Raw genomic sequence first — 138981 nt, 5'->3', positions numbered from 1 at the left:
CCCTTTTTCTTTGTGTTTTTTTTTTTTTTTTTTTTTTTTTTTTTTTTTTTATCATTGGAACTACATTAATGTTATGTGGAGGTAATTATAGCTGATATTATATTGAATTAGAATGTTTGGATAAATTTTAGAGGAAGCCACATCAACAATAATTACATTGCATTAATAATGGCTTTGAATATTTCTGTTTGTATTTATTTTTTCCTTTCAAATCAAAGATGAGAGTTGAGATATTGTTTAAGGAAAATGAATCTAGTGTTACTGTTAGTTGAAATAAAGACACTGAGTTCAAATTAAACATATTTTAGCTAACTATTTAACTTGTGATATTTGAATTGGGGGATAAATTTCTTCGAAAATGTCTTTACTCTTAACAAATGGAACCTATTAAAATTCTAAACTTCCTAAACAATACAAAAGCAATATGATGAAACAAAGAGGGAGATGATATCTAAATAGAAAATAATATTATGATTGCTGCATCCCTCTGAGATTTGATTGCATATTACTGCTCTCCACAACTCAAGATGTCAGTGAAAGGACCTTCTTTCAAAATCAAGTTCCAATTGTTGAATGTTTTTCGGAGGTAACTTGATCAAGACAGACAAACCTGAATGGATAAATTCATTTTTAATCAGTCAATCCATATAGATTAACTTTAATTCCTCAAATCAGAGATATTTAATTATATAAATCAAAAGGATTAACTAATAATATTAACTTAGGCATGCACATAAGAAAATCCATTCATCAGGATGAATTTTTCTTCATGAAATTAAGATCATTATGTTTACCTTCAACTAATTGATAGAGAGTAGACCACCATCTTTCTGTAGGAACATTGTATTTAACAAGTGTCTGTTGTATAACATCATCATGCTTCCCTTCCAGAACTTCCTGAAGTGTTGTCAACGCGTCCTTCGTTTTTTCGATGAAATCTTTGTTATCTTTAGTTTCATTTGGGATTTGAAGGTTAAGATGCAATGAAGAAAGGGTTGCAGCTATAGCACATTGTGTAGCAGCAGCCCAGTTGGAAGAAGCTAACTGTCTCATTTGATTTTCAAGTCCCTTGTTTTCTTCATTAGAATTGTTCACAATCCTTCCAAAAACTAAACTACATAAATACTCAGCATTTGCAGCTCCTGTACTCTGAACCATCTTGTAGAATGCACTTGCTTCATTCGATAAGAGTTTGTCCGGCGAGTCATACTCAAGGACCTGGAAACAACAGAGGAAAAAGATTAATCTTGATATTGAATTTTCATAGTTGACTTGAGGCAAATGTGTTATTTAAAATGCTGCAGATAGAAATCAGATGTTTGAAACACATGGAACTTGGAACTACCCGTCCAGAATCGAGCAATAGAATCCGATTGCAGTCAATAACTGTATTTAGTCTGTGTGCAATGATGAGCATTGTGCAGGACTGAAACTCTTGTCGGATGGTTTTCTGTATAAGAGCATCTGTTCTAACATCAACAGCAGCAGTCGCTTCGTCCAGGACAAGAACCTTTGATCTTCGAAGCAATGCTCTGGCTAGACTTAATAGTTGCCTCTGTCCAACACTAAAATTATCTCCACCCTCCAAGACCTTAGAGAAGCATAAAAGAAAATAACCAATCACATTTCATTTTTTCCCCTAACAGAAAAACTTATAAAAAACTAACCTCAGAAGAAAAAAAAAAAAAGCAATTCTGTAATCTTGGTCACTCAGACAACTGACCACAAAAAACTCACATATCTTTCCAACCTTTTTTTTTTCCGTCTGTCTGTTTCCAATTTATCTCCAGTCAAAATTAGATACATTCATACATGTTCCATATCATGATTGATGCTTCATTTATATAAGATTAATAAAGCATGATACAATCATCTTCATCTTCATACTAGTATTAGGCAAGCACAAATTTACAATACTCTTTTTCAAAGATTTCTAAACGTGATGTATATTATTAATCATTCCATCAACAGAGGAAAGCAAAAAAGCAGTTATAAATCGTGTATGTGCTATTAACAGTACAATATTGGACTCTCGGCTTTAAAACGTGCTTACAATCATGGTAAAACAAGTAACAAGAATAATAATAATAAAATGCTTCCTGGAGACAATATTCAAAAGGCTTAGCAAGTGGAATTAAATAAGATTATGACATGATGTCCAAGCAACCTGAGCAGACTCAATGACAAATTATAACATAACCTTTGTACCTGTGCATCTAGACCAAGTGGATTTCTTCTTATTACATCCTTCAAATGTGCCCTTTCTAAAGCTTGCCACATGTCGGCATCATTGTGTTCAGTAAATGGATCAAGATTGAAGCGAACAGTTCCTAAGAGAAAGAGTGGTGACTTAGAATGAAATATTTTTAATGGAGTTCAAAGAGAATGTTTATTCAGATAGATGAACACTAAAATATTACAACATTCCTGTATTCTCAGAATTGACTTGTTTGCAGTGTTTATGCAATGTGATCACAAATGCAATTTAAAACCATTGTAATAGTGATCAAGATTTCGAGTTATAGTGCATACCAGAGAAAAGAACTGGTGATTGAGGTATGATAGTTAGAACTCTTCGCAAATCTGCTAGTCCAAACATAGAAATGTCAAAACCATCAATAATGATTCTTCCACTTTGTAGCTCAACGATACGGAATAAAGCATTAAGCATGCTAGATTTTCCTGCACCAGTTCTTCCAACTACCCCAACCTTCTCGGTTGGCAATACCGTAAAGGACAGTCCATGCAAGACTGGAGGAAGTTCAGGCCTGTAACTCAGGACAACATTCTCAAACTCAACTAAACCAGATGTTGGCCATCCTGGTGGTGGACGGTTTGTCTCAATTATTCTTGGAGCCTCAGTTTCCAAATCAATGTATGTGCCAACACGCTCAACAGCATTTAAACTATTTTCAGCTCTACTTGCTTGTCTCAGGACACCACTCAAGAGACTTGTTATGTTTAAAGTATAACTGAGAAGAAGGCCCATTGTAGATGCAAATGCTGCCTGGTTTTCAGATCTTCCATTTTGCAATACAGCAAATGTAGCTATGAACCAAATCATGAGCCCTCCTAATGATTCTAACCTTATGGTGAGCCAACGGTTTGAACTAATATTCACAAGGGTAAATCTGATATTTTTATCCATGAATTTTCCATTAATGTGAGCCATTCTATCATATGCTTTGTAAGCGCGTATGCTTGCCAAACCATTCAACGCTTCTCCAAAGTGTGCATAAACAGGAGATCTTGTAATTGAATCCAAACGCTTCACTTCTCGAGCTGTGCTCTGTCATGAACAAAATATTAGGACAAAAAATCCATGCATAAAAAAAATGATCATTTAGTGTAAAAAAAAAGAAGAAAAGAAACAAGTAATGTAGGTCTGTCTTTACAGAAAGATGTTTTCTAATTGAATGCCATTTTGACACTTTCGTGGGTGCTTAGATTTACATATACTTTGCTTTGCAACTAGTTAGTCCATGTCAATAACTTTTAGCATATCTCTTAAATTTAGCAAAATATATTATTACTAAGGCAAAGAGAAGTGAAAGTGATGTGCATGATCTGGCCTGCAGATAGGGGTGTTCATGGTTTGGTTAATCCAAAAATCAAACCAGTTTTTTGGTTAACCAAAAATATAGTATTGGTTAATTAACCAAATTGGTTTTACATGATGAAACCGGTTATTAACCGGTTAGTAAAATTCAAAACCGGTTTTTAACCGGTTATTAAAACAAAAACCAATTTTTAAAAAATAACCGGTTTTTATATAAAAAAATTGGTTTTTATATAAAAAAAACCGGTTTTTACATTAAAAAACCGGTTTTTACACCAAAAACCGGTTTTTATATTAAAAAATTAGTTTTTATACCATAAAATTGGTTTTTACATGTAAAAATAAATTTTTACACAATCTCTCTCTCCCATTTTTCTCTCTCATCTTCTTTTTCTTTTCTCTCTCTCCCCTTTCTCTTTATCTATCTCTCTCTCCCTTTCCCATCTTTCTCCCCCTCCCCTTTCTTTCTCTCTATCCTTCTCTCCCTCTCTCTCCCCATGCTCTCTCTCTCTCTCCCATCCTCTCCCTCTCTCATTCTCTCTCTCCTCCTCTCTTTTCTTTTTCTCCTTCTCTTTTTCTATCTCTCTCTCTCCTTCTCTCTCCCCTCCCTCTTTTTCTCTCTTTGTCCTCTTTCTCTCTCTTCGTCTCTTTCTCCTATCCTTCTTCTCTCTTCTTATCTCTCTCATTTTTTCTTTCTCCTCCTTTATCTTCTCCTCCTCTCTCTCTTTCTCTCGCTTTAGAGAGAAGAGGAGAAAAGAGAAAGAAGAGGGATAGAGATTGAGAGAAGGTTGAGAGAGAAAGAGAAAAGAGAGAGTAAGAAAAAAAAGGAGAAGAAGAGAAAAGTAAGAGAGGAAGAGGAGGAGAGAGAGAAAATGGGATAGAGATAAAGAAGAAAAAGAAAGAGAGAGGAGTGAGAGAGAGAAAGAGAGAAAAGAAAAGAAAAGAGGGAGAGAAAGAGAGGGGAGGGAAATGAGAGAGAGAGAAATGAAGGAGCGGAGAGAGAGAGAGAGAGAGAGAGAAGGGAAAAAAATAGGAGAAAGGAGAGATAGATAAGAGGGAAGAGAGAGAGAGAGAGAGAGAGAGAGAGAGAAGGAGAGGAGAGGAGAGAAGAGAGATAGGAGGGGAGAGAGAGAGAGGATGAGAGATAGGAAAAGAGGAGAGATGATTAAAGAGAGGAAAGAGAGGAGAGAGAGGAAGAGAGAGAAGGGATGGGGAGAAAGAGGGCAAGGAGAAAGAGAGAGGCAGTGAAAGAGCGGAGAGAAGGAGTGAGAGACAGAGAGAGAGGTAGAGAGAGGTAGAGAGAGGGAGAGAAGGAGAGAGAGAGAAAGAGGAAAGGGGAGAAAGAGAGAGGGAGAGAAAGATAGAGAGACAAGGGAGAGAGAAAGAAAGCCGAGGTGGAGAGAGATAGAGAGAGAGAGAGAAAGAGAGGAAGAAAGGGAAGTAGAGAGATAAGGGAGAGAGGGGAGGAGAGAAAGAGGGAAAAAGAAGAGAGAGAGAGAGAGAGAGAGAGAGAGAGAGAGAGAGAGGAAGAGGAGATAAAAAGAAAAATGAGTGAGAGAGAGAGAGAAGGGAGGGAGAGAGAGAGAGAGGGGGGAAGGAAGGGGGAGAGAGAGGGAGAGGGGAGAGAAATAGGGGAAAAAGAAGAGAGATAAGGAAAGAGAGAATAGAGAGAGAGAGAGGAGGGGGAGAGAGAAAAGGAGAGGACAAAGAGGAGGAGGAGAAAGAGGAAAATGAGAGAGAGATGAAGGTGAGAAGGGAAAAAGAGAGAGAGAGAGAGAGAGAGAGAAGAAGGGGGAGAGGGAGGGAGAGAGAGAGAGAAAGAAAGAGTATGTAATTTGGTTTTGAAATTAGGTTTTGATTTTAATTTGGTTTTGGTTTTGGTTAACCTGTTAAAAACCGGTTTTTTTAAATTTGGTTTTGATTAACCAATTTTAAAAAATATGGATATGATTTTTAAAATGGTTTTATTAAACTGGTTAACCAAAATGTGGTTATGATTTTTTAACCGGTTAACCACATTTTGGTTTTTTTATGCACACCCCTACCTGCAGATAATTCTTCCTGCCAAACAAAGGATTGGATTTAATAGTTTTGGCTGCTTGGGTTATATGTGTCAGGTTTTCTTTTGGACAAGGAGACCATTTGGGACAATGGTACTGTGATTCACTCGTGCTTTTTGGAGTAAGTTTATGCATCCTGGAAAAGTTTCCAGAGGTTATAAAAGTATTTCAATTTCTGGAGATGTGGATATATGATGTTTTCCCTTGTAACCACTAGTGTAGACTGCAAAACAATACTAAATATTTCTAGCCAAATGAACTTCCAGAGCAAAATCCTAGGTGTTTGAATAAATTTTTCCGGAAAAATTTTTAATATCCACATCAAGTTTGTAGAAGCCCCATATACAGTTACTGTTCATTTATCTCTGTCAAAGTTCTGCACAACTTGTACTCCAAAAAACATCAAACGAATATGCAATGCAAAAGAAGAAAAATAGAACATACATGGCATGGAAATCACGTGCGCAAGATTTCTCTATAACTAAGCTGAAGATGTCGAACCCACCTGGTAATATATATAAGCTCCATAAAAGAAGATCAGCAATGGCATTATAGCCCACAGAGATATTGTGCTCACAGTGCCAATAAGAACAAAGGTAGAAAGTAGCTGCCAGAGTTGCCCCATAAACTGATTCACCAAAGTAGAAACCATGGTGTCTATGTCTCCCATGTCTTTTGCAAACCTATTAATTATGCGGCCAACAGGATTAGTTTGGAAGAATACCATTGGGGCCCGAAGTATTTTATCTAGCATTGCATCATGCAATCTTTTTGCAGCACGGAGGTTAGAAATGATCAACCAATAAGAGTTTGCAAGTGTTACAGCTACCTGTTTCCAGAAATCAAAGAACATAAAGAAAAGAACTTTGCTATGTTAGGTAACAGTGGAAAGTTTCTCGAGTAATACATTGTTCTAACTATAACAAAGCTGAAAAGATGCTAAGTAGATTGTAGAAAGTCGAAGCTTGGAAGTTGTTGAATTGAACTGAGAATGTACAAATGCTAAGTAGAAAATCGTTGTAGAATGACCTGTCCAAAGGAGAAAAGTGCATAGACGACAAGAAAATATACTGGATTATAATCTGAAGTGGAATCTTGATCTGTCCAAACACTTAACCATGTGCTACTTGAAATTCGAAGAACTTCTGTTAATGTGTAGCAGGCAAAGAGTATGAAAACTACCCATAGGCCTCCTAATGCAGATTTATACCTGTGAATTGCAATAAACAATTAAAATCATAACAAGAGAAACTAAATTCTGTCCAAGCAGAAAAATAGTACAATCAGAGCTAGTGGTCTCAAAAAGTTAGAAGACTAGTTATATACAAACACCACGAAAAATCATGAATAAGCGAATTAGTATACTAGCATCACATGGCTGTGATGTATTGATTTCAGTAAATGAAATAGTGCATTAAGATAGGAATTAGTACAGGGACAGAATAAAAAAGCCTCCATAAGCTACAAAGAAAAGAGACAAAAAGAGAGAGAGAATAAAGAGCCAGGATTTTGTCATTTTAATAGAAGGGATGCCATGTAGTCCTGACAATTTTTGACAATCAATCATGCTTTCCATACTCTCTTAATAAAACAACTTAAGTAAAAAACTTGCTTTAACATATATATGTTTGGTTCCATGGCCATCTTACCTCGCCAAAACTTTCAAGCTAACCACACCAGTCTCCCGCTCTTCTTGCTTAACAAGCACTGATTTGCGTAACTTTCCCTTCTTCTCATAGCTTGTGTCGTTTGGAATCTGAACAAGTGCCTCATTGCTCGAGGTTGAAACATTAGCCTCAACATGGTCCTCTCTACCTTCATTACTCTCTGATTGTTGTTCCATTTTCCCAGCATTTTCCATTAGTCTCTGAAATAGATACCCACACTTTGATAACTCCTCAAAAGTTCCCTGCTCTTTAATCATGCCGTCACTAAGGAGAATAATTTTATCCACTTGAGGGAGAAGATGTAGCTGGTTGGTGACAAGAACCCTTGTTTTTCCTCCTAGAGCTTCCTTTATACAGTTTTTGAAAACCTGAGTCATTGCAAATGAAATTATATGAACTATGAGCACATGTATTCTTACATTCTCATAGTCAAATTCAATAGTATATCTGAAATCAAACTATATACTACAACAGTCTACAAGACAAACACAATCTTATGAGCATACTGAAAATTCAACTTTAAGTCATTAAGTGCTACATTGGTGGAGAAAGGTTAAATTCCCTGCTTCTTGCTGTCAGGTTATTGCTGGAGATCCCCTGAATTTTTCAGCATACCTCAATTTATCGATGATAAAGATTGGTTGGATTTAATTCTTACAATCTTACTCATTATATTACAATTTAATGAAAAAAATTATTAAGCATGGAGGCACTTTTAAAATTTGAACCACTATAAATCATTATTCAATCATAAAAGAACACTTGTCTTTTGTAGCTTGGTAAAAATAATACCTCATGAGCAACATGAGCATCGAGAGCACTTAAAGGATCATCGAATATATATACATCTGAATCTGAATAGACTGCCCTAGCTAAGGAAACTCTTTGCTTTTGTCCACCACTAATATTGACTCCTCTTTCTCCAATCTCTGTAAAATCGCGTGCCTGAAAAGATAATTTAAAATGAAATAAATAAATAAAACTTCATAATAGCTCAGAGAATAAAATCTTTAATGAACATGGAATTTATGAACACTAACTGGTAATAAGTTGAGATCATGTTGTAAAGCAGTGACATCAATGGCCTTCCAATATCGTTCATATTCGAATTCTGACCCAAACAATATGTTTTCGCGTACCTGTAAAAAGATGTGATTTAGAAGTAAATTGCAGTATTTGTTTCGTTTGAATTTATTACAAAAGAAATAAGTAAAAATGTTTAGAAGCATAAACAAGCTGCAACTGACTGTAGCATTGTAAATCCATGAAATCTGAGGAACATAAGCAACAGTGCCTCTAATTATAGCATTTCCATCATTTAAAAGAGGTAGCTCTCCAATCATTGCTGAAATAAGTGATGTTTTTCCTTCTCCAGTACCACCAACTATTGCAACTAAGCTTCCAATTGGTATTTCCACATTGATATTTGATAGTGTGGACTTCTCTGCCTATAAATCAAACAGGTTTTTCATAAAGGTCATGTGTGAACTTCTAATATCAAAATTGCAAATAAAATGGGTTGTTAGAACTAAACAAAGTATTTAGTAATGTAATATTAAAATATTTTGATATCATTCAAAGTCTTTGTTCACTCTTTTCTTCCATTCCTTATCTTAAGACTTGAACACACAATCAAAACAGATGCCAAAACAAACCAAAAGTGAACTTGCGTGCCCCAAATTAAGGATTTTACCTATCATTATTATTCATCGGGAAAAAAAGAACAAGATGTTATTTCGGTACCTAGAAGTATTAGCTATGCAGATGATAAATCTGCTTAGCAAGAACCTACTCTATCAAAAGCTTAAGTTATTTGGTGAAAGCAGATGGATAAGATTTTTAGCTTAATGTTCCTCATCATACAAGAGCCTTGAGAAGTTACTGGCCCTTGGCATGAAAGCATTAAGAAGCTAGGGACCATTTGCATTAATCTTTCAATACAAGAGACATTGTTTTCACAAAAGACAAATCTGTTCAGTTATCATTCAAGTGATATTAAAGTTGTCATCTAAACATTTTCCTAACATCCTTTCCTTCTTCATTTTGAAAATCAAAATGCAATAAAATGTGACTACCTATATATACCAATACAATTAAACAACTTTATCAAAACAATGTCAAAGCACATTACTGTCATTGAAAAATTGACCTTTGCATCCCATGAAAAGTTTCCATTTTTTATTGAGATGGCTGGAAGTCCTGGTACAAGAGGTGGATTTTGTTTTAGATTTCGCTCCTCAGCCAAGAATAATTCTTCCAGCCTTTGCAACGATACATTTGCATTTGCTACCTGTCAAACTACAGGGTCAATAATGCATGACTTGATCTCTCCAAACAATCTCATATTTTACATAAAAAAGTAAAAAACTAAACTGCTAATGGAATGAAACAAGATCCAGCAACAACCTGACTTAGTAAATTTGGTAGCATGTTTAATGGAAAGCGCAAAACTGTGAATAGAGATAGTGAGGTAAATGCCCTTGCAGGAGTCAATTCTCCACCAAGTAAAGTAAACATTCCAAATGAAGTTACAGTCACAAGAACTGGGATGCTATTTAGAATAAAGGTATTGAGCTGCAACAAAAGACAAGATATGAGAAAGCTAAAAATTTCATAATTTAGAAGAATTACACAAGTCAGACAATTTTTATCAGCATTTCGAAAACTGGCTTTGTTATGGAGGGCAAGCATATTTGGAAACAAGAAATTCAGGAATAAATCTCCATCTAACACAGTAGCACAAACTGAAATTGAGTTCCTTACAAAAATTGTCATTCAAGTTCAAACCAATTATGCATCGACATCAAGAGTTCAGCTAACAAAAGCATTATAAATGTTACCATCACTGATTTTAATTTGTGAGAAAGAGATAATATTAAAAGGGGTTTTGCTAACTTGCATCCTAAGGGAATAGGTTAAGCATACCATAAAAAGAAATATTTTCTAAAAGTTATTACAAAAATTAACTTTTTTACGTTTTCAATACATTGAATACATTAAAAGTGTTAAAAAGTTTCTATTATTATATTTTTAAAATGTGCCCTTAGGGCACAAGTTAGTTAAATCATATTAAAAGAATGGGATCACATGAAAACTTTTTACTCTGTTGTTACCTTGGAATTAGCCCTATAAGTTAGCATCAATAGGCATGCATTGTCACATGTATAAAGAAGGATCAATGTGGTATATACACCTAGAAAATACATCCTACATACAAAAATAAAGACTCACGCAAATTTAAAGGTAAAACTACCATTGTTTCCCCACAGAGGATATCAATATAGCATTCAAGAGTTATTTCACAAAAAGCCATATTAACATCCCATACTGTTGGTAATATAGTAAAGTTCCTTTATGTATCAGTTAGGATCAAATAGGCATAATTAGTTTCTTCTTTATTGACATTGTAGTTATGAAGAATGATTACTTCCGTGTATATAAAGAACACAAGCTGATGAGGTTTGCCTGAAGTATTTACAGAAAATCACAATCTACACATATCAGTGGTCCTTGTAAACAATTTTATTAGCATGGCCCTTTTAGGCCATCTTTCAATGTACGGTATATTGTTGTTTCAATTCATAAATCATCACCATAATAATAAACTGGATCACTGAAAAATAAGGGGCGTTCATAAATCTAAAATCACATCAAGGTCCATACAGCATTTAACAGATGTGCTTTGCGAAACCATGATAGCTCATAATCCCGTATGCTTTGTACTCTACATTGAAAGCTTGTTTCCCATGCATAACATCTGAATCATTTCCGAATATAAAAGACATTTGTTAAGATTCTATTTGAACTAGAAGGTCAAACGAACTTTGTTTTAACGTGTTCATACTTTACAGTATCCATGGCAGCCAGAATTTCATGCATGATACCAACCCTCTTGTCTGTTTGCTGCAGTCCTTCCTTTGTCAGTTTTCTCATTTTGGCAATCACGTATGTCTGTTTCCAAAAACAATAACAAAAAAAATGATTTGTCTATATATTTGAGAAGAATTGCCTAAATATACAAAGAAATAAGCCATTATTGTAGAATGGAAAACATAACAAACACACAACTTTTACTAATCCTAAATTATAAACTATGAATCATGCACCTTGTAATGAAATTCATCAACTTTGACCTTAATCTACTATATCTACCATATATCTACTATATATAAAGGGGATAGAGGAGAGTTGGTGTCCAATTTTTTTCCTAAAATACTCTTCTCCATATATTAAAATATCATAAAATATCTTTTTTAAAAATATTTTTTTCCATGCCACATAGTTGTGCACTGATCATGGATCCTAACACGGATTGTGACACAACTTCTTGGTATCATTCTACAAAAATCCCTTTAAAGCTGTTTCTTTGATAGCTATGCCAAGAAACTTTTGTCTTATATTCGGCCAAAAATGAGAGCGCAATAGTTTAAAAAACTGAAAAAGCGCACACATGCACACGTGTGAAAGAAATCATATATAAACTTGCCTGTAGTGGGACAATGAGAACTAGAAGTAGCGATCCAATAAGTGAAGCAACGCCTAGTTGCTGGTATAAGAGAACCATTGCTATGATGATACGGAATGGTGCTGACCAAAGTCCATGAAGTTGTTGACATATTTGCTGAACATTGAAAATGAATAAACAATGAAATTTAAGCCATCAGCACATTGACTATGCCTCAAAGGGTAAGAAAAAGATTGCAATTTATATTAAATATTTATAATACAGATACAGGTATATTGAGAAATTAAACATTATTATTGGCTTGCTTTCTCTATCAACCTTATTAAGAATAAGATATTATTCTTAGTTTGAACTATTAAAGTGTTGGGCACTTTTCAATGACTGTTCATTATGCCTTTGATACGAGGAATAAAACCTTCACACCCGAGGATTTGGATTGGTTTGAGAACCGGAAAAGATAAGGCCCTTTCTACCATCCTGCGACTAAATGGGGATCCCTGCCACCCCCCCCCCCCCCCCCTCTTTTTGGAACATGATGGCAAACCCCACCAATCAGCCTTAGACTAAACTCCATTGTTCAACAACTTGATGAATACTTGATGTCAAGACATAGGTAAAAGACATTTTTGGCTAGAAGCACCAATGGAACAACATGCATTGGGGAACTTTGCATAAGCAGTTAAGGTAATAAGTAAACCTGTCCCTATGCCAACATGTTTTCACAGAAACTCATGTCTCTTAGCTTAAGCAATGAACTAACCTGTAGTGCATTGGCGTCTGTAGTTATCATATTCATAAGTTTCCCAGATGAGAACTTCTTTCGACCTTCATTAGTTAGCCTCAAAGATTTTCTAAATATAGCAGCCACCTACATGGTCACATCATACAAAATGTGCAGCTAAAATAATAAATAATAATAATAAAAGAGATTATACTTTATTTAGGCATCCTAACACTAGATGAAAATAAAGCTGTCATACCAAAGTTGATCTAAGCTGAAAACCAACACGCATCACATTCTGGAAATATTGAGCTTCACATAGAACACCAAGTGACTGTAAAGAGACATTAAATGTGTAAGAGAAGATCTTTGAATAACTGACCTCTATTATCTAGTTTCACTTATAAAAGTTAATATACGAGATCAATTAATTGCAGCTATTATTTACAAGAAAAGTGATTGAAGGCTTTACAAGATAATTAATATTCAATATGCTCTCCCTTATTAGAGATATAACTATTTATATTGCCTCCTTCTATCAGCTTAAACTTTTGCGATGAGTAGTTTTATGACATGGTATCAGAGCTTTATGTTTGAAAGGTCTAGAGTTTGATCCTTGATGAACCTAAAAGTGAAAAAATAGCATAAGGCAAATAAAAAAAGAAAAGAGGGCCTATGCAAGAATTAAGCAAATCTAAAAGAGGCTTAAGTTTTTGGGATGAGTGATTTCATGATATTACTCTAATTAGAAAATATAGATCATATGTGTCAAACATCTTCAGTGTGCTTCTCCTATGAGATATAAATAAGGCATAACCACTTGCTTTTGTTTATGGGCCTTTCAGTTAGAGAAGAAACAGTTGCCAGAAAAAAAAATGAAGTTTTGCATAATGGCATTTTAACGGTGGGTATGTAAACTACAGCTAGAAAAAGGAAGAAAGAAACAAACGCAAAAGCAATATCAATATCTAAATGAACAAGGTATGAAAACTATATGAGATAGTAGCCATACCACTCCAACAAATATGGAGAAAGCATAGATGTAACCAACCCAAGATGGATCTTGATTTTGCATTGACTGCGTCATCAATAAGAAAAAAAGTTTAGAAGTTTTAACAAATTAATATACATAAAATAAATTATACATAAATTCATACTTGCAAAAGTTAAATAAATAAAAAAATGTCATTTAACAATGGGGAAAAACTTTTCAAACAATTACTTGAGACTTGGTGTTCCAATGATGATCAGTGCATGTCTATTCAGATACGTCCTGATTGGCTGTAGAGTTAATGCTAAACATTCATGAAAAAGTTTTAAAAATCGGTATGCATGCAGCATTCCTGATAGCTTTTGTAATAAAATGATCTTTCATTCATGTTGGGATTTTGTTGACACCTTTTGCCTATATATGCATGCATCGGGCTAGAGTGATTCAACAACTAAATTTGATTCTCCTACAAATGTTCATTCAAATCTGATAGTGGTGAATAAAGAATATAATCAGTTGAGATATTTTGGGATAGAACAAATACACTTACATTTAACAGATGGTTCAGCAGAATTGGCCCAACAAACTGGGAAAGATCATTACCAATCTGCAAAGATCATCACATAATTTCGATGTATCCTAGGAGTAAGAAACTAGAGAACTAAACATATCACATAGTTAACTTGCATAATAGAATATTTTGCATATTCCATGCATAATATAATTTCATATATGAAGCAATTTGCACACAGTAAGGTAAGCCTAATGAGATTACTGATTGCAAAGAACCAATAAAATTGACTTTTGAATTATCCTCAAGCCCAGGTGTGATGGGTGTGCGAGACATATAATACCGCATTGAGGCCTTCACATATAAGTTTATTGCTTAATCGTTTTGAAAGTTGGTATTTTAGTACTTGTCTTTGTTTATTTGGAAAGATTATCGCCTCATGCTTAATTAACTTTGACACATCAATTTCAATAATCTTATTCCAGTTTAAATTAGTGAGAAGGTTGAATTGCTCCACCTGCATTCAGATATAACTTGTAATGTGGAAATGTTTACGTATTTATTTGAAGCTGTTTAAGTTACAGGTCAAAACCGGGGATCAAAATGTTCACCTTATAGATGCCTCCCCACCAAAACCTAACCAAACATTCAAGTCAAATTGAATAAAAGAAGAGACATCAATGTTACTAACATCATCTTGGCACGTCAAAGCAAAGGTAAATCATTTAATTTGGAAGATAATGCATTGAGAAAAAACATAAATAGTACCTCTTCCCTAAGCTGTTGTTCAAAGATCTTAAAAGCCATGGGTTAGAGCTTTGAAATTCTATCATCCAACACTTTTGAAACCTACAGAAACCAAGAATTTGTTTAATTGTTGTGTGCTGGATGTATTGATCTCATGCAGAAACAGAGTATGCTGAATATAAACTTTTCTGTTAATGTCTCTGTCTGATCACACTTGTCTAGCTTCCAAACATCCTTTTCTCTGATGGGTTTTCTGTAACCTTGCCGCATGAGTGGAGTTACCCATCCAAAACATAATCCTACAGTAAACGAAAGTTGACTATTAATTTACAAGGATAGACAATATAATTATGTGAAAATATAGTTATATCGAATGCAGACATTGGCAAACTCTTAATTTATAACAAGCCCAGTTAAGAAATTACATACTAGAGAATATATTAGCATGCATCTCAGGGAAAACTTGTTCCTCTCCACAAAGTAGTTCATACTCAGCATTGTCAGGAAGCTCGTCTTGCGTTGTTATATGGCCATTATACGGAACCAAATTAGGTACGTAAACAAAAAGCAATGTACCAAACAAGACCTGCATCAGAAAAGCAGCCAATAATTAGTCCATTGTTGTGTCTGACTGACTCAATATCATAGCATCATTCAATTCCCAGTTGTTTCATCACATTAAGAATTGGTTTACAACCATAGCTAACAATGAAACTATTAAACATTTCAACCATTTGAGCATATGTCAATATGTTACCCTTAATCATGAATATCGGCAGATATGCAGTGTTGGAATGTTGTACAAGGTATTGTAGAATGCAACTGATTTTGTATATACCTTCCTAATTGTTTCTTTTCTAATAAAACTTCAAAAAACGATGTGGGGAAAATCAAATATATACCTGGCAGATAAAAGTACTAAGGTACAGAAACAGGGCAGATCTGCACAAAAAAAAAAAACAAGAGACTAAATTTTAAGCAGAATATTCCAATACATTTACCATTCTATAAGTTACTGCAGTTAACACAATATTGAAGAAAAATTCATTGCTTTAATGGACTTGTATTCTTCAACATTGATCATTCAGAACGGAGTATTTCCAAAGTCAAATACCTCTATGAATAACTTGTGGTTTTGATAACCATGGAACCTATCTTGCAATCATAAATTCATAATTACTAGATGAAGGCTTCATGGTCCTTAAAATGCTGATCAGGCTTGTTCTTTGCATACATTTTAATGCAAAAGGCAAAGAGTAGTCTTGAAATTAAAAAACTAACCTACTGCAGTAATCTTTCACTGACAGAAGAAGGTTAAGCAATACAACATCTCCAACCAAAACATAGATAACTCCAAACCGCACCACCCATCTAAATTGCCGGATATAAACCTTGGTTTCCAATAGAATGAGAACTATCATCGAACACCATGTAAGCGCTTCAACCATCAAGGCCATTACCTGCAACAACACAAGAGTGCACATGTTTATAAACTGTATCCTCCATTAGACAAACTAAAGCCTTAATCAAATATCAACATTGAACGCAACTAAGGAATATAGTATTCATGCATTGCCAAGGTTGTGTAATGCAACACGAAAAAAAACTCTTTTAGTTGTGGAAATAGGAAAATGTTAGATAAATATCCATTCATATACTTCTATGTAACAATTTAAACTTTTAGGATGAATGGTTTCCTGATATAGTATTAGAGTTTCCATAACCGAAAAGTCTAGAACTCTATCAATATCCTTGTTGTCTCATTCTTCTAAATAAATAGATAAAGAATTTCGGCGTATAGAATCATGCATAATTCACGTTTCAAATTTAAAATAAACTCTTATGTATGAAGACATCTTAGATATATAACCATTCATGTGCACGTACAAACAACTTAAACTTTTGAGACAAATAATTTCATGACACATACACAAGATCTTCCTGTCCCAAATAAAAAAAGAAAAAGTCTTAAGCCAGCATTTTCATTAAAATTTATCCAGCATTTAACCATCAAAAAAATAGTGTATAATTTCATACTATAAAATGTAATCTCACCGCATTAAAAATATTAATGATGGCTAATTAATGGCTACAAATCACAAAATGTGCTGCCTCCTAGCACTACTGAATAAAAAATTTTCTTGTACTTCCTATACTTCTTGGAAGTGATTCTAGATTTCTGTTTTTAAGAGATAAAATCCGAAAGCAAGCTAGAGCATATATGAACAACAAACCCACCTCAAAAGGAGCAAATCCAGTTTCACCATTCAAGTTAAATGCTGAAATTCCAGTCAACAATCTCAACAGAGGCTGAATAGCACAATAAGAAGCCAACAATGCGAGAACATAATTATACCAATTAGAACGCAAGGAAAACCTCTGAGCCTTTGTGTTTGTAGCAATAAGCCAAATTCTATAGAAGCAAAGTCCCATAAGAACGAAATTGGAGGTTGAAATTACAAGAGTATTGATTGCACATGGCGTATAGGAACCAAAGGCGCTATCAACTGCTTTGGCCCAAACACTGTTTGATTCAGGCTTGCAGTACCAAACGAATGGATCCATGAGTGATGCTCTCTGTAACTGAAATGTGAAAGGGAGAGAAGTTCATGCGAGACTTTAATAATTGGGACATTTTGGCGCTAAGTTCAGTAGAATGATAGTGACGTCAGCAAGTGAGGGAAGAGGGAAATCTAAACACTCAAATATGAGTAACGACATCGATGCTGACGTCACTGCTGACGGATTGACCAATAACTTTATATAAAATAATTCAGAATAAGGTGGAAACTCCAATGGAGTCGATTTGAGTGAACTTGATAATTGAGAGCCGTTAGATGATTTGACTAAATTTTTATCTAATAGTTCTTAACTATCAATTTCATGTGAAATCAACTGGACCTGAATTTTCAGCTCAGAATAATTAAAATTTATTATTTTTTATTATTATTTTAAATATTAATAATTAAAAATAATAAATTTTAATAATTTTTTAATATTTTTTAAATTTATTATATTTTTTAATTATTTATAATAGTTTTTTAAAATCTGTTAAACTGACGAATAATTACTGCATATATAGATTACTACATATAAACTAAAGGAACAAGTGAGCTAACTCAAGTTGTTTCTCTAAATTTATTATTACATCCAAGTAAAGTGAGTATTAGACTTTCGGGCACATCACATTAATCATTCTAATCATTTAATATTTATTATTCTTAAAGGTTCCTTAGATATGTTGACTTTTGTTAATGGAACAAATTTTTTAATAATTTATTTATTATATTTTATATTAATAATTTAAATTTAGAATTTAAAATTTTTTTATCTTTCATAATAGTTTTATTTTCAAAGAGTGTTAGACTCTTAAGTTTGTCGGAGCACATTAAGATTTTCTGTAAAAAAAAATAAATTTATAATTTTAATATTTAATAAATATAAAGTTAATTTACATCTTTATAATTTAGAATTATTATTGTTCATATTTCTGTATAGTCATAAAGAATAATTTAAGAGTTTATAGTATTTTCATAGAATTTCTCAATTTACTTATCTATTTTTTGTTATATAATAAAAAAATTCTTATGAATTTAATTTTAATGACTTAAAATTTTTTATACAAACATTGATTTGCAGATAATTTATGCAATGAACATAAAATAGTATAGTTATTAACCTAACAATACGTTATTAACAATAGTTTAGTAGTAGACTACTGTCTACCGAGATCGACAAAGTGTCACGTGATGAGATTTATTTAGTTATATTATCCCTTTGGTTTTGTTTTAATTTTATTTTTAATATTTTATTAATTTAAATTTTATACATAATGTATTGAAAGGTTTCAGTTATATTCTTTAGAACATATCAGAGGTAACAATATTATCCTTGTTCCTTGGGGTAAAATTTTATAATCAAATTAGGGAAAACAATACTAGTGGCTCAATCGGAACCCTTACCTCGTTCTTAACAATTATATCAAATTAAACATTGCAAAATTTTCAAAGTTTCCTCCCTCAAATCACACACTAACGCTAAAGTTTGCCCGTGATAGCAATTTATGGATTGAGAATTGAGATCTCCCTTTTTTTTTAATGTAATGATTTTATAAATTTCATTTAACAAATGCTCGACTTTTTTTGGTAGAATATAATAAAAACATGATAGTGAAACATGTGATTTTACCTCAATTTATTACCATTATAACACAACCAATTACTATTGAAAAAATTTGTGTTCATTTTTTTTTTTCTTGAAGTTTCATTTGATTTGTTTAGAGTCAACATTTTTTTTTCATATACACCAACCACTAATCAATTGAATGTTTCTATTCATACAACCATTTTAAGCAGTAAGTGTAAAAAATAATTTCTCTAACAATTGTAATAATATATAATTAAATATAAAATGAGGATAATAAATTTGATTGTTCACAATCATACCTAATCGCTGTCATGTAACAAAATCTAAATAAATAAAAGCAGGAACTGAATCAAGCCCAGAGCAGTGTGATGACCAAAAATAAGATAATGGCCAATCCAACACAGAATCCCACTATTGTCATAAAGGCCTGCAGATTGCAAAATTGAATAACTTAGAACAAGAAATGCAAAGGACAAGCTTATAAAGAAAAGGAAGGGGTAGAGAATGAAATTCAAGTTATAGAAAGTTACCTTTCCCTGTGATTGAAACTTAAATTTAGCAGTAAACCATGACAATCCTCTATCAACAAATGGCGCCAACGCCAATGCTCTGCATAACAAGTAACTCCATCATTTGTAAAAAAACGTGTACTCATCTCAGAATTTGATTCATTTAAAATTACTCTATATTTCAAAATATATCTCATTTTAAAACTTTAGTACATTAATAATGTATCTGGACATAAATTTTGTACCCAAGTACATTGAGTTTTGAATACCAAAATTCAAAAGTGACATATTTTAGAACAGACTGAGCACCAAAAAAGAGATTTTCCTATTTGTACATATGCAGACGGATGCAAACAAGCAAACAACCATAATTCATAAACATGAAATGGCAACAGTACAAAGATAACCCTTTTTTAAAAAAAAGCTTACAAAGATAGGTTATTTATACACATTCACAAGCATATGGTTTTAAACAGTTGTGATCCCAAAGAATCATGGCAATCTAAAATGCTGCCATTACATTACTCGGGCAAAGTTTACAATCAAAATGACCAGTCCTCGAAAGCCTAACACAATCATCCATATAAATAGTTTTGCAACAAGATCAATAAAGGCGGACATATAAGTTCTGGATGTATCATTTTTTTTTTTTTTTTCAATTTGACAACTTTTGAGGGCAGAGGTAGTATATATCATTAACTCACAAGACAGCATATTTACATGGATTACACAGTTAAAACTATGAAAGATTCAGGTAGCTCACCCTCCAGCTCTGATAAGTTTGGTAACTTGACTACCAGCCCACACCATGGCCATCACTTTGAGAAATCTAAACATAACATTCAATGGTCATTGTTAACCATCATTGTTTTACAAAGCGAACAAGAGAAACATGGGAGTAGTACCACTGTACCAGCAACATGTTCTTACCTTTCTACAGCAGCTAGATAACCCATCCTTCCTGGTGCTGGAGCAATGTAAAACCTAACAAACATGAAGCATATATTCTTAATTTGAGTGATTTTTAAACAATTTACAAAGTTCAAAGTACTTAAGGGATGGAAGAAAAGCTCCAACCTTATGAAGAAAATTAGATAAGAAGTATAAAAGTATTATTCAATACATGAATTGGAATAACAAGAGGAAAAGAAAACCACAGACCATGTTAGAGGGACAAATGTTCACATACCATACGATAAGAAACGTCGTGAGATAGTATGCAGTGTTCAGAAGTCCATAGGACAGGATTCCAGAAATTCCATATCTCCTCAATTTCGTCAGGATCCTAGCAAACAAATAAGGGGTTATAATTTTGTAAAGAGGGTATTATATAGATACATGCTAATTCTCCATCACAATGGCAAAGTGATGAAGTCCTGTACTCGTGTTATTTTAGAGTTTGGTTACTTTATTTTGAAAAATGAGAAATAAAATGGTATCAAATGATTAGTCCGTCTCTCACAATGTAAGGAAGACTAGTAAAATGTCATGAACTAGACCAGGGGGAGATTTGAAGGATGGAACACTCGAGTCAGTACAATCAAGAATCAATTGATAGAGCAGAAAGTAACATACACATAAGCATACTATATTTACCAGATAAAGCATTTCTAGTCCCTCATAACTGATGGAAATGTATTATAGCAAAAGCAGCACATACTCATTGCTCGTGGATGACTCTCCTTTCTTACTCTCTGCGCTTTCTTTGGAACCTAAAAACATCTTGTCATTATTATCAAGCTTAAAAAAACGATTCCAAAGCTAAACAATACCAAGGATCAAAGATATTAAAACACACAATAACATATTTATTTACCTAATAATTGAGCAGAATAATAAAATTTCAAAATTCTCTTTCTATAAATCAGATTACCAAAATGGAAATTCAGTCCTCATGTGTTTCTTAAACAAGTCTAACCTCAGAAAGGCAGAATACTAAAAAGAAAAGACAAGAAAATTTCAAGAAAACAAGTTAGTATTGGGCCCAGGCCACAAAACATTAGGACCAAAACTGTATCGAATTTAGTTTATCAGGGAATGGGGTTGCACTATTGTTTGAGAGATATAACTTAAATAAATTAATATATGCATCCATATTTATTTTCAGTTGCAGGAGGCAAGATACGACAGACAAACAATAAGAGCCTATGCAGTTTGCATTTCCATTTTCTGTATTTTACTTCTACTGCTTTATATTTCCAGGATTTTAGAAAGAAAACAGTGAAGCAATAAAATCTTGAAACAAAAGACACTGAAAATTATAACAGAAAATGAAAACACAACCAAGCAGCCTCTAAGTTTTCCTTTTGGTCAATTTGAAAGCAAAGCTCCAACAGAAATTTTACATGTTTCACCAAAAATCAGAAAGCAATCATCTGGTCCATTACAGTAAATTGTAATAGATAAAGGTTCATAATATGGCTACTACTGTCCAGCACGTTGCAACTTTCAAAATCGTCAAAAATGAAAGGCCATACTGGAAATTGAAATTGAAACCCAAAATGGTAACTAGAAATTTAGATATTGTAATGAACAGATCCTAATTACTGCATACTCCTTGAAAGTAAAATACCTTCATGGCTGTTTGCACTTGACAATTCATATGCCTAACCTTGCACCAATGAGAGATAAGACAATAATCCAACCAGAAAAAACATGATAGTACAAACTACAAAGTGAAGGGGAAAAAAACACCGCCAAAAAGGATGAGCGGAAACTCCGGTGCAGTCAACTCGATGTGAAGTTGATAATTGAAAGCCCTTAAATAAAAATTTAGTCAACTCAATTAAATTATTTAGCTGCTCTTACCTATCAACTTCACATAAAGTCGATTGCGCCTGAGTTTCTAGCTATGAAAAACAGAGAGATCCTTAACTAAATCAGCAAAGAGGAAGAAAGTTTCATAATTACGAATTAAGAACATAAACAAATGACAGAATACCTTATTTAAAAGTTTCATAAAATATTATACCGTAAAATTATTAATCAAAAAAACGAAAAATAATAAAAATAAAAAAGATATTGTTGAAGAGACAAATTGAGATGAAACTACTTACATTGTCATTGGTGTAAGTGGAGCAAAGTGTTGTTTGTAATTTTAGGGTACTAGTGCGTCTTTTTAGGGAGGAGCCACCGGTGAAATCGCCGAAACCCTAAAGTTGAAGTGAGGAAGTGTTGGCGATGAATTTGAAGGAGAAAAAGTAGGAGTGAAATGAAGTACCTGATGGTGATGGTGATGGTGTTGATGAAAAAGAAGGCTGGGATTGCAGTGTGATGCAACTGCAAACTTCATAGAAAGAAACATCGATGAGACTTGAGAATTGAGACACACTTATCACTTATTAATTTATTATTATCATGAATGCATATTAATTTGGATGTCTCAAATGCATAGTTAGCAGAACCGGACCGGACCGGCCGGTTCGACCGGAAAACCGGTGAACCGGACCTAGTATCGGTCCGGTTTGATATTTGGACCGTACAAGGTATAAAACCGGAACGAACCGGTCAAACCCGGAGTAAACCGGTGAGAACCGGTCAAACTCGGTAAGACCGGTCTGACCGAACCGTTTGAAAGGCAAATTATCCAAAATGTGTGATATGGGGTTCGAACCCCTATCTGCTGGAAGATCAAAACCTCTCCTTGCCGCTGAGCTATGTTGATTTTCATTTATAAATATGCAAATTATAATATATATAGATATCTTTCATCAAATAGTTTACTTTTATTTATTTTATTTTAATTTTAGTTATAAACTCACTCATTTTTAAATTAATTATATTTTTATTTAACAATAATTATAAACTCACTTATTTTTTCTTTTCATAATTATATAATATATTAATATTATTTTTAATGAATACATATAGTAATTTTTTATTTTACTTATATTCAATTAATTTTAATTTTAAAGTCACTCATTTTTAAATCAATTATATTTTATTTAACTATAAATTTTATTAATATATATATATATATATATATATATATTAAAAAGATAAAAAAATTATTAACCATAATTTATTTTTTCTTTTTATGATTATACGATATCTATTAATATTATTTTTTCAATAAATAATTGTAGCATATAATAATAGGTAAAGACTCACATGCAGTTATCTTCATATGAAGTTAATAATTGAAAATCGTTAGATGATATTTAGTTAAACTTGTCAAATCATCTAACTGTTTTTAAATATCAACTTCACATGAAAATTAACTGTATGTAAGTTTTTATTTATAATAATACAATAATACAATAAATATAAATTAATTAATAAAGTATTAAAATTTGAAAATAATTATTATTTTTATAAAAACAAAATAAAAGTACTTATAATAAAGAAAAAATAATTAAATTTTACATAATTACTTAATTATACCGGGTTAACCGGTTCAACCAATGACCCACCGGTTGAACCAGTAACCCAGTGACCCAATGACCTCACCGGTTCGATTACCGGTTCGGTTCTGACAACTATGCTCAAATGTGAATTGGCTCAGGAGAAAAATACTGTGCGGGTACCGGAAAATGACTAAATTGTCCCCTTTGCTGGTTATGGATTATGTACTTGGAAGTTGGAACAATATAGGAGAATAACATTCTCACTAAATAATATACACAACACCAATTAATAATTATTAATTTTAAATTTTTTAAAAATTAAGATTTGAATCAACCGTAAACTTATGATACACGGACACGAGACACGACACGATACGACACGGGATATGCGAACACACGAATTTTAAAATCTTATAAGACACGGGACACGGCACATATATATATATATATATATATATATATATATATATAAAGTATTTTTTAGATAAATTATAATGAATTTTTGATATTTTATTGTTGTTAAAATATAAAATAATTTTTTAACTGTTTTTAATGTCTTTTTAACTATATAAAAGTATCTAAAATATTTTTTGTTTTAATAAATAATAATATATATTATTTCTAAACTCATTTCAGCGATATATGTTAAGAATAAGGTTGGACACGCGGACACGTAATGGTATTTAGGTGTGTCCAAGTGTGTCCGGAGAAAAATTTTTTATTTTTTTATTAAGGCACGGTTGGATACAGCAGACACACGTGTCGGACGAGTGTTGATGAATGTCGTGTCCAAAATGTGTCCGACACGCGAACTCGGCAATTCAATGAAGTGTTCGTGCTTTATAGCCGTAAACACATTTTAAATAATAAAAATTAACAATTTGTCCCATAATTACGTTTTCTCCTTTCTCTGTCAACAACCACAGATCCTTTCTTCATATCTGCAACACGTCCCATTCCTGTTTCCGACAACCCCCATCGGATTCTTGCAAAACACCACACGCGTTCCAGCTCCCATATGCGTCCGCAACCACGGCACGCATCCATGTTTCGTCGCGCCTCCATCCCGCCTGTCGTTGCAGGCAGTCAGCCTCGTCGCACCTCCATTGCGCTGTTGCAAACAACCTATCTTTGTTTTACATATACTCTTGTTTTCAGATGCAGGACACGAATCACTACACTGAGTATTTTGGAGACTCTTGGAAGCGAAGAACTATCTTAAGACTCGATGTTTGTTATTTTTTATGTTTATATGTGTATATTGATTCTCCACCTTGTATATTTTATATTTTGTCCCTCTTAGAGGCTGACTTGGCAAGTGTTGTGTCATATATTTTGGGTTGCTCTTGAGGTTATATATATGTATACTCTAGTCGGCATTTACTTCGCATGTCGAGTCTAGAGCTTGTTATTTGTATATTTGGAACTCTGATCTTTTATATATATATATATATATATATTATCTCTTCCACTCGATCTTATCTATCTTTTTACGTTTATTCGATCGTGAGTAATACATTTTTTATTTATTTTTTTGTTTAATTTTTTTCAAGGCTCTTAATTAAGCTATTCTTGATATATATTTTTATTTTTAGTGGTTATAGCGTCTCACCACTTTTGATTTACGTCTTATGCATAAAATTCTGTGGTATGGTGTTACAAAAAAAACACATCTACCCAATCTTAACTTAAGTTAGACATTGATATCATGTCTGAAAAGTCCTTCAAACATCCAATTATTGGTTCTTCTCATCAATGTGTAGTCGAAGGTGGTACATTATATTTATATGATGATAATGCACTCACCGTAGAAATGATAAAAAAAGTGTGTGCATTGCTAAATAAATATAGAAATTAGTATAAATATCGAATAAAATCCAAAATAGTTCCTAATAATTATCTCGAAAGACAACGAAGTCCTTAACAAAAAAAGAACTCAACTCGATCCCTGACAATTATCTCGAAAGGACAACGAGGTCCTTGTGCCAAAAAAAATTCAAGTTGTTTTTTTTTTTACACATGGGCTAATCAGTCCCAAAAAAATATCAAGAGCTGGATTAGATTTTTTTCTTAGGGACCTCATTGTCATTTCGAGGTAATTGTTAGGGCCAGATGGAGTATTCACTCGTATAATATCAAAGATAAAATTTCTAAATTATATCGTCTCACACAAATTTACCTCTTTCAAGTAATGAAAAATATCAGAATGATATCCAATAGATAAAAGATGTGGCTAACATTCCTTGAAAGTAAGAGGCAAAATCTCTGTCGGTTAAAAAAAATCAATAACAAATTCATAATCATAGAAATTTATAATAGAGACTACAAGTTTTTTTCTTTAAATAAAATTTAATTAAATAATTTAAAATAAATCTCTAAAGTGATTAGCAACAATAACAATCCTAAATTATGTTGTCACCACAAACATAACCCTAACCATGTAAAGTAAAATAGAACAATATTTACAAGCTAAAATTAATTTAATTTTTTTTAAATGTAAATTAAAATTAATAAAAAAAATACAATAACACATATTTACTAACCTCAAAGCCAAGACCCAAGAAATTGCCATGACACATTCAATTTTGTTTATGTCATCCCAATGTGCATCTGTCATAGTTAAAATAATACAATTATTACAATAAAAGCACTCAAAAAGACTAAAAGAACTCAAAAGTTAAAAAATGTAACGACTAAAAGCGCTGAACTTTAATACATATTTAGGATTTTTATTTATATAAATAAATTAAATATATTAATTATTGATTTCCATAATTTGTAGCGTTTTTACGAAAATGCGTAATATGTCACATTTCATTTATAGAGTAAACGAATTGAAATTAGGCGTATTTCGTTTACATAATAAACGAAATAAATATGTGTAAACGAAATACGCCTAATTTCAACTCGTTTATTCTGTAAACGAAATATGTGGAACAATAATTCGTTTACTGTGTAAACGAAATACAATAGGACAAACTTGAAGCAACAATAAAAGGATGTGCAACCCATTGTATTCTTCACAACAAATTCACCTCCTCTGCCTAAACCTTTTCCAAACCATTCATAATGTCTACTAGTAGTGTATATTTGGTTGTGTGTGTATCCTAATTGCCTAATGAGGAACGGGAATAACGGGGTCGTATTTGAGTGTGGAATATAGTGCTGCTATGCACACAGCGAGTTGCCTCGTTGTCGGAGTTAAAGAGTCTGATATTGAGGCACCTCGATCAAAGTGGGAGTAAAGAGATTGGGAGGATAGGGTATAGGATGCTAGCTCCGATGGGGAATGGAGTATTCCGATTTCGTCTGTTTTGACTGCGCGGCGATGATCATGTGCGGCTGATATTTGACATTCATGGCAGAATCATGTGTGAACAAGTGATGGAGCTCTCCACAGAGGTTGGTGACGTTGGCGGCGGTGGATCTGGGCAGTCGGACTTTTTGCAGGATGATCGGCCCCTCACACCGCCGCCTATCCATGTTATCCGCCCGGTTTATAAGATGGACATTGACGGTGAGGAATCTGAGACGAACCCCATGACAACCTGTGACACCTCTCAAAATCATCTAGCAGCGGCAGCCACCTGAGATGAACGGTGTTGTTCGATTTATCAGTCCCTAAGTAGCCCCTGATCATCAGCATGATGTAGCACCTCGCGTACTGTCGCAAGGTATCCAGATCGGATGTATTCGGCGGCATCTGTCGTAGCCGATCGCGCAGCCATGTCACCTTCAGCGAGAAATCCTCTCTCCTCTGAGCTCCCTGCTGGACAACTACAAGTAGCTTGGCTCCGAGTAAACGCTCGACCATCTCCCAAGCCCTAGTGTGGTAGTGGGCCTGGAAGTCTCGAAAGCAACCACCAACGGGATCACCATCTGTGCGCAATCCGAGATGGTAGGCAACGTCCTGCAGCGTGATCGTACACTCACCCCATGGCATGTGAAATGTGTGAGTCTCCGGTCGCCAGCGCTCTACGAATGTTGTGATCATCGTGTTGTCGAACAAGAAGTCTCTTAGTGGGGCAGCGTCTCCGAAACCAGCATCTCTCATGTACATGAGAATGGCATCGGGTGGTGGGACTCTGTGGCTAACTCTCCGGAGCAGAAGTAGTCATCCCAATTGGTAAACAAATATATAAATATGTTTACATGCGGGCCTCTCGATCATGTTACTTTAAACTTAATATATAAAAATTTAATATATTCTTGCGTATATAATATTATATTTAATGAAAAAATAATTACATTTATTAAACGGGATATAACATAATTAAATGTGTTCGTGTACTTAGTTTAAATTTCGGTGACATAAATTACATTGGTAAAAAGTTTTATTTTAACATACATTATACCATGCAATAAAGTAGCGTACACCAACCGAATCCCTTACTCAAAGTTCCTCTAACATCCTACAAATACGTTCGACCTACTTACAACTACATATTACTATAGGTAGAATCTATTTAGGCACTACTTCTACAATCAAATATGTATAGGGCTAACATGGCAATTTGTCTCAAGCACGGTAAAAATTATTAATAAATTAAACAGCAACACCACCTCAAAGTCCTCTGTCCCGGCGACATGCCACGTGGCGTTCAGCCTGTTAATGTCCGCATCGTCTGCCATAATGTTCGACTGAGCCGCTGGTTTGGTCAAACATAGATAAAAAAGGTAAGGTAAACAATAACTTTTGACTTCTTCAATGATTGTGAACGAAACCCTTTAAATAGGCGTCACTGAGCCTATTTCGTTTACAGAGTAAAGGAAATAGGGACATTGCAAAATACGTGTGCACACGTCATAGGACCGACAACCTTATTTCGTTTACTGTATAAATGAAATACGCCTAATATCAATCCATTTACTCTGTAAATAAAGTATGACATGTTACGTATTTTCGTAAAAACGCTACAAATTACAAAAAATTGATAATTAATATATTTAATTTATTTATATAAATAAAAAATCCGTTAATGGATTGACTAATATGATTTATCTCAAGTTAATCTTTTTGGAGATTATTTTGGCTAAATAAAAATTTAAAAGACAAAATTGATTAATTAGTGAAATTAGATATACCCATAGTTGTTATAATCGAATCGGTGATTGAACTGGTCAGATTACTGGGTCATTAGTTCAACTGGTGGATCACTGGTTGAACCGATTAACCCGGTCCTATATAAATAAAAAAACAAAACATAGTAAAAAATTTAAAATTAAAATTTAAAATACATATTTTCACTGACATTTTAAAAATTTCTAACTATTTTAAAACAATATGAAACAGGAACAATAAGTATTTTATTAATTTTACTCTATCATAAATATTTTTATTTTGTTTTTATATTAAAATAACTATTATTTTCAAATTTTAATAATTTATTAATTAGTTTATATCTATTATACTATTACAAACTACAAGTATTTATTGAAAAATAATATTAATAGATATTATATAATTATAAAAAAATAAGTGAGTTTATAATTATTGTTAAATAAAAATATAATTAATTTAAGAATCAATGAGTTTATAATTAAAATTAAAATAAATTAAATAGAAGTAAATTATTTGCTAAAAGATATATTAATAACAAGTATAACAGTTTGGTGGTTGTGAGTATCATTTTTTTTCTTGACGAAGGAGTTCGAACCCCATACATTTTGAAAAAATTTTGAAACTCAAACGGTTTGATCAAACCGGTCTTATCGGTTTAGACCGGTTTATTTTAAATTTGATCGATTTATACCGGTTTGTTGCTCATCGGATCGGATTGGTTTAGTGTTTGATTTATCGGTTTTTTTATCGAATCGGCCGGTCCGGACCGGTTTTAATAATAGACCATATTTTTAAAAATAAACTTTTGTACCAGAAATAACCCTTGCGGAATTTTCTTATTCCATAACTAGCCTTCCACAAAATTTAATTAACCAGAAATATTCTCCGACTGTACCATCTTTTCTATTCTGTTGTCCGTGCCACTCCTTCGCGTCTCCGATCACCGCGGCGGTGCAGCTTCGCAATCACAGCCAATCGGCGTTTCCATCATCACACTTCACACTTCACACTTCAAAGGTAACACATCTCACTTTCTCCTTTCTCTTTCTCTCTTTCGGTTCATCATAGTCCAACGTGGTGCCGATCTGTGGGTTCCCAACGCCATGCCGCCTCCGCCGATGACCACCGCAAAGTCCCGCCGATGGAGTATTTTGTTGCTAAATTATGAAATGAATTATACATTGAATTGTGGATTGTGATGAATGTGGTTGTTCTTGCTGCTGGTTATGCGATTCTGCTATGTATGTTGTTGTTGCTGGTTGTTCTTTCTGGTTCGAATTTGTTGTTGCTTCTGATATGTTTGTGTACGTTTTCATATGTTTGATTTGATGCAATTTTACAAGTAAATGAAACTCTTTCTTTTGTTATATACATATATATAAGAATTTAATATTAATACTCTGTAAGTTAATATATAGGTAAAAATAACTACCTTTAACATTGACAGTGTGAATGATCATTTAAAAGAACCGATGTTATTGCACGACTGTATAAAACGCTTTACACTGTTAAAGAACCGATGTTATTGCACGACTGTATAAAACGCTTTACACTATTAGTGCATCAAAATTAAACTCTCTATATATAAGGTATTTTCCTTTTATGCTTATACTTTTTGTTATTGATTTTCAGTGCAGACGAGATGGCTGGAGGTGTTTTTCAGCAGTTATTGAGGAGGAAACTCCAATCTCATTCTCCTGTAAGCATTCTCTCTGGTCTTAATATTTCCCTTTTCAGCAAACTTCTTTTTTTTTTTAAGTCATATTTCATCAAAATCGTTACAAATTTCTCATTTCTGCAATAATTTTATTGATTTCATCAAAACTTATTATTACTAATTGTGTTTAGTTTATTTACAAAACTGTCGAATAGAAACTAATACCATAACATTAATTAACTGAAGCCCTTGGATTCCAAGCTTAGGCCTGCAATGCAAGTTTTCTATAATTTACTCCTCTTAGTATAGGACTGCCTCCTTCGCAAAAAGCCATTTGCTCTTGGGACTTTCTGCAAACTGATTGTTATGGGAATATCTTTATTACAACATGATTGCAAATTTGCAATTGCTATAGCAACTTAGAACCTCGCATCTAAGAATAGTTTCACAGTTCGATTCATTATTTGTAATTTGTACAATCTTGAGTCCTTAGTCCAGCTAATGGGAGCTATTTTCTATATTGCCTTTTCTGTTAATGTTTGAAGTATAAGTTAAACTGTTTGTGCAGACTAGTATGTGCTCATGCTCATGCATGTGGTGTGTTTTTTATGATTCTATGAAAATTTGCGTACTTGGGAGTAAGCTGGTTATATCTTTTGCTAATAGCTACTCTATACTTATTGCAGAATGCTTTATCTATGTCATCCATTCTCACAAAGAAAGATGGGGATGGTTCGACTGGCAGCAGCTCGTTAAGAGCACTTGCATTAATTGGGGCTAGTGTCACTGGGTTTTTGGGTTTTGCGACAACAGCATCAGCTGATGAAGCTGAGCATGGCCTCGCATGCCCAAGCTATCCATGGCCTCACCAGGGCATCCTCAGTTCATATGATCATGCTTCGTGAGCTTTTCCTGAACTTTCCCAATATTTCGAATGTATTTTTCCTTTACAAACACACACACACATTGTAATCTCAACTGTATCATTTGCCACAAAGGTGGACCTTGGTTGAACATTAATGTTGCTACCTCACGATGGGGTCATGGGTTTAAATTTTAATAGCAGCCTCTCCACTTTTGGGGTGAGGATATGTGTACATTCACCTTTCCTAGTCTATATTGGTTGATTTGCAAACTTAAATTCCTGAAAGAAATAATTGCCTTTTTATTCAGTTCTGTAGTTGAAGTATCACCCCTCCTTTTTGGGGCAAGGTTTGGGGCAGGACTCATAATATGTGGATCTTGATTCTCCTCTGTGCCTCCATCAACTATATATAATATTAGGATGAATGCTAATTCACGTCTTGTTACATTCAATAATTTTTTTGAGCAGGATTCGTCGTGGTCATCAAGTCTATACACAAGTCTGTGCGTCCTGCCATTCTATGTCTTTGATATCATACCGCGATTTGGTTGGCGTTGCTTATACAGAAGAAGAAGTAAAGGCTATGGCAGCTGAGATTGAAGTGGTTGACGGCCCTAATGATGAGGGCGAGATGTTCACACGCCCTGGTAAACTCAGTGATCGCTTTCCTCAGCCATATGCAAATGAAGCAGCTGCTAGGTTTGCTAATGGAGGAGCCTATCCTCCTGATCTAAGTCTTATTACCAAAGTAATGTCTGTTATCTGCTAGTAACGTCTACAAGTTTTATATTGCCTGTGATCTTTAATTATTCTTATACATCACATTTTCAGGCTCGTCACAATGGCCAGAATTATGTGTTTGCCCTTCTAACTGGTTATCGCGACCCCCCTGCTGGTGTTTCGGTAAAGTCTTTTTTTCTAAAGGCATTTTAGGGGCTAATACACTTGAATCGTGTGCAAGTTATATAGATTTGATGAATGCCTGATGTGTGGTTCAGAGCTAGAACAGACATTTTTAAATCTGTTGTGTGGCTTAGGATTCTGTGCAAGCAAAGGTTTTTCTTCCTGTGTCCTTTTCTTGTGCACACCAATTACTAGTATCTCTGCATGCTAGCTGGGGATTGTCACAGGGTCTTTGACTTTATGCATTATTTTCTTTGCATATCGTACTAGAATTAACCCTGATACTCCAAAATTTTACATGCACTTGAATCGCTCTATTTTTAATATATATGTACGTGTGATATATGTATGTCGAATACCCATGAATCAATGTTGAGTTTTCTTTATTTACACTTTGTCACCTCCTCACCGGTGACTCTGGTTGTTCATGAATGTATAATATTAAATATAAGGCCTTTTTTTGTTTTTTGTTTTCAAACAAAAAGCAAAGGGAAACAAATCTTCCGATTATTCTGCCCCCTATACTAGTGAGCAAATACTGTGCTTAAAGGTTACTACATAATGTTGTAGATTAGAGAGGGTCTCCACTATAATCCTTATTTCCCTGGCGGAGCCATTGCCATGCCTAAAATGCTTAATGATGGTGCTGTTGAATATGAAGATGGAACTCCCGCCACCGAATCTCAGGTACTTATGTTTGTTGAGTATTGGTTTCAGTAAAATCTCCAGGGAATGAACTGTGTAAGAATGGAGATCATATATTTTTGTTATGTTTTGCTGCAGATGGGAAAAGATGTTGTGTCATTCTTATCTTGGGCAGCTGAACCTGAGATGGAAGAGAGAAAACTGGTCTGTTTCCTCTAATCTTTTTATTTGTTTCATTTTCTCACAGATCAGTGTAGAAAATATCTTAATTCCTAACAAGATTGCTACTATGTGCAGATGGGATTCAAATGGATCTTTGTTCTAACATTGGCATTGCTTCAAGCTGGGTACTATCGTCGCCTTAGGTGGTCTGTTCTAAAGTCTCGGAAGCTGGTTCTTGATGTTGTCAATTAGGGGCCTTCAAAGTTTCATTTTTAACTTAAAAGAAAACCATGTTATTGTTGGCAATAATTTTGTCAAATGATTAGTTGTGTCATCATGTCAAATTCGTTAATGGAGCAACCATTCACGGGTTCAATTTTTGCTTTGAGTTAGAAATAAAAGTTGTTCCATATATGATATTCATTATTGTGTTCCCCAAATCAGAACTTTGTATTGTTAGATTCTCATGGAATTTTGTAATCATTATTTATTTTCGGGGTCTTACGGCAATAATCCGGTTATGTTTACAACTTTTTATGGCTATCAAATCTCTCTGACTCCCTATCTAGTTAAATTTATTTTGGTCTGCATATTTTATGTGTATATGTTTTGCTTTTGAAATAAAAAATGAATAATAAGTGTAAAAATATTTGAAAAAGTTTAGAAAAATGTATATTTAATAATGTACCAAAAATGTTACAGATATAATTTTTTATTTTGTGTGTGTCTCGCCTTCAAGTTTTGATAAGATATTATAAGTTCTGAATTATTGACTGCTTTAAAATTTTTCAATTTTCTTTAAAATAGTGATGCCAAACTTTTTGGTGAAAATAGACAAAAAAAAAGCATTTTGGTGGAAATACTATCATTGCATTACACTAGTCAACTTTTTTTCATTATTATACAAAATCGTTGATGAATCTTTTCAATTTGTTGAGAAATTGATAGGATACATAACTATATTACATATTAGAATATTTTAATTTAAAATTCGATCCTTAAATAAGTTGTCACTTTTTACTGTTTATTATCTTTTATTAACTAATTGTTGGTCAAAATTGTTAAAATTCGTTGGCCTTCAAGACTTTCGGTTAATTTTATTTACTTAGTATGAGTTTAAAAATATTTGTAGAATATTTTTAGTGTTAATTTCTTTTTCAAAATTTATCACTGATAATAAATACAAAATTTTGTATAATAACATTAGTTTATAATTTTATATTATCACTCATTTATCAATATATTCTACGATTGGCTTGGCCATGAAAAAAAAAGTTATTAACTGTTTTGGCTAATTTAAAAAAAAATTAATTATATTACGTGTACATTAAAATTAGTTATAAAAATATATATTAAAATATAAATATATATTAAAAATAAATTAAATTATATATATATTTATACATAAATATATTAATAGTGAATTTTAGTAACTGATTTTAGTATATAAATAATATAATGAGCAATGTTAGGGGCCAGCAATTTTTGTGATTGTTAGCTATGAACTAGCCATCAATGATGATTTGATAATGTGAGATTAGTATGAGATTTTATCCAACTCACCTTTTTCTGCTGGCCAAAATTCAATAAAACTGCTGTCGTTAAACTTTTCTATAATTATTTTTTTTTTTAAAATATCTCCTCTTAATATCTTATCCTCTCTTCAGTTCTTCGTCGCAGCACAACACAACACTCCTTCGCAAGCGGCGCCATCATCTCACATTCTTCCTTTCCCTCTTCGGTCTCTCTCTCTCTCTCTCTCTCTCTCTCTCTCTCTGTGTGTGTGCGCGCGCGCGCGCGCGTGTTCTTCTTCTGATCTCTGTGTGGTTTTTCTTCTATTCTTTCTCGTAGGAAGGAGCAAACGCAATTTGTGGTCCACTACAAGTCTACAACTATGAAAGCTTCATCTTCTCTTCATCCACACCACCATTTTCCTTCCACTAAACTTTACACTTCCATCACCACAAGGTATTCTTCGCTCTTTCTTTCTTTTTATTTTATTTTATTTTTAATTTTTACTATTTTTTCTCTATTTTATCGATCCATATGTTACTGGATTCCTTGCATGTTCAATATTGTTAGCTCATTTCCTCTTCGATACCTTACACATTTACACATTTCGATTTCGAGCATCGGTTGAAGAAGAAATTGATTGAAAGGGTTTATAGTCCCTTAATGGAGATGAGCTAGTGTCATATTGTATGTGAATCTGTGAAGCGTTCGATTAACTTCGTTCCTGACTTAGGCATGGAAAAACCTTAAAATTCTAACCTATAAGCCATGGATTAATCATCATAATATATTACCAAAGATAAGGACTAACGACTAAGGAGGTGTCTAAATAGTATAAATTATTGTTAGTGTATTAATAGATACTGTGTATCTTTTTATAAATTATGGACTCTTTTACATACATAAAATAAATAAATCATCTAATTATGTGTATACCCTGATCCGATGTTATTTACATTTGTGTCTTATTTTATGTATTAGTAAATTGCAGTGCATCCAAGCTTTTTACTAAACCCCATGCCGCTGGTACGATTTGTGGGGGGAAAAGCCAATGCGATTTGCGTTTAGAAAATCGGAAAAAGTAGTGCAGAATTGCGAGTTAAGAGCTGCTGTTGAAAAAAATAACTTTCCTAATGCCAGTGTGATTTATTTTTTGAGAAAATGACTTCCAAAAGTTATTTTGTTGTCGTTCACCATTGTGGAGAAATTATAGATACTATAGAGGGAACAACTTTTAGCAGCAAGAATCCTATAGGGATTTTTATTAATTCAACAACTTCCTATGCCGACCTACAAGACAATATTTTGCAAAAGTTGGATCAGTTTGACAAGAAGCGAGTATCTGAGATCTTATATAGGCTCCCAATATCATTTAGTGGAGGACATGCTAGATATCAGAGATTTCCGATACGCAGTGATAGTGATATGCAGGTTTTGTTTTACTGTCAATCAACATGTCCGGAGATTCGTACAATTGAGCTATTTGTACGGATTGAGGAGATATTTGGGAGCTCTGGAGGATCTGCACCAAATGTACAGTCGAGAGGAATGGAAGGAAGCTCCGGTTCAGGACCTTTACTTGTGAGATCGCCTTCATTTGCAGTATACAACAATCAAAATGTCAACGAAGGCGAGACAGCTCTTGGGGATAGTCGGTCTTCTGGACGACTAGTATTGGAAACCATAGAACCACCCACCCAGCATCCACCAAACCATGAAGCTTTCGTGGAGATGGTAGATGTTGCAGAGGATGTCATTCGAGATGAGGATGAAGAGTCGGTGAATATTCCGTATGATAGTGATGACAACCAAGGAAATGACCCGTTAACACAAACTCAACGTTCTAATTTAGAGACACAACACTATCCTAGTCATTTTTCCGCATTGAATCTAAGCGCGATGCAACAAGTTGATGTGGATTTGTCTGGGTTCATAAAGGAGGGAGAGTTCGTGATCGGACAACGCTTTCGAAGCAAAGACGAGGCCGTGCTTGCAATAAAGAACTACAACATTCGTCGAGCTGTGGAGTACAAAGTGCTAGAATCCGATCACAGAAAGTACTGTGGAAAGTGCAGACAGTCTGATCAAGGGTGTAATTGGTTGATCCGTGTATCATTGCGGCAAAAAAAAAGGTACTGGGAGGTCCGAAAGTACAACGGTCGACACACATGCCTTGCAATTAATGTTTCAAGAAACCACCGACAACTTGATTATCATGTTGTATGTTCTTCTATCTTCCCGATGGTGCAAGCTGATCCCACTATTTCAATTAAATTATTGCAGAATTCAATAGAGGGAAAATTTGGGTTTAGGTGCAGTTACCGAAAAGCTTGGCTGGCAAAACAAAAAGCAATTGCAAAGATTTATGGCGATTGGGAAGAGTCGTATAATCTACTTCCAAGGTGGATATTGGGAATCCAAATGACAATGCCCGGAAGTTTTGTGATGATGAAGACTGCCCCGGTTCGTGTCGAGGGTGTGGTTGACCCAAGTCGTGTGATTTTTCATCGTTTATTCTGGACATTTTCACCATGTGTAGAGGCTTTTAAGCACTGTAAGCCTGTTATTAGTATCGATGGCACCCTTCTGTACGGGAAGTATGGTGGAATGTTGATGATTGCCATTGCACAAGACGGTAACTCTAACATATTGCCAGTTGCTTTTGCATTGGTCGAAGGAGAAAATATAGAATCATGGAAATTCTTCCTTACTCATATGCGTGAGCAGGTAACTTCTAAATTATATACAAGTACTTAACATGCAATTTGTAGGGTTTGCGTAATTTCTATTTTCAATTGGACATTGAAATTCTCCCTAACTTATCTGAGGAAGCAGGTGACTCCTCAACCTGGCATTCTTGTTATATCTGACAACCATCCTGCCATTCAAGCTGCGTTGAATGCTGAAGGGAGTGGTTGGCACCCTCCTAGCGCTTATCGTGCATTCTGCATTCGCCACTTGGCAGCAAACTTTGCACTCAATTTTAAGAGTAAGGATGCAAGAAGGGCACTTGTGAATGCGGCGTATGCGAAAACTGGGTTTGAGTTCCAGTACTACTTTGAGTTGATGAAATCTGAGAACTCAGAAATGTGTACATGGGCCAATAGATGCCCATTGGAACTTTGGACTCAACATCGGGATGAGGGTCGTAGGTATGGACACATGATAACCAACTTATCCGAGTGTGTGAATGATGTCTTGAAGGGCATCCGAAACCTTCCAATTACATCACTAGTGAGATCTACCTATTATCGGTTGGCGGAGCTTTTTGTTAGTAAAGGAAAAGAGGCTGAAGCCCAATTGGCTGCTGGACAACAATTTTCTCATGTTTTGACCAAAGCTATTGAGAAGAACAGGGAAGCAAGTGGTCAAATGAATGTCCACCTGTACGATAGAGAAAATTTAGAATTCACAGTGTCAGAAGCTGCTTCCACTGGTGGTTATAACTTTGGTGCATATAGAGTGTCTTTGAAAGAACGTCGTTGTGACTGCGGATATTTTCAAGCATTGCACTATCCATGCAAACATGTTCTGATAGCATGTGCATCTCAGAGAATTGATTGGACAACTTATGTTGATAGTGTTTATCGGATGAGTAGTGTTTTCAATGTATACAAAATGGTTTTTTCTGCACCTCCACACGAGGACCATTGGCCGATGTATGAAGGGCCTCGGGTGGTACCAGACCCAAGTCTGATGAGGGCTACTCAGGGACGACCACCCTCTACCAGGCTTAGAAAGAACATGGATGAATTTGATGAAGGGCAACCTAAGAGGTGTGGGTTATGCAGGCAACCTGGGCATACAAGGAGTAAGTGTCTACAGAATCAAGCATCTTCGTCTTCTCATGCAGGCAGCAATGGTTAGAGTTAAGGGGTGGATTATTACCTAATATTTATTTAATGCTTTTTATATGTTGAACTAGTTTATGTTACGTTTTATGTGGTGTCTGAATAGGTTATGCTTTTTATATGTTGAACTAGTTTATGTTACGTTTTATCAAGTGCATGAAGAATAAACCTAAGAACATACATAACGTGGATTAGTAACAAACTAAAATAATATAATAAAAGTGTCATGAATATCAAAATGCAAAACAGTCCAACATATGTACATAAATAACAGAATAATGAGTACTACTTTGGATGCTTCTCAGTGAAACAAACTAATGGCTCAATCACTCTACTTGCCATATCTCTGGCCAAGTAGTACTCTGGTTGGTCCTCATTGGCATGTACAACGGGATGACCTTGATCACAGGCTGCATACGCTCGTGTCCCACTCAATCCAAATGCAACCCCATGATAATCTGTTGGCATTTGGTTCAAATCAACCTTAGAAGCATCCAAAACAGGCCTGTAGTCACTAGTTCCATGAGGAAATGTGTGGCTGAGGTGATCGACGTGGCTGAGATTTGGAATCCTCTCCTGGGAATGGGATGAGATTGTCAGCAGAATAACTATGACCAAAAATCATTCATTGGCTGGAATCCACTACTACATGTCCACTGTGAACTCGATCCACCAAACTCATAAAAGACCTGACCAAGCTCCACCACCTCCGTTGCCGCCACTGCCACCAACTACTTGATTAGACATTTTATACAGTGTTATTTGATAATGTCGCAGCATCAATGACAAATAGGATGGTTGTGGATATTGTATAAATTCGATGGAAGTATTGTAATCATATACTTATCTAGGAAGAAGTTAAGTGATTCATTGTTCGCACGATACATGCAGAAAAATGAATCACAGAAAGTGATTCTGTGATCCTCGATTGGCCTAGGAGGCTTCCCAGCTGGAGTGGCTGGACTTGATTTTAAGAACTGGAAGGTTATTTCTAGAAATATGTGATCTGGCCACTTGATATTTATTGAATTGATGAAGGAATTCAGACTTTATGAAGTGAAGGTAGATGGAACGTATCAAAGGGTGATTCTGAGTTATGTGAAGTCAGTTTTGGGGTGTTCAATTTTTTGCAATCTGTCACATTAGTGTGAAGGGTTGAAGGTGCACATTTAGAGGTACATGTGTAGTTCAGCTGAGTTTTAGCACAAATTTTTTGCACCACTTTGACAAGTATGGTGTAATAATTTTATTCTGTGAGTTTATGCAAGATCTTCCAGATGACTGTGGAGGATTGAATTGGCATAACTGAGTTTATGCAAGATCTTCCACATGATTAGTATTGGTGTATGCTGTCGCATATGGGTTCTTTACTTTTGTGTACCTTGCTACGGCGATCCTCTCCTTTTGTAGAGTTTTTAGCCTTTTCCAATATCAATGAAAAAAAGAAACAGCGGCTACCATTAATCCATTATGCTTTTTCGCTTTTATTTTTTGGTCTCAATTTATTAGCAGCAAGATGATTTGCTTCCTTCCTTTTTGTTTTCTTTTTCATTTGTTTTTTCATTTTGATTGGATCATTATATAACTTGAACTTTCTCTTCATTTGAAGAGTTTACATCAGGACTCAACTCTCTTTTCCTGCAAAGGTGTTCTTGTGCCAGGCAAAATCTGGTAGGAATTTTTCATCCTTTTCTATTTTTTCAGGTTTCAATTGTTATTTGGTTTACATATAACTCCAAAGTTCTTTTTTTTCCCCCAAGGCACAAATGGGTCGTTAAACGTGCGAGTGATGCCTCCCACTCTGTTAGCAGCAGAAAAGGAAGAAGCCAAGGCTGTATTGATGCTGTTTTTGAAAAAAGAAGGCTTGAGCAATGCCATTGCAGCGAGAACTGTCAACAAATCAGATCCTTTTATTGATCACCTTGTCTCGGTGCTTCACTCTAAACACAAATCTCGGTACCTCGTAGGTTCGGTTGCAACACATTAATTACATCTCTTTTATGACTTTCTTCAACATTTAATCCTAGTAATCACAGTCTTCTTTCATAAAACAGGGAGAGAACTTACAACACTTGAAATCAGGGATGCTATTGTCCCATACCTTGAATCTCTTCTCGAAGAGCACGGTGATAGTCTAGTCGATGTAGTCGAAAACTATCCAAATCCCCCGGTTAAGGAAAAACCAGCTGTGCAGGTTCCTCCTCCTACTCCAATAATAGACTCTAAGAAGCTTAGAACCGTGTCTCGAGTGAATGCAATAGACATGACTGCTGGCAATCTTCGCCCTCATATTGTCTATCTCATAGAGTTCGGTATGAGTATTGAGCAAATCAATGGTATTATTCGGCGATTCCCGTCTTTTGCCTACTACAGCTTGGAGGGTAAAATTAAGCCTGTAGTTGAGTTTTTTCTTGAACTTGGAGTTCCGAAAGAGGACATCCCCACCATCCTCACTAAAAGGCCTCAATTATGTGGAATCAGCCTGTCGGAAAATCTTAAACCCACCATGAAGTTCTTAGAATCCTTAGGCGTCGACAAGAAACAATGGGCGAAGGTGATATACCGCTTCCCGGCTCTTCTAACTTATAGTAGGGAGAAGGTGGAGGAGAGCATAGATTTTCTCCGAGAATTAGGCCTGTCAGATGATAACATAGGTAAGATCTTAACTCGCTGCCCCAATATTGTAAGTTATAGTGTAGAGGACAACTTACGACCCACGGCTAATTACTTCCGATCCTTGGGAGTGGATGTTGGTGTTCTTCTGTTCCGTTGTCCACAGAATTTTGGTCTTAGCATTGAGGCCAATCTGAAGCCTGTAACACAGTTTTTCTTGGAAAAGGGATACACTTTGGATGAAATTGGGACTATGATTTCAAGATTTGGTGCCTTGTACACCTTTAGCTTGGCAGACAATTTGATTCCGAAATGGGATTTCTTCATCACTATGGGTTACCCAAATTCTGAGCTTGTCAAATTCCCACAGTTTTTCGGATACAGTTTGGAAGAAAGGATTAAACCAAGATATGCACGGATGAAGAGAGCTGGGGTGAGGTTATTGCTCAACCAGGTTCTGTCACTGTCTAGCCGGAACTTCGAAGAGGCCTTAGAAAAGAAACTGAAAAAGAATTCGAGTTGACTAGCTAGTTATAGCAGCAAAGTTGTTGTATCGGATCGGATCAGATAATGAAAGAGGACACTTTTAGACAATGTTCCAGACAACAAGATGCTCAACTCAACTCCAGTGTTTTCGGACTATTTGTCGTCAACGACTTCAGGAAATGTTTGCTCATACCCATGAACAAGATTCAAGTTGCATTGGAGGCTATGGGCACCATAGAAACGGAGCATTGTTTAAGTTTTGGAGCAATTTTGGAGCATTACAGGTTCACAAGCCAAAAAGGTTCCAAACTATGTGAAAATTCCTCCTCTAAAGTGAGAAAATAATCTATTGTTAACCCTTAAATCATCCTAGTTGATTATAAGTTGCAACAAAAATACATTGTGATCATAACCACACTAAAATAATTGAAGGGTGAATGGTTTCCTACTGTACCTTATACTTTAGTGTAAATGAACCATATAGTGTCATAGCTTGTGATTATATATAATTATCATTTTTAGTGTATTCCATTAATCTTATTCAGGGGAAATTAATACAAAGGACTATTAACATGAATTAACTAATAAAATGGACAAATTATATAAAAATTCTCAGAAAGGGCCTATTAAGTAGTTAAAGAGCCTATAATTTAGTGATTTGTTCTTTTGCATATATAATTTGAATTTGGGATTTGTATTCGATTTTCATTCATCTTTTTCAAATATCCTCTAGGAGTAACTTTTAACTTTATTGCCTTTGAGTAAAAGATTAATTATTTAAAGAGAACGACTAAAATTTGTTGTAAACGGTGAAAAATCTCTAAAGAATTTTTTCAAGTGATATAGTTTATTTTTTAAGGGAAAGTGATATAGGTAAATACACTAAGATTAGGTTTGAGCCGAGTGGTGTGCATAAAGCAAATTTATTAGCTTCATGAAGGTTTCTCCAATTGGGATCATGGCCTTTGAAATTGTTTTGCTAGACCTTCAAAGCTTGGGCTGCGTTTGTTTATAGGAACGGAACATTGAGACAGGGATACAGAAATATAGAATTATGTTTGACGGATAAAATATGGATAAAGACATTGTATCCAAAGACACTGAATTAGTGTATTTTGTTTCCATCCTGACAAAGAATGATACAAAGACACTAACAAGGAACGTAACTTATTTTTCATTTCTTCTTTCATTATTCTTGTTAATTTTTCATAATTATACTTTTTATTATTATAATTTTTTTTTCAAATTTTTTGAATGAAAAAAAAAAGAATAAATTAGATTTTCATAATTTTTTTATTTTTATCACTAAACAAAATATAAGAACACAAAATTGTGTCTCTATCCTTTATGTCTTGTTCTCAAAATCTTGTTTTATCCTGTTGTTTTTAGAAACAAACGCAGCCTTAGTTACTATCCGGGCCAAGTTTAAAAATATAAAAAAAAAAGTAAAAGGAAAATGTTTAGATGTTAAAAGACATGAGCATCTTATCCGAAGTTTTTTCCTATGCAAAGTTGAAATAATAAAGCCAGTACATGGTATATGGTAATTACTCGATGAACACGAAATCAATGTTTCTGTCCAACTAACAAAATCCATTAACAACAAATTGACCAATTATTATTATTATTATTATTATTATTATTATTATTATTAGATATAAGAACCGTATTGGGATATGCCAACCTTAGCCAAAACCAGCTTTCAAATTCCATCTTATTTATTCAATTTTATAATAATTCATTACCATGCCTGGCCCTTATAGGTGCAAAGTCACAATCAAATATATGAGAAAAAAAGATCTCACCAAAAAAAAAAAAAACCCTCTAGAGTCTAGACAACAATGTTGCATCTCATTAAATTCTTAGATTTCATCAACGATCCTTTAACTCTTTCACATATTCTTTTACCAAAGGCCTGCAATATAAGGACAAAAAATTTCTTCAATGACTGAAACTTATAGATGAATGGAATTAATAAATAATTCTGAAATGTAGAAATAAAATCACCCCTTCATCTCATTTGATTCACCTCCATTTTTTTTGATGGCATATCCGAATATGCTTTTAGTTATACCTCTCTTATGCTTTTCAAGGATTCTTCACTACCCTTAATTTGTTTCAACATATGTTGTTACCATTATTGTTATATGGTTATAAATATCAAACCACCACTTAGACATAATAAATTTTTAGAATTTGATGTTTAGTATGTTGTGTTTGATCTCAATGTTACCTCATAATATTTACTTTCATAGAATTAGAACATACAAATACGTCCTTTTATAGTTTTTCATATTTTCCTTTCTTTACTTTGTTATAAGATATGAAACCCTATTTTTGTACATAAACATATAATATTTTCCAAAGTTCATAGGTTTGATTTTTTTTTTTTTTAATAGTAGCTTCAGCCTTGCTTATTGCTTTGATCATCTCAAAAAATAAAAAAATATATATATATATTTAGGAGAATTAAAATAAATAGATAATAAGTCTTGTTTCAAAATAGAGAAACTCTTTTTTTTTCTTTTTTTTTTGGTCAAGAATGGCTGAAGAAGAAGTTCAAGTTCATCAAGTTCAAGTTAATCAACAACAACAAAGGGTAGTGATGATCCAAGATGCATCAAGAGAGGTTAATTTAGAAGCAATTATGATGGCCACCAAAAAGTTCTCTCTCAAATCCGGAGATCATCTCACAATTGTTCCAATTCTTGATTGGTTCAGTAGTCCTAGTATGTTTTCTTGTTTTGGAAGAAAGCGTTGTAAGAAATCATCACTCACTTTCACTTACTTTTACAAACAAATGCTGTGTAAACAACTAATAATTTTCACAATTATATATTTGCATATGATTTTTTTTTTCACTTATAGTTGTTTACATACTTTTGTAACTCACCTTTCTCCACAGCACAGAACAAGGACATGAAATCATAATACTTAGGTTACAATTTATGATTTGGATATGCTATGTTTTAATCACTAGTTTAGCTAATAAGCTAAGCTCACTTTGGTTTCTATAGGTACATGTATTAGTTTTTTTTAAAAAAAAAATTTGAGAGACTAACTCGATTTTTATTAAAAGATTATTTTGATTCATTCAGATTGATCGAGTGGTTAGTTTACTCTCCCTTTAAGTAAATGTTGGAGAATTCGAATTTCATTTTATACGTGCAGCAATTTATTAGTCAATAACAATTTTTTTTAAATGAAACTTTGATCTACAGAAAATTAGTTTTTAGTCTATTGTGTTAAAAAATACGATAAAAAACTTATCAAAGTTTATAAGGATTAAAATAACTAGTGTGTACCTATTGAGCTAAAGTGAGCATTAGTCCATCACTAATTAGTAATTAATAAGTAATTTAAATTGTGCTGATTAATTTTTGTATTGTTGACTAATTTCTTTGATCTGACTTGTTTCATTTTTATTTATTTATTTATTTGGGTTCTTTAGTGGGTTACATGATGAGAGTTGATTCCAATTACTTCATTTCAACCAACAAGAAAGTTATTGAGGAACATAGCAAGAGATGGTTAGATCTTCGTAACTCGGATCTCTTCGATCACTTCAAAAAGAATGAGGTCAGCACAATCCATATTCTTAATCAATAATATTAGGGATAATAAAAAATTAAGTTAAAAACTCAGATGAAGTCGACTTCACGTGAAGTTGATATTCGAAAGTCGTTAGATGATTTGACTAATTTGAATAAATTTTCATTTAATGACTTTCACATATCAACTTCACCTGAATTTTCACAAAAAATTAATGGATACTTTTGTCCGCGTACCCAAAATTCATGGGTACAAATGGTAGTTTATTCGTAATATTTATTATTATATTATTGCAAATGAGATTTTTCAGATAAAATTCAAAGTAGAAGTGGTTGCTGGGCCTGCCACAGAAATTGCTTATAATGCTGTTAAAGAATTTCAGGCAACACGTTTGGTACTTGACAAGTTAGTTCACAACTCTACAATTTATTATTATTTTCTCTAATTTAATTTAGAGTAAATACCATTTTCAGTCTCTAACCATTTATTCGATGGACTTTCCATCTCCTAAGAAATCTAAAAATTCAAATTGGTTCCTATCTATTTTGATATATGTATGTTTCAGTCCCTAGTTAGGGGCCGGAAAGGACATTTATTCAAAGTAAATAGGGACTGAAACATACATATATCAAAATAAATAGGGATCGATTTGGGTTTTTAGATTTTTTAGGGAATAAGGAGTCCATCAAACAAATGGTTAGGGACCAGAAAGAACGTTTACTCTTTAATTTATGGTTTCAATTGACCTAATTTTACATATTATTATACTTGCTCAATTACAACTTTAAATATATAAACATTGTTTATTTATTTTCAGACGTATGCACAAAGAGATAAAGCACAACCTTGACAAATTCTCTTGTCGTCTCTATAAGATAAAAGGTAACAACTCTATTGAAAGGTTGAAGCCTACAAAATCAACAGATAATAAAATAATAGCATTCAAAGTAAATAGGGACTGAAACATACATATATCAAAATAAATAGGGATCGATTTGGGTTTTTAGATTTTTTAGGGAATAAGGAGTCCATCAAACAAATGGTTAGGGACCAGAAAGAACGTTTACTCTTTAATTTATGGTTTCAATTGACCTAATTTTACATATTATTATACTTGCTCAATTACAACTTTAAATATATAAACATTGTTTATTTATTTTCAGACGTATGCACAAAGAGATAAAGCACAACCTTGACAAATTCTCTTGTCGTCTCTATAAGATAAAAGGTAACAACTCTATTGAAAGGTTGAAGCCTACAAAATCAACAGATAATAATAATAATAGCTGCAAATCACATGGCAAAAGGCATGAAAATGCGGATGAACAATCTTCTCTAGGTAATAAGCTTTAATTTCTTTTCATTCTTTAAATAATTTAAAAAAAATAGTTTGTTCTTTAATATTAATAAAATATTAAAAAATTATTGCAATTTATCTATAAATTATTTTTCGCAAACAAAATTAGAACTATTGTATCTACCTGTTTCATATCATATTTATTTGTGTTAATCTCTGTACTCTATATAAAAGAGATTTAAATAATAAAATATATTTAATTTGAGGTAATGTTATTGTATAAAATAGTTTTTGGTAATATTAAAAAATAAAAAAAATCAGTTCAAAGTTCAAATAATCTAAATTTATCTTATTTAATATTTATTTATTGCATAATATATTAAATAAAGCAAGAATTAGTCAATTTTAGTAGTTTTTGGCTATTTTTTTTTATTATCAAGTATTTCTAAACAATTTTATACTATATTTAATTATAACACGTAACACTATATTGAAATAACTCATTTTTATATTAATCAGATAAATGATTATAAAAAGTGAAAAAATCACGCACAGTTATCATTACATGAAGCTAATAATTGGAAACCAATATATTTGCCTGACTGGTAATTGTTACGACAATTAATGAATATTAAATAAGATAACTTATACCTATTTTTTATTAATTTTTTTTGTTATTAAATATTTTTACTATTAAATTATAGAAAATACTAGATAAACAATGACTATCTTGAACAATATGAACAACCACTAATCAAATAAAAATACACTACACCCTAATTTAATACTATTAATTAAATTTATTCTTTTAATCTATTAATTCACATTATTTACACATTGTTTAAAAAAGTTATTAGTTATCTATACTTTTTCTTAAATTATTATCTAATAATTTTCAACCACGCACAGGAATTAGGTCATCATCATTAAGCGACATGTTCTCTTCAAGTATTTACTGGAGCAGCACTGAAGCGTCAACATCGTCAAGTGTTGCAAGTTCGCGACAACTTGGACAACAAATAGACAACCACGTCGAACAACAACAACCAGAATTCAAAAACCCGGTTTGCAGCAAGTGCAAGAACCGAAGACCGAGGCCGCGGTTGAAGATAGAGTTGAGTTACTCGGAGTTGTCGAAAGCGACAAACGGATTCTCTCAGAAGAATTTCTTGTCGGAAGGAGGATTTGGAGCGGTGTACAAAGGACAACTGAGTAACGGAATGAGGGTGGCCGTGAAGCAGCACAAGAACGCAAGCTTCCAAGGAGACAAGGAGTTTCAGTCGGAGGTTAGTGTTCTTAGAGAAGCAAGACATGAGAATGTTTTGATGCTTTTGGGTTCATGCTCTGAGGGACATAACAGGATTCTTGTTTATGAATATGTCTGCAATGGATCCCTTGATCAACATCTCTCACGTAAGTACGTGCAGTTAACTTCATGTAAATTGATAGGAGAGAGTTGTTAAATAATTTGATAGATTCTTAGTTATTAACTTAAATACTCTTTTATTTATTTAAATTTATAATTTAATTTTTATGAATTAATTTTCTAAAATTGATAATTGAGAATCGTTAAATGATTCGAAAGATTCTTAGTTATTAACTTAAATACTCTTTTATTTATTTAAATTTATAATTTAATTTTTATGAATTAATTTTCTAAAATTTTACACAAATATTTTTAGTCATGTAAGTCGGTAAAAACAACTATATTTTTAATTTTATTATTTAAAAAATATATAAATACACTTATGCTCATAAATAACACTTTTATATAAATAGAATTTAGATAATTTGATTTAAATTTTGATCTTGTTACTCTCATATTTGTCACTTTGTCACTAAAACTTATAGTTATCGAATTTAAAAATATTATATACACTCAAAAAATTACTTATTATATATTTTATATTTAAATATATATATTATACGAATAACTAATTTGATAGTTAATTTTTTTTATACATATATAACATAATTGATCAAGTTATATTCCATAAAAGTTATTTTTTCATAATATAAAAAATAAGCAGTAAAAATACCACTTGAGAAAACTCTAGTTCATTATAAAGAAACTAATTTTGCCTTATTGCTATTTTTGTAGAACACTCTCGATCACCTCTTAGTTGGGAAGATAGGATCAAAGTAGCAATTGGAGCTGCAAAGGGGTTGTTGTATTTACACTCCAAAAACATTATTCACAGAGATTTGCGACCAAACAATATTCTTATAACACATGATCATCATCCTCTGGTAATTCACACTTCTCTTCGTATTTTAGTTTGGAGAAAAATTTAGGTGCAGTTAATTTCACATGAAGTTGATAGTTGAGAGCCGTTAAATTATTTTACTGATTTAATTAAATTTTCATCTAACAGCTTTCAGTTATCAACGTTACGTGAAATTGACTGTACTTGAGTTTCCACTTTTAGTTTAATGTTGTGATGTTATGATTTCTAAGAAAAATTGTTGAAATAATTAATTAGGTAGGTGATTTCGGGTTGGCAAGAATTCAAAATCAAGACTCGATACAGTCGACAGAAGTCGTCGGAACGTTAGGATACTTGGCGCCGGAATATGCCGAATGTGGCAAAGTTTCAACCAAAACAGATGTTTACTCATTTGGTGTTGTTCTTTTAGAGCTAATTACTGGAATGAGAACCAATGACAAAAGACTCGGAGGGAGAAGCCTTGTGGGATGGGTAACTCTTATACCTTATTATTTGACTGGTCTGTAAAAATATTTTTTGTTTTTAAAATTTTAAAAATATTCTTTTAATTTAAATATATCTTGAGAAAGCATTATAGTATATTTGATTTATGATTTTATTTTTTGTTTTTATTTTTGGTGTTATCTATTATTAGAAATTTGTAAGAAAAAATAATAAAATTATGTTTTATGTTTTTTCTTTCAAAAAAATTTGAGAACAGAGAGCACTACAAATAAAAACAGAAAATAAAAGTGCGGATATATCCTTATGTTTTATTTTTGTTGTCAATATTTTTTGTTTTTATAATTTGTGGAAAATATGTAAAATTAATAAAAATAGTAAAGTATCGTTTTTGTCTTCAATATTTGGAGTAAGTTTTAAAGTTGTCACTAACGTTTCAATAGTCCTATTTAAATCTCTAACTTTTCAAAATTGACTCAATGTTATCCTGCCGTTAGGGATCGGTTAACAGAATTGACGGCGGAACAATATTGAGACGATTTTGAAACGTTAGGGACTTACATATAACGAAAACGTTGGGGACAACTTTAAAACTTACTCCAAACGTTAGAGACAAAAATGATACTTTATTCTAATAAAAATAACCTTTGTATCAATATATATCCTTAGTTAGCTTGCTAATTTGATTTGTGTATTATTAAATTTTGTTACAGGCAAGACCACTATTAAGAGAGAGGAATTATCCAGATTTAATTGATGAAAGGATTAAAGAAGATTATGATATCCATCAACTATTTTGGATGGTTCGTTTAGCTGAGAAATGTGTAAGCAGAGCCCCTCAAAAAAGACTCAGTATGCTTGCGGTAAGGGTCACATCTTTCTTGAAAATTTAAACTATCAAATAAAAATGTATAAAATAATGTTAAATTAAATCTAACACATAAATCACATTTCCTAATTTTTAGAGCTATATATATATATATATATATATATATATATATATATATATATATATATATTAAAGCTCCTTACAACACGCTAATTAAATAAAAGTTTAAGTCACCAAAAAAATAAAAGTTTAATTATTCTATTAGTTTTATAATTTCATCAAATTTTTAATTAGATTTTTACATTTTTTTTCAATTAGATTTTTACAGTGGTTTTAAACTTTTAATTTTTTAATTAAATCCTTTTCATATCAAAAATGTTAAAACTAACATAATATTTCTCTTAAAATACATACAATCAAATATCTAATTAAATTTTTACGAAGAAATATTTAGTTAATTCTAACATTTTTTACATTAAAAAAGATCTAATTATAAAATTAAAAGCAGTATAAGGACTCAATTGAGAGGAAAAAAAGTATAAAAATTTAATTGAAAATTTGGTGAAACTATAAGGACCAATAAAGTAATTAAACCTTAAATAAATTTTAACTTTTCGTTTATTATATTTTATATCAATAGTTTAGATCTAGAGTTTATAATTTAAGATTTATAATTTAGAATTTAAAATTTAAGATTTAACATTAATAATTTAGGATTTATGATTTAGATTTTAAAATTTAAGGAGCGCTGCACTCTTTATTTTCTCAGAAAATGCATTAGCATCGGTGATATGTACGATCATATTTTAATGTACTTTTTTATTTTTTATTTTTTATTTTCATTTCTTGTTTGGATACCACCACAGGTGGTTAATGCTTTGAATGGCATAGTGGAAGGAAGTACATGCATCAAAATAAAGGAATATTCCCCAGCAAGATCAGACTCATTCTATAGTGATTCTGAATCTGATAATGATGAAGATGAATTGCATGGTTATGAGTATGAAGAAGGTGATGAAGAATCCACAGCAAGTGACAATAATAATAATAATAGCACAAATAATCAAATGTTGCAACTAATTGTAAGACAACCCCCTTCACCTCCAATATGCACCTAAATTAGGGTTTCCAGCTTCTTCTTCTTTTTCTTTTTTTTTCTTTTTTTTTTTGTTTCATGATCAACCAAACTATCCATTGAGAAGCATATAATGAAGCCCTTATAATATAAGAGTAAAATTTTGAATTGTTCCTAACAATTTTTTAAATGGGACAATTTCGTCGCTAATAATTTACTTATATTCGAATTTTTTAGTCATCTAAATTATTAGAGGATAAAATAAAAAATTCTTCAAAATTTAATTAAGGTTAAATTTTGAAGAATTATTTTGTCTTATAGTAATTTATATGATTAGAGACGTCGAATGTAATAAAAAACAATAGAAACGAAATTGTTACAGAAAATAAGAATTGTTGGAGAATAATTCGAATTTTACTTTTATAATAAAATATTTAAGAGAAGAATGATTCAATGCTTAGATGCTAGGGTTGACATCTGAAATAAGGAAGAGTTTACAGAAATAAAGCTTCCACTTTAATTTGATTAGTGTGTTAAACTGGTTGTGTTAATTTGTAACACAGTGTAATTACTGTGTGCCAAGATTAATGCTATTTGAATGTAGAAAGCGAAGGAAGAGTATTACTCCTATATATATCTTTACTCTTTTTTTTTTCTTTTTTTTTTTGTATATTGATTTTTATTCACTCATTTGTCCAAATAATTATATTTTTGTCTTGTGGCATACTTGAAATTTTGGGTTCTATCACGGTTTTACATTATCATTAGCATCTCTTGCTTAGATTTAATTTACTAAGGTAAGAAGTACATCTAATTATGTATCATAATAAAAGAAAATTTTATATCTAAAAAAATAAATATGACTAGCTGGTTATACATAATTACATATAAATATTCTATGCTATCAGTATATTTAAATTAAATTTTGTTTATATAAATAAAAAAATGTTATATATATGGACCATTTTTATGTATATTTCCAACAAAAAAGTAATAATAAGGCGAAACATAATTAACAATCACATTACAATCACATTACATGGACTAACCTACTTATCATCTTACTTAAAAAAAAAGTTATCTGGTACATGAACATTCTACGGTAATATAGAGTCTAAAAAATATCGCATCCAAAGAATGTAATATAAGCAACCTAATCTAATAATTGAAATAATAACTGATTCCAAATCTTGAACCTATGATCTTGAAATTGGGATGAGTCTAACCTCAGTACTCGTGACTTATAAAGCGTGACTTAATATCTAAGATTTGGATCTTCTAAATTTCGGATTTCACTTTAGAATGTAAAATATAATCTTTTTAAATAAAAAATCTAAAATTTAGAGGATCCAAATTCTAATATCCAAATCAATCAATTTTATGTCTTCTCAAAACTATTTAACCTTAATAATATGATCACATATAAGTGGCTCCGACTAAGGATCATAATTGCTTTGGGTAGGGATGAGCAAAAAACACATGATGAATACCTTCGAACTAACAACTGAAGTATGTGATTATACCTTGTTTGAGTTAAACACTAAAGTGGTCCTTGAGATTCACAAAATGCACCAATTTAGTCCCTGACTTCCCAATTGTACTAATTTAGTCCTCCAGATTGAAAAAATGCATCAAGGTGGTCCCCCCGCATATTTTCCGGTCAGATTCCTTACCGCCGGGAGTGACGTGGCGAATGAGTGCCACGCTGGAGTGTCCAACGGTTGGATGATGTGGCAAATGAAACTTGATGCACCAATTTTGTCCCTGATTCCTTTTTTAAACCCTAACTCAGAAATGGCGCAGCACATCTTCGTCTTCTTCTCTTCTTCGTCTTCTTCTTCTTCCTCTTCTTATTCTTCTTCTTCTTCTTCTTCTTCCCTGTTCATTCTCGTACCCATTGCTTTGCTGGTTGGAGGATGGTTGGACGTGCAGATGAAGGAGAGGGAAGTTCTATGCGATCAAGCACAAGGAGGTCAAGTCAGAGTAGAGGCACGCGAGTACCAGAGCGGTGTGGGTGTGGGAAACGTCCTGTGCTCCGATGGTCTGGAACGGAAACCCACCCAAATAAGCCCTTCTTTGGATGCCCGAATTACAACGTGAGTGTTTCATGAAGATTTGTTGCTAACTAATTTGATGGTAACAGTTAAATTTCATGTTCACAGAGTAGTGGAAGAAAATGGTGTGGCTTCTTTCGATGGGCAGACATTGGAGAAGATGATAAAGAAAATTTGGAAGACACTGCTGCATACAACAATGAAGAAGTGAGCGTCAGTCTTGCTTTGAGGATTGGCAATTTGGAAGCTGAGTTAAGGACCCAGAAATATATGATACAAATGTTAGGATTGCTGTTTTTTTCTATGTTAGTTGTTGTTTTAGTTGTGATGTTAAAAATGTAAGAACTTATTTTACCTGTGATGAGAAAAGTGTAAGAACTGTGTTTGAAAGCATCTGTTAATAAATATATGGGAAATGTTTAACTTATTGGTGTGTTATTTGTAGATAGATTTTACAAAAATAGAAACCAAACTGAATGAATAGAAGATGTAAATTGATAATAGTAGTTGTAGATTATAAACAAGACATTGTCAATGTAACATAGTTGCAGTTGTCCACATAAGGATAAACAAACTGAAACAGTTACCTTCAAGCATAAACTCTGTTAAATTATCTACTACCAGAAAATCAAAATAAACCATATAGTCTACATAAGAGCCATTCCCTTAGAGAAATAACAAAAAATCCAAAATATCAACAAACACACCAAATCCCATATATATTGTTAAAGCAGCTGCTACAACATCCCAATCAAGGGTTTTTCTTCCTTGGTGCCTTGAAATGTGGTGTTGGAACCATCTTCATGAACCTTGCCAACCTTGAAGATGTGGCTGCACTTGCTCCTTGCATGGGATCGACAGAAGTAGTTACTGGTTGTGGTGTGGTCTTCCGTTTAGTTGGTAACTTAGGTGGCCTTGTTGCTGGTGGTGGTGGTGCCTGCTTGAAGTGTAATAAGTTAAATGAGTTACTGTGAAAAGGGAAGTTAAATATAGGATTACAAACAACAAATCATTTGGGACCTTATATACCTCATCTTGTATTCCACCATAGCTTGGTTGGGATAATTCAACCTCTTCAGCTTGCGGTCCATACACTGGGGGTGGAATGTCAGCTGCCGATGTAGCCGGATTGGTACTGTTGCTTTCATTTAAGGTATCCTCAGGGGTGTTCTTCTTGTTTAACTCACCACCAGGCTCCTCTTGTTGAATATAATCCAGACACAGCACATCTTCTTTCCCCTCCAACAGTTCAGGTGTTGAAACTCCATGTTCGAAATAAACATCGACTACGCCATCATTTCTCTGTGCATGGAAGCACATCTCCCTTAATTCATCATCAATGGTCAGAGCTCTCAATCCAACCTCCAAGATCCTCTCCGAAACCAGCCACCAACACTCAACTACCTTGTCATATCCCAACTCCTTGAAATAGTTCCTGATGAAGAAGACATCAAGTGTATCCTCATCTAAATCACCTAAGCAAGCTCTATTGTCAGGTGAGTAAACCAACTTTCCATCAGCATTCTTCTTAAACGTTCCACCATGATGGAACATTATATACAGCAACTTCTCCATCTGTATCGGGAAAAAAATATACAACATTTTTACTAAAATATAGAACCCACAATCAACAACATATCATATTCCAAAATCCCTACCTAACAACTACTTCAGTCACTATGCCATTATAGAAATGTCCATATTTTCGGTTTGAAAACAGAGCATTCCGATTACCCCTACCCGCACCACCCAATGCAAAAACCCTATCCATTAACATAGCATCCATGGTTTCCCATCAATCTACACCAAATTCCCAAGTAAAATCCATAATGAACGATACCTTACCACTACGTAGAACAGAAAAATACTATGTAATATTCTGCATGCCTGCCTCTGTCACAGGAGATTCCACGCAGAATCTTTGCTCCTTCCTTCACCGATCTTCAGCCAACGATGAAGAGGTTCCACTGAACTCCAGATTGTTTCACTTCGAAAAGTCACGCCAGGAGTCTAGAATGCCAGGGTTTGATACTTTCAGTTCGCAGAAGATGAAGAAGACGAAGTGATCTTTGAATACTGGGGGAGGGGGTTTGAAAGTTTTGTAGATGCTGAGTTGAAACAGTGTCGTCTATTAATGGATTTAGCGCCAAAACCCAATACGACGTCGTTTTCGTTCATCCAGCATGGCACTCATTCGCCACGTCACTCCCGGCGGTAAGGAATTTGACCGGAAAATATGCGGGGGACCACCTTGATGCATTTTTTTTTAATCTGGAGGACTAAATTAGTGCAATTGGGAAGTTAGGTAGCGTTTGGTGGAGAGACAGAGACGGAAAGACTGATACTGAGAGACAGAGACTAAGAGACAGGGATTGAAATAAATCTCAGTATTCTGTTTGGTGTAAAATGAGAGACAGAAATTGAAACAAGAATGAAACTCTAATTTAATTTGCACAAAGGGTAAAATTAGAATTAATTAATTAAAATGAAAGTATTTTAGGTATAAAATGTTATTAAAGTTTCAGTTTCTATCTCTAAAAATTTCAGTCCCCTGTATCCCTACTTTTTGGAGGTACTGAAATACTGGAATTTTAGAGACAGAGACAGAAATTTTAGTACCAGTCTCTGAACTAACAAACACAATACTGAGTCTCAGTCTCTCAGTCTCTGTCTCAGTACCTCAAAACAAACGCTACCTTAGGGACTAAATCGGTGCATTTTGTGAATCTCAGGGACTACTTTGGTGTTTAACTCTACCTTGTTTACAGTGAAATGCAACTCACCATACGGCTCTCTCAACTGTGATCATTCACCATGCTGTCATCACAATTGTTGCGGTCACCGCCAACAATACACCAATAATTAATTAAACTGGCAGTAATATCATTCAATCCATCAAACCCTTAGAAGATCTTATGAAGTTCATAAGATTTTTTAAACCACTTTGAACAGAAAAAAGTAATATATGGAAGGTCAGCATGACAGCATGGAGTACAAGAATAAAGGGCAGTTTGGTGCACAAGCATCCCACATTAACACAGGGTCATGAAACAGGAAACCATCGAATCATGACAAACATGCTTGTATGTTTGAATCCAGAAGTCAAGTCTAAGAAACCACCGTTAAATTATGGTAAAATTGCAGGCTTTCCACTTCCATCCACTAAGCAAAATTGTTGAAGATGCACGAGCATTTTATCTCAAAAGCGTACATGATGAACAGCTGATGCTTACTATAGCCGCAGCAGAGCCAGTAAAGATCAATTACACCGAACGTCTAACGTTGATGTACTGGCTCACCGAGATAATCGTTCATCTCCTGGTCTAAGCTTATGTAACTCAGGTTCCTTGTAATTTCACCAGCTTTAATTGGTTTGCCAAACATGGCCATTTTCTGTGTCAAGTTCTGCAGAGCCTCATGCCTTTTAGCTAGTTCCATGAGAACCTTGATTCTCTTGAAAGAAACATGGCTTGGCTTATGCCCCTTCTCAACCATTTCCAAGAAACACTTCTCTGCTTCTTCCAACTTCCCCATATCACAAAGCAAGTCAAAGAGCAAATCAGAAACCAAGGTGTAGGATCCAAAACCCTTCTCCACCATGTCACCCCACAACTTCATAGCCATTTCTACCTTTTCCTGCCTCTTAAACAGCTTTATCAAGAACAAACAAGACTGTGTGTTTGGAAGACATCCTGCAGCCATCATCTTCATGTACAAGCTCCAAGAGCTCTGCAAATCATTGGACCAGAAAAATACCCTGAAGAACAAATTGTAAGTAGTCGCATTCGGACTCAACCCTTTACTCTCCATCTCATCCACCAAACGATATGCATCACCAAGCCTCTTGGCAATGCAGAAATTTCTGATGGCAGCATTGTATGCTGGAACATCCGGGTAACAACCATGCTCCTTCATTTCCTTCAAAACATCCCTCGCCTTATCAGGTTGACCAATCAACCCCAACCCACCAATAATACTAGTATATGTGATCACATCCGGCGACAAATCCTGGCCACGCATTTCATCAAGCAACTTATAGGCCTTATCCATTTCCCTGCCCTTACAGTAAACATCCACCAAGCAATTGTAGGTAACAACATCAGGCTTCACCCCCATTTCTCTCATCTCCTTAAAGAACCCCTCTGCATCCTCAGGGGTCTTCCACCCAGACAAGAGTATATTAAAAGTCTGCAAATTCGGGCAAAAATTGTGCTTCAAACCATGATATACATTCCTAGCATCTGTCATGCTCTTCTCTTGGCAGAGTGTTCTCAACAATGCGTTGAAACAATCAGTGTCAAACTCCACCACAAACTTCTTGAGCCTTTTAAAAGACTCAACTGTTTTCCTTACAGAACAGACCTTGGCAATTCTGGCCAAAACAATCATCATTGTGCGTTGGGTTATAACCGATCGGTCTTTCTTCTTCGCTTCAATTAAGAGTTCCCAGACTTGGTCAAACATACGATTTCGTCCAAGGATGTGAAGCATGGTGTCAAATGAATACGGGGTGTGGTAGAACCCTTTTCTTGCACCGGTGTATCGGAAGAACTCGAGGGTCTGGGATGGGTTAGCATGGCTAAATCGGGCCCTCTTGAGGACATCATCAATGAGGTCATTGGAAAGGAAAACACCACTGGATTTGAGGGATTGCCTGAGGTTTGAGGGGGAAGAGGAAGAGGAGGTGGAGTTGATTATGCCGAAAACTGTTTCAACAGCATCATTCTGGTTCGGCTTTAGGTTTGGCGTGGCAGTGAAGGGGCGTAAGAACAAGAAATTCGAGGTTGGGATTCGGCTGAACGAGACACGCATCTGCAACATGGCTAGTGGTGCAATGAATTAGCCACTAGAAGAAGGAAAAGCATTGCCAAATGCCCAATGGTTCTGGAAACATGAAAAAGAATCCATGAATCATTGTCTCCTACTCCTCCCTGAATCTCAAAACAAACCTTTCTTGCCTATTCATGGTGACATCACTACAATCAAAATTAAAAATCATATGAACCATAAGTATCATTGATCATTCAAAAGTTTTGAATAGGTTCCAAAGTGTGCATATAATAATGATAGTAACTTGGGAAAAATTCACCTAAACCAGTATTATTATGAATGACAAACATCAAAAGAGGCATAGTCTCACAAAAAATGCAAAACTGCAGTAATTATATCTCATGATAAACATTTCAAAAACTAAGGAAATTAAATAATAAAATTTAATTAAAAAAAAAGGCGCAGAAGCAGAAAAATCACCTGGAAGTGAGAACAGCACAGCCGGCGGTGCGAAGAACGAAGCGGCGGAGCAGTAGAACAATGGAGAATCACGAGAAGCACCGCAGACGGCGTCGGCGGCGGAAGCGGAAGCGGCGGCGAGAGTAGGAGCAGCGTAGAACCGAATGAACGATGCGATGCAAAAATTGGAGATGCGCAAAGCCTTTCAGGGTTTCTGTTTCAGTTTCTATGCTCTTTTTGTAATTTCACAAATTTGTGTGGTTTGTAGAGTAAAAACACCGTAATGGAGGGGCCAAAAACGAAATACAAAAAGATGCGAACGACCAAGTGATATTTTTGGGTCCAATCACGAGTGAGCTTTCCACATTTGGTGCAATCATTGCGCACTCTCATCAACGAAGAAAGAAACCAAACGCTTCCTTCAACCTGCGAGGTTTCTATCTCTCTCTCTCTCTCTCACTCCCTTATCTCGCTTGATCTTGAAACTAATTTATGCATTTTTCTTTTAATTTTGTTAATTAATCCCTCAATTCCATATGGCCATTTGTTAATTCATTTCTAATACTGAAGAAAAGTAGGAAAAAAAATGAGGGATTTGTTATCGTTACTTTTTAAATCGAAGCTTGATTTCTGATTCAAAGTACTCAGTTACGAAAATTGATGACCCTATGTTAATTCGGGTAAAGTACTTTTCTTCCAGTTAGTTTGTGTTGCAGTTTTCTCGTTAAATTACTTCTTAGGTAATGCTCAAAAAATTAAATAAAATTGTTTGTTAGTTTTTGCTGGGCATGTGTATTTTGAGGAAGTTGTTCACTTCTTCATGAATAATTGATCGGGTTCTATTGTGTATTTTTTTAATGAGGATTGAAACAGTTTTTCTTGAGGTTTTAGGGTTGTACTTGTTCATATACTTGGGAACTTGTTCAAATTTTGAAAAATTACAGATTTATTTACACAATGCAAAGGTTACTTATTTACTTGGTTTATATTTTTTGGATGTCAGATTATTGACCAAGATGACACCAGTTTGCCCGTTTGTCAAAGCTTCTCGGCCTGATGATAGTACTCCTAAAAAATCAGGTGAAAACTCGGTTAAACATCAGGCCGATTCGGACAGTAAGTGCCCCTTTAGTAAGAAGGAGGCTAGCGATTCGGCTAGTTCCTCGCCAAAGTGCCCTTTTGGGTACGACCAAAACTCGTTTAAGATTGGTCCTTTTAGCTGTGTGATATGCCAGGCACTTCTCTTTGAGAGTAGCAAATGTGTGCCATGTGCTCATATTTTCTGCAAGTATGTATATTTGCCCCCTGTTTATATTTAAGTCTGATTGCAAATGCTGCTTGTAGCTCATTTTTGATATTCTAATTATCTTGAATCAGAGCATGTATATCACGCTTTAAGGACTGTCCATTATGTGGGGCTGATATTGAGAAGATTGAGCCTGATACCAATCTCCAAGGTTTGGTTGATCGATTTATTGAAGGTCATGCCAGGATCAGAAGGTCTGTTAGTTCAAACCAAGGAGAAGAAACAAAAGAGAGTGGACAGGTTGAATATGAGGATGTTTCTTTGGAAAGAGGTTCGTTCTTGGTCCAACATGCCATGAGGGTAAGTATGGCTTTTGCTATTATAATTTCTAGTGTTTTATATGAAGTATTAACTGGAGAAGGGTCCTTTCAAGTTTTTGTGAACAATTATTATTATTATTATCAATCAACAATAGTGGTGATATCTTGGTAATGACAGTTTTAGCAATTTGTGATACTTGCTGAGCTTCCATATATGAATGAATGATTTTGAAAACTGCTGAAGATACTCGGCTTTGATTTTTCCTAATTTCATTTGACATTGCATTGTTCTATTGTTTTATAATTAACAGTTTGCCATGCTATTCATAAGCAGGCATTCCGGGCTCAGAATTTAGAAAGTGCCAAATCGAGACTCAGCATCTGTGCTGAAGACATTCGTAGTCAGATTGAAAAAGCGGGTGATACTGCAGAATTATGCTCACAGCTTGGGGCAGTCTTGGGTATGCTTGGTGATTGCTGGTGTGTTTTCTCATTCTCCTTCCCTTTTCTTTGTCTGCCTGTTGCATTTATTTTCCTGGTTTTGCACGTCCAATATACTCTTCTTCGGATTCTTTTTCCCTCATAATTGTGAGTTTTAGTATACAGGGTTGAGCGGCCTTATCACAAATGTAGGGTTGCTGCCTTGTGATCTAGAGGCTCGTAGGTTCAAAATCTGAATGCAATCTCTCTTCTTGTGGGGGACAAGAGTGTGTGCATTGCGGGAGCCTTGTGCATTAGGCTGCCCTTATTATTTTTTCTTCTAAACTTTTCCAGGATATTTTCTTTTCTTTCCTTTTCCCACTTTCGTTCCCCTCAAATTATGTCTTATTATATCACAAAGAATATTTTTTCCACTACATGCTCAATGGAGATATATATGTATACCATATTTCTGCAGCCGAGGAATGGGCGATGCTAATTCTGCTGTCGCATATTTTGAAGAGAGTGTTGAATTTCTGTCTAAATTGCCAAAAGATGATAAGGAGGTTATTTCACTGGATCCTTTCTTTTCTAGGTGTAAAATATGAATTGCATAATCATTTTTACATTATTGTGAATTTATTTCTTCGAAATTTGTTCTCCTGCAGATCACGCATACCCTTTCTGTTTCACTTAATAAAATTGGAGATCTTAAATATTATGATGGGAACCTGCAAGCTGCAAGATCTTATTATTTACAGTCTTTGAATGTTCGTCGTGATGTCATCAAGCATAATTCAACTGTCCCAACTCAGGTTAGATACAAATGTCTGCCTATCCTATATTTGGGTTGATATACCAATATGATTGACTAGCTTTAGTGAATCCTTAGCTCATTATTTAATGTAAAATAGTTCATGTCAATTTACAGAGAGAGAAAGAGATGTATTACATGGAGTTATTTACACGAGTGATTGCTTATTATGAGAAATAAGCAAGGTCAATAATAGCCTTTAGATCAAAATCAATGGTTGTGATCACCTGACTGAACTTTCTCCCCTTTTTTCATTCCCTATTTTTCTATTTTGGCTCTCTCTCTCTTTGGTTATGTTTTCTGCACAGCCTCCCTCCAATAGAAACTCTATGAATCAGTGCCAAAACCCTTCATGCTTCATCTTTTTTCCTTCAATACGATATTATTCATTTTTTTATGTCTTCGTTACATTAGACAGCTCAACTCAGTCCATTAGAAATCTTTCCAAGTGATGATCAAGTTACAATAATTCCAAGATGTAATGCAGCCATCGTAAACACAATAAAGAATATCTTTTTAATAGGCCTGGCTAATATTGAAATTAACCTTTTCCTTTGTTTCCAATAATCCAGGTCCTTGATGTCGCCGTTTCTCTTGCTAAAGTTGCGGATGTTGACAGAAATCTAGGAGATGAAAAGTTGGCTACTGATGGATTTCAAGAAGCCATAGACATGTTGGAATCACTGACATTAGATTCTGAAGCCAGTGGGCTTGAGCAACGGGTAATGTTTACCTGCTTTCTCACATACCACATGAATTGGAAAATCCTGTTATATTGCTTCTGTTCCTTCTTCCTTCTTCCCCCTACTGTTATCTCTTCCTCGCCCTTTTTCTGTTCCGACTATCTGCTAACTAATTTCAATTTGTATCCTTCTGTAGCGGCAATCGGTGCTAGAGTTTCTAAAAAGTCAAGTGTCTGAGAAACAAGAACAAGCCGAGACACAAGTCGAGGCAACTGCCTGAGATAGGTGCTCCTTAAAAAGTAAGGAAGCCGCAAGCGGGATGCAATAGATGCAAGAAATGTTACAGTATGTCAACGCACAAGCCTATAAAATAAGCTTATCTTACAGAGGCACTTGTTATATAAGAAGGAGAAACCAGACTAATATATCAATGTTCCGGTTCCTGCTTTAGATCTTCTTGCCACTTGCATGTATATCAATGTATATTTTTGTTTCCACTTTTTTCTCTTGTGTTTCTTGGAGCTCAAGGACAACTGAACTGAGGATCTTCCTTGCACTATTGTAACTAAGCATACTTTGTTTAATAAACTTTGAAATAATATGGAGTGAGTTATAGTTTTTTATTATGATTATTGATTGAATCAGGTGCATCTGATTCCTATTACTAGAAATCCAACATTCCAACTAACTAGCCCCACATGATTGAAGTTCCTTGAAGGGATGAGCTCTCTTGGGGAAAAGTCTTTCATTCTTAAGGGTTCAAATCTTAAATCACTCGTAGAAGGATTAGGATACTGTATATATGTTATCAAATGCAATGTTAAGTTCCTTTATTTTGAGAGAAATATAATAAAAATAAGAGAAAAAGTGATTGCTAGATAAGATATATATTCCTAGAAAAAGTGAGTTTTTCCTGTGAAGTTGTGAAGGAATAGTAGCACGCCTATGACCTATCTTGCACATCGATTCATAAACTTCAAATAATAGGTGAAATAAAAACATACAAATTTTTACACATATTGTTACAGATTAATACTAATCTTCAATTCAGACGAAAGCCTGAACTTAAATCTTTCTTTTAACAAATCCAAATTAATTGTCTGTCTTCTCAAAACTATTCAACCCTAATAACCTTTATTCTATCACCGAAACAGAAAACCAGAAAGAAGATGCAAAAATGAACATGTAGTGCAGAAAGCCCACTGTAGTAAAGATGATAAATTCCTGAGAACCCAATGTATCTTGTAATGTAAGTTGTTGTTACAAATGCTATTCATCTACTTCCAAGTTACAACTAGATTTACCAATTACGATGCAACACAGACAAATGAAAAGCTCAACAACAATTCAAGAATAAGAAGCAAAAGAAATTCCAAGACCACTATACTATTGCTACTTCAGTACTTCTACATTTCAATGCACATAAACAACACTCTTTCAGTATAAGGCTGTGTTTGGATTCTGTCTCTGAGACAGCAATGATACATTGACAACAGATGCAGAGATAAAACCTTCTTGTATTTTCTATACTCCATAGAAGTGGGTCTTCTCTATATTTCTGCATACTTCTGTCACAAAAGCATAATTCAAAGCAGAATATATAGAAATTACAAAATACATTAATTTTAGGCAGCTACTCCTATGAAGATACTAAAAACATCTTCTCATGATGATTCTTGTTTAAAACGTGTAACTTATTTATTTTGCAACACTTTATTTAAATAAAGGTAACACTTTTACTTCAAATAAAATCAAACCCTACAATCTATTATCCAATGGTCAAAATGATATATCTTCACATGACAATCATTAAATCTTCATTGGAGTAGCCACCTTAATTTTATGTCTATTTTCACAATCAAGCAATCCAAGGTGGCATCTAAGGAGAAAATACATTAATCATGTACAAAATTCTAATCAACTTGCAGCAATGAAGCTGAATCCACACCTTCAAAACCCTATCTTCAAATTCCTCTTTCCAATTCCAATCTCAATTTTTTCATCTTCATTCATCATCTTCATCGCTCTCATCGCTGAAGTACCCAGCTTTCTTCTCTTTCTTCTTGGCAACAACCTTCTCATTCCTCCCCAAAAGCCTCTCATCGGCGCCGCCGTCTACAACCGAAGCCCAATTATCATCCTCAAACCGCTCCGCGCCGCCACCGCCACCGTCTGATCCCTCATCGTCATCATCATCGTCATCGTCATCTTCCTCCCTTCGCCGGCTGCCTCTCCCGCCTCTTCCCATAGCTCCGCCGCCTCCGCGCCTGCCACGCTTCGGAGGCGGGCGCTGGCGAGGACCCAGGCGGTTGCGGGGACACTCGTAGGAGAGGTGTCCAGACTGGCCGCACTCGAAGCAGCGGCCAGTGTCCTTGTAGACGCGCTTGCGAATGAACTCCGGAGCGCGGCCGTTGTCGAGTGCGATGGAGGCGGAGAGCGTGCGGCCGTTGAGGATCTTGCCGTGCATTTGATCAGCGGCGCGGCGGGCGTCTTCGCGAGTGACGAATTGGACGAAGGCGACGCCGCGACTGAGCCGGGTGTGGCGGTCCTTGAGAACGGTTACGCGGGCAATGCGGCCGAAGGTGGAGAAGAGTGTGTGGAGGTCGGAGTTGGTTAGGGCGTAGTCCAGGTTGGAAACGTAGAGGGTGGATTTTGAGGGAGCCAACGAAGAAGAAGAAGCGGATCCAGCAGCAGTAGTAATAGTCTTAGTCTGGGTCTGGGCCTGGGCCTGGGCTTGGGCAGATGAGGAAGAAGAGCAGAAGCGGTAGTAGAAGATGTCGTCTTCGTCGTCGCTATCGGTGTGTGTAGCTGCTCTCTTGGGCGCCATGCTTTCCTTTCGATTCACGGAAGAGGCTGCCCCCGACCCTAAATATATTCTGCTAACGCCGTAAGTGAGGTGGCACTCCTTGCCATGCTAAATTAGTAGAACGACGCCGTTTAGACTTTCATACTAAATCTAGTTTATGACGTCGTCATTTGGAGAACAATTAGAAGACTTTTTATTTTTTAGATATTTTTGTTTTTAATGATTTAAAAATGTAAGTTGGACATCTTGGTCCCTCCATTCATCTAGTCGTTACGGCATCTTACGTGGAGGAAGAGTTTTTAAAATTGGACAAATTAGTTTCCCTCCTTCAAAACGATGTCGTTTTGAATAGAATTCCTCCACTTCAAAGGCTCGTCCCTTTCCACGTCACCGCCACTATATACTGCTGCAACTTTCACAACCATCCCTCCCACCTCTGCTCCTGTTCCTTATTTTTGGTGTTGCTACTATTCCAATTGTAAGGTCCCACATCGATTAGAGAGGGGAACGAAGCATGTCTTATAAGGGTGTGGATACCTCTCTCTAGTATGACGCGTTTTAACAAGTGAGTGTGAGGGGTTTCGGCTATCATCCCTATCGTCAAAGGCAAAAGCCGAAGTCCAAATCGATGGATACTTCTCCCTAGCATGACGCGCTTTGACGAGTGAGTGTGGGCGGCTCAGAATGAAAATCCAAGTGTGCACCGTGAGCTTCATCAACTATTAAAGAAATTTTCAGAATGAAAACTGTTGCTACTTTTTTACCTCCTTTTTCTACTTTTTGGATTACTTTTAATACCTGCAACAACATCTAGCCAATCAGGATCAGCCATCTATCTACATGGAAAAAATGAAGGAAAGAACAAAATTCAAGGAGATAACAGTAAGAGCTTATAAATATTGGCAAGTTAAGAAAATATGAAATCCAGAATAAGAGCCCATCTCCGCTTGGTAAGTGTGTGAATCTTCTAATTTCTTTTAAAATTATGTCTATTATTAACTAGGTGATTTTCAGTTAACTCATATTCCAACTTCCCAAGTATAATTTCAGTGACAATTCACCATGTCCTGGTACTTCTGAGAGCAGAGTAGAACGAAGCCAATGCATCGTTATTAGACTGAATTTGACCACCGCTTGTGACGGTGTTGGCGCCAAATTCGTCATTGGAGGAGGAAAATCAAGCTTCTTTGTTAGACATCGACAAGAAGAAGAAAAAGAAGAACAAGAACAAGAACATTAACGAACATGATAAAAATTCTCCACCAACGAGCACCAGTAGCAGCAGGAAGGTGAGGAGGTTTAGCAGTAACATGAGGGATCTAAGCCAGCCGCCAGGAGAAGCGTACATGATTGAGATGAGGAGTACTCACCAAATGGCGTCGTTTTAAAGGAGAGGGACTAATTTGTCTTGTTTTGAAAGCTTTCTTTTCACCTAGGACATCGTAACAATCAAGTCAGCCTATCGAAAGTCATGTCAGACTTTTTCGTTGAGTTTAACGGACTCGGATGAACGGAAGGACTCAGATGTCTAACTTTTGAAGAGGTCAGGGATTTAAAAGTATTTTTAAATTGTCAAAGACAAAAATGTCTGTAGAACAAAATGTCAGGGACTTATTTGTCCTTTTCTCTAGAAAGTAAAATGTTTAACCCCCACACTTGTGGTTGATCAAATAGAAGTTTCTAGTGTCTGATTACCACATCAAACCATATTTCCACAATTGAAACAATGCTAAGACAATAAAAGAGGAATAACAACAAAAAGAAAAATGGTGAAGCTAATAATTTTTACAGATTGCTACACATTCAAGTATTTTTTCATCCAAGTTCATTCAAATAGGCCTAACACCAACAAAAATTACTATCATTAAAAGAGCGTGATTACACGCGCTATTGCTTCTTCTTCTTCTTCTTCTCCTTCTTCTCACGCTCATTTCTTCTTCTTCTCCTCCTCCTTCTTCTTCTTGTTTCAAATTCACGTACGCATAGAGTTTTTTCTTTTTCTCACGCTCGTTTACACATGGAGCTTCTTCTTCGCGTTTCTCCTCCTCCTCCTTCTTCTTTTTCATGTTTATTTTTTTCACGTGTTTTCTCCTTATCGTCATTCTTTTGTTGTTGTTGTTGCTGTATTTTTTTTCCTTTTCTTTCTCCTCTCCCTGGTGAAGAAACAATAGAAGGTGAAGAGGAGGAGTTTTGAATTGTGTAGAACAGAAATGAATCGAAATTATATTCAGAAATGAACTGAAATTATATTTAGAATGAATTGAAATTATATTCAAAATGTAAACTCGTTTCAAAACAAGCACAGACTAAATGCACCTTATTTAAATCTATATTACTTAATGATTGTGACACACAAAATTAATTCAAAAACAAACACACAAACAAAATTGAATCATGAACAAAAGCACATCCAAATCCATCAAGTGATTTTGCAGCATTATATGTTTCTTCTTCTTTATTTGATTAGATGAATAAGACAAGAAAAAAAGAACATGACGAGAAGTTTTGAGGAATTTTTTATTTTTATTTCTTTTTTTTGTTTGATTTTTCTTCTCTTTTTCTTGATTTTATTCCTCTCAAGATAGTGAAACAAGAAAAAATCATAATAAAATAATTCATTCAGAAATGAACCGAAATTATATTAACAATTGAATTGAAATTACTTAATGATTTTAGTTCATTCTAAATATAATTTCAGTTCATTTCTAAATATAAGCTCTAGTGCGTGCCTCTAATTACTTGAATAAACTTGGATGCTAAAATTGTTTGGATGTAGAGAATAATTCTAAATTTTAGGGTTATAAAGGAGAGAAGGACCAAATTAATTAATCAAATTTTTATTGTCAACTCAGCTAATCGTTATCTAGTCTAACGTGGCAAAGATCGATTATGCCACCTCACTCGTGAAAAAGGTTTTATTTTACATAAAGAATGTGCTCATATTCTGACCCAAAACATAAAGTCAGACCAAATAAAAAAGAAGGCCCACCAAAAAAGAGTAGCCACTTCTACTTACCCGACCTATTAAGAGGTCGGGCGTGACGAGGGAGGATCAGCTTCACTTAGGGAACAGTTATCCATCAATAAAGGTAGAACTACTAAAAAATGTGATTATCTATTCTATTATAAATACACGGACACCTTTTAAGCATATTCAAGTCCCAATTTACAAAAAAAAAAACCTTTTTAAAGTCCTTGCTAACTTAAGCATTAGAGCCTTTTGCAGGTACCACTCCCTCACTTCCTCCTGAGGAACTCGGACCACAGCACTTCGGCACCAGTACAAGTCGAATGCTGTCTCAGAAGAAGTCTGAATCTCACATTCAAGCCTAAATTACCGTTTCATATAACTTCCGAAACAATCATATATCATATGTATGGGGTGACGATATAAAAAATAAAAATGACAATATCGCCATTCAATTTATTATTTAACAAGAAATTTTAGAGAAATTTGCAGATACTTTATGATCATTCATTCGCTTATTACGTTATTACAATCTCTTTTTCTCTTTCATAATATCTCCTCAAATATAAAAAATAAAATGACAATATCAACACTAGATTTATTATTTAATAGGAAATTTAGGAAAAGTTTTCGGACGCTTTATAATCACTCATTCTGATTATGTTATTACTCTCTCTTTCATAATATATATTAATCACTCCGCTCATTACGTTACTACTCCCTCTCTCTTTCATAATATCTCCTTCAATATAAAAAAATAAAAATAACAATATCATCACTCAATTTGTTATTTAGTAGGAAATTTAGGAGAAGTTTTTGGATGTTTTATAACTACTCGTCTGCTTATTACGTTATTATTTTGTCTCTTTTATAATATACATGTGTGGAATAACAATATAACAAATAAAAATGGTAATATCATCACTCGATTTATTATTTAGAAAAAATTTTATCGGACATTTTATAATTACTCGTTTGTTTATTACGTTATTACTCTTTCTCTTTCTCTCGTTCATAATATCTCCTCCCATATAAAAAGTAAAAATGACAATATTATTATTGGATTTATTATTTAGGAGAAAATTTAGGAAAAGTTTTTAGATGTTTTATGATCACTCGTCTGTTAGGGGTGGCAAACGGGATAGTCGCCCCGCCGGCGGTCCCGAATTATTCCTTCCCTACTCCGTTTAACTGCGAGTTGGTGCACTAAACCTGCCAATTCTCTTTTTTATTAATAAATCATTAAATATTAAACAATATATATAAATTCACAACCATTTTAATAAAATTATAATTTCTAAAGACATAAAAAAATTATAATTCTAAATATGTAACAAACTTAATCATCAACAAAGTTTTTTGAAACAAAATAATAAAATCAACATTGTAAAAAATAAAACAAACATTATCCAAAACATATAATTAAATATATTCAAGCCTCTAATCAATCAAACATAGAATATAATCCAAATTATAACTTAGAACATCTTTAATTACAAAATAAAAACGACGAACCTACCCCACCCCGCCGAAACCCGCCAAAGCCCATAAATTAGGCAGTGCGGGTTAGGCGGACTTTTTAATTATAGTGATTTCAAATTTTTAGCCCTGTCTGTCTTTTTTTGTGAGTTACGTGGTCAGTAGATTTCAGCCCATTTGACACTCCTATCATATACGTTATTATTCTCTCTCTTTCATAATATATATGTCATGTGTGAAGTGACGATATAAAAAATAAAATGGTAATATCATCACTCGAATTATTATTCAGGAAAATTTTTTGGACGCTTTATAATCACTTATCCTATTATTACGTATTATTTTCTCCTTCTTTCATCATATCTCCTCCAATATAAAAAATAAAAATAATAATATCAGCACACGATTTGTTATTTAGGAGAAAATTTAGAAAAAAATTTTTGAACGTTTTATGATCATCCGTCCGCTTATTACGTTATTATTCTCTCTCTCTTTCATAATATATTGGATGATGAACTTTTAAAATACTGTAATATATGATCTTACAATATTTTATTTTTGTTTATATTTTTAATCTAATTATATTTATTAATTATATATTATTTTTGTCACTTACACGTCACAATTTTTTTCAACAATTTATATTTTTAATTTTATTTAGTTGTAATAATAATATTAAAAATACAATATATCATGATCATAAAAAGATAGATGCTAGTTTTAATTATTAAAACATTATATTCATTTCTACATTACATTTTTTCTTGTGTTATAGTATTTAAATCTACTAAATATATGTATCAGATGATAAATTCTTTCAAACACTATAAAATATATAATGCTCTTATAATTTTATTTAAATTTAATATTAATTTTTAACAATTTTTATTAAATAAATTTTATATATAACTAATATTTCAACTAATACTAATTAATTTTTCACCATTTATATTTATTAAAAATGTTGACTCTCAATATAAATGATGAAAGAGAGAATTGATTTGAAGAAAAGGAAATGGAAATACACGTTTTGATTCCAATTTTTGCATTGCATAGCGAATCGGACATAACACATAAAACACATAAGAACAGTGAATCTTTCATTACAACACGTGTTGTTGTGGTACGGCTTTAAAGTCTAAACTCTAAACTCAAGATACTATTCATTATTAAACTATTTTCTTCATCAAAGGCTTGAATTGAATCCACTACTTGCTCTTCTCAGAACCCAAAATCTCACTCTCTCTTTTGCTTCCATCATCTTCATTCTTCACCCCTCAGATTCATGTTTCTTTCTCTGTCAGAGAGCTTCAGCAATAAGAAAAAGGTAACACTTAACAACCCTTTCTGTTTCAGAACTTGTTCTAATAAGTAATTCTTTATTATTTTCTTATCTGATCTCTCTTAAGCTCGGTTAAAACTCAGCCAAATTTGGGGTTCATATATTTACTGTGAAAATTCCTGCTTGATTGCATTTTCATTCTGGGTTTTTTCTGCAAATTAATTTTTGTGAAAGCGTGTTTAGAATTGCATGGCTTATTTATAGTTTTCTTTGGCAGAAAATGATGGGATTTTCCAAGTTGGGGTTTGAAATTAAGTTGTGAAAGTTGAGAAAGAGTAGGTTAGGATGGTTTTTGTTTGAGGTGAAAAAGAGAGGAATTTGAAGCTTTTGGAAGCTTGGTTTTGTGTGAGTGTTTGTTTGAAGTGAAAAAGGGTCTGCAATGGAAGAAGGGTTAGCTCAAAACTCAGTTCCACCTTCAGGTCCCATTGATAAGTCAAGGATTCTGGATGTGAAACCGATGCGTAGTTTGATACCGGTGTTCCCAATGTCACCTCAAGCTCCAGCCTCTGGGCAGTACCCTTCTGGGTTTTCACCATTTTTCCCATTTGGTGGACCTCAGCAAGGATCTTCAGGGGCCCCAAGGGGTGGTGCGATACCGGCTCCGATACGGGCTTATAGGAGCCCTGCTGGGGCAGGAGACGGTGGCACGTCGATGGATGGGTCTAGTGGGAGGAAGAATGCAGCTTCTCGAAGTGCTAGATCAGCTGCAAAGAGGAATAAGAAAGCTGTAGGAGTACCTGTTGATGCAAGTGGTTTGGTTGGTATAAGCCCGGCTCAAAGGGAAGACGGAAGCCAGGAAGTTGTTCATCTTATAATGACAACATTCGATGCTATTCGGAGAAGGATCTGCCAACTTGATGATGCCAAGGAATTGAGCAGCGGGTCGATCAAGCGGTCGGATCTTAAAGCTTGCAATACTTTGATGAGCAAAGGGATTCGAACAAACTTGAGGAAGAGAGTGGGAGCAGTTCCTGGGGTTGAGATAGGGGATATCTTCTATTTCCGAATGGAGTTATGTATTGTTGGTCTGCATGCTCCCTCCATGGGTGGAATTGACTCTTTGCATGTGAAGGGTGAGTTCGAGGAGGAAATTATCGCTATAAGCATTGTTTCATCAGGAGAATATGATGATGAAGCTGAGGATAATGATGTTATAATTTATACTGGTCAGGGTGGCAACTTCAACAAGAAAGATAAGCATGTGACAGATCAAAAGCTTGAAAGGGGTAATCTTGCTTTGGATAGAAGTTCGCGACAACGCAACGAGGTAAGAGTCATTCGGGGCATAAGAGATGGCGCCAATCCAAATTCAAAGATCTATGTCTATGATGGTCTGTATAAAATCCAAGATTCTTGGGTGGACAGGGCAAAAAGTGGCGGTGGTGTGTTCAAGTATAAGTTGGTAAGAGTTCCGGGGCAGCCGAGTGCGTTTGCTGTTTGGAAATCAGTTCAGAAATTCAAGTCTGGATTCCCTTCGAGGACTGGGCTTATTATTGGAGACCTCTCCTCAGGAGCCGAGAGTATTCCGGTATCACTTGTCAATGATGTTGATAATGTGAAGGCGCCTGCATATTTCACTTACTTCCATTCCCTCAGGCATCCGAAATCCTTCAGTTTGATGCAGCCTTCACATGGCTGCAGCTGTGGTAAATCATGTGTCCCTGGTGATTTGAACTGCTCTTGCATTAGGAGAAACGACGGAGATTTTCCCTACACCGGTGGCAGCATTTTGGTGAGTCGAAGGCCGCTGATTCATGAATGTGGTCCCACATGCCAGTGTTTCCCTAACTGCAAAAATCGAGCCTCCCAGACCGGTCTGAAGCACCACATGGAAGTGTTCAAAACAAAGGATAGAGGATGGGGTCTTAGATCACTGGATCCTATTCGTGCCGGTTCTTTCATTTGCGAGTATGCAGGAGAAGTTATTGATCAAGCAAGGTTGAATCAGCTCGCGAAGGAAGGAGATGCTAATGAATATGTTTTCGACACAACTCGAATTTATGAGGAATTCAAGTGGAACTATGAACCTAGATTACTCGAAGAAGTGAGCACAAATGACTCTACAGAGGACTACACTATGCCGTATCCTCTTATTATTAGTGCCAAGAATGTTGGGAATGTAGCTAGATTCATGAACCATAGTTGCTCCCCCAATGTTTTCTGGCAACCTATCTTATATGAAGAAAACAATCAATCATTCCTACATGTGGCGTTTTTCGCAATCAGTCACATTCCCCCGATGAACGAGTTAACCTATGACTATGGTATTGCTAGTTCTGGGCATGCTGGTGGTAGCAGAGATTCCAAAGGGAAAAAGAGATGCTTATGTGGATCGTCAAAATGCCGCGGTTCCTTTGGTTGATATTTTGTTGCAGACGCTTTCCGACTGGCACGATAATGAGGTAAATCCATTCATGTCTGAACTGAAATTATTTCATGTTTCGGCACTCTTTAGCATTCACAAACTTATGTTTCTATTGAAGTTTAGAATATATAAGAGTAGATGGTTTTTCTAAGAAAATGAAGGTGATGAAATGCATTTGATCTGTCAAATTTACTCTTGAGATGATGGCGTGTGGCTTTTCCGGATTAACTAACATCACCATTTCACCAAATAGAAAAGGGGAAAAAGGAAGTTAAATCGGTTAGGCTTTCAAGTTCATAATGCCTTGGATTTCATGTTACATGCCATTGGGATTCATGATCACTTTAGGCTTTTTTATGCATGATGGAAGTCTAATAATAGTATTAGAGTTCTTTTAAACTATGTTTACATTTTCATATATGTGTTTGTTGTTGTTTCAAGTAGGTAGGGTAGAGTTAAGTGTGTTTAGGCTCACGCCTTCCTTCGCTTGGTCCTGTGTATAGTTGTGCCGGAATCCTTGGGGATGGAAATCCGTGTCGAGGCATGATTGATTGTGTGATGAGGTCCGGTAGAGCGGGACACAGGCCATCGAAGTTGAGATTGCCGGATTATGGGATTCGGTTTGGGTAGGGCCGAGTAGGCTGGCCGGTCAAAACTTGTGATTGAGTTTTTCTCATTTCTTTATCTGAAATTCGGTTTTGGATTGTGGAGGTAAAAAAAAAAAAATTAATGCACTCTCAATGTAAAGAGTTTTACATAATCATCCAATCAGATTCTGCATTATAATTCTGAGGTGAAAACTCACATACAATTATCTTCATATGAAGTTGATACTTAAGAACCGTCAGATGATTTGTCAAGTTTGACTAAATGATTATCTAACGATTTTCAAGTATCAACTTCACATGAAGACAAACTGCATGTGAGTCTTTACCTAATTCCGAATCCGAGTTTTTATCCATGGAACTTTTGGAAAAGATGGTGCTTTCATGGAAGCTAAATTTTTCCTATGTTCATTTTTAACAGATGGATGATGGCACTCTTAGGTCAAAAGCCAAATCCCAGTTAAGAAGTTCCAAGCTTTTTGGATTCATGCTTCCAAATATCATTTTCAATAGTTAATTGTGTTTAGTGGGTATTAATAAATTGTGTATGTCTCTTTCTCTCTCTCTTGACATGGCCCTTTTTTCCATATCCAACTTTAAGAGAAAAAACAAGTTAATGGAAGTTGTATAATTTGTGTTAAATTTGGGCTAGCAAATTGGCCATGATACAATGTTTATGTGTGACTTTGTTCATCTTAATTAGGTAATTAATGTTGCTTAGAAATGCTTCAATTGTTTTGAGATCCTTTACTAATGGGATTATGTTTGAGAAAATATTCAATTTAGTCCCTAAAGTTACACTCGAGTCTCAATTTAGTCTTTAAAGTTTCAATTGCCTTAATTTAATCTATAAACTTTTCAAATTTTAATCACGTTAGTCTCTGGAGTGATTTCTGTCCAGAGTCAATTGAAAGTTTAGGGATTAAATTGAGGCAATTAAAACTTCAAAGACTAAATTGAGACTCGAGTGTAACTTTAGGGATCAAACTGAGTATTTTGTCGATTATGTTTTTAGTTTCCTTGTGATTCTTGATGATCTTATTTTTATGATATTGCAAAGGAAATAGTAAGATTGAAAATGAAATCTTTTTTTTATTATTTCTGTTCGTGAGAAAATAAATTATTTACAAAAACATAAATCAATTATTTATTATTCAAATAAGCTTTCCATTGTGTTTAAGTGAGGTAGAAACATCAAATAAATTGTGTTTAAGTGAGGTAGAAACATCAAATTAATTTTTTTATTGCACCCATTCATGGAAGTTATGGTGTATTATTTTGAAGCAGTAGAATTTCAATTGAGAAATACTAAAGTACGCATTTTTTATTTATATTATTCAATATTTTAGACTAATATTTTATTTTTATATTATTAGAATTTATAGTTTAAAATTTAAAATTTACGATTTAGTTAATACTTAATACGGTAATTTTTTTAATATTACATATAAAATATATTTATTGACTAAATATTGATTTAAAATGATAAATTTTGTTAATCATGTAGCATCCTCATTTTAATTTTTGCATCCGTAATAATTCTATGAGTAATGATTATTGAAAATCTGAGATTATTTTTTTAATCATTCTCATCATAATATTTAAATTATTAAAAATTAAATATATATTAATTTTTTAAAACATAAAACATAAAAATTTAAAATTTTCTTTACTTAAAATTCAAAGAAAATTATATTAAAACATTACCTAAATTCCTAAATTTGATTATATGCTTTTCAAATTTCAATACTAATTCACTCTAATTGAGAACTCAGTAACTGAAGTCTCAATAAAATTAGATAAAGATATCTAAGCCAAAATCATACAAAAATTAAACATTTCTTCATTATGTTTTCTTAGCTAATAATAATGACACCATCAATAATAATAATAATAATAATAATAATAATAATAATAATAATAATAATCTATGAAGAACTCAAAATAAATGCAAGTGTTAATTCTAATCCCATTGCTTGCACAAATTAAGTTTACTTCTTTACACTCAAGAATGGTTTAAACATGAGCAGCACCCCAACTCCTTCAACAACATTAAGGATAAAGAATACCATATGCGTCCCTATTATTTAAAAAAATGAATAAAAGATTTGTTAGCATAAATGAACCACAAATTTAAATTACAGAAAAATTATTTATCTTTTATTTATTAATATGTCAAACAAAAAGACCTTCAAACACATTATTATTATTATTATTATTATTATTATTATCATACCAGGGAGAAAAGAGGCATCTAGTCGCTTCTGAGACCAAGTTAACCTACATGATAAAAAGAATAAAATAAGAAAATAATTATGAAATTCCATGATCCAAAATATTTCACTAATGAAACATTTGCAAACTCCAATTAGTTACAATAGAAACACACTAAAAAACAAAAGAAATTACTATTAGAATATTTTGTATTAGCGACGGATTTTTTCGACAAATTTTTTTGAATTATTGACAGATATTCTTTTTAGTGACGAATTAATGACGACAACATTAGTTACAATATAAACACATTCCAAACAAAAGGAATTACTATTAGAATTTTTTACATTAGCGACGGATTTTTTCAACAAATTTTCTTAAATTAGCGACAGAAGTTGTTACTGTTAGTGACAAAATTAATGACAATAATATCCGACGAAAAAAAAAATCAAGTGAAAGGGATACTCAGTTACTCACAATGCACCACCTGCAGCTGGGCCAATTGTTTTGAATGCAGACATAGCAGTCATGGCAATGCCATTTGCTGCCCCTCTTTGATGTTGTTCCTGTTCACAAATATTACCACAATCTCACAAGGATGGTATTTGAAATTAATAAAAAAATTGAAAATTATTTTATGTAAATCAAATCAAATTAATTAAAATAAAAAAATATAATTTTTATTTGATTTATGATTAGTTATTTTATCTGGAATTTACCAAATTGATTCAAATCTTTATTTAACTTTATAATTTTAAAAATAAATTAAACATTTGACATCTATATAAACAAAAGAGAAAGATAGAAAATTGATTTTTTTTTTTTTTTGAATGGAAGTCCATTGAATTTAGAAATGAAAATTTTTATTTTTAATTTAAATTCCAAACAAACTATTTGATTACTGTCAAAATATTTCTCTGTGCCTGATCTTTTAATTGGCATTCCAAATTAAACATACTCATATAAAACTAATAATCTCCACATTACCAGAAAAAAAGAATGTTAACTTACCACTGCTCTATTTTGCAGAATGAACAAACCGGTTGCAATTGTTTCCTATATATGTCCAACAAAACAAACTCAATTAGAAAATAGGGATGTTAAACTACCCTAGCTCTTTTTATAAAATTATTATATATAATTTCCTAAAAATATATTTAATGCATATTCTTTACGAATATACACAATTATTTATATACCTTTAATTTGAAACGCTAAAGAAATATGAGTAATTGTGTATATATAATCTTTTTACACGTAATTAGTTATAGAGTAAATATCTTTTTTTATTCCTGATAATTTATTCAAAAAATAAAGCACTTTTCACAATTTGAAAACCCTACTCGATCTCTAACCATTTAAATAATTGCTCTATTCGATTTTTTATTGTCTATCTTACACATTAGCAGCAAGTCATCTTTTTATAAGACTGTTTAGATCAATTACTTAAATAGTTGGAGGTCAACTAAATCAATTAATTGAACAATTAAGTGCTCATTAAAGATTTTTTGAATTATGGAAGGTCGCTTGTTAGGACTAGAAAGAATATTTACTCTTAATTATTTTGATTTTTCAAGGTATTTCCCAATCCAACAGATCAAGAACTAATTTATTGCGGATGAAAACTCTATTTAAAGATTTATAACTGAGTAATAAATTACTGTATACACAAAGAAAAATTCAAATTTCTGACACTTACAGTTGCAAGACTTTTGAGAATGGAAGCAGAACTTATAACTGCATAGAGTGTGAAGCCTGATAACATTCTCATGAAAGGATAACTTTGCAACAATGGTATACTTAACACCTGCATAATTTAATGTCCAAAATACAAGCTAAGCTCATCTTTATCATATATATATAAATTACAAGTATATATTATTTGAACATTATATTATTTCTTAAATAAATGTTTAAATTGGTCATTTAAATTTTATGATTAGAGATAATAAAATAAGAAGATATTATATTCAATTTAAAATTTTAAGGTACTGAGATTATAATGAGTCTCTTATAATCTTATAAAAATATTAATTTAATTCATGTATAAAATTTGAAAGATTCATTCGACTAATTATTCCTTAGTGTGTCAAATACCAGCAGGAGAGTAAAGGAAAAGAAAATTGGATAGAGAGATATTAGTTGTAATTTGTAAACATACACCCATATTAGGTTACAAATAAATATTATTAATTTTATAAAAAATAAAAAATAAAAAATACTAATAAATCAGATAAGAACAATGTTATATAACCAATTAATATTATTATTTTTTATCAGTATTTAATCTGTAATAATTTATATCTATATTTATAAAAATTTTACACACAAAATATATAATTTATATTTATATTTATTAAAATTTATATACATAAATTAATATAATTTATACTTATATTTTTAAAATTTATACATATAAATAATAAAATTTATTTATTAAAAATAATTAATATCTACTAAAAATTACTAGTCCAAAAATTTCAGGCCAATAATAATAATTGGAAGATTTGATTAAAAAAAAGCTAACCGCTGTGAAACGAGCAAGAGTAACGGGCCCACAAGTTTTTTGCACCATTGGGTATAGGCTTAGCTGGTATATTATAATAGCAATACCTGAATAATAATAATAATAATTAAGTGGGTAATTAATAAGTAAATTATATATGCATAAAAGCTATATATGCATATGTGAAAAGATGTACCTGAAATTGCAAGAACAGTACCAACATTATCAGTTGTAAAATTCAAACCACCCAGCCTTCGTGGACTAACAGCCCATAATGAGAATACCTAATAACAAGAGTATATAATATAAGATTTTGGAAGTCAACATTACAATTTACATAGTAGCATTGTGGTCAACCTTCAATACACAAAAATATTCGAAATTCTTTAAAATAAATACATCTGAAGCTAAATTACAAGAAATATTCGACATTCAAACAAAACAAAAATTCATTTTTAATGGATTTCATGTTAGACTTATTTAAAATCTGTTATAACTTCGACTAAAATTAATTGCTATAGTATTACTTTTTGGAAGAGTTTTAAGTATACTAAAAATACCAGTGTTTCAATTGTTTTAACCATTGATATAAATTATAAAAAATATATATAATTAAAATCAATAGTTAAAACAATTGAAACATCAATGTTTCTGGTACACTTAAAATTTTTGCTTGATTTTTTAGTATTGCTCATAATATAATTATCTCTAAAGAGTTAACAACAACAACAACAACAACAATAATAATAATAATAATAATAATTACCTCTTGATAAGCAATGTCATGAAGTGAGAAAACACAGTAGACAATGACAGAGGACATTAAAGGCCAATTTTGGAAGATACTTTTTTCTTCTTCAGCTTCATCATCATTATTACTTCCACCTTCTAAAGCTTCAGCTTTATCAATGGATTTATTGTTATCTTTGTGGTTGTGAAGTGTCTCCTATAGTGATCATTGCATACACTACTTGAATTCAATATCTTATAATATTATTGTGACTAATTAATGAACAAAATATAGCACAAATTAATTAATATACATACATACCGGAAGCCAAATGCATGCAATTGCTACCACAAATGCAAAAACTGATATTATGAAGCAGGGCAAGAAATATGGAAACCTACAACACAAGTTATTAGCAACATATTAAATTATTCAAGTTTATAATTAAATAAAAAAAACTTAGAAGAAACAAAAAACAAAAAAAAAACCACTTACTTATCCCAAAAGGAATTCTTTGGAAATATATTTGGGTATTTCTCTACTGGCTGTAATACAAAATTTTCAAAATATTAGGAACACATAATAATGTGGCATAGAATAATTAATCTTAATTAAAGTTGTTCTTTTTAATAAATATGCAAGGACAAAAGTCACTTTTTTTTTTCAAATAACATATATGTAGGTAAGTAAATAATAATGTTACAAATAACTGATTATTCTAGCAATTTAAAAAATCGTCGCTAAAAGTTTAGCAGCGCTTTATTTTAGAACGATTATCCAACCGTCGCTATTATCGTCACAATCTGCGGATAATATATGTCCACAAAAATATGTTCAAATAAAAAAATAAAAATAATTATATATTAATTACCTGAGCAAGATAACCTCCCAATGCTGGTCCAACGACTAAACCTACTCCCCAAGCTGCAACAACCTGAAATTATATCAAACTTAAAGTAATTAATAATTATTACTATGATGATGGATATACCAACTTCTAAAAATCATGTTTTATTAGTGATACGTACGGTTGAGAGTCCAATAGCTTGGTGTTCTTCTCTGCAAATCTCAGTAGCATAAGCCTGTTCATATGTGATTTCTAATCATAATTGAGCTTTGAATATATAAAACAATAATGAATATATTAATATTGGTGAGTAATAAGAAAAAATGGTACTTTTATTGGTCCAAGCAAACCATTTAAACTTCCAAGTAGAAATCTCATGCTAATAGCCATCCAAAGATTTGTGCTGAGCCCAAATAATGTGTTGAATATCACACTGCATGCAACATTACACTTTTTAATTTAGATGTGGTTGGGGGAATGGTGTAAAACGCAGTTATGGAGTGTATAGGTGCTTTACGCAACTTTAGTGTCAGGAATAAAAATTAGACTGTCCGATTTTTTGGGAACACAAATTGGATTCTCCGATTATTTTCGCCAAAATTTAAATTTTTTCTTCCACACTAATAATCAGACTGTCCAATTAGTAGACTTAATTTTTTTACAAAAAAATCGAAAAATTCGATTTTTTTAATCCCAAAAAACTGTCACATCTATGTCTAACACCCACATTCTACACAACAACGCACAACACACACATGCTTTACATATAAAAAAAAAAAGAGCCTGCAACATTATTAGATTGTTATTTGTTTAATAGTAAAAGTCATTTGATTTCTTTAAAGATATTTAACTTTCTTTACACTAATCAACACCACTATTTAGTAATACTTAGAGTACACCAAATATATAAATTAAACATTTAATTTAAGATGAAGAAAGAATAAAAAGTTAATTTAACTTAAAAAATAAATAAACTTTTCATTGCTGAACAATCACATTTTTTGTAATAGAATAATATCACATTTTTATAGAAAAATAATCAATTAATTAATTATATATACTTACACAGTAATAACACCGAAAATAATAACGGGTTTTCTACCATAACGATCAGATACCATTCCCCATAATATAGATGTTAGAGCTCTCCCCAGCATGAATGAAGATCCTACAACATTTTTTAAATTAAACATAATTAAAAAATATAGTATATAATGTATAATATATCATCCTACTATGCTATAGTGACTATAGTAATTATAATATTTTAAAAATATTATTAAAATTAAAATAATACTTTTTAAAAAATATTATTAAAAAAATATGATATTAATTTTATCGAAATTATTATAAACATAAGCATATTAGAATCGACTTATATAATAATAATAATAATAATAATAATAATAATAATAATAATAATAAATAATAATAATAATAAAATAATACATGTAAGTTAATTAGGATAATCGTACCCACATAACCAGCATAGGAACTGATATCTTCCTCTCTTTCTGCAATATGAAAATCTTTTACCTAAAAATATTAAATATTTATTAGTAATACGTAGAAATTGTTGTACGATTTAATTATTAATGTCCGTTAATTAATTTATGCAATATTTCATCGGAGGGTAAGGTGTCATATATATAAACACAAAAAAAAACTTTGATGTAATCATAATAATAAAAAAAATGATTAGCATTGCGGCCAGTAAAAATAAAGAAAAAGTAATGTACTAATGTGACACATAAAATTATTTATATATTCTTACCTATTTATTAAGATTTGGAAGAAAATTAATTTGGTATATAAAAAATTTTATGATAAAAAACTTAAAAGTTGAGTAAATATTTAATTCAAATTTTCTATCTATTTTTACAAAAGGTTGCATAATAATCTTAACAAAAGTTAAATAATAAATGAACTCCTAATAATTCTCATTTTAAGATATATTAATCATTTTCTAATTAAAATCGAGCTAGACATACATTCATGATATATTTTTTTTTTTTTTGGGCCTCGGTAAGTAATTCACTATTCATTATAAATGGGACCTCCAAAAAAAGATAAGAACAACGTTACTTCATTATTATTATTAAATCAGAGCATGCTTCACATGTTGTTGGAGGTACACAAAATTCAACTTTTTTTCCAAAAAGTAGAAAATAAAAGAAAAATTCAACTCACCATGAAATAAACAAATGGAAAGAGAGAACACACAGGCAGCGCTGCAACAAATAGAAGAAAAATTAATTAAACACATCATAAACTCAGAAAAAATATCCATGTAAAAAGAAAACTCAAAAAAAAATATCAAATCAATTTAAAAAAAAATTCACCGTCTAATTATATTCAATTTTTTTAAATAATTGCATCAAAAAATTAAATCTTTTAAAAAAATTCGTTTAAATTATTAGAATGAAATTAAAGACTACATATATTTAAAATAAAATAAAAACTCAAATACGGTTAATTTTACGGTGGAACAGAAAAGAATTAAGGCAGAGAAAGAAGAAAGAATTGAAGAAAGTGATGAGAAGAGAAATGAATAGAAAGCTTACTTCCACATAAGACTGCAAGCCATATATAAAGAAGATTCCGAATTGAGATTCCATTTGTGAGGTGTTTGGCTTTATCAACCTTGCAACCAGGGCAATTCTCATAATACACGTCTTCTTTCTTCACCAATAATAATGCTTCTCTAATGTTATTATTATTCCCATCTTCCATTGATGAAGATTTCAAGAGTAACAGTGGTGTCAGCTGTGGACTCACCTTGCTCTTAACAATTATTAAGGGTCCTATCATTACGTAAGGTCTATTTATTTATCTCTATAGATTTTTTAAATTTTTAATTAGATGAGTGAATACCAGCCGGTCTCTGATAATTATCTCGAAAGGACGAGGTTCTCAAAAAAAAAAAATATTTAATCCGGCTTCTGATCTTTTTTTTTTAATTGATTAGTTTCTGTGTCAAAAAATAACTTGACATTTTTTTGACACAGAAACTAATCAGTTCCATAAAAGTAAAACTTAGAAGTTGGGTTTGTATTTCTTTTGTCAAAAGACCTCGCTGTTTATTAGATTTTTATATATATTAAATGAAAAATTTTCATTATTTTTTAGTTGCTATATTTTAGGAAAATACAATAATTTTACAATATTTATTTTTAAAATGATCCATAATTTTATTTAAACCGTAATAATAAGGCTGATTAATTTAAATATGAAAAATATTATGGTGTAAACCCTGAAAATGGAATAACTGTGTGTATAACATAAAGATGGACGTGTCAGATTGAAGATGCAACACGCAGGGGGTGTGTTGCATGAACCACGTGGGGGGCGTGGAGGCTACGTGGGTTGATCTGGTTGGGCCAACATGGCAGCACGTGGGGGGCGTGCTGACGTGGCAATCATGGGTTGGATCAGTAAGGGAAACACGCAGGGGGCGTGATGAGTCAGCACGCAGGGGGCGTGCTGACGTGGCTATCAATGGTTGGCGGGGAAGCACGTGGGGGGCGTGGTGACGTGGCGAATAGGCATTGGTCCACGCATGCAACACGTGGGGGGCGTGCTAAGTCAGCATGTGGGCACGTGTTAAGTTCACCTCTCTATATAAGGCAGAGCTCGGTGGTAATTTGCATAGTGAAGAAGATTTGAGTGTGTTTTGAGTGTTCTTTGAGGATATTGTTAGTGTAATGGAGGGAACCGCAAATTTGGTGGTGTATCACAACGGTGAGATAATACATAATACTCATGAGGGAGTGAGGTTTGTGTCCCAGAATCCGTTTTCGTTTGTGGTTCCATGCACGATGACGTTAATGGAGCTGCAGAACGGCCTCTGTCAAAGCATGAAAAACGGTACATTAATGAGAGTGAGCAGAATTCTGTATCGAAATCCGATTGTAGTTTTTGGTGGTATAATACAGTTTGATGTCCTGCCGATTACTGATGAAGCGAGTATGGAGAATATGTTTCAAATTCATCGGCAGACTCAGATGCGACACCCACAGATTGAGTTGTACGTTGAGTTTGAAACTGTGGAGGTTCAAAACGATATAGACATACATGACGATAGAGCTGCAGTGGACGAAGGAATGAATAGTGACAGCGAAGAGGACTTCGAAGCCACTTATGAGGCCGGCGACGAAGATGAGGATGGTGACGTGGGAGTTGAGGTAGCAGCAGAGAATGTAGTGGTTCATCCGTCTAGCAGTCAACCGATGGACGTTCTACCTTTTATGCGTGAGTTGGATCTCGAGGCCATGCATGCCCCCGAGTTTCCGGAATATGCAAACATAGGTACGTGTTGACTAAATAATAAGTTTTTGTTAGTTTAGACATTGCCTTTAGCAATAAATGATGATTTTGACTTTCTGTAGGCATTGCTGATCCTGAGGACGGAGAGTTCCGGATTGGAATGGAATACAGTAGTAGAAAGTCGGTCGTCGCAGCAATTAGAAATTTCACTGTATCTAAAGAAGTTGACTATGAGGTCTATGAGTCTGAGCCACAGACGTTCTATGCAAAATGCAAGATGTACGGGCATGGATGTGACTGGCTTATCCGAGCTAGCTTGATACGGAAAAAAGGTTGTTGGGAGATACGAAGATACAATGGTAGGCACACGTGCATGATCGGAACGATTTCACAAGATCATTCCAAGCTGGACTTAGATACAGTTGCTGATGCTATAAGGCCATTGGTCGAGACGGACCCGTCCATCAAGGTAAAATCTATAATTGCGGAAGTCCAGTCAAGGTTCAACTATACCATTAGTTACCGAAAGGCTTGGTTGGCAAAGCAGAAGTCCATAGCCAATGTTTTCGGTGGTTGGGAGGATTCTTACCAAGCCTTGCCATGGTGGCTTTCAGTCATGGTGCAGAAGATGCCTGGTTCAGTTGTCCAAATAGAAACACGACCACTGTACAACGGGAATGAGGAGGCGCAAGGTGTAAAAATACTTCATCGTGTATTTTGGAGTTTCAATCCATGCATTAGGGCATTCAGGCATTGCAAGCCCCTGGTTCAGGTTGACGGCACAAACCTATACGGAAAATACAAAGGTACACTTCTAGTTGTTGTTGCACAAGATGGGAACCAGAACATTGTGCCTATCGCCTTTGCCTTGGTGGAAGGGGAGACAGCTGATGCGTGACACTTCTTTCTCAGGAATCTACGAATGTATGTTCTTAGAAAAGACGGCGTGGGTATGATCTCAGACCGACATGAGTCAATAAGGGCAGCAGTAAATCGTTCCGGTGGCGACTGGCAACCTCCAAGAGCATGGTGGATGTTTTGTATAAGACACATCGGCAGTAACTTCTTAAGGGCATTCAAAGTCCCTCACTTGCAGAAGCTTGTTGTCAACATAGGGTATTCAAGAACGGTGGAGGAGTACAATATCAACTATAAGAGGTTAGAAGAGCGAGGCGAGGCATATTCCAGGTGGTGCGATGCCATTGGACTAAGACATTGGGTATTGGCATTCGACGAGGGACATCGATGGGGGCATATGACAACGAACCTTGTGGAGTGCATTAACTCAGTGTTGAAGGGTGCCCGTAATCTACCTGTGTTGGCGCTAGTCCGAGCAACATATTATAGGTTAAATGAACTTTTTATGCGGAAGAGTGCCGAGACTCACGAACGCAAGCGTCCCGGATATACGTACTCCGCATTTGCGCAATAGCGGATAGAAGCAAGTATGCAACAGGCTGGGAATATAGTTGTGCACCGCTTTGATAGACGAAATGAGGTGTTTGAGGTGCGCGAAATGACTACTGAAAAGGTTCTAGTTGTTGATCTTGCGCGACGGACGTGTGACTGTGGGCACTTTCAGGTTGAAAGAATACCATGTCGCCATGTTATTGCTTGCTGTGCTAACCAGCGTCTCGATTGGCAGTTGTATGTGCATGATGTGTACAAGATGACAGAGGTTCGTAAAGTATATAAGTTTGAGTTCACACCATTAGGTGATCCCGATACATGGCTTGCTTATGAGGGACCCACATTGGTCGCTAATCCCGCGCAGAGACGAACGTCTAAAGGCAGGCCCAAACTGACCCGATACTTGAATGAAATGGACTCACGCGACATGCGAGGTCCTCGGATATGCCGTCTCTGTGGTGCTCAGGGTTATAGTCGGAGTAGGTGTCCTCATCGTGCTGGACCGAGTGGTGCTGCTTCGTAGTTTAATATTGTCATGTTTGTATTTTCTAATTTGTATTTTATTAGTCGACGATACTTTTGAAATTAGACGTGTTTGTATTTTTCAATTGAAGTCTATACATTGCTGATCTCCGGGTCCGTCGCCAGAGAAGTCAAACCAATCATGACCGGCAGAGATGGTAAGTATGGGATCATGAGGTTGAGAGTGGTGGCTGTGCTCGGACTGCTGAGAGTGGTGGTTGTGCTGAGACTGCTGAAAGTGGTGGCTGCCCTGAGTGTGATGGCTACCATGACTGTAGGCCGGTGGCTGTGGTATATAATAAGGAAACGGCTCAAACACTGCATGCTGAGGTGGCTGAGGGGGATGTGGCTGTGGGGCAGGTGGCTGTGGTATATAATAAGGAAATGGCTCAAACGCTGCATGCTGAGGTGGCTGAGGGGGAGGTGGCTGTGGGGCAGGTGGCTGTGGATGATGAGGAACGTACCCCGTCAATCTCAACAGATGTCCGTAGGAGCGCATGTACCAATCCCGGTACTCAACCGTCGGTAAAAAATCCCAGGTCGGAAGGGGGTGCAGGTCTCGCAGTCGGCTGTGTCGCCTGTTGGCCCACTCCACTATCCATGGCCCATGCAAAACTGTCCAGTCATGAAGCTGCACGCCGCGCAGAACCATGCAATGCTGGTCAACTGGAATATCCCTAGGTACCCTCGGAGGAGGTTGTACATATCCAAACTGACGCATCACTCGGTCCGCAGGGTGCCACTCGACACACTCGAAGGACAACAACAGAGCAATGATGTCACACACCTCAAGATGAAGATGCAGGTCGTCGGGGATAATCAACCCGTCATAGGGCCGCCACTCAAACTGCCACAGTATTATTGGTATATTAGAACCCTAACAATAATGGTTGAAGAAACGAATCAGAAGAAACATAACTATTTACCTCCTGCATGTAGTCTATATCATGCCTGAATGTCTCTACGGTCTTCGATGACCACGCTGTGGTCCGTTCCGAATGACTCCATCTGAAACATTGTTAGTTGAAATAAATTAAATAACTCGTAATATGTCAAACGTACATCATCAAAATAACACATAACTAACATAACACTTATTACCTCCTGGCAACTGGTATCTCGGCCGGTGAAAGCGTTTGTCTCGGTACGGGAGCAAGACACGGCATTCGCTCCCATGCCCAAACAAACAACAAATTCAGAGGGCCATCCATCTCCTTTGTATCATATCGTGATGCACGGCATAGTGCTCTGTAAAGATGTGCCAGACATGCTGACCCCCAACTATAAGTATGGATCCGCTCGAAATCACGAAGCAATGGTAGATATTTCGCATGGGCATATGCGGTCGACTTTCTATGAATAGAGTCGACCCTAACAAACAGAAGATCTGACATCTCATACGCCTGATGGACTCCTCAGTGTCCAGCTCGGCATCTCTAATACGTCGAACCCAACCCAGCTTTATATAGGACTTCGCATTTTGACTGACTGATGGCACACGACCGAATATCGCTATGCCCTGACTTTGAAACGAACTCGTACTGCTATCTGTCCATCCACTGACAGCTCTCCATCAATGGGTAAGCGAATTATTAGCGACATCCTCTAATGTCACTGTAACCTCACCGATCGGCAATACATAGGTGTGGGTCTCAGGCCTCCACCTTTCAACCAGAGCAGCTAACATGGGATGAAATCCTCTTATGACTCCAATTTTAGATACGTGGTAAAATCCCGTGGCGCGTAAGTGGTTCTCTACCAACGGATTCCACGTCTGTGGCGGATCCAGTTTACGCACCAACAAATTCCTGTTAGGCTGCATCAACAAAAATATCTGTTACATTAATTAAATAATAATCCTTATAAATATATTAATAAACATTCACATATTTATTAAAATATTCAACATAGCTTATCTATTTATTATTTATTTATTAAAAATTAAATTCTTTATTCACTTATCCTATAAAATATTTAATCCTTACCTACAATTTTTTTTTTGATTGCTATAATATTTAATAATAACATCACGTATTATTATTTATTTTTCAAATTATTATTTCTTCAATTTTTTAATAACAACGTATGTTTTATACAATTTACACATTTAATTTATTATAATATTTATTTATTACTATACGCAATATTATGTTTAAAAGGTAAAAAAAAATTATTCATTCCTGAATATTCCTAACATATTAAAAAAATAATATTATATTATTATTAACGTTTATTTTTAAAAATACTATTACTATATATTAAAATATTTATAAAATACACAAATTAATAATTTACACATTTAATTTATTATATATTATTTATTACTATACGCAATATATTATGTTTAAAAGGTAAAAAAAAATTATTCATTCCTGAATATATTTCCTAATAACAATATTAAAAAAATAATATTATTATTATTATTAACGTTTATTTTATAAAAATACTATTACTATATTATTAAAATATTTATAAAATACACAAATTAATATTCTCATTACAATTTATATATACATAAAACAAACATAAATACATAAAAAAAAATTTAAATACAGAAAATAATTAAAACTTGCTAACTTACGTAAATAGGATGATTCAAATAGTTGATAATATGTTCTTCGGGCGCCAAGTAATTATGTACCATTTTTTTTTATTATATCCCTTAAACTAAAAAATTATTTTTTGCACTACAGTCACTCACTACTACTACTCACTACTCTTACACCGAGTCATTTTTTTCAACTCCAACTCACTATATTAAAGAAACCCCTACGCTAACTTGCTTCTCTTCTCTCATTTCATTCCTTCAGATTCATGGGTTTATATAGAAGAAGGAGAAGAGTTCGCTGGTTCCCGGAGAAGGGGGGCTGTCCCCTGCATGCAAGCAACCTGCAACACGCCCCCTGCGTGGTGGAGCAGTGCGTTGGGACTCGGCGAGAATCTCTGCTGCGCTGCACGGATCACCAGGCACCACGCCCCTGCGTGGTGAGTCAGCACGCCCATGGCGTGTTGATGGAGCTGCGCCACGTCGCAGGCACCACGCCCCCCGCGTGTTGCCACGTCTCTCCACCTGCTCAGCCACAACGTCCCCCCCCCCCCCCCCCCCCCGTGTTGACCCTGCACCCATACTCCGGCAATACTCCTCTTTCCCCAATATTCAGCCAATACATCACTCTAACATCCATAAGAAAAATAATTTCTGTAATAATAAATATTATAAGAATATTTTGTATTTTAATAAAAATACTTATAACAAAGATTTATTTGACAATTATTATTAAATATAGATATTTAATTGTAAAAATATAAAGGTAAAGTATATTTTTTGTTCCTAAAGTTTAGTAAAAATTTTAAAAATACCTCTAAATTTTATTTTGTTTCAATTTTGTCCCAAAAGTTTTCAATTTGCATCAAATGATACCTTTGACGGCTAAATTTTCAAAAAATTTAAAACCAATCTAATAATAATGCATGAAAATTATGCTTGATTTGCTTGTGTTGAAGGTTGTTCCTATAAAATTGTTGTTGAATTAATCTTAAATTTTTTAAAAAATTATCCATCAGGAATATATTTTATGCAAATTAAAAACTTTTGAGACAAAAATAAAATAAAGTAAAATTTAAGGATATTTTTAAAACTTTCACTAAATTTTAAGGACAAAAAATATAATTAAAAATTTGATACAATTATTTAAACAGATAGAATAATAAAAAATTATTATTTATCAAATTGATGCGTGAATTTTGGAATATTTGACCAAGTAAAACTTTTATTCAAACATGGTTATCAAATTATTGCCCTCCTAATAACGGAAGTGGCAGCTGTATGATTATATCCACGTCACCCATTTGAGACACGACAAAAATATTTCTGACATTATGTCAATTTTTTGTTAATAATGGGGTACAATTGTTGTCTCCTTTTAAAAACTAGTGGTTGACTCGAGAGAAAAGCTCCTAGAAATTGTTAATTTACTCAAGTAAATGCATTTGAAATGGTGTGAAAAATACAAGGTTGAGTTGAGAGTAAATAATCTGGTTAGTGTTTGCTTTCGATTTTTTGGAGCGAAGAACAATGCAAAATTCAATGAAGTTAACTTGGTTGAGAGTTGATTAACGAACACTTGTGGATTTGAGTGATGAGAAGCAAATATAATTACGGGAGTAAATTCTTATTTTGGTATTTGAGATTCACGCAATTATTTATTTTGATTTTTAAAATTCAAAATTTTTTATAGCTGACTTTTAGATTTAGATTTAGGGAAGTATTTGGTTTTTCGATTTTTTCAACAATGAGCTAGTAAATGAGATGCTAATGTGGCAAAATTTTGTTTCGTTGAATTTTCGGATCATTAAGTGACATAACAACATTTGATTTTGGATTTTATTTTGTCCCTATACTCCTAACTCTTTCTCCTTCTTTTTTCTCTTGCTCCATATTTGTAAATTTTAAAAGTCTTAGTTCGCCGATTTATATGGCTTTAGAGGCTATATTCTCATTGCTGTAGTAGAGAATGTCGTCGTCATTAGAAGCATTTTTGGCCCCCGTTGATTTGACAGACATTGCACTCGTTCAAACACTCGCTAACATGACCACCGAGCTTGTCATGGCTTCTCCGATCGATCCTTCTTCCAGCACAAGAATTCAAGGTCCCTGATCTAAAATGTCGAAGTCATTCAGCTACTCGTAGAGTACTTTAGTGATTCTTCAGGTGCGTGTCTTCTATTTATTGTCGTGTTCTGCCTCAAAAAATGTACTTTTTTTTATCGGTCCAAAATTCTTTTTGATTACTGTGCTCAATTGTGTAAGTTGTGCCTTTTACTTCAGAATCATTTGATTTCTGGCCATTTCCATGATTTGAACCAGAAAATTTCAATCTTTTTGGATGTTTTTCCAATTGGAGATACTGAATTGAATAAGGATGTCAGGAAACAAGTTGAGCTCTTGCAGAAGCAATCAAGGAAGACTAGGTTGTTTATAGACAAGAATGATGATGCGTTTAGGGTAAGATTTTTTGCTTTTTTTTTAATGAATTTGAGAGTGGGAAGATTTCTGATTCTGCTAAAATGAGAAATTTCTATATTGATAAGTTTAGGATTTTAGATGCTAGGAGTTATATAAGTGAAATTAAAGATTTGGAAGAACAGGTTGTTAATTATGAAGTAGAAAAAGTTAGAATTCCATGGATAAGGAAGTAGAAAAGGAAAGCGAGAGGAGAAGGACATCGCAAAGTAGGAGGAGGAAGAAGTAGTTAGAATTCTAAGGACCAATTGGTGTTCAAAATGCGCACAGCAGGAGGAGGAAGAATCAGTTATGGTTCCAGGGACTAAATGGGGTTCAAAATCAAGTGTTACTATGTCGCGTAATCGTTGGAGCGTCCAGCGTGGTAAGATTATGCCACCTTACACTTTATTTGCTGACTCATTGTCAAAAAGGGTTGAGGGACCAAATTGGTGTCTAAACTTTTTTTTCGATAATTCTATCCTTACTAAAGTCCAACAGGAGGTGAGGTTTCTAGGCAAACCACCACACAAGTAGCAGCCCTCAAACAAAACAAACACAAACAAAAGTACCAAAGCAAGAAAGATACAACAAGCCAAAAAAAGGGAATAACACCAACACAAGGGGATCTCCAGGGTGTAGGCACTCAATCCATCAACCAAGAGGTGCCAAAGGTCGAGACCAGTAGTTAACACACACTACTACTTCATTGATTGCTGACTCCACTGAGAACAACTCCTCATTAAAAATCATTTTATTTCTACCTTTCCATAAGCTCCAAATGACAGCAAAAAAACACAGAACCCACCTCTCTTTATAATTATTAGGGACATTCCTTCCAAACCAAGATTCAAAGCACTTAAGAGACTCCCCAGACCAACCCCACATCACATTGAATTCCTTCAGCACAAAGGACCAAACCTTCCACGCTTGCTCACAACCAAAAAATAGGTGGTGAACCGACTCAGGTAACTTCCCACACAGCACACACTCTGGCTGAGAGACAACGCCACAACTGAAAAGTCTTTCTCTAGTGTTAAGTTTTTCATGCATCACAAACCAACATAGCAGCTTCATACGAGGCGGGGTAGACTCCTTCCAGAGCTTCGAAAAACCGCTACTACCCACCACTCCAACACCCTAAACTTGAATTTAAGGGACTATTGTAGTATTATGAAAAATTTTGAATTTCGAAAATTAAAATGGATAATCGCGTAAATCTCAAAAACCAAAATAGATATTTACTCATTATTATGGCAACGTAATAATTCCATATTTGAAGAACATCTTTGTGAAATTTTGATATTTGAAAGGGAATTATTTAAGTATGGTTAAAATTTTGAGGTCACCTCATTATTCTATGGGAATGGTTTTTTGATTTTTTTTTCTGTTCTCCGAAATTGGATAGTTTAGTTAACGTTTATTTTCAGCGATTAAAGAATGAGACTCAATATTATATTTGATTGTTAGATACTGGAATTAAAATTTTAGTTCTTTTTAGTACCTTCAAAAAATAGAAACATAGGAGACAGAAATTTTTGGAGACATAAATTGAAACTTTAATAACTTTTTTTAAAAATATCTTTGTTTAATTTTTTAAATTTTAAATTCATCCTTTAATCTCCATATTTATCTTAAATTGATCATGATATTGAGACATAACTCAATCGAGTATATTTTATATCAAACATAATACAAAAACTTAATTTAATCTCAATCTCTCAATCTTCATCTTTTTTCGAATACAATCTTAGAGAATTTGAATTTGTAAAATGTCTATCTTAATTAATATATTGATGTAGTTTAAACAAAATCACTTAAGAAAGTTTCAATGGTCATTTAAAGTAACTAAATTTATCCAAAAAAAATATCACATACATAAAAATTAATCGTTAAATTAATAAAACATGATAAATAATGACACTAAAATTTAATTAGATCTTAATACAAAAGTTAGACAAAAAAGTCAAATAAGAACTCCGTTAATAAAAATGACTTTAAAAACTATTGAGTTATGAATCGAAATTTAAGGTGCAAATTAGATTGAATCTAAGAAACTATTTTTAAGGTAGACACAAATTTAAGAAACCAATCTAAATTTTTCTCACCAAATGTTTAAAGAACCAACTTTGTTTAAGAAACCAAGCCACCAATCAAAGACTACTTGTATGTCAATCCTTGTTGCTGACTCAGTGACACAACTTTGAGACCATCCTTTCACAGTAACCTCATTGCTGCTAAGGTTTTTCTTTCTTTTTTTTTTTTATATTATTCTTTAATGATTTAGACTTTAGAGTTTAGATCACGTGGTCCTCTTTACATTACATTATTGATTCATTATTTTCGTGTTCTGTTTCTCATCTTATTATTACGTTTTTACCCCTAAACCATAAAACTCATGCCACCTTACATTCTATTCATGGCCTCAAAATTGGCAGCACAGTAAGAAGAAGATTTTTGTCATGTTAGGCTTCTTTTATGGTAAGCATTAATGTTGTCCTTAATTAATATTTTTATTTTCATTTTAAATGGTTTAAGAGTAATTTAATGTTATTTCAATTTTAACTTTATAAAAAATTATTAGTCAAAATAATGATATATACAGAAAAATAAATAAATGTTTTGTCCTGATATTTTCACCCTATTTAAATTTTTAACGTTTTAAAATCATTTCAATTTTATTCCGTTGTCAATTTTGTTAACAGATCTCTATCGATAGGATAACATTGAGTCAATTTTAAAACGTTAAAAACTTAAATAAGATAATTTAAACCGTAGGAACAATTTTGAGACTTACCCCAAACGTTGAGGTCAAAATAATACTTTACTAAAAAATTATTAGTCAAGATAATGATTTATACAAATAAATAAATAAATAAATAAAATATTGCATCTGACAAATTTTTATGATATTATAATTATTTTCTTATATTCTTAATTTATTCTTAAGAGTGTAATCACTGTCGATCTCACAATAACTTATAACACTCTATCAATATGGTAAAGTATTGGATAATATAAAATATTAGATAATAAAAATAAATTAAAACATGTAACATGTAATAATGTAACAATATACATAAAAGTTAATATTTTGGTATCTCCTTAAAATAATGATATGACTAGAATTACTAACGCTTTGTTAGTAGTATCTCCCAGTCACCATGAATGACCAATAATAGAATTCAAATAAGGCATTAATTAATTAAAATTGAGAAGATAGCATAATTAATTAACTTGTGGGTGTGTTCTTCCTTATGGTGAGGAATGGTGTAAATAGTAAAAGCACTCCAAGTCCCATAACAATATTCAGGATGAAGAACAACATATGAACTCCTGCAATTACATGTCAAACAAACCAACTTCAGTTATGTCTTTAATCAAATCCTTTTAGTTAAAACATATGTACTTATGTTATTATAATTTGAGTTTTTTTTTTTTTATCAAATTCATGTGTTGTATCTAAATTTCAAAACAACTAATTAGAGCAAAGATAGGGCACTTTTGAAAATAATTACTTATTTTTTTATTTTTTTTAAATATATATTTTTTAACAGATAAAAATTATTTTGTATTTCGATAATTTTTTAAAAAGAATTTTTAAGTATTAAAAACATCTTTTGCTTTTGTTTTTTTTTTAAATAAAGTATTACAAAATTTTTTAAAAAATAAATTATTTACTTTTTTTATCTAAATAAATTTTAAATTAAATAAAATACTTTATTTAAAAAAATATTTTTTCACTAAAAATTAAATTCAAACTAACACTTTAACTATAATCAAAAGTGCTTCAATTATTATTTTTTTTTATATAAAGTAAGAAAACTAAAGAATTCCAAACATTATAGAATATAATCTAAAATATTAGATGACATTAACTATAACGCATATATATTGCATTGTTTCCCTTTAGCTATTTTTTTATATTATTTTAAATTTTAGTTGTCTATTCTTTTATCTATTTAATTACTCAAATAGTAGTTATTTTATATCTTTTATATTATCTTTGATACTATACAATAATATCAGTTCTCCGAAAAATTTAAGTTAATAAAATGAGATAACATAAATAATTATATCTCAAATTTAATACACTTGCTGAAATCAAGTTGCTCAAATTTCATATCACTACTTTCAAGTCGAGTTAGGTCTTAAATATGAATTACAAATCTCGATGTAAATATGTAATAAATTTTACTCTTATTATTTAGCTCAAAAATTAATTTAGTTGAGTTGAGTAGAAGAACATCATACCTGGTAGAAAAGAAGCATCCATCCTTTTCTGTGACCAAGCTAATCTGCACCAATATCAGAATAAGAAAAATTAGAAAACTGAAACATTAATTTATTGATCAAAGCAATGTGCCATATTTTCCACACTTTGTTTTATATTGCTTCATCTATTTTTTGAAGAAGGTATATTTGTCAATTCACTATTTTTTTAACATGTTTAATTAATAGAGATAAACTATAATTTCATATGAGAACCAACAATTTCTAACCATAAAAATAAGGTATATTAATTCAATATCGATTTAATTAATCTATCGGTCCTTATAATTTTACTAAATTTTTATTTAGGTCTCTATACTTTTTTTCTTTTTGATTGAGCCCCTATACGATATCAAATTTTGCAATTATGTCTCTACAGTGACAAAAACGATGGAATTAACAAAATATTCCATTAAATAAACCAAATATGCCTAACACTTTACTGAATATTCTGTATAATTTAACTGAATATTCCGTTAATTTCAATGTTTTTGTCATAATAAAAACTTATTTACAAAATCTGATATAGTATAAAAATCTAATTAAAAATTCGATAAAATTATAAAGATCGACAGAATAATTAAACCTTCAATATCCATAAAAACTTAGATTCGTTCGACAAAACTATCGCAAGTGAATTGAAAACTGTATCTTTAGAGACTGAACTCGAATTTATTTTCAATAGTTTTGTGGGAAGAACCTAATTTTTTAATTTTTTTATAGAAACGTCCGAATATTTTATAGAACACAAAATAAAAAATAAAATAAAAAAACTCACATTGCCCCTCCTCCAGCTGGACCAATTGTTTTGAAGATTGACATAGCAGTCATGGCAATGCCATTAGCTGCCCCCCTTTGATGTTGTTCCTAATTTTTTTTTTTAAATCAGCATAAATTAAAGATCAAATAAATTGGAAGGAAATAAAGTCAAATTAAATTATTGAAGCCAAGAACTTACCACTGCTCTATTTTGAAGCAGGAACATACCAGTTATAATGGACACCTAAAAGTTCATAAATAAAAAATTAAAAGAAAAATAATAAGATGAATATTGAGTTGGTAAATAAATTAATAAGAGAAGCAGTTACCTGCAGAAGGTTTTTAGAGACAGAAGCAATATTTATGAGAAGGTAGAGTATGAATCCTGACAACATTGCTATGAAGGGGTAACTCTGTAACAGAGGTATGGATACTACCTACAAATAATATAATCATGCCGCAATATTATTATATGCTAATAATATTAATAAATTAAACGACAAATTAAAACAATGAAATACCACTTTGTAACAATTTTCTGAGTACGGTCAAATTATCTAATTTTGATTATAGACTTATGTGTCTTTATACAAAATAATACAAAAAAAAAAAACTACATGTCTTTTATTTTAAATATTTGTTTATTATAAATTAGTCAAAAATTATTCACAAATATGAAATATCCAATAAGTAAGAATAATCGAATACTTAACAAGTAGTCACTACAAATACAATAAAGATAAAGTATTATTTTGATTCTTAACATTTTAATTAAATTCTAATTTGATTTTTAACATTTTAAACATTCTATTTTAGTTTAAAAAAATTTTAAGCGAATTTAATATTATCTCATTATTAAAGTTAATATGAACAATTAATATATTAAAAATACCATAACATTCGATTTTATTATCTAAGTAAAATCAATCCTCTAATGATCACCAATATAAATAATTTTTTCTTAGATTTTAAATCGGTGATGATTTATTGCTAAGATTTGAGGTTTTTGAAAAGAAGAAGTGTTACAGATACGTAAAAATAAAGAGATATAATCTTAACTAAAAATATTGTTAACATTCACAAAATTTATTTTATTAATTATTCACATCATATTTAAAGATGAGACAATATTGACTTTATTTAAAATTTATTTAGACTAAAATAAAATATTAAAAATATTAAAAATTAAATTAAAATTTAACCAAAACGTTAAAACGAAAATAGTATTTTATTTATTCAACAAAAACATAAATAGCCATAAAATAGTGAGAGGTTACCCCAGCAATGCGAGCAAGCCCAATAGGCCCAAAAGCTTTTTCCAATTTTGGGTATACAAAAAGCTGATATATTATAAGACCAGTACCTGAATAAACATAAACATTGTTTATAAATATATGACTATATGATATGAAATCAAATTTGTTCACAAAACATGTTGGTCTCAAATATATATAAATATGTAACCTGTTACTGAAAGAACATCACCAACATTGTCTGTTGTAAAGTTCAAACCCCCCAATCTTCTAGGACTTACAGCCCATAATGAAAAAACCTAACAACCACAAGATCAAGAATATTATGAGATACCCTTTCTTTACATGCATTTAAAAAATATATATTACATCAATTTAATTATTAAATATGTAAAAAGTGTATCAAATAATGTAGTTTCTTTGATTTAATTTATAACGAATAAAATGTTAGTGTAATTATTAGTTTTGTAGAAGGTTGAAACTAAGGTACAGTCGACTTCACGTGAAGTTGATAACTGAAAGTCGTTAGATAATTTGACTAATTTGATTAAATTTTCGTTTAACAGCTCTCAGCTATCAACTTCACGTAAAGTCGACTACACTTGAATTTTCACCTTTGTAAAAACTTTTCTTTAACTCATAGAATTATAATGTAAGAATCATATGTATATATATATACCTCTTGGTAAGCCATATCATGGAGGGAGAACACACAATAAACAATTATTGATGACATTAAAGGCCAGTTCAAAAAGAGGTTTTCATCCTTTTGGATTCTTTTGTCTTTATCATCACATCCGGTGCCGCCGGTTTCTAAAGAATCACCATTATCGCCGGTGATGGCAGACTCGATCCGAGGGTGGTTGTGGAGTGTTTCCTGCATGCAGTGATGCAAAAAGTTGAGTTTTGTTTAGACTAATTTCACCTTAAAAGTTAGTATATGATTAAGAGTTAATTACTAATTCGATATTCAAAAGATTCAAATGCTTAAAAAAAGTATTGAAAAATATTATCGACAAAATAATTCTTGAATGATTTAAAAATACAATAAAAATAATTATTAAATATTATATTTTTTTATAAGTGATAAAAAAAACTTTAAGGATAAATATATATATATATATATATATATATATATATTTTTAAAATATATTTAATATCTAGTTCTTTCTGGGGTATTTTTAAATTTTTTAAAAATTTATCATTAACATCTTTTGAAATTATTTATTTAAGCATGGTAAACTTTCAGATACTATTTTAATAGTATGATTAATACATAATTAAGTATACACTGACCAAAAAATAGAATAAAAAAGCATTTGATCTTAATGGTAAAAAGTTGAGTCCTCATAGAATTACCGGAAGCCAGATGCAGAGAATTAATACCACAAATGAAAAAATTGATATTATCAATGAGGGCAAGAAGTATGGGAACCTGCAATAGGAACAAAAACAATGTGAAAAAAGAAGTTAAAAGAAAATGGATTTCTAAATCATATTATGTAAAAGTAATTAAAGAGCAATGAGGAAAATAAAATTCACTTACTTATCCCAAATTGAGTTTTTTGGAAATACTCCGGGGTATTTCACTACTGGCTGCAGTACAAATTAAATTGTTTAAATATATATACATAACATATAGAATAAATTAAAAAAAAATTAGACCTACAAAATATAACATTTTCAAATTATTTGAGATGGAAAGAGAAGAAAATGTACCTGAGCAAGGTAGCCTCCCAATGCTGGTCCAATGACTAAACCTATGCCCCAAGCTGCACTAAACTGAAAATCAGATCAACCCTTCAATCATCATTCATTGATACTTACTGCTTTAATTTTCTATTCTGATCCCTTCAAAAGATTGTGATTAAATTTTTAAAGTGATTTCTTGTATTCACCGATTTTTATTATTTTAATTTTTTAAATTTAAAATTAACTATACTAATCTTTAAAATTTAATTTTAAGTATTATATTAGTCTTTAAATTTTTTTTAGTACTAAATCAACGAAATAAATGTTGAGTTAGTTTGACTTACCACATTAGATACAGGACTAAACAATATCGTTTCGTTTTAACAATTAAACACGACAAAAATAAAAAAAATAATAGCTTATATGATGTGCAAATCATTATATCTCCCTTTATTCTTTAAAACGACATCTATTTTACTTTATTTAAGAGCTAAAATAAAAAAATATAATTTAATCATATATCTAGCATGATAAGTCAGAACTAATTCAATATTTCCTTTATTAACTCAACATTAAAAAAAATATGATGCCTGAAATTAAATCTTAGAAACCAATATAATAAATTTTAAATTTAAAAAACTAAAATAATAAAAACTGTGAATCTCAAAACCACTATAAAAATTCAGTCCCATTAATTAGAAGCTTACGGTTGAGAGTCCTAGGGCTTGGTTCTCTTCTCGAAATATTTCAGAACTATAAGCCTGTTAATTAATTCAAATACAACGTGTTAGAAGATAAATAAAAAAAAATTATAAATATATTTTACACAATATAATATACATGGCCAAAGGGGTCTATATAATTTTTTTTTGTACCTTCATTGGTCCAAGCAAACCATTCAAACTTCCCAGAAAAAACCTTGTGGTAACTGCCATCCAAAAGCTTGTGCTAAGGCCAAATAGTGTGTTGAAAATTATACTGAAATTAAGTAATTGATTCATAAGCATAATAATTTCTTTTAATAAAATTTTTAAGATAAAATTAAAATAGAATGAAATATGTAAATTAAATGGACCTTAAACTAATTGAAAGATACTTACACTGCAATAATCCCAATAATTATAACAGGTTTTCTACCAAAGCGATCAGCAATTATTCCCCACAATATAGATGTTAACGCTCTTCCAAGCATGAATGCAGATCCTACACAACAATTATTTTTTTTATTATTATATATAACTTATTAGAAATACAACATTTGCATTATTGATTGGAGCTTAGATATTCAAGAATAATGTAAATATAATACTAAAATAAATCTTATTATTCTTACCTACATAACCAGCATAGCCACTTATGTCTTCCTCTCTTTTGGCAATATGAAAATCACTTACCTACAAAAAAAAATAATTTTAATTTTTTAATTTTTAATAGTAATAATTACTGTCTTCTCAAAATAAGTATTTTTTTAATATTTGAACAAGTGAGAAAAGAAGAAGGAAAATTTCTATATATTCATCTTTCAAAAATGAATTTTTTACAATGAGATACTATGTTGAAACAGTGAATTAATTTATTGAATTGATAATATAATTAAGGTGAAAACTCAGATGTAGTCGAATTTACGTGAAGTTGATAGTCGAGAGCTGTTAGATGAAAATTTAATTAAATCAGTCAAATCATTTAACTGCTCTTAATTATCAACTTTACGTGAAGTAGAGTGCACCTGAGTTTCTACCTATAATTAATTAATAAAAAAATATTAGTCTTATTAGGACAAATAATTGATCATAATTGGCCCGTAAATTTCGGAATTGATGTCCAGACAAATAGTGATAGAACGTGAACCTTCTAGCCAGAATTATTATTAATTATATAAATAAATGAAAGTTCAATCTGAGATTTAGAGTAGAAATTCAAATCAAACTTGAAGACATATAAATAATGTCGAAAACCATGGGATGTACGGATGTTCATGGTTGGATTGGTCAGATATTTTATTAAAATTAATATTAAAAAAATTTATGTGAATAATATATAATAATAAAATGTAAATACATATCATAATTTAAATTTAAAAAAATAAAATTATATATATTATTATATTTAGACTTACCATGAAATAAAGGTAAGGAAAGAGAGATGATATAGGCAGCGCTGCAAAAACAGAGATTATACATCAGAATCAGACAATAAAAAATTTAATTTTTTAATATTTTTATCAGTTTAAAAAAATAAAATAAATAAGTAATGGTATTGCTATATGAACCAATAATTTTATATTCACCATGTATGCAGTACACATAATATATATTAATAATAATAATAAAAAAAGTAATCAAGTATGTTTTATCAATTTTTTTTTCTTTTTTTTGGTTCAGTCACTGTGCATTTAGCATTGGAGCAGCTAACAACAAATCTCTAATTCGGTAAAGTTACATTTAAAAGAGAGATTAAAATTAAAAGATAAAAGTTAAAAAAAATTAAGAGATAAATTAAATTAAATTTTTGTTATTGTATTGATATAAAATATATTAAATTGAGTTATAAATATAAAAATAAAAAAATAAATTTAAAATTTAAAAAATTAAATAAAAATATTTTTTAGAATAAATATTATTAAAGTTTTTATTTTTATTTTAAAAATTTTTATTTTTTTATATTCTAGTCCAAAATAAAATTAGACTCATTAAAGATAAAGATCTATCAATAATAGTCTTCTCTATTTGTCCGTTTTTTAAGAGGTCGAACATAATAAGAAGATTTTTAAGATAAAAAAAAATGGTTATTCATTCAAAAAGGTAGAACTATTTCAAAATGTGGTTATCAATACACTGACTCTCTTTAAATATATACACAACCTAATATATACTAAAAATCTGTTTAAAGCTATTGGTAATTTAAGGTAGCGTTTCTAAGGAGACAGAGACGGAAAGACTGAGATTGAGAGACAGAAACTAAGAGACAGAGATTAAAATAAATCTCAATATTCTGTTTGGTGCAAAGTGGGAGACATAAATTAAAACAAGAATAAAACTTTAATTTAATTTGCACAAAGGATAAAATTAGAATTAATTAATTGAAATGAGGATATTTTAAATATAAAATGTTATTAAAGTTTCAGTCTCTATCTCTAAAAATTTTAGTCTCCTGTGTTCTTACTTTTTGGAGGTATTGAAATACTGAAATTTTAAGAATAGTGACAGAAATTTTAGTATCAGTGTCTGAACCAACAAACATAATAATGAATCTCAGTCTTCCAATCTTTATCTCAGTACCTCAAAACAAACACTAAATTAAACACAATCTAAATATTGAAATCTTTTGTAAGTATCACTTACTCCTAATAAAAAACTTAAAAAGTGATACTCAACACCAATATAAGTTAAACACAATCTCAAAAAAACAAGTCCTAAATTACTATTTTAAGTAACTTTTAAAATAGTTTTAATTTCTGACGATCAAACATAATCCTAAATCTAAATTTTTGGATTTTAATCGCAAAATCTAAAAACAAAGACTATCTAAGAGTCTATATAAAGAAGAGAAGAAAATAGCGAAAACATTGGATATGCACTAAAAGAATGAATGGCTTACAGCTGCATAAGACGACCAACCATATGTTGAAGAGGTTTCGTATGGACATGTCTGTCTTCATCTGTTTCGCTCTTTCCACCTTGCAACCCGGGCAGTTCTCATCATAATAATTATAATTATTCTCTTTCTTCAATAGTAGCCCCTCTCTCTTACTATCATCCTCGTTATGATTCTCTTCCATCTCAACCAGATCCAACACAAACAACAACAAAATTATGTTTTATTTTGTGATCGCACGCTTAAAACAAATATATAGACTCAGAGAGAGATCATCTTTTTTTTTTTGTTGACATTATTAGAGAGATGATCTAACACGGCTATGTACATATATATATATATATATATATATATATATATATATATATATATGATGAGACAAGATAATATATATATTCTTAGAATCATAATTCTAGTTTTTTTGACTTTATCTCAATAATTTATAATATTAATTGATTTGAAATTAATATTTGTTTTGTTAATTTTTATATTTAAATTAAAATATGGTAACAAACCTATAAGTCAAATTTGGAAGATAATTAATAAATTAGAATAAGAATGGAAAATATTCGCATGCAGTTTGTCTTTATGTAAAGTTATTAATGATTAAAAATTGTTATATAATTTGATAGATTTAACTAAATTAATATTTAATAGTTCTTAAATATCAATATTTCGTAAACATAAATTTATGTGAATTTTTACCAACAAAAATATTAAGTTGTTTTCGAAAAATCTATTATTTAAAAAAAATGAATAATGATGCATTAAATACTTAAGAAGTTGATATTAATATATAATTTTGTAGTTTTTCTTGTCTAAACATGGAAAGAAACAAAGCAAACACTATCCTATATCCGAGCAGATGATTTGCTAGAAATTAGTACAAGATTTAGACCAAATAACATGATTAGAGTTACTTTTGGCATCATATCTAGATATTCAATCCGCAACTCTATTTGCTTCTCGGGACACCCACTCAACATGAACAAGCCAAGGACGAGATAAAAGCTCCTGAATCTTGTGAACTAAATCTGTTACTTCAAATGAATACCCACTTGTAAGCTTATATGCATGATGAGCAGAATATCAAGGCAATCCGTTTCACATATAATATCCATCAAACTGCAATTCCAAGCTAAAACCAGCCCCCTTCAAGCAGCAAATAATTCACATCTGATGATAGGCTGGGGGGAATACTTCCAAAGCAGCCCGAGATCCAATCTCCCTTAGAATCTCTAATAATACACCCAAATCCTGCTAAATTTGAATCTAGATACAAGCTTGTATCACAATTAACTTTAAAACTGTTGCCTACCGGTGGTTTCCAACACAGGCAATTTCAGAGAGACCTAAAGGCATTGTTTCGATTTCTGTAAACCTATAAGTCCTTGGCAGAAATTCTGACCAAGGCGACAACCTTGTGGTCTGTCCAAGAGTTGTCAGTATTGAATATGTCATTGCACCTATATCTCCATACCCACCAATGTCCTGCACCAAAAAACGCCTCATTGTTAGTCAATGCCTTCCGAAACCACTTTTCAAGAGCAGTACTAGTCATCGAGTCCAGGATACTAGGATCCAACATATGCCAAATTGTCTTTGATCTTTCACAGTCTCTAAAACAATGCTCCATAGTCTCCTGTGCCTTGTTACATCTCTTACACATATCTGAAGAAGTTAAATGCCGCTTGAATCAAAATATCTCAATTGGTAGAGCACCATATAAGTCAAGCCACATAGTAAATTTGAACTTCTCCGAAATGTTTAAATTCCAAAACCAGTTCCAGTTACTATTGGCATTCCAATTTAATGTTTTCTCTAATAACCATCTATAACCCTCTCATTCACTATACTTTCACTGTAGCTCCAACTCAGTTGAATTAGGATATCTCAAATCACAAATAATCTGCTTAATCTCATACGAAATAGGCGTGGTAAGACTATCAACAACCTCCCAAAACACCCCTTTCTACAAATCAGCCACTATAAAATCTGATTCAAAAATATGTATATAAGAAACAAGGTTGCACTTTAAAAAATATTTTTTAGAAAATTATTACACTTTTCTCATATACAAATTATTTAAATAATATTTTTTCTATTTATAAAATATATATATATTTCTTTCTCTTTTTTGTAAGATTAAAATAATATACGTTACCAAAATATATTTTAATATTTATTATAATTATATATATAAATCAATGATAAAAATTATTAGTTGATTTAAATAATATTAATAATGGTTAGCAGTTTATTTAATTTATTTTAATATTTTACCACATGATATCCTGTTAAAAAATATTTAATTTAAGTATTTTATATATTTCATAATAAATCATAAAGTATTAAAAATAAATAAATTTATTACAATAATAATAACAATAATAATAATAATAATAATAATAATACATGCTTGACGTCATTGATTACCTCAATTATTCCCAGTTACTAGTATTATCTGAGTTCTGACGTGTACATCAATATTCTTGTTTTACATTAAATTATATTCTTTTTATTAAATTTGTACATGTACATCACCCATTGAAATAAGAAAATGATGCTAATTAACATACAAATTTATGTATAAGTATTTCATACCTTTTAATTTGGATATAAAAATTATGCTCTTGTTTTACATTAAATTAATTCTTTTTTATTAAATTCGCAATTTTCTTACGTACATTAATTATTTTATTAACTTTTTTTCTTAATTAATGTTCTCTCTAAAACTTTATGGTGCCAATATTATTTAGCTTAGTTACATTATTTTCATTTTCTCTTTCTATACTATAATTAAATAAAAATCAAAATATTCATTTATTTATTTTTGTTATAAAAAACAAAATTCATCTATAAACACTCCTTACTTCTTGTAATTTTTTTAGTTAAATAAATTTTATTTAAATTTTAGCACTAAATATTAACCAACAAAGACTTCGTATTTGTCATCTCCCTCTCTCTGATCTCACCACAATTTGTTTTGAAAAAAAAAAAAAGAATGTTTTCTCTCTACAAAATTAGAGTTTGATTATACGACTTCAGTAAATCATTTTTATTAAAATTTTAAATAATTAGATACAAATATACGAATAGCAATTTAATTTTATAATTATATCTAGCATCGAATCTATATTCTTGAAGCTTTAATAGTTGAATAGTCAATGCAAGTGTCTTGCTGTTGCATTCACTTTCAAATATCCATTTCATCCTTGTCATGCATACAGTAGAAAACTGAGCAAATTTAATAAAAAAATAATATTATTACATGATCAATAAATATTATTATTTTTATTAATATTTAATTAATAATAATTTATATATATTTATAAAAATTTTATACATAAAAAAAATATATAATTTATATTTATATTTATTAAAATTTATACGTATAAATTAATATAATTTATTTATAAAATTTAATATTTATAATGATCATATAAAAAAATGTTAGTCTAAAATTTCTCTTTAATAAATGTGAGATTGCTAATGAGGCCAAACGGGTTTATGCAATTATAATTAAAAACTCATCAATGGTGGGTGTATAGTTGTAGACTGTTTATATGACGAAACTGTCTTCTCAGAGAGTGTTAATTGAAGAAATAATTAAAAAATAACAAGAAATGCATTAAAAAATTATAATTATATTTTAGTTTAAAATAAAATTTTGAAAATATTCCGAGCTTTAATTTAGACCATTTTTTATTATCTAAAAATTGGGAAAATAAGAGTGAATATTATGGAGAATAATCTTATTTTAATAATTAACTATGTAGTATGTATGTGGGGACGGTTCTAAAGAGGAAGAGATAATATTTTGATTGATAAATATAAGATGAAGCTAACACATTTGAGGTCAAAGTCAAATTGCATTGTATTATATTGCTATAAATTAAGGTATATATCCATAAGAAAAAAGAGAGAGATATTATTGTCCTGCTCTATAATCATTATGTATATGAAATGTAGTTTGAAATTAATAATCTTTGAATATTGAAGATACTTTTATCTATAAGAGACTTCTCTAAAATTACCAACCATTGATCTAGAGTTTGGAATCAAGCTTGTCTAGAGATCAGAGATATAATTGGAGTTTTGTGAGAGATGTAACTGTTCTGTGTTAGGTCTCTGTATTTCTATACTTCAAAAAAAAAAAAAAAAATCATTTGCATCTAGGATTTGAAATTGGAAAGGTTTGTTTTGTTCTTAAATTTAATTAATATAAAATTTTATATATTTTTAATTAACTTCTTTAGGAGAAAAGGAATATGATTTATCAAAAATATTATTTATATACTAAAGTTAATTATTAATATATTTATATATAATATATATGATATAAATCATGATTGTTAATTTTTGTGATTAATTTTGGTGTAAATATAATATAATTTATAATTTATATGTGTGAATAAGGATAGTAACACTACGTGAATATGTGGATATTCATCATATTATATTTAAATTTTTGTTAAATTTTAATAATTATAAAAACGAATAAAAATGAGATGGATATCATAAAAATAAGTTAAAAGTTAATTTTTTATAATTTACAAATAAAAATAAGATTGATTTTAGGAAAAATTTAGAGAACCAATAGTTTTATTAAAATCTGACCAACACTTAATTAATAAAAGTAAAGTGAATAATCTCATATCCTTAAATAAAATCTCACATTATTAAAATAATCAATAATAACTAATTAATAATTATAAATTATAAAATTTACTATCCCTTTGATGGTTTTAGTGGCTAAGAGAAGGGGGGTTGAATCTTAGCCCCTTTTCTGCTTGATTGCATTTGCTGACTTGTTGGATTAATTCTGGAAACTTTTAGTCTTTTTATCTCATCACTGCACACGAGACTTTTTCTTTTGTCTTGTCCTTAGCCACGAGACTTTTTTTTTTGTCTCGTCTTTAGCCACGAGACTTTTCTTTTTGTCTTGTCCTTAGCCACGAGACTTTTCTTTTTGTCTCGTCACTTGGCACGAGATAATTTTGGATTTTGCTCCTGTGAAGTAGAAACAGAAATGGAGTAGAAAGGAGAAGAAGATTACACCAGATATATCCTGGTTCAGCTGCTAAGTGTAGTGCAGCCTACATCCAGTCTCCATCACAAACATGATGGAATTTCACTATAATCAATCTGATTACAACTTGTAAAGTGCTAACCCAACTTACAAGAGGATTCCCACAAAATCATGAAACACAACATAGATGAACAAAGGAACTCTATGGACATCTATGGCTTTTTCTTTTAATTTTGCACTCTCTGTCTTTTTTCGCTCTATGGCTTTTCCATACAAACCTCACTGTTTGCCTTTTTCCATGAGACTCAAGATATGACAAAATTAAACAGAAAAATTACAAAACAGAATACATTGAAGGAGAAGAGAAAACTGTTAGCTCAGGTAGCTCTGAGAACTCTGTGCCTTGCACTCTCAAATTTTCTCCTTGCTCCAAACAGTGGTTGTTCTCTCTTTTTAAAGAAGAGAGAAGCCTCCACACTTGAAGCCAACACCCAAACCAACTTCTTCCTCCTTCAAGAAACAGAACCGGTTCGGCCATATAGAGAGAGAAGAGATAACCATGCAAAATCCAACATGCAATTACCTCTAGTCCTTTCTTGATCACCACTCTTCATCAATCCGAGCTCTCCATCCTTGGCTTGCTCTCCAAGATGGATTTTTGGCCCTTGATGCTTCATGATGATGATGACTTCATCTGCTTCAATCTCTGCCTTAACCATCACTTTGCCACTCTAGCTACTTCCTGTAGTGATTGAGCAGAATCAAAGACAAGCCATGCTTCAAGAATCTCCCTGGCTGGCCGAATCTTTATCCTCCTTTTTGAGCATGAAGAACTCGAGATTACCTCACCAAATCTAACCACATTTGGTGAAAATCTCAGCCACTACATACCTTTCTTTTTCTTTTTCGTGCCATCAACTCGATGGTCTTTATGCATGCAACTTCTTCTTTTTCTTTGTTGATGAGCATATCGTCCATAGCTTCATGGACAAGGACCGAAGAAGAAACAAGAAAGAGATGAGAGAGAATAAACAACTTAGAAGAAAAGTAATTCAATATGATAAACCACTTTGTTGGTAAAAGTTGCTTTTACTTTCCTAACTTAGAGTGGCGTGTAGTCATTATGGCCATCAATCAATTCAGCTGAACTTTTCTCTCTCATATTTTTCATGCATTAATTAACAATGTAATAGATTTTGAAATCCATCACATGGTTAAAAGTTTGGATCCGTTGGAAGCATTTTGCTTTCATTTTATCTTGGTTTCGGACTAAGTTTAGAAGCATTCATCAACAATAAGATTTCGGCTTTGTAGCATTAAAATGAAAACTGGCCCAACTAGTTAACATTTGCTTTTCTGATGGATTTTGTTTCGGATCAAACAGAAAACTTTCATCAAAATTAATCATGGGCTTGGTTGTAATAATATTGAGCTTTGGTCCATCAATAAAAATTCAGCCACTAAATATAAAACATACAGCAAGGCTGATTATTGGGCTTAAATCAGAAACTTATTTTTCGGTCCAATATAAAATTTGCACAACAAAATTATTAATTAAGTAAATATAAATTAAGATCAAATTAATAATTTTGTAATTAAATATTTTAATAATATTTGTTCATCATCAAAATTAAGTAAGAGTTTTCAAACTGATCACCCTTAACACTCTTCCTAATTTTATATGAATTATTATAGAATAGAATAAAATTAAATAGGATAAAAATCCATCCCTATTAGCTCTATTACCATCCCCAAGTGTGAAATGGGTTTACAAGAAAGGAAAAGATAAATAAGAGGGTTGAGGGTTGAGAATTGAGAACTAAACACCTGTTTGTTTTCGTAGCTTCCATGTGTATATGCGAAAACATACTACATACATAGTACATTAATAAGAGGAAATTTCCTGCTCTGTTTAGTATGTTATGTAGCAGCTATAAAATTACTGTTTTAGCCTCTCCTCTTATTCTTATTCTTATTCTTAGTTATTTTCTCTGAAATTTTCAGCATGAGTCAGGCTTACCATGTTAGGCATGATCCTCTCTACTCATCAACCCCCACAGGCAACTTCCCTTCCATCTTCTCTTTTTTTTTTGAAGAATGTTAGGAGGCAGTAATATTTGAGATTTATAGCCATCAAATAGTCATCAATAAAACTTTTAATAGTGTGAGATTAATGTGAGATTTCATCTAATGACTTATTCTTTTTCGATGGTTACATGCTGGCCAGAATTTGATAAAATTGCTAATACCCTAAACTTTTTTTTTCTTCCTTTTCTTTTAGTATATATCACATTTTAGAATAATTAAAAAAAAAACAACAATTTTTGTGCTAAATTATTAGTGATTCTTGAAAAATAACTTAACTAATTAACATACAGGGTATCCTACTACGGATCCATATCCTCCTCCACCAGCCAGACAAGGGTATCAAGGATACTTCCACGGAATAGGAGGAGTAGGAGGCTTCCCTCCACCACCATCTGCGGCACCACCGCCACCGCCTCCGCCTCTTCGGCCTTATAACCAATACCCGGAAAACTATGGTAGTCGTTGTCCATCTCTTCTCAGAACCTGGTAATTATATCTCTAATAGTTATGTCGTAATTTGGTCTTTACAACAACTTTTGTGTAGGGAATTTTTTTTATAATTCATTTAGTTTTACTTGAAATCTCTAGCTAGCCATGCAAATTATCGGGCAAGATAATCATTTAAAATTTAAAATAATAAATTTATCATTAAAAGATATAACATAATTAGTAGGGATTTATATTCGATATATATTTTATTTTATTTTATATTATTTTATTTTGTTCAGTTTGGCTGCTCTTTGTTGCTGTTGCATTTTGGAAGAATGGTGCATATAGATTAGACACAGTTGGAACCAATGCAAGTGAATATTCAGACACAGATTCTCAAATATTTATAATATAAATGAAAAATAATGTGATAAGAATTATATATATATATATATATATATATATATAAAGTATGAGGAGCTAATGGAATATTTGTATAATGGAGTTTTATGGAATATTAAAGATATAACCATTAGTGTTATCTTTTTTCATTAGTGTTATCTTTTTCCATTAACTGAAGTTTTTGGGATGAATAATATCATGATATGGTATTAGAATGCTAGATTCAAAAAGTTAAGAGTTCGATATTTAGCAACTCTAAAATTAGTTTAAGCTTTTGGTACCCTAGCGGGGCTCATATATATATATATATATATATCGGATCATATTAATAAAGTTATATATGTTATACATTAAGGTTTTAATTAGAGAAGAAATGTGATGACTTTGCTGCGTGCGTAGGTGTAATAACGGTAATATAAACCGTCTAATTTTAAATTACTCGATTATATATTGTTTTTGCTTAAAATTAAACAGCATTTTAATACAGTAAACAAATGAGAAATTTCTTGTATGATTTCTTTATCGAAGTGGTTAGATTTTGGCACTATTTTTGTAGTTTTACTCGTGTAATTGGTTTTTAACGTTTATGGTAAAAAAGTACAAATTAAAAATGGTCTTTAACATGTATTAGAACTTTAATCAGTGTATTATATAAATAGTCATTTTAAAATTTTAGTTTCAAGTTTCAACACATCAAAAACCGTCTTGTAATTCTTACCCATCAAAGGAGTTTTTGTTCGCATTTCTAACATGAATACAAGAGAGTTTGGTTAAAGAGAAGACTAGAAAGTTATTAGTCAAGATTAATCAAATATAATAATCAAGAGTGTTTCTGTTCATAGATTTGGGTATACTTTTGAATTTAGTTTTGTTTTTTAATTAATGATCTAAAATAGATAATCTTTAGATCAAGTAATCAAATTAAACAACAACAATTTATAACAACAAACAAATACTTGCTTAATTTATCAAAATTTAATTGTTTTGGAGCTAGCAATAAACCCCTAATTAATCCCAAACATCCCAAGCAATATGGCATGTTCAACTCAAACTCTTGTTGATTCCAAACAAGTTTGTAACAAACAATTTGTAACAACAAACAATTTGTAACAACAAACAAGTACTTGTTTAATTTAGGTTTAATTATTCTGTTAATTCTTATAGTTTTATCGAATTTTTAACGAAGTCTTTATACATTTTTTTTCTTTTTAGTTAGGTCTCTATTTTGTAACTAAGTCTTTATCGTGACAAAAATATTGAAATTAATAGAATATTCTCTTAAACTACATAGAATATTTAGTTAAGTGTTAGATATATTTATTTTGTTTAACGGAATATTCCATTAATTTTAGTATTTCTATCATAGTAGAGATTTAAATACAAAATTTGATATATTATAGGGATTCAATCGAAAAGAAAAAATATAAAAATTTAATGAAATTGTAGAGACCGACAGAATAATTAAATGTTTAATTTATCAAAATTTCATTGTTTTGGATCTAGCAATAAACCCCTACTTAATCCCAAACAACCGCTACCAAATTAAAGAAGTTGGATCAATAGTAGAAATAGTAAGTTTTATAGGTTTGATGAAAGATTTTGAGAAAGAGAGAGAGTTTGAATCAAGATATATATATTTTTTAATTTAGAATGTGTTATTGAATTAATTTTTTTATCTTCTCTCTTACGGCTATAGAAGCTTATTTAAAGATTAAAGATCAGAAAAGAGAAAGTGATATTAGTATATATTTTGATTTAATCTAAAGTATAATAAAATTTATGCTAAGTCTCTATCATAATTATAGTAAAATTTTACTATACAATAGTCAATATTACAAATACTAATTTTAAAACAACAACAGACAAATGAACCAAACTAGTTTTATGTCAAGACAAATAAAATTATAGTTTCAAATTTCACAAATAAATGCCAAGACAAACGAGGTCACAATTCTATGATTCACAAACAAAGACAAAATTTCAAAACAAAAAAAGAATAAAAAACAGAGACCGAAACAAAAGTTTGAAGGTAAAGATTTATATGCAATTATTTTTATCTAAAATTGATAATAGAGAGTTATTAGATAATAATTTAGTCAATTATATCAAATCATCTAACTAACGATTCTTAACTAAACGTTAAATAAAAACAACTACAAATAAGTTTTTACCAAAATTAAAACCATTTTGACTTTTTTTTTAATTCATACTTTTTAACTCATCATAAACTTTTTTTTTTAAATAATCCCTCACAGATACATAAGCATTTTTTCCCCCTTAACTAAAATTAAATAATCGGCTAAAAGCTTTTGAAATAAGGGTATTTTTGGAAAATAAGATAACTGCGCAATGACTGGACCGGCTGCATGTCCAAGGGAAAAAAAAAAGAGAAGGGTATTTTTGGAAAATAAGATAATAGCGGTGGAGCAAAGGGAAGAGTTGTGGGAGGAAGATGAAGCTTTTCGACGCACACTGTCATCTTCAAGATCCAAGAATCTTAAGCAACGTTCCCCAAATCATAGCAACCGCCCAAAGCGTAGGTGTTGCTGCCTTCGCCGTCAATGGAGTCTCCGAGAAAGACTGGCTTCAGGTCAAATACATGTCCCAATCCTATCCTTCAGTCATCCCTTCCTTTGGCCTCCATCCATGGTTCGTTGCAGAAAGGTCTCCCAATTGGTTCGACACTCTCAAACAATTCTTCGATTCTACGCCATCCGCCGCCGTCGGAGAGGTGAGCTCTCATTCATCCATTCATATTCTCTGCGAATTTCAATCTATTTCATGTAATTCATTTTTCTTCGCTTTTCTCAGATTGGTCTTGACAAAGGATCTCATGGAAGGAACGTTGATTTTTCAGATCAGGTTGAAGTACTCAAGAACCAGCTTCAACTTGCAAAAACGTTAAACAAGCCGGCATCTGTACACTGTGTTCGTGCCTTCGGTGAACTTCTTGAGATGATGAAGTACGAATATCTATCTGATCTGACCTCTTTTGTTTCTTTCCATAGATAGTAGTGAGGGACATGAAAGAGTGTACATATTTTTAGCATTTAGGTTTATAATTTAGGATTTAGGGTCTAGAATTAAGATAAATAAACTGATTTAAAATATGTTAGCTGAAAAAAGTTGGTTACCTAGCATTAGTCGTGTTATTTATGTTACTAATGTCTTTGGTACTTGGTATGAGAGACTCAGTTTTAAGTTTATTATTCAAGTCATTTTTATCTTTCCAGTGAATTATAGGAATGAACTGAATAACCGAATCGAGCTTCTAAGAATAGCACATAGGGAATCATAGGTATTGTAGTTCCAAAAACAGTATGGCCAGTTTGTTAACAACCTTGCTTTTGTCTTCTCTATTGCTATAGTGATGTAGTTACTGATTAAGTTCATATGGATGAATAATTGTGTGTCGGCTTACTTCCTGATCTTGTCTATGTTAGCTTTTGGTACTTAGCTTAGATACTCATAATTTAATGGTGTTGCCATGAAATTAGTGTTGAAGTTATGTTCTAATTGATGATTATGAATTGGAATTGGAATTGAGTCTTCCTTCGAAATTTCACCATTTCCAGGTCAATGGGACCTTTTCCTGCCGGTGTTATTCTTCATTCTTACCTAGGATCTGCAGAGATGGTTCCTGAATTTTCAAAGCTCGGTGCTTATTTTTCCTTCTCAGGGTTTCTAATGTCATTAAAAGCAAATAAGGCAAAGAAAATGCTGCAGATGGTGATTTTCATCACTTGCGTTATTTGATTAATATTCTGTAGTTTTGTATTATGCGTGTCGAAACAATTAACAATATTGACATTCTTATTGTTTCCTATTTAGGTCCCTTCTGATAGAATTTTGTTGGAGACTGATGCACCTGATGCACTGCCAAAGTCAAACATAGATTCTCTTTTTTTCGTCGATGGAGATCCTTCTCTCCCCGAGGAGCCTCAAGGTAAAAGCTCAACATCATCCCCAGCATCGGGTACATCGCTTAATGACGGGTCCCAAGTCTTAACAGATGCTTCGACATTGCCAAAGGAAACTCTAAATCATCCAGCCAACATACATCTGGTATATAGCCTAGTAGTTGCTCTTATTTTTCACCTTCGATTTTCAAAATAAGTGTAGCTTGATAAATCTTTTTTAATACAGCACAAAATTCTCCCCAATTTAAGTTTTAATGTGAACATGCAAGTCATCCAGCATAGCTATTTCGTATCTCTTCTTTTCTTTTTCTCTCTGATATTTTTTACTAGCCCCGCTACTGAATTAGAATGCACAAATGAAGTGCTTATTATTTGGAAATACTGTGTTTAGCCATAGGTTTCTTAAACCACAAGAGTGCTCATTTTATGTGTTGGAACCCCAACAAATGGAATTTATTTGATTTGGAACCGAATCATCCCATGTTTGGAAGTAGATAACAATGCAAAATGAATTGGTTTATTAAATCCATCCAAAACCATGCTTCACAATTATAGGATGCTTACTCAGCATGCTTGTATGGATAATCTTATTACTTTGTAACGCCAAAGGCGAGGTAGAAAGATATGCAGGTTTGCGTGAGGGGCGAGTTGATTGCTGTAATATGGATCTCGTAATAGTGGTTAGGAATTAGCTTGGGGAGTGGGATATGCACATAGAAATTAATCTCTTTCTCTCTTGTGATTATGTATTTATACCATTCAATTCATTCCTCTTGCAGGTACTTGATTATGTTGCATCAATGCTAGAGATTACAAAAGAAGAGCTTGCTGAACTAAGTTATCAAAACGCAGTGCGAGTATTCTCCTATGAAGGTTCGAAAGTACTCCACGCATAAGCGAAGTAATGATGTAGCAAATGTCGACAGAGAAGAAGTAAAGAAGTAGAAGATTACATGTGTAACGCGCACATAAAGCAAACAACATACTATAACTTATGTTGCCAATACACAACATGTAAAGAATGAACCGTGCAGTAGCCTAGGTTGGGTTCAATTTATGCATACAGCTATATTGAGTTTGAACCGAAAAGAAAGTAGTAATTTATTATTGTTGATTATTATTATTATTATTTATGTAATTATGATGATGATCAATATAACCTCCTGCCACCAGAACCATTCTCCCTTTGGATGTTATAATAGAGAGCAGCAACAGGCGAACCACGATTGTATAGTTCGGCAAATTCTCTGGTGTTGAAGTTTTGGCGCCAACCAGGGGCATAAACCTTCTCCTTACCCAATTGACGAAATAACACAAACACGATTCGATGAATCCCAGATGTTGGTCGTGGACTTTCATATGCTACCACCTCATTACCTGTAACATAATTGTATATTTGTATTCATTCCATCTCATTAGTAACCTTATTAATTAAATAAATTACCTGTTTAACTGTTGTTAAAATTGTTACTAATTACATTATATCTTCTTGAAAACTCATTTAATTTGTATATATATATTTTCAAAAGACATGGTCCTGGCGTGCACGCTGGATTCCCATATGCACATAGCTACTGCTCAGTTTAAACGCATGGTCCATGTATTATATAGTATACTATACCTAAATGGCCAATTTTTATGTTAATGAGATTACACCAAATAAATAAACAACAATCTCACGTACCAAAACTAGGTCCAGTTGTGGCGGGAATATCAGTTACCAGCCTGAAGTCAATCAAAAGAAAGAAGTCAAAGGATTGGTATAAGTGTAGTTTTGATAAACCTTAAAACCTAGGCGTAACCTTTATTTAACCATGTACCATTAGTCTTCTTTATTAATTAGTGCACAAATTTTGCACCACAATTATTGTGACTCACCAATGTAGATATTCCCTCAAACTAGGGTCGCTTGGGCTAGGGGCATCTGGATTCACTGCAACCTGTAAGTAAAATCAAAGAGGAATTTATTAAGTCATTAAAATCACTTTAATTTGTTGTTTTTTAAACATATATAATCACATGTCATAAACTATTTTTCTTTCAATTCTTGGCAGCAGGCTTTAGCTATTGTTAAAGTACATTAGCAGTTTTATATCTAACAAATGAAAATGTTATATTAGACAATAATTACTATAGAAACGAGAGAAGTATTTTTAATTCCAAAAGTTTTGACATATTGCTTTTTTTTTTCAAATAAATAAAATACCAAATTCAACGGAAGAGGAATGAGATACAAAATCTATAGTCTATACACGTATTAAGAATTGTTAATAATTCGACATGTTTGACTAAACTACTTAACATAACACGTGCTTAAGTCTCATCTTCATCTGAAAATAGTTGAAAAACGTCAAATATTATTTGACTAAACTGTTTAACATAACACGTGTCTAAAGAAAGATGGTAGTAAATTACCAGAGTGTAGAGGTTCCTGAGGTCATCTCCACCAATGACTACTCTTGGTTGGTGGATAACTTGAGAAGGCTTGAATTCACAGCCATTGCAAACATCTCTATTATTGTAAGAAACTCTAATTGAAATAGAAGTTTCAAAGGGGTCTAAAACATCCCCAATCACACGCCCAACTACAAGAGGGTCCTTACTAACAAGTGGCATGGCTTGGAACTTTGATATAGTGCAAAACTAATAATAATTAAATTGTTTTTGTGTTATTCTACGAGTTTATTATATTTGGTATAACATATATACATGGGGCTATTTATAGTTTCAAAGGGTGTGTAGGATTGGTCCCCATTCATTCTCCTTTTTGTGTTTTGTATTGAATACCAATAATGAAAAAAAAAAGAAAGAAAGAAAAGAAAAATAATGTTATTCGTGTTTGGAAATGCTGAAAAATGAAATTTCTTTAAATAATTTTATTTGTATGTATTTTTAAATCATTGATTTTGTGACAATCAGTTTATATTTAAATACTTTAGCTGAAATAATGATTTTAAAATAATCTAAGAAACCACTTTTATAAGTGTATAATTACAGAATAGATATAAAATAATTCTGTATATTATTTAATGTTTTATACTTGAAATCAAATTAATAAAAACCATTATAATCTTAAAAAATAAAACTTTTTACTTATAATTGTAAGTTTTAAAATATTGTTTTTACTTAAAAATACTTTTTAAATTGAATTATTAGTTTTAATGATTTTGATTGAAACATGCATATTTTTGGTAAAAGAGTGTCTTATTTTAATGATTCCAAACATGCTCAAAAAAAGTATAGTATATATACTTTGTCACGCATATACACTGTAGCGCACGTGGATACATGTGAACCCTAAACTAACTATGCATTGCATACATTCGGAATTGTTCAAATACATAATTCTTATAGGGAGCTTTTTTTGGTGGGGAATGAAGAATAATCCAGACTTTGAAGGACCAGGAATTAGGGAATAATTGAAGATAACCAGAAAAACAAGGACCGGTTTGCAAATTGTGGATTGTAGCAAGTGGAGGCAAATTTGGATATACCAAGTACTCACACGTGGTACTTTTAACACAAGTTAGTGGGCCTTAGAGCCTCCAGTGTAAAAACAAAAATAAAATAAGTTGGTGCTTTGTTATCCGGTTTTGTATGAATTTCACAAAGACCTCATCAATTGCTCAAAATTATTTAATGGTATTTAAAAAATAAATATTTTCATAAAAACCCCATGTTGGATAGATGGGCCTACAATAGAACATTAATGAATCATTTTGCTTTAATTTGAACAAGCCAAACATGAAACATGTCTAAGAAGCCAAACATAAATTTTAATCAATAATATAATAATAATATAGTAATTGTTTCATATATCGTACGAATATAAATTAATTATTTTTTTATTTATCAAAATTTTAAGAGGTTTGATCTATCAGTATAACTCATATGATAAATTTTATTTAAAAAAATTATATATATATATATATATAATATTAATTGTGGCATATTTTTTTATATAAACAATTTTAGAAAAAAATCTAATAATTAATTTATTACTTTTTTGTTTTAGTCTATTTTAAATATTTTTTATTATTTTTGAAAAGAAAATTTTTTAAAGAATTTAATAATGTGTGACGAGGAACACCGAATAAATTATAAATAAACCAATTAAAATATAACACCAAAACATCTTTAACAAAAGATGATATAAGCATCTTTATATGAGTGTTCCCTATGTTTTTGTTGTGCTCCTCATAAAAAAAGTGATAATGCTAAGAAGAAAAAAAAATAGATATTCATTAATTGTTGTGATAATTAATAAATTTTAAATAAGACAAATTTTGACTATTTTTACGTGATTTTTTTTATCGCCAAATATTTTCAAAAAAAAAGTTTGTTTTGGTTTTTCTGTACTAACATTTAAAGGTTTTCTTCTTTTCTATGTCATTTGTCGTTGTTAATTTGATCCATTAAATGATAATATTGATCTCACATGATATAAACTACATTATATTAATTACTAATTACTAAAAAGAAAAAAGAGAATACAATAATAAATTACACTATACTAATTACTTTAAGAAAAAAAAAACTATACTTTACTAAAAAGTTATGGGCAAAAAAGTTTAGTGAATAAATACTTTTTTTTTAATTGAAAAGTTGTTGCATCATTTTGATGCAAGAAACATTCTTCGATTACCGTTGAGTGTTACATCCACCAAAATAAACAAGACAAATAAAAACCCAATCAAGTTTAATAGAGTATATAGATCAAGAAATTAAGATCAAGATCAAGAAGATGTAGCTGCTGTCAAGTTTCTCTTCACATCACTTTCATCTCACATTAGTTTCTCTTTAAAGTTGGAGGACCACATTTTCGGAATTTGAAAAATGTTAAGAGATAATATTTTTAGTGAAAAATGAAGAATTATTGAATAGTGTTAGTTCAAACGAAAAGAAAATATGTTAAAAAATTTAAAATATATTAATTTCAACACAAATTATTAAATTAGAACTAGGTGTAACGTAACAATAGGTAAATTTAAAATTAAGTAGTATAATTTTTTAAATATGGGTGTGGCAAACTGGCAATAAATAAAGGATATTTTATTCTTGTTGTAGCTTAAAAATAATTAATATGTAATAATAAATAATATACGATTATTACTCTGCTAAATTATTTAGTCTTCATAACTAATAATATTGGGTTAGTTCAAATATATAAAAAAGAAGAAAAAAATAAATCACAATGCTTATTATTAAATATTGATTCTTGAACCAAATATTTCTTGAGTTTTAAATATTATATGAACCCCAATAATGTGATATCATAATTACTGTGCCTTTACGAAAATACATAACTACAACAAATTTTCTTATCTATATTGAGAACTACAAGTATTTTGAGTTCAACTATATGTGACTTTCTTATGTGTTAAAAAATCGATGATTAATAAAAATGTCATTTTGTGAAAATAATAATTAAAAATTATTAAATAATTTATACTATTTGACTAAATATTAATATAATATATATTAATATTTATATTATTTGACTTTTGCTGATGTAGATGTAACATTATATTAGCCGCAATAAAAGAGAATAAACAAGAAAGAAAAAGGTGCATATCCCATAAAATTCTGATGAATCTCATCACTGGTTATTTGGTTACCAACATGATGCATGGGATCCAATTATAAACGAATGGTTATAACCATGGCAGGGGTAATAAATACGCAACCATGCATGCTAGCCATATATAAAAAATTAACTATTCCTATATATATACAATTCCTATATACATGTAAAAATATAAAATATATATTAAAAATAAATTAAATAATATATATTAAAATTAATTTAATAATAAATTTATATATATATATATATATAATATTTTATTTAATTAAATTATTTAATATAAATTATTAAATAATTTAGTCAAATATTATATATATATATGTTATTTTAGTCAAACATAACATTTTTTTTATATTAATATAACACATATTACTTAGAAATAAAAATTATTAATAATTTAGTCAAATGTGTTTATTAATCACCAAATACATAAACTTAATCTTGTAGTATTTTATATTTCAAGTAAATAGTTAGATTGGTTCATGAAAAATTATCTAATCTCTAAATTAATTTTCGAAAGATTAAATTAATTAAAATCGTTCTCGAAAAATTTAAAATTAATCACGTTAATTCTTTCGTCTATTGTGTCACTAATGACATTAAGTTTTGCTGACGTGAAACACTTTTTTTTTGTTAGGATTCAGGCCCACATACATACCCAAACCATTAAAAAACCGGAGCCTAACCCAACAATCCAACCCGGCAGTCACATACTCTCTTTCTCTTCTACGCGTCTCAGCTTCCATGTCGGTTCGAACAACTGCTGCCTCCATAAGTTACAGCCTCTTCAGTGATTCAAATAATATTGTATCTGACTGTCTTCTATTTTATCAGTCAATACCTCAGTTTTATCAAAACTAACGTACCATGTCAATAAAATTTAATATCATTAGTGACAGAATAAACGGAAGAATTAACGTAATTAACTTTAAATCTTTTGAGAACGATTTTAATTAATCTAATTTTTTGAAGAATCAATTTAGAGATCAAATAATTTTTTATAGATCAATTTGGCTCTTTGTATTTTCGTAAGAAAAAAGAACTTATTTATTAAATAGAATCTCCCTTTATATTAGCTTTTTTTTTTCTCCCAGAATCTGGATTCCCTTATATATATAAGCAATAAAGTCAACAGAAGAGATAAAGATGAATGATGAGGCAAAATGTATTGTGAGACCACCGCAAGTTATTTTTCATTTTTTCTTATTTCCTTTCTTCTAAATTCTAATATATCGAACATGCGGCGAAAAGGGTTCAGATTCTCTAAAATGAAAAATTAAAAAAGGCATAATAAATAGAATCTTGTTGTTGTTTTGTTGTTGTGTGTGATGGTTGGAGAGTGGGGCTGGAAGAAATGATGATGGAGGGTTAGAGAATGAATAGCAAGTGGATGGAGAAAATTGAAAGAGACTCGAGGATAAAATTGGAAAAAGAATTTGATTAACTTCTAATGTTAACCAAAGGGTAAACTTCACGTGTGATTGGATTAGTTTCTATAAAATTAATGGATTATGTTTATTGATTCGTACAAATATAAAGGAAAAATAATTTTTTTTTCTAAACTCATACGTAAATATATTATTTTTATTCAAAACTTATGTTTAATTACTTGCATTGTATATGTAAATGTAGTTAAACTAATTTGAGTTGTTCGAGTGGTAAATTTGTTCATCAGTTTAAGTATAAGTGTTGTTTTGTATATGTAATAATTTATTAGCCACACTACAAGACGAACAGAGAATAGTGGCGGGTTAATTATCGATTTGCGATGGTTTTAAACCGCCGCTAAACATAATGCCAGCGACATAGCAACCGCAGTGCATAAGGGTGTGGAGATGACATTCTACGGTGGTTTCTAGCAAACGCTGACATAACCGCCGCAAATCAAATATTTTGTGTCGGTCAGCTTAGTGGCAGTTATAAACCGCCGCTATATCACAAAGAGACTGTTGAGTTAGATTGATTTTGGGTTTATAAACAAATGATGATAAATATTTATTGGGTGAAAAATCCAAGTTGATTTAATGTGTGTGCTAAGTGATTCAGGCCCATTTACATGTGTTTCAGCCCAAGTTAACGTTGCTTCAGCAACCTTATATGTCACAGCTTCAAAGCAACAGTCCGTTATTCAATTCTCAACCCAACATGTTGCTAAAAGTATTCTTTAAATGCATAAATTCAAGGTATAAGTCCAAAGCTTTTAAACAAGCACCGATAAGCAAAAAGTGCAAAGGAAGAAGGCTCTACATTTGCAAAGTGATAAATGGGCATTTGTCTTCATTATGAAAAATGAAAGACAGCAGAAACAAAAGGGAATTAACAACACAACAAGGACAGCTGTGACTCTAGCAAAGCAACAAACACAAGGACAATGCAACTACACAAAGGACATCAGCAAATCAAAATGCAGAAGATCATAAGTAAAATTTGGAAGAGCAAAACAAAAACGCAGAACTATGGACAACAGTGAAAATGGCTCAAAAATGAAAGTGCTTTGCATACCAAGGAAGGCAGCAACTCCAAGAACAATAGAGGTTGGTGGATCAGACCCTCCAACAAGCAGCGATAGTGGAGCAAAATGGAGCAAGGACTGCATGACAGCTGAGACAGCTCCAACGGATAGCTGGGACAAGAAAATGGAAGAGACAAATTGGAGAGCAAGCTGAAGATATAAAAGAGATCTCATTCCAACATTTGAAGACAAGAAAAAGAGAGCAAATTCAGAGCATAATCTATTCACACTTGAGCTGAATTCTTTTTTTTCTACTAGTGCTTAATTTCTGATTTTTTGTTATGGCTATCTTGTGTCATTTTTGTATTGAGAAAATGCTAAATATGTGAGTTGAAAAAGTCATGAGAGAAGAGGCAAGAGAGATGCATGAAAAAATTAAATGAATTCTTTCTGTTTAGTTTGGTTTCTGTGAACTAAGGTTTAGATCCCATTGCCAAGTTGGGATAGCACTTGGTGGTAAATTGAATCTTCAAATTTTTCTTGCCAAGTTGGGATAACACTAGGTGTTTCTGAATCTGGCTAGGTTCTCCTTTCAAGTTGGGACAGCACTTGGGTTGCTAGGCTTTGGGGTAAAAAGCTTAGTAGAAAATATTAGATGAATTGGGTTGTAATTCATTAATATTGGTGTTTGTAATCTGTTTGATTATAGTGAAAATTCAACCATAGTTGTGGTGGAGACTGGATGTAGATTTCATGGCACTTAGAAACCGAACCAGGATACATGTTAGCCTCTATCTCTTCTTTCGTTCTTTGTTTTATTTCTTAGTATGAGACAAAACGAAAAAAATCTCCTGCATATTTAGCTTCTGCAAAAACAGAGCTTGAAAAGTTAATTTTGAGCCAACTTGATTCAACCTCCATTCTCAAGTTCAAGTAGTTCCATCAAAGATATTTAAGATTTTATTTGCGATATTCTTAAACCGCCGCAATTTGATTGTTGCGTTTTACATGGTTTTTATTTGTAGCGGTTTTAAACCGCCGCTAATTGTATAGTGAATTTTTTTAAAATCTAATATTTTAGTTTGATTTATTTTATTAACCTGGAGATTTTTTTATTTTAAGAATCTTATTGTTCTTCTCTAAAATTCTATATTACAGGCAAAAACTCATGAATTTTTAACTGCGAAATAAACTAATATATTACTGTTGGATCAGATAACTTAGCACACTCTTTATTGTCTGCCTCTTTATTTTCTCTACTGTTATCTTATCTTCAAAAACTTAAAAAAATAAACATGACAATATCAAATTATGCAGTTAGACTAGCCTTCAAGCCTAAAACAAAAATCTTTCAAGTGAAATAAGTTACTCTAAAATATCTAAATTACTAATACTTGATAATTTTGTTAAATTCTGAAACAATATATATTTAATTTTCAGTGACGAATATAATAAACCGTGTTGGGTGATTCTTATAATTGAAAATCACAGTTTGATCAATTTTAATTATTTTATTTATTCTATTTGAAGAAAGTCAACATATATTAACTCTTAGGTGCATGCAAAGAATAGAGTGTTAATTCATATGTGAAATGGTGCAAGCTTGTACACACAACAATATAAACAATCGCAGTTCTTAATCACTGAATCAAATATTTTGGAGAATTTATTAATTTTCTGTTTTAAAAAAATAAATAAATACAATTGCATTGGATCAATTTAGAAGCTAAATTTCTTGTAAAATTACAAAATTTAAAAAAATATATATTAAGAAATTATCAAAATTTATTATTTATTTTTAGTTATCAATATTTAAAAATATGAACTAAAAATATATTATTAAATTAAAAAATTGAATTAATAATTAAAAATTATTATAAAAAATAATAAATTTTAATAATTTTTGAGTATTTTTCTACATAAAACACATATATACGTATGTATGTATGTATGTAGAAAGTATTATACCTATAGGCTATAGCACGAACACTTTTATTGTGTTACACATCACATCACTTCATCAGAATCTTAAATTCCGTGGCCAAATTATACATCAAAGGTGAAAAAAGTTAGATGATTCAAACACTAGAATCTTTCACATTTTATTCTTGCTGCAGGAATATCCGATTCTTCTTTTTAACAATTAAAGTAATTCGAAGAATCGGAGTTGAAAATGAAAATGAAAATGCGAGAGAGAAAGGGATAGTACCTACGACCACTTTAATAAGTAAAATTATTTCTAAATTATTGTTTACTTATTTATTATGTGTTTTTTGTTATAAGAATTTTGACTTATGCTATTATTTTGACAAAAAAAAATTGGAAATGACATAGGTTAATTTTAGGTACCAAATTGAGTTAATTAACAATATTTCTAATTTTCCATGGGGTATATATATGTACTGCAAAATCATTTCTTAGCTACGATTTTAGAGTATGAGATTTACTACTCCAACCGATTGATTAGAGACTCAATTGTTATAATGAAATACAGTATTCTTTTTAATGTATATTAGATCATAAACATAAAGAAACAAAAATATTGTTAGATATATATAACTACAATTCATTTGACATTATCTAATATCTTAATAACCTTTGAAGAGAAAATATTTCTTGTTTTTTTTTAAATAAATAAAAAAATTTTAGTAACAACTTACGTACAATTATCTTCTTGTAAAATTAATAATTAAGACATGTTAGATTATTATTTAACATATTTGACAAAATTGTCATCTAAGTATTTTCAATTATTAACATCACTAAAAATCTTATATTTATCACCTCACGTCAAAATATAAATATTTATCATTATACGTAGTATTTCTCAATTTTGCAGACACACAATTTTGTAGTCACCATGCCTGTGAAATAAATAAAATAAATTATTTTTTGTAATTTTACACACAGTATTAATGAAATTGAAGCGAAAGAAAGCAGATAAACTTATTTTTAACCAGACTAGACCGTACTGTTCATACTTTACATGAGTATTGACAACGTAAGTTATAGTATGTTGTTTGATTTATGTGTGCGCATGTGCATACAGAGACGGATTTAGAAATATTATTGTGGGGGCTAATAATATATATAATATTAAAAAATTATACAAAAAATTATATAATGTAAGATGTATTATAAAAATATATCAATAGAGAATATATTTTTAAGTGCAAAAAATATGTGTGTATTTTACTAACGAAGTGGTTGATTTTTCGTATCATCAAATTCATGGATAATAGAATTTGTGTCAAATTTTTCAGCAATTTTCTTTTCAATATAATTAAAATAAAATTAGCAACAAATTCATATTTCATTTTGTTTTTGAGTCATTTACAATATTCATAGCTGAAAAAGATCTTTCAGTTGTAGCAGTTAAAACAAAAAGAATTAATACCAAATAAATCAAGAAAAATGGTCACAAAAAGAAAAAAATCTATTTTATACGATTTGAAAAATTTTATTTAATTAAAAATATTAGTAATAACATCTTTATCAGATTTTTTTAGTATTATTATTTATTTTTTAGATATTAAAAATCATTAATATTTAAGTTGGACCGGACTTTTATTATACTAAACTAAATATTAAATAATTTTTTAAAAAAATTAAATCATACTTAATAATTTATTACTATTATTTTTTCACGATGCTTAAGAATTGTATTTTGTATAGACGATAGTATTTAATAGATTCAAGCTCAACCCTAGTATTTTATCCAATATATTTCAAATAATTTGATTCAAAACATAATCCTAATCCAGATACAAAATAAATGCCAAAAAAATTGACAAATCTAAATCAACAAAATATACTTTAAATCTAGGTTAAATTTCAACTCCGTCTAGGTTTTGCACACCCTTACCAAGTTACCAAGGTTTCTCAAACCAAAAACAAACATCTAAATAATTATTTATGACTTTTTTTTTATAAAGATGTATGACAAAACTATCTAAAATAACAAAGTGATTGTTTAATTTGATCGATATTAATAGTGACAACTCATATGTAGTTATCTTTATATAAAGTTGAGAGTTAAAAATTATTAAATATTAATTTAGTCAAATATATGAAATTATCTAATAATTTTTAATTATTAACTTTACATGCATGAAGACAAACTGCATGCAAATTTTTACCTTATTAAATTTATATTTTTTTATTCAAGTGTTGTGTGAGTATTATTTACTACAACATTTCTTAGCTATTGTAACATATATTGCAAATAACACTCAAAAAATGTTATCTAAACTAATTAAAGACAACACTTAATATTTGTTACATAAAAATAAAGTTTTTGCAACTCTTTTTTAATAACAGACCATAAATGTTCCTTTTGATCAATTAAGAGTACAAATAAAAAGTGTTGCTTTTGTAAATTAAATAAGCAACATTTGTGATATTTATATATTACACTTTATAAGTGTTATTCTTAAATTTTTAATAAACGTCTTATTATAAATGTTGCCAAAAATAAATTAAAATTTTTTCTCTCAAATTTTGACTTTTTTTCCAAATATTTTAACAAAAAATACTTTTTTCTTTTTTTAACTTAATACAAAATACATCTTTATAATTTATATATTATTTACTGATTTACTTATTTAAATTCTTAGAGTTCAAAACAAAATTGCAAGCCCTATTTTCAATTAGAAACCCTAACTCCAACAATTAGAAACGAAGAAAGAAGAAAGGGGGGAGTCCGAGGGAGAAGGGAGATCGGGAAGGGAGGAGGGACCGTGCTGCGTCTTGCCGCCGCACCACCATCACCGGAGAGAGAGAGATATGGGAAAAGCAGAGGAGAGCGGAGAAGAAGACCGCACTGGCGCGCTGGGCCTTACCGCCGCCGTCGCGTCATTGTCGAACCGTGGAGAGAGAGAGAGAAAGCGTTCGCGGAGGGAGCCATGGGAGAGAGTTCGAGCGCAAGCCAGGACTGGGAGGGAGAAGGCACCGTCGTGCATCCTCTAGCCGTCGCTGGAGATCTGGTCGTCGCCGCCGATCATCCTTGAGCCGCGTCAGAAACAGAACTGCGAACGGAAGGGACCGCGAACCATAGCCACGGACGGAGAAGAAAGAGCGCGCGCGAAGGAGGCGAAGCCGTCATTGTCACCATCGCGTGTGGAGTCGCCGCCGCGCCTGGTCTCCGTTGCTGCTGAGCTTCGACCGCCGCTGTTCTTGCCGCCGTCAAGCCTCGGTTAGCACCGTCGAAGCTCCTGCCACCACTGTCGTTGAGGAAGCTCACCGGAGTTGTTGGAGGCTACCGCCGCTATTCCGGAAATTTAACTCTGCTTGAGCCGTCTCTGCTGTAATCCTCACTGCTCGCTGTAATCATGTCTCAGATTAGGGGTTTTTTCTCCTCCGTAATCTTAGGAAGCTAATTCTATTCTCAAATTGGGGAAATTGAGGAATGTATTTAGGATGTATATATGTTCTTTGAGAGGGTCAAGTGTATGTGCTTATTAAATATGCTTTTTCAGGTCGCTAGCATATAATGCTATGCTTTGAGATTCGAGGCCTAAACATGTTCAGAAACAACTGTATGTACTGTGTATTTTTTCTTTTCTTTCTATTTTCACTTTCATCATTATGATGTGCGTCTTTTCTGAGTTTCTTGTGTTGAATTTTCAGTGTTTTCCCTAGCTTGTGGTTAGTACGGGCAACCGCAGAAGCTTTCAGAGTTGCTGATGCTCCTGCCAAGGTTTTCTTTCTTCTGATAGAAAACAATGAGGAGATTCTTCCATTTTGCACACAGATTCTCCAGTTCCAGGCTCAGTGGTATTAATTTCTTAAATTCATGCTAAATGATATACATATAGTGGTCTAATTTTTTTGGCAATTAACTTAATTGAACATAACTTGCATAAAAAATGTATTGCTTTTGTAATGCCTAATTAGAATCTCCTGAATAGATTCCCAACTGGCCATGTGCTGTGCAATACTTAAATCCTTCAAATAAATTTGTCTTGTGCATATATAGGAAATTCTTATCGTCATGTAAGGAGCAGATGTAAGTTCAGTGGCACATATATAGTAATTAAACTAATTGTCATTATTCTGATAAATTTCCTCCTAATGAGTGGTTTTACTTTTTTTTTTAGTTTGGCAAATGTTTTGAACCAGTCTTAGACAGCCAATTTTTGCTGTACTATAAAGCTTTGGTACATTTGATTTTGATTGTTGGATTGCCACTTCATTCTATTTCAAATAATCAGAATATGTAATAGTATGCAAGTGATACTCTTATTTTGCAAGCCACTATATGCCAGTAGTTTATTAGCGATAATTCGGACTCTTCTAGAATAGTCTCGAATAGATGAAATCAGGATATTAGGCTGCAACACTCTTGTTGATTTTATAGAATTCCAGGTATTTGGTTATTAAACCTTTCTTAGGGTTAACATCACTGTATGATTGGTTTCCGTGGATACTGTGTAGCGATATGCAATCCCTTTAAAAAGTATCTGTGTCAAATGGTGAGTTAAAGGACACTAAAGGTGAAACACTGAAACTAGAAGCATTTGTGGATGGATCTATGATTTTTACATGAACAACTCTGTAGCTGTCCGATGGAAGAGTGGTTTTTCATCTTTCAGTTTGGAAGAATCAACTTCAGTCCCTTTGACAAAGTCAATGTTACCAAGGTGGAGGATTGCGGCGACCACACGAAAGATAGCATCCTGTGTAAGAAAATTTTGTTAAATTAAATATATGTATAGAAAGAAATCAATGCTTCATTGAAATAATAAAATTTGATGCACAAATGTGATGATCCTATACCTGTTCTTCCTGGTTGATTCCTACAATATCCATTGCATTTCTGGTCTTCAAGTATTCTTTTGCATCATCTACATTTGAAACTTCATAACAGTTTGATTGATTAAGATAGTGGAATTGCTTTGGATTCCCCAACTTGTACTTCTTGCATCCTATTGAGTAAATTGTAACAGTTAGTCTTGTGATTGATAAATTATGTTTAATTTCTTTCAGGATTGTTATGGAGAATTCAATCACCTCTGGTGGTGCTGAACAAAGCATGTAAAAGCAGTGATAGTCTCTCTCCAGGTCGGACACCTGGCATACTCGTGACCTTTCTAAGAGATATGTTCTAATTGCAGCTCCAGAAATTTTTCCATTCTATAAACACCCCCTCTCTCCCTTTTTTTTTAATGGTGGTTGTTAACCTGTTATATATGAATTGTGATGGTGACGGCGAGATATAATATTGGAGCATAAATAATGGAAGTTGTGCAAGAGTCTTCAAGGTAGAATCCTAGTCCTCAGTTATCTTTTTTTTTTCTATGAAGCATATAGTAGTAGGCTACTTTTATTTACCTTTTTTTAATCACTGTTTAGTTTTGTTGTTTATTAAAGTGATGATGTATTCACTTTAATGTGTTAATTGGCAATTCTCTTATGGATTGATCAGGGTGGCACCGCTCAGATGAGATTTCAACCACGTCTAGGGAGGTACTTGGCTGCAACTGCTAGAGAATGTTGTTTCTATACTTGATGTGATGACACAAGGATGCCGATATTCATTAAAGATTCGATTTCATGTTTATTATAATTAGTATTACTAGTGTATGTGCCTATTGATTCACTTTTTTATTTATTAAATTTGTGTAAAAGTAATAATAATAGAATTAGTTGTTGTTTCTAACGGGACGAAAAAGAAAAGAGCTTGATTCAGGAACACAAACTGTTATTGGAAGGCATAATGAGTTGAAATAGAGCTGCTCCAATAAGTATGCTTTTATCACAATCTTAATGAATCAATGACTAATAGGTATGGTTGCACGTTTTTTCATTTTGGCTTTAAACCCTAAATCTCATGCCATGATTCTTCTAATAAGTTACTTAATAGCATGGTTTCTGTTGTAGACAAAAGTTCTAAACAGTTTGGAACTTCTTACATTAAGTTCATCTTTGTATAATTTTATTGAAACTAAACTTGGAACATGCTTTGATGACGAATATTTGAATTCTGGAGAGTTTATACAGCTTGAAAAACCCAAAAAGAAAAAAGTTCTAATGAATTGATTAAATTTTGGACTCTAACCTCATGAAATTTTTATTATTATAAATTTTCAGTTTTATTGATAAGTTGCGTATTTTTTGTTATGTATTATTTGCAGATTTAGCATATATGGGACAAGTCAAGTATGGATATAAAATATGCAAGTAGATTAACATCTTTTTAACAAATATTAATTACTATTTTGTTATGATAATTATTGTCGGACAAAAATTTTATTATTTTGTTGAGAATTATTGATAAATATGTATTTGAAATACTAATTGAATCTTTTAATATCTATTTTAATTAGAACTTTATTATTAGTTATTGTCTTTTTATAAATTTTTTTATTGTGCACAAATTTATTTATTAATTAAAATAATTACACATTTATGTACAAAAAGTTTTATTGTAAATTTATTGTTTTTTTTTTGTATTTTTATTACAAAAGTAACATTTATTTTTGTCAAAAGGCAACTCTTTTATTAGTTGCATATTTTGAATATTAGACAACACTTGTATAGTTGCATATTCAAAAGAAAGAGCAACACTTGTATAGGTTGCATATCCAAAAGAAAAAGCAACACTTGTATAGGTTGCATATCCAAAAGAAAAGGTAATACTTTAAAGTTTAAAGGGTTGCATATTCAAAACTAACAGGCAAGATTTCAAAGGATTGCAAATTCCAATTTTTAAGCAACACGTAAAAAGAGTTGCATTTTATTGCAAATAGGCAACACTTTTTAGTAGTGACCAAAATACGAGAGAAGAGACAACACTGCAAAAGTGTTGTCTCAAACACACCTTTGAAGTGTTGTTGTTTTTCAACTAAAGGCAACACTTGGTAACTGTTGCTCTCAAAGCAACGCTTTTGAAACAAAAAAGTGTTGCCTTGATCTAAGGCAACGGCTGCATATGCAACGCCGCCCAAAAGCGTTGCTTTAGGTCCAAAAGTGTTGTCACAGATCAAAAGCAACTTTTTGTCAGTTTTTAGACAATACTTCTTAAATGTTAACTCAACCTGAAAATGTTGTAGTGATTGTTCTTCTTCCTGCCACTAGAAAATTATGTATATTATTATTGCTAAGTTGTAAACTTGATGTGCACTTAAATTAAATGATTATAAATGAAGAGTTATTTACACTATCAATTTAAAATACCAGCTTAAATTAGATGGTGGCACACTAAATTAACAAAAAAGTCAAGCTTAGGCTAATTTAATTGCAGAAATATAATTTCTTCAAAAGTAAACACTAACACGTCCAATGTCATTTACAGTTTCATTTATTTTTTATTTACAAATATCTTTAAAAAAAATGAAAAATGAAATTGGTCAACCAAACATGGGTAGCACTTAACCCAACATGCAAATATGAATTTAACAAAATGACTCGCACGAATAAACATGTCATACCAAACTCTTCCCCTCATATATGTATAAATATTCATTCACAAAACTTAATACTCATCAAATTAAAGTTAATCATGTCTTCATTCAAATCATACGGCAAAGTTGATGAACACGACCAAATGTTACACCAAACCCAAATAAAAACCCGAAAGAGAATCATAATCATAAGCCTCTCCTCAATAATCCTCGTTGCTGTTGTCCTTGCTGCTGTTTTTGGAATTCTCAATAATTCTCGTGATCATAACTCACAACAAGATGGTACTTATAATAATCTCTTCTCGTCTTATATTATTTTTGGGGTATTTTTTGTGGTGCCTAAATTTTACTTATAGAATTTAAATATGAAAAAGTAGGTCCCACCATATTTTATTTCTACTTTTAGGCAAATTAGGAATAGGCACAAAAAAAATCTACTTTTTTCAATTATTCAATTTAAAAAATCTTATAAAATCTATTATTTCGAAAACTGTCTTAACAAATATTTTTAAGATATTTCTGATTTGTTCATATAACTTTTTTACGGTGGTTGCAGTCGATTTCACATGAAGTTCATAACTGAGAGCGGTTAGATAATTTAACTGATTTGACTAAATTTTCATCTAACAATTCTCAACTATTAACTTCACGTGAAATCGACTGCACCTGAGTTTTCACTCTTTTTTATTATTATTAATTTTGGAGCAATTATTGCGAAATGAAGGTGGTTCAGTGCTGGCGACGTCGGTGAAGGCGATTTGCGACGTGACATTGTACAAGGAATCATGTTACAGTAGCCTGAGCTCTGTTGTGAACTCATCAGCAGGGGAGGTTAAGCCAGAGGAGCTATTAAGGTTGTCCATTAAGGTGGCCTTAGATGAAGTGTCAAATGTTGTTAATAGGTTTTTCTCTTCTGATAGTGGGGGGCATAATGGACATTTCCAAGGCTTGAATAATGATGGTAGGGCAAAGGAAGCTTTAGACAATTGTAGAGAGCTTTTGGATCTTGGAGTTGATCATCTTAATAACTCTTTGTCTTCTGTGGATTCCTCTTCCCTTTTTGACACCTTTGATGATCTTCAAACATGGTTAAGTGCTGCAGGTATGTATCATATATTTTTTTAGGTGAATTATATGATGTCTATAATTTGATATCTAACTTTTATTTAACTTATTTCTTATGACAAATTTTAAATATTTAATAATTATTTATTTTTATAATTTTAAAATTAAATATTAATTTTTAATCCTTTTTAGTAAAGTTAGAGAAACACTTTTAGGCACCGTGGTAATTACCTTATTTTTATTTCAAGGTCAAAATAGAATTAACTTTTGATGGATAAATTATGTTCCAAGAAAAGTTGGATATCCATTTTTACTCAATCTCAATGAAAATTACATAAAAAAATAAATTGTTAAAGTTGCAAAATTAGTGGAGAGTTAAAGGTTAAAGTGAAAAGTAAATAAAAAAATTGGTCACCAAATCCAATTTAATTATATTTTTTAATTAGATTAATAGATACTATATTTTTTAATTCAAAAATATTATTTGTACACTAAAATCAATCATCAATATTTGTGTATAAATATATATGTGGTTTAATTTATTTTTAATGTGTATTTATATTCTAATATATATTTTATATTAATGACTAATTTTAATTTATTTATAACATAGTCATTTCTAATTAGATGCCAAATATCATTCTTTTAAATAAAGACTACTTAAATCCAAATATTACAAATAAAAAATATTTAGTGTTTATTTATTTATTATATAGTAAATTATATTAATAGATTAATCAACCAACTTAAATTAGTTAATTAAATAATTATATTATTCGTCCATTTAAACAAATGTCAATGCTTATAAAACTACTTGATACATAAACAGGTACATACCAACAAACTTGCATTGAAGGGTTTGATGAAGAAAAAGAATCACTAAAATTGAATGCAACAAACTACCTTAAAAACTCAACAGAGTTCACCAGTAACAGCCTGGCCATCATCACATGGATGAAGAAGGCGGCCGCAATGACCGTGAGCCGGCGGCGGCGCTTGCTAAGTTCATCATTTCCAGAATGGGTTAGTTCGAAGGACAGGAAGTTACTTGGAAGCAAAGAAGAGAGTAATATTGTTGTGGCCAAAGATGGGAGTGGGAAATACAAGACAATATCGGAGGCATTGAAACATGTTCCAGAGAAGAGTAGTAAGAGGACAGTGATTTATGTGAAGAGAGGAGTTTACTATGAGAATGTGAGAGTTGAGAAGAACAAATGGAATGTGATGATGATTGGTGATGGCATGAATGCTACTATTGTTTCTGCTAGCCTTAACTTTGTTGATGGCACACCAACCTTTTCATCTGCTACTTTTGGTAACAATAATCTAATTCTTTTTTTTTTCTCTATTTTAATTTCTCTTCATTTTCTACTATACATGCAGTTGTTTTCGTATGAAATTGATAATTGAGAATATTAGATGATGATTTAGTTAAACTTGTTAAATCATGTAACAGTAGTTTTCAAATATTAATTTTACATAAAAATAACGGTGTGAATTTTCACCAAATAATAAAATGACTCATTCCGATTTTTTTTATGTAAAGTTGATAATTGAGAACCGTTAGATAATAATTTAGTTAAATTTATTAAATTATCTAACCCGTTTTCAAATATCAATTTCACATTAAAACAATTACGTGTAAGTTTTCATGAAATAATAAAAGACAATTCAACACATTTAATTTGGCATCCTAATTTCTATTTTCTTTTTTATTATTCCATTAGGCAGTTAACAATTGATGTGCACAAAATATCTAATAAGACATTACTAGCTAGTATATATTTTTGGCAGAATCTGCCGTCAACTTTACATAAAATTATTTTGAATAGTTGACATGTGTTATTATTGGTTTTAAAAAAAAAAACTAGTTTATTTTATATAAATGATTGAATTAAAAAATTAATTTAAATTAGATCAAACAATTATTTTTATTCACTTCGTTACGTTCTTGAAATTCGTTCTCTTTTAATTTTTTAGAACTAATATCAAATTTTCAATTGGATATATTCATCTTATTTGTATTTCTTAATCAAATTTATTATTTTAAATGTATTTTTTAATTTATATTTTTATTCACTTCTCTATGAATGATGAAAATCATTTAACAAATACGTAACTATTCATAGCATCACACCATTTGAAGTTTAGGATGAAATTGATTTGATGTTGAACAACATTTTTAAAAGTTTTACTATTCACATCTTTGTCTAGAGTTTTATATCAACTGCAAGTGAATTTCTACCATATAGTAGCTAATTTTTCTGCCATATAGTAGCTAAATTTTACTGTTCATAATATAGTAGCTAATTTTTAGCATTCATATAATATAATTGAACATTAAAAATGTTAAATACATAGTACATATATTTAACATACTCAAATTTTGAATAGTTACCTTACCTCTGTTGAATAAAAGCTTGATACTATTCATTTTGTTTATAAAAGCTGTGTTTGGGAAGAATTTCATAGCAAGAGACATGGGATTTAGAAACACAGCTGGTCCACAGAAGCACCAAGCAGTGGCACTAATGACAACTGGGGATGAAGCTGTTTACTACAGATGCCAAATTGATGCATTTCAAGACACACTCTATGCTCATTCCAATCGCCAATTTTACAGAGAATGCAACATTTTTGGTACTGTTGATTTCATCTTTGGCAACTCTGCTGTTGTCATTCAAAATTGTAACATTTTTCCAAAGTTACCAATGCTTGGCCAGCAGAACACTATCACTGCACAAGGCAAAACTGATCCCAACATGAACACAGGTTTATTCTATTTTTTATTTTTTTTAATTGAATAAAAACAATAACTATACTCTGTGTTAGTTGTTAAAAAACTGATGGGGATAGAAAAGTAATTACACTTATTTTTAATATTTAATGGTAAAGAGATTGCAAAGCACTTCAAAAAATCTGTTACTTTTTTTCCTCATATAGTCCTTGTCTTTAAACTCATAATAGACATATATAATTAGATTCTATTGATTTATTAATCACAACTCAATAAAAATGAACTTATATATCCATATTTATATATCTAGCAAGTTTTGACTGTTTTTTTTATTGATTTTTTTTTATTATTAAATATTTTTGTTATTATTATATCGGTAATATTAGGAAGACAAAAAAAAAGTCAAAATTTACCTAATTATCGTAACAATTAATAAATGTTAAATAAGATAAGTTATGACTATTTTTGATTAATTTTCTTTGATTACCAAATATTTCTGTTATTATATATAATGAAAATATTTATTAAAAAAATTAACTAAAATATATTTTATTTAGCATTCATTAATTGCAATAATACTAAAAAAAAAACAGCTAAAACTTGTATTATTTAACATTTATTAATTACTACAACAATTAATAAATATTAAATAAAATAAATTTTGACTGATTTTTGACTAAATATTTTTGGTTACCAAACAATAATGAATACTAAATATAATAAGTTTGAGCCTTTTTTTTTTTGTCTTCCTAGTATTATTATAACGAAGACATAAAAGATTTGACGCAAAAAAATTTTTCTAAATTATCTTTTATTATATATGATTCATAAAAAAATATTAAATTAAAAATCCAAATTAATCAACATAGAGTATGCTAGTTAATGATAATGTTAAATTAAAGAATTGAAATCTATGAACATGGCAGGTATCTCAATACAAAATTGCAAGATTTCAGGCTTTGGGAACTTGAGTTCTGTCCAAACATACTTGGGAAGGCCATGGAAGGATTACTCAACCACAGTGTTCATTAGATCCAAAATGGAAGCTTTAATTAACCCAAATGGATGGTTACCTTGGGTAGGAAACTCAGCACCAGACACCATCTATTATGCTGAATTTCAGAACTATGGACCAGGGGCTTCTACAGCAAATAGAGTCAAGTGGAAGGGCTTGAGAGCTATTTCTTCTAAACAAGCTAGCAAGTTTACAGTCAAGACTTTTCTTGGAGGCCAAAGATGGATTCCTGCATCTTCTGCTCCTTTTCAGTCTGAACTGTGACAACCAACATTCTTAATTATGATCAGATGCAAAACTTCATTAATTCCTTTCTCATAATCATGTTTTTATTATATATTTTTTTTGGAATAAATTATGATTTTGAATTATAAAATATTTGAACACAGACTTTGAAAGAAAGTAACTAATTCAAACACTTATTCCTTTGCATAATTGAGTGCATGTGTAAAACCGTTTTGGATTGACAATATATCAAAATTAAAAATCAATTGTGACTATTTTTATTTTAACACAAATAACAAATTCTCTTAGTCACCAAAAAAAAAAAAAAACAAATTCCCTCAACACTAAAAGAAAGAGGACATATCAATCCAATGTGCAAAAAATTAATCTGTCACATTAATCATAAAAAATAACCATCTATAGAAATTATATATTTTCCTTCCTTTCATTACCAATTTTCTTCCATCCAAAATCCAAGCATTACATACATAAATTTATTATCCAACAAATAAACAATACAATTCTCTATTTTTCCTATTATTAACTTCTTTTTTCTTTCTTCTAATAATTCAACAGTGAATATTCGCAGTGAAGTTGATAGTTGATAGACTGTAAATAACAATTTAGTCTAACTAACATATCAGATCATCTAACGATTCTCAACTAACAATTTCACATGAAGATAATTGTATATAAATTTTTACCTAATTCAACAAGCCTTCAGTATAGGGTATATCTGTATCTGGAAGCCATGTATTCCCCAAAGTGAAATTAAGAACAGTAAAATTAGAAGCTTGTGTAGCATTCAAAAGCACATAACCAGGCCAATGAACTCTATTACTAGTGTTAGAACCAGGTCCATAATTATTGAATTCTCCATAAAAGAGAGTATCCAACCCAATTGTTCCATTCCATTCCAACCATCCAGAAGGTTCTATGAGATCACCAATATAAGACTGCAAATACACCGTCCTCGAATACTCCTTCCATGGCCTACCTAAGTAGGTCATGGTGGACGAAGTATTCAAGTCCGGTGCAGCACTAATGCTGCAGTTATGGATCGAGATTCCGGTGTTCATGTTAGGATCGTTTCTTCCCTGAGCAGTCACAGCATTCTTCTGATTCGCCATCGGATTTCTGGCGTAGATGTTGCAGCTTTGGAAGACTACGGCGGCGTTGCCGAAGATAAAGTCAACGGTGCCGTAAATGTGGCATTCTCTGTAGAATTGTCGGAGAGAGTGGACGTAGAGTGTGTCTTGGTAGCCTTCGAAGCTGCAACGGTAGAATGTGGAGAGGTCGGCGTTGTTTCGCACAGCCACGGCTTGGTGTTTTTCCGGTCCGGCGGTGTTTCTGAAAGTAATGTCCACCGCAATAAATCTTTCTCCGCTAACAGCTGCATTAATTCATTTCAATGTATTAATACAAGGGGCACTCTACTGTATAAATTAAAGTGATATAGAGAGAAAATAAATTTGGCATTCTTCTATACAGATTAAAGTGATATAATTTTTTTTGGTGACAGATTGAAGTGATATATTGAGAAAATAAATTTTTTTTATAGTTATTTTTTATTATTTTATTGTTATTCAAAATGTGGGTCCTATTTTTTTTATTCTTTCTTTCATCCCACAAAAAGAGATCTGTAAACTTACATCTTTACTATATAATTCACCTTAATGCAAAAGGGATGTTCCCATAAAGACGCGTAAAACGTCTCTTTGTACGCTTACATGTCGCATGTCGCATTATTATTGAACGTATTAATGAATCGGATTAACAAATTAGAATAAAATTGATTTTTTTATAACAATAATAAATCTACTTTTTTTAGAAATTTAATTGTATTTTTAAATTTTTAGGAATTTAAATGTCCGCAAAACAAAAAAATTAGGGATATATTTGTCTTTTTATCAAAAAATTTAAAGATATTTAATTTAGATCGTGTAATTTAATCGGATTAAATCGGGTCTAATAATTATAATACAGACAATTGGGTTTATTATTGTTACTAGAGTTAAATCTCAATTTGACCCCTGAAATTTAGTCCGATACTCAAAATGACCCCACAATTTCGACGGCCCCAATTAGAACCCTTAAATTTGCAATCGATTGCAAATTTAAGGGTTCTAATTGAGGCCAACGAAATTATAAGGCTCATTCTGAGCATCGGATCAAATTTCAGGGGCATTTAACTCATTGTTACTATAATAAATCAATTTTGTTTTGGTTTATCAAAAAATAAATTATTAACCAATTTAATAAAGATGTCTAATAATAACACGACACATGTAAACGTCTTAAAAAAAATTTTAATATCTTTATTAAAG

General features: G+C 32.0%; 21 protein-coding genes across 32 annotated transcripts in view; 10 read left to right on the top strand and 11 right to left on the bottom strand.

Moving 5' to 3' along the window:
• Positions 1 to 302: 302 nt before the first annotated feature.
• Positions 303 to 17325, bottom strand: LOC130954460 (ABC transporter C family member 12-like). 5 transcript variants are annotated; one of them, XM_057881204.1, is made up of 27 exons: positions 16960 to 17325; positions 16003 to 16181; positions 15624 to 15663; positions 15151 to 15307; positions 14906 to 15020; positions 14743 to 14823; positions 14586 to 14610; positions 14014 to 14070; positions 13485 to 13550; positions 12732 to 12806; positions 12512 to 12619; positions 11773 to 11907; positions 11131 to 11237; positions 10950 to 11043; positions 9693 to 9860; positions 9436 to 9576; positions 8534 to 8734; positions 8327 to 8425; positions 8079 to 8231; positions 7269 to 7654; positions 6649 to 6829; positions 6125 to 6448; positions 2533 to 3289; positions 2209 to 2330; positions 1346 to 1591; positions 795 to 1218; positions 303 to 610 (listed from the first exon to the last, which is right to left on the bottom strand). In XM_057881204.1, exons 1-27 carry the CDS (start codon positions 17284 to 17286, stop codon positions 531 to 533), a joined length of 4848 nt encoding a protein of 1615 aa, XP_057737187.1. In that variant the 5' UTR covers positions 17287 to 17325; the 3' UTR covers positions 303 to 530. The 5 variants fall into 5 exon arrangements, with proteins under 5 accessions (XP_057737187.1, XP_057737188.1, XP_057737185.1 ...); XM_057881205.1 differs by having other exon boundaries at positions 8327 to 8734; positions 16960 to 17000; positions 17078 to 17158; XM_057881202.1 differs by having other exon boundaries at positions 8327 to 8734.
• Positions 17326 to 19092: 1767 nt separating this feature from the next.
• LOC130956019 (uncharacterized) lies at positions 19093 to 22702 on the bottom strand. Its single transcript, XM_057883041.1, has 9 exons — positions 22597 to 22702; positions 22433 to 22528; positions 21949 to 21982; positions 21037 to 21088; positions 20566 to 20661; positions 20307 to 20360; positions 20140 to 20205; positions 19398 to 19476; positions 19093 to 19294 (listed from the first exon to the last, which is right to left on the bottom strand). The coding sequence occupies exons 1-9, from the start codon at positions 22678 to 22680 to the stop codon at positions 19217 to 19219; spliced, it is 639 nt and encodes a 212-aa protein (XP_057739024.1). The 5' UTR covers positions 22681 to 22702; the 3' UTR covers positions 19093 to 19216.
• A 4504-nt stretch (positions 22703 to 27206) lies between these two features.
• On the bottom strand, positions 27207 to 27776 carry LOC130957788 (serine/threonine-protein phosphatase 7 long form homolog). Its single transcript, XM_057884632.1, has one exon. It carries the CDS (start codon positions 27774 to 27776, stop codon positions 27207 to 27209), a length of 570 nt encoding a protein of 189 aa, XP_057740615.1.
• Positions 27777 to 29665: 1889 nt separating this feature from the next.
• On the top strand, positions 29666 to 33594 carry LOC130955884 (cytochrome c1-2, heme protein, mitochondrial). Its single transcript, XM_057882878.1, has 8 exons — positions 29666 to 29801; positions 30417 to 30483; positions 31128 to 31342; positions 31775 to 32054; positions 32138 to 32209; positions 32780 to 32896; positions 32993 to 33058; positions 33152 to 33594. The coding sequence occupies exons 2-8, from the start codon at positions 30427 to 30429 to the stop codon at positions 33266 to 33268; spliced, it is 924 nt and encodes a 307-aa protein (XP_057738861.1). The 5' UTR covers positions 29666 to 29801; positions 30417 to 30426; the 3' UTR covers positions 33269 to 33594.
• Positions 33595 to 34686: 1092 nt separating this feature from the next.
• On the top strand, positions 34687 to 42004 carry LOC130955342 (transcription termination factor MTERF5, chloroplastic). 4 transcript variants are annotated; one of them, XM_057882183.1, is made up of 5 exons: positions 34687 to 34757; positions 34868 to 34984; positions 39989 to 40050; positions 40140 to 40346; positions 40434 to 42004. In XM_057882183.1, exons 2-5 carry the CDS (start codon positions 34911 to 34913, stop codon positions 41513 to 41515), a joined length of 1425 nt encoding a protein of 474 aa, XP_057738166.1. In that variant the 5' UTR covers positions 34687 to 34757; positions 34868 to 34910; the 3' UTR covers positions 41516 to 42004. The 4 variants fall into 4 exon arrangements, with proteins under 4 accessions (XP_057738166.1, XP_057738164.1, XP_057738167.1 ...); XM_057882181.1 differs by lacking the exons at positions 39989 to 40050; positions 40140 to 40346; positions 40434 to 42004 and adding exons at positions 35510 to 37255; positions 37364 to 38500 and having other exon boundaries at positions 34701 to 34757; XM_057882184.1 differs by lacking the exons at positions 34687 to 34757; positions 39989 to 40050; positions 40140 to 40346; positions 40434 to 42004 and adding exons at positions 36812 to 37255; positions 37364 to 38500 and having other exon boundaries at positions 34867 to 34984.
• A 1755-nt stretch (positions 42005 to 43759) lies between these two features.
• On the top strand, positions 43760 to 45992 carry LOC130957787 (uncharacterized). Its single transcript, XM_057884631.1, has 4 exons — positions 43760 to 44207; positions 44930 to 45057; positions 45341 to 45435; positions 45848 to 45992. The coding sequence occupies exons 1-4, from the start codon at positions 44021 to 44023 to the stop codon at positions 45990 to 45992; spliced, it is 555 nt and encodes a 184-aa protein (XP_057740614.1). The 5' UTR covers positions 43760 to 44020.
• Positions 45993 to 46168: 176 nt separating this feature from the next.
• Positions 46169 to 50986, top strand: LOC130956373 (proline-rich receptor-like protein kinase PERK8). The gene is made up of 6 exons (XM_057883409.1): positions 46169 to 46369; positions 47237 to 47740; positions 48429 to 48577; positions 48811 to 49026; positions 49710 to 49859; positions 50692 to 50986. Exons 1-6 carry the CDS (start codon positions 46198 to 46200, stop codon positions 50941 to 50943), a joined length of 1443 nt encoding a protein of 480 aa, XP_057739392.1. The 5' UTR covers positions 46169 to 46197; the 3' UTR covers positions 50944 to 50986.
• Positions 50987 to 53562: 2576 nt separating this feature from the next.
• Positions 53563 to 55339, bottom strand: LOC130954059 (uncharacterized). 3 transcript variants are annotated; one of them, XM_057880798.1, is made up of 3 exons: positions 54795 to 55339; positions 53984 to 54529; positions 53563 to 53894 (listed from the first exon to the last, which is right to left on the bottom strand). In XM_057880798.1, the coding sequence occupies exons 2-3, from the start codon at positions 54527 to 54529 to the stop codon at positions 53706 to 53708; spliced, it is 735 nt and encodes a 244-aa protein (XP_057736781.1). In that variant the 5' UTR covers positions 54795 to 55339; the 3' UTR covers positions 53563 to 53705. The 3 variants fall into 3 exon arrangements, with proteins under 3 accessions (XP_057736781.1, XP_057736779.1, XP_057736780.1); XM_057880796.1 differs by having other exon boundaries at positions 53984 to 55339; XM_057880797.1 differs by having other exon boundaries at positions 53563 to 53891; positions 53984 to 55339.
• A 149-nt stretch (positions 55340 to 55488) lies between these two features.
• Positions 55489 to 58364, bottom strand: LOC130954434 (putative pentatricopeptide repeat-containing protein At1g02420). The gene is made up of 2 exons (XM_057881170.1): positions 58205 to 58364; positions 55489 to 57930 (listed from the first exon to the last, which is right to left on the bottom strand). Exon 2 carries the CDS (start codon positions 57773 to 57775, stop codon positions 56231 to 56233), a length of 1545 nt encoding a protein of 514 aa, XP_057737153.1. The 5' UTR covers positions 57776 to 57930; positions 58205 to 58364; the 3' UTR covers positions 55489 to 56230.
• Positions 58365 to 58530: 166 nt separating this feature from the next.
• Positions 58531 to 62292, top strand: LOC130955877 (protein NCA1). Its single transcript, XM_057882866.1, has 8 exons — positions 58531 to 58616; positions 59187 to 59471; positions 59561 to 59789; positions 60084 to 60229; positions 60648 to 60735; positions 60838 to 60984; positions 61556 to 61705; positions 61863 to 62292. The coding sequence occupies exons 2-8, from the start codon at positions 59200 to 59202 to the stop codon at positions 61944 to 61946; spliced, it is 1116 nt and encodes a 371-aa protein (XP_057738849.1). The 5' UTR covers positions 58531 to 58616; positions 59187 to 59199; the 3' UTR covers positions 61947 to 62292.
• Positions 62293 to 63038: 746 nt separating this feature from the next.
• Positions 63039 to 64577, bottom strand: LOC130956124 (U11/U12 small nuclear ribonucleoprotein 31 kDa protein). The gene has a single exon (XM_057883158.1). The coding sequence runs from the start codon at positions 64491 to 64493 to the stop codon at positions 63672 to 63674; it is 822 nt and encodes a 273-aa protein (XP_057739141.1). The 5' UTR covers positions 64494 to 64577; the 3' UTR covers positions 63039 to 63671.
• A 5465-nt stretch (positions 64578 to 70042) lies between these two features.
• LOC130955829 (histone-lysine N-methyltransferase, H3 lysine-9 specific SUVH1-like) lies at positions 70043 to 73793 on the top strand. Of its 2 annotated transcripts, XR_009076913.1 has the most exons (4): positions 70043 to 70246; positions 70479 to 72663; positions 73130 to 73337; positions 73653 to 73793. XR_009076913.1 is itself a non-coding variant. In XM_057882805.1 (3 exons), exon 2 carries the CDS (start codon positions 70641 to 70643, stop codon positions 72621 to 72623), a length of 1983 nt encoding a protein of 660 aa, XP_057738788.1. In that variant the 5' UTR covers positions 70043 to 70246; positions 70479 to 70640; the 3' UTR covers positions 72624 to 72663; positions 73653 to 73793. The 2 variants fall into 2 exon arrangements, 1 of the variants encoding a protein (XP_057738788.1); XM_057882805.1 differs by lacking the exon at positions 73130 to 73337.
• Positions 73794 to 75111: 1318 nt separating this feature from the next.
• LOC130956498 (protein ZINC INDUCED FACILITATOR-LIKE 1-like) lies at positions 75112 to 82307 on the bottom strand. The gene is made up of 17 exons (XM_057883550.1): positions 82093 to 82307; positions 81719 to 81759; positions 81004 to 81064; positions 80594 to 80696; positions 79859 to 79961; positions 79710 to 79763; positions 79553 to 79615; positions 79177 to 79226; positions 79003 to 79078; positions 78718 to 78897; positions 78148 to 78235; positions 77973 to 78058; positions 77145 to 77252; positions 76457 to 76501; positions 75923 to 76011; positions 75468 to 75511; positions 75112 to 75311 (listed from the first exon to the last, which is right to left on the bottom strand). The coding sequence occupies exons 1-17, from the start codon at positions 82259 to 82261 to the stop codon at positions 75223 to 75225; spliced, it is 1449 nt and encodes a 482-aa protein (XP_057739533.1). The 5' UTR covers positions 82262 to 82307; the 3' UTR covers positions 75112 to 75222.
• Positions 82308 to 83232: 925 nt separating this feature from the next.
• LOC130957786 (uncharacterized) lies at positions 83233 to 84692 on the top strand. The gene is made up of 2 exons (XM_057884630.1): positions 83233 to 83836; positions 83917 to 84692. Exons 1-2 carry the CDS (start codon positions 83233 to 83235, stop codon positions 84690 to 84692), a joined length of 1380 nt encoding a protein of 459 aa, XP_057740613.1.
• Positions 84693 to 93726: 9034 nt separating this feature from the next.
• Positions 93727 to 102601, bottom strand: LOC130955781 (protein ZINC INDUCED FACILITATOR 1-like). Its single transcript, XM_057882741.1, has 17 exons — positions 102302 to 102601; positions 100821 to 100861; positions 100038 to 100098; positions 99805 to 99907; positions 99580 to 99682; positions 99412 to 99465; positions 98732 to 98794; positions 98559 to 98608; positions 98372 to 98447; positions 97692 to 97889; positions 97224 to 97311; positions 97037 to 97122; positions 96089 to 96196; positions 95959 to 96003; positions 95779 to 95867; positions 94983 to 95026; positions 93727 to 94064 (listed from the first exon to the last, which is right to left on the bottom strand). Exons 1-17 carry the CDS (start codon positions 102480 to 102482, stop codon positions 93961 to 93963), a joined length of 1494 nt encoding a protein of 497 aa, XP_057738724.1. The 5' UTR covers positions 102483 to 102601; the 3' UTR covers positions 93727 to 93960.
• A 6625-nt stretch (positions 102602 to 109226) lies between these two features.
• On the top strand, positions 109227 to 110580 carry LOC130958073 (protein CYSTEINE-RICH TRANSMEMBRANE MODULE 13-like). Its single transcript, XM_057884965.1, has 4 exons — positions 109227 to 109245; positions 109335 to 109390; positions 109709 to 109904; positions 110147 to 110580. The coding sequence occupies exons 2-4, from the start codon at positions 109336 to 109338 to the stop codon at positions 110193 to 110195; spliced, it is 300 nt and encodes a 99-aa protein (XP_057740948.1). The 5' UTR covers positions 109227 to 109245; position 109335; the 3' UTR covers positions 110196 to 110580.
• A 2019-nt stretch (positions 110581 to 112599) lies between these two features.
• LOC130957894 (uncharacterized) lies at positions 112600 to 115187 on the top strand. Its single transcript, XM_057884735.1, has 5 exons — positions 112600 to 112980; positions 113061 to 113212; positions 113825 to 113978; positions 114081 to 114314; positions 114949 to 115187. The coding sequence occupies exons 1-5, from the start codon at positions 112702 to 112704 to the stop codon at positions 115063 to 115065; spliced, it is 936 nt and encodes a 311-aa protein (XP_057740718.1). The 5' UTR covers positions 112600 to 112701; the 3' UTR covers positions 115066 to 115187.
• Positions 115188 to 115309: 122 nt separating this feature from the next.
• Positions 115310 to 116844, bottom strand: LOC130957895 (protein HEADING DATE 3A-like). The gene is made up of 4 exons (XM_057884736.1): positions 116585 to 116844; positions 116048 to 116109; positions 115854 to 115894; positions 115310 to 115546 (listed from the first exon to the last, which is right to left on the bottom strand). The coding sequence occupies exons 1-4, from the start codon at positions 116783 to 116785 to the stop codon at positions 115320 to 115322; spliced, it is 531 nt and encodes a 176-aa protein (XP_057740719.1). The 5' UTR covers positions 116786 to 116844; the 3' UTR covers positions 115310 to 115319.
• An 11903-nt stretch (positions 116845 to 128747) lies between these two features.
• Positions 128748 to 129286, bottom strand: LOC130957785 (myosin-12-like). Its single transcript, XM_057884629.1, has 3 exons — positions 129220 to 129286; positions 128986 to 129134; positions 128748 to 128885 (listed from the first exon to the last, which is right to left on the bottom strand). The coding sequence occupies exons 1-3, from the start codon at positions 129284 to 129286 to the stop codon at positions 128748 to 128750; spliced, it is 354 nt and encodes a 117-aa protein (XP_057740612.1).
• A 2424-nt stretch (positions 129287 to 131710) lies between these two features.
• LOC130954329 (probable pectinesterase/pectinesterase inhibitor 46) lies at positions 131711 to 136768 on the top strand. The gene is made up of 5 exons (XM_057881069.1): positions 131711 to 131894; positions 132337 to 132714; positions 133507 to 133992; positions 135126 to 135449; positions 136341 to 136768. Exons 1-5 carry the CDS (start codon positions 131711 to 131713, stop codon positions 136691 to 136693), a joined length of 1725 nt encoding a protein of 574 aa, XP_057737052.1. The 3' UTR covers positions 136694 to 136768.
• The window catches only part of LOC130954328 (probable pectinesterase/pectinesterase inhibitor 47), a 6989-nt gene continuing 4485 nt past the window's right edge, over positions 136478 to 138981 (bottom strand). Inside the window, exons 3-4 of one of the 2 annotated variants that reach the window (XM_057881067.1) lie at positions 137359 to 138047; positions 136478 to 136687 (exon numbers count right to left, since the gene is read on the bottom strand). In XM_057881067.1, the coding sequence (XP_057737050.1) occupies positions 137359 to 138047 (689 nt within the window). In that variant the 3' untranslated portion in view covers positions 136478 to 136687. The remainder of the gene's footprint in view (positions 136688 to 137358; positions 138048 to 138981) is intronic. The other variant, XM_057881068.1, reaches the window with a different exon arrangement.

The sequence above is a fragment of the Arachis stenosperma genome, chromosome 10, assembly GCF_014773155.1.
Source record: "Arachis stenosperma cultivar V10309 chromosome 10, arast.V10309.gnm1.PFL2, whole genome shotgun sequence".
Classification (NCBI taxonomy): Eukaryota; Viridiplantae; Streptophyta; class Magnoliopsida; order Fabales; family Fabaceae; genus Arachis; species Arachis stenosperma.
Note: the sequence above shows the minus strand (reverse complement) of the source record. Positions and strands in the feature narration are given on the sequence as shown.

Excerpts from the sequence above, each read along its gene's own strand:
- LOC130954460 (XM_057881202.1), bottom strand. The coding sequence starts at position 17,286 with ATGGATCCATTCGTTTGGTACTGCAAGCCTGAATCAAACAGTGTTTGG. Across the intron at positions 12,807-13,484 it reads TCTCCATATTTGTTGGAGTG|TCACTTGGTGTTCTATGTGA; the intron begins GTATGGCTACTA and ends GTCTCTTTACAG. Across the intron at positions 2,331-2,532 it reads ATCACCAGTTCTTTTCTCTG|GAACTGTTCGCTTCAATCTT; the intron begins GTATGCACTATA and ends TCTTTCTCTTAG.
- LOC130956019 (XM_057883041.1), bottom strand. The coding sequence starts at position 22,680 with ATGTTTCTTTCTATGAAGTTTGCAGTTGCATCACACTGCAATCCCAGC. Across the intron at positions 20,662-21,036 it reads GAGTCATCCACGAGCAATGA|GATCCTGACGAAATTGAGGA; the intron begins GTATGTGCTGCT and ends TTTGTTTGCTAG. Across the intron at positions 20,206-20,306 it reads TATCTAGCTGCTGTAGAAAG|ATTTCTCAAAGTGATGGCCA; the intron begins GTAAGAACATGT and ends TGTTATGTTTAG.
- LOC130957788 (XM_057884632.1), bottom strand. The coding sequence starts at position 27,776 with ATGAGAGATGCTGGTTTCGGAGACGCTGCCCCACTAAGAGACTTCTTG.
- LOC130955884 (XM_057882878.1), top strand. The coding sequence starts at position 30,427 with ATGGCTGGAGGTGTTTTTCAGCAGTTATTGAGGAGGAAACTCCAATCT. Across the intron at positions 32,055-32,137 it reads ATCTAAGTCTTATTACCAAA|GCTCGTCACAATGGCCAGAA; the intron begins GTAATGTCTGTT and ends TCACATTTTCAG. Across the intron at positions 32,210-32,779 it reads ACCCCCCTGCTGGTGTTTCG|ATTAGAGAGGGTCTCCACTA; the intron begins GTAAAGTCTTTT and ends ATAATGTTGTAG.
- LOC130955342 (XM_057882181.1), top strand. The coding sequence starts at position 35,690 with ATGACTTCCAAAAGTTATTTTGTTGTCGTTCACCATTGTGGAGAAATT. Across the intron at positions 37,256-37,363 it reads TTACTCATATGCGTGAGCAG|GTGACTCCTCAACCTGGCAT; the intron begins GTAACTTCTAAA and ends CTGAGGAAGCAG.
- LOC130957787 (XM_057884631.1), top strand. The coding sequence starts at position 44,021 with ATGGCTGAAGAAGAAGTTCAAGTTCATCAAGTTCAAGTTAATCAACAA. Across the intron at positions 45,058-45,340 it reads ATCACTTCAAAAAGAATGAG|ATAAAATTCAAAGTAGAAGT; the intron begins GTCAGCACAATC and ends GAGATTTTTCAG. Across the intron at positions 45,436-45,847 it reads ACACGTTTGGTACTTGACAA|ACGTATGCACAAAGAGATAA; the intron begins GTTAGTTCACAA and ends ATTTATTTTCAG.
- LOC130956373 (XM_057883409.1), top strand. The coding sequence starts at position 46,198 with ATGCACAAAGAGATAAAGCACAACCTTGACAAATTCTCTTGTCGTCTC. Across the intron at positions 46,370-47,236 it reads GGATGAACAATCTTCTCTAG|GAATTAGGTCATCATCATTA; the intron begins GTAATAAGCTTT and ends AACCACGCACAG. Across the intron at positions 47,741-48,428 it reads CCTTGATCAACATCTCTCAC|AACACTCTCGATCACCTCTT; the intron begins GTAAGTACGTGC and ends CTATTTTTGTAG.
- LOC130954059 (XM_057880796.1), bottom strand. The coding sequence starts at position 54,556 with ATGTTGTATATTTTTTTCCCGATACAGATGGAGAAGTTGCTGTATATA. Across the intron at positions 53,895-53,983 it reads ATGGTGGAATACAAGATGAG|CAGGCACCACCACCACCAGC; the intron begins GTATATAAGGTC and ends TTACACTTCAAG.
- LOC130954434 (XM_057881170.1), bottom strand. The coding sequence starts at position 57,775 with ATGTTGCAGATGCGTGTCTCGTTCAGCCGAATCCCAACCTCGAATTTC.
- LOC130955877 (XM_057882866.1), top strand. The coding sequence starts at position 59,200 with ATGACACCAGTTTGCCCGTTTGTCAAAGCTTCTCGGCCTGATGATAGT. Across the intron at positions 59,472-59,560 it reads TGTGCTCATATTTTCTGCAA|AGCATGTATATCACGCTTTA; the intron begins GTATGTATATTT and ends ATCTTGAATCAG. Across the intron at positions 61,706-61,862 it reads CCAGTGGGCTTGAGCAACGG|CGGCAATCGGTGCTAGAGTT; the intron begins GTAATGTTTACC and ends ATCCTTCTGTAG.
- LOC130956124 (XM_057883158.1), bottom strand. The coding sequence starts at position 64,493 with ATGGCGCCCAAGAGAGCAGCTACACACACCGATAGCGACGACGAAGAC.
- LOC130955829 (XM_057882805.1), top strand. The coding sequence starts at position 70,641 with ATGGAAGAAGGGTTAGCTCAAAACTCAGTTCCACCTTCAGGTCCCATT.
- LOC130956498 (XM_057883550.1), bottom strand. The coding sequence starts at position 82,261 with ATGGAAGATGGGAATAATAATAACATTAGAGAAGCATTATTATTGGTG. Across the intron at positions 76,012-76,456 it reads TTCTGCAAAATAGAGCAGTG|GAACAACATCAAAGAGGGGC; the intron begins GTAAGTTAACAT and ends ATTTGTGAACAG. Across the intron at positions 75,512-75,922 it reads CCAGCTGCAGGTGGTGCATT|GTTAACTTGGTCTCAGAAGC; the intron begins GTGAGTAACTGA and ends TTTATCATGTAG.
- LOC130957786 (XM_057884630.1), top strand. The coding sequence starts at position 83,233 with ATGGAGGGAACCGCAAATTTGGTGGTGTATCACAACGGTGAGATAATA. Across the intron at positions 83,837-83,916 it reads TCCGGAATATGCAAACATAG|GCATTGCTGATCCTGAGGAC; the intron begins GTACGTGTTGAC and ends GACTTTCTGTAG.
- LOC130955781 (XM_057882741.1), bottom strand. The coding sequence starts at position 102,482 with ATGGAAGAGAATCATAACGAGGATGATAGTAAGAGAGAGGGGCTACTA. Across the intron at positions 97,312-97,691 it reads ATGATATGGCTTACCAAGAG|GTTTTTTCATTATGGGCTGT; the intron begins GTATATATATAT and ends TGTGGTTGTTAG. Across the intron at positions 96,197-97,036 it reads GGCTTGCTCGCATTGCTGGG|GTAGTATCCATACCTCTGTT; the intron begins GTAACCTCTCAC and ends TATTATTTGTAG.
- LOC130958073 (XM_057884965.1), top strand. The coding sequence starts at position 109,336 with ATGAGTCAGGCTTACCATGTTAGGCATGATCCTCTCTACTCATCAACC. Across the intron at positions 109,391-109,708 it reads CTACTCATCAACCCCCACAG|GGTATCCTACTACGGATCCA; the intron begins GCAACTTCCCTT and ends ATTAACATACAG. Across the intron at positions 109,905-110,146 it reads CCATCTCTTCTCAGAACCTG|TTTGGCTGCTCTTTGTTGCT; the intron begins GTAATTATATCT and ends TATTTTGTTCAG.
- LOC130957894 (XM_057884735.1), top strand. The coding sequence starts at position 112,702 with ATGAAGCTTTTCGACGCACACTGTCATCTTCAAGATCCAAGAATCTTA. Across the intron at positions 112,981-113,060 it reads CATCCGCCGCCGTCGGAGAG|ATTGGTCTTGACAAAGGATC; the intron begins GTGAGCTCTCAT and ends CGCTTTTCTCAG. Across the intron at positions 113,213-113,824 it reads GAACTTCTTGAGATGATGAA|GTCAATGGGACCTTTTCCTG; the intron begins GTACGAATATCT and ends CACCATTTCCAG.
- LOC130957895 (XM_057884736.1), bottom strand. The coding sequence starts at position 116,785 with ATGCCACTTGTTAGTAAGGACCCTCTTGTAGTTGGGCGTGTGATTGGG. Across the intron at positions 115,895-116,047 it reads TTGAGGGAATATCTACATTG|GCTGGTAACTGATATTCCCG; the intron begins GTGAGTCACAAT and ends GATTGACTTCAG. Across the intron at positions 115,547-115,853 it reads CACAACTGGACCTAGTTTTG|GTAATGAGGTGGTAGCATAT; the intron begins GTACGTGAGATT and ends ATTATGTTACAG.
- LOC130957785 (XM_057884629.1), bottom strand. The coding sequence starts at position 129,286 with ATGCCAGGTGTCCGACCTGGAGAGAGACTATCACTGCTTTTACATGCT. Across the intron at positions 129,135-129,219 it reads TTTGTTCAGCACCACCAGAG|GATGCAAGAAGTACAAGTTG; the intron begins GTGATTGAATTC and ends TTTACTCAATAG. Across the intron at positions 128,886-128,985 it reads GAATCAACCAGGAAGAACAG|GATGCTATCTTTCGTGTGGT; the intron begins GTATAGGATCAT and ends TTTCTTACACAG.
- LOC130954329 (XM_057881069.1), top strand. The coding sequence starts at position 131,711 with ATGTCTTCATTCAAATCATACGGCAAAGTTGATGAACACGACCAAATG. Across the intron at positions 132,715-133,506 it reads AACATGGTTAAGTGCTGCAG|GTACATACCAACAAACTTGC; the intron begins GTATGTATCATA and ends ATACATAAACAG. Across the intron at positions 133,993-135,125 it reads CTTTTCATCTGCTACTTTTG|CTGTGTTTGGGAAGAATTTC; the intron begins GTAACAATAATC and ends TGTTTATAAAAG.